Below are 144,179 nucleotides of genomic sequence, written 5' to 3'. Positions count from 1 at the left end.
ATTTGGGTCTGGCCAAGGTAGTTTTGTTCTCATTCATTGGATTCCAGTTCGCAAGTTCTGAGGCTGATTTTCAAATTGTCTTTATATCTAAGTCTGGGACGTCCTGTGGTGTGGGTTCCCCTGCTCAGCTAGCTGTAGAGTACTGCCTTTGGTATGTGGGAATCCTGCGTGTGAGCCGCATGACCAACCCAGTAAAACTGATGAGGGAAGACCATGAGGTTTGTCACAAAGCAAAGATCAAAGTGGTTCCTACATCACTTCTTTCAGGTTGCGAGACTTGGACAACCTACTGGCATCACATAAAACAACTAGAAGCATTTCATCTTCATTGACTGGGATCTATGTGTGACATCAGGAGACAGGACAATATCCCCAACACCAAGCGTCTTGCAAAGTGCTGCATACCTGACATTGAGAGCATTGTCCAATCAGACCATGGCTAAGCTGTGCCTGCCTTGGTTCCATAATCCCTTAAAAACTCCTCCAAGATGCACTGCAGCAACTCGCCAAGGCTTTCTCAACAGTATCTCCCAAAGCTGCAACCTCTACCGCCTAGAAGGTTAAGGATAGCAGGCACATGGGAACACCGCCACCTGCGAGTTCCTCTTCAAATCGCTTACCATCCCGACATTTGAATACATCGCCATTCCTTCATCACTGTCGGGTCAAAATTCTGAAGCTCCCCACATAACAATGGGTGAACTGTCACACACGGACTGCAACAGTTCAAGAACGTGGCTCATCACCACCTTCTCAAGGGCAATTAGGGACGGGCAATAAATGCTGGCTTAGCCAGTGATGCCCACATCCCATGAATGAATAAATTAAATGGAGTACCCTGTCTAAGGAAATGCTATCAACCTCGGTTTTGAAATTTTCAATTGACCCAAGCTCATCAATAGGAGGAAGAGTTCCAGGAATATGAGGCCGGATCCAAGGAAAACCAATCAGAATATCTTCTTAACGGTGAGAGATTCAGAAGTATGGAGGAGCGAGAAGAGATGTAGGTGTCCATGTGCAAATCACTAAAAGCTAGAGAACAGGTACAAAAGATAATTATGTTAAAATCATGAGTGGATGAGACAACGTTCCCTCTAACTTCAGTTTGCTGTGCACAGCTGGCCTGTTGCGCTGCACGGTCCCTCTAGAATTGACTCACACTCGCACATTTTCACAACTTAAAGGGGTTGTTGCTAACACACAGCTTGTGCAGGACATTCTCAATCGTTTCACAGCCAGGTGCCCGCGCAGAGCAGATGGAGAGAAACTATTCCTGTTGGTGGAAGGGTTGAGAACCCAGAGGACAACAATTTAAAATGATTGGCAGAAGAAGCAAAGATGACAGGAGGAAAACTGTTTTTCTTTACACAGCGAGTGGTTAGGTTCTGGAATGCGCTGCCTGAGAGTAGGGCAGGGTGGGGGAGGCAGATTCAAAGGAGACTTTCAAAAAGGAATTGGATAAGTACCGGAAGGGAAACAATTTGCAAATACAGGATAGTGCACTAGGTGAACTGCTCTGTCCGAGAGCCAGTACAGGCACGATGGGCTGAATGGCCTCCTTTTGCCTGTGATTCCATGATTCTATGACTGGGATTTTCCAGTCCCACCTACATCTCATGGTAGAATCACGGTGCAGAAAGAGGCAGTGGTACTGTGGTATTGTCACTGGACTAGTAATCCAGAGACCCAGGGCAATGCTCTGGGGACCCGGGTTCCAATCCCACCAGGGCAGATGGTGGAATTTGAATTCAATAAAATCCTGGAGTTAAAAATCTAATGGTAATAATTTAATCATAAAACCCCCAAATTCTGCCATTCCTCCTTACCCAGTCTAGCCTACATGTGACTCCAGACCCACAGCAATGTGGTTGACCCCTACCAGCCACTCAGTTGTATCAAACTGCTAAAAAGAAACCGGATGGAGCACCCGACATTAGAAACAATGGAAAACCCAATGCTGTCGACCCTGCAAAGTCCTCCTTACTAACATCTGGGGGCTAGTGCCAAAATTGGGAGAGCTGTCTGACAGACTAGTCAAACAACAGACTGACATAGTCATCCTCACAGAATCATACCTTACAGAGCATGTCTCAGACACCACCATCACCATCCCTGGGTATGTCCTGTCCCACTAGCAGGACAGGCCCAGCAGAGGTGGTGGCACAGTGGTATTACAGTAGTGAGGGAGTTGCCCTGGGAGCCCTCAACATAGAGTTCATGAAGTCTCATGTCATCAGGTCAATCATGGGCGAGGAAACCTCCTGCTGATTACCACATACCGCCCTCCCTCAGCTGATGAATCAGTGCTCCTCCGTGTTGAGCACCATTTGGAGGAAGCACTGAGGGTGGTAAGGGTGCAGAATGTACTCTAGGTCCACCACCAAGAGTGGCTCGGTAGCACCACTACTGGCTGAGTCCTAAATGACATAGCTGCTAGACTGGGTCTGCGGCAGGTGGTGAGGAACCAACAAGTGGGAAAAACATACTTGACCTCATCCTCACCAACCTGCCTGCTGCAGATGCATCTGTCCATGACAGATCAGTAGGAGTGACCACCACACAGTCCTTGTGGAGATGAAGTCGCATCTTCACAATGAGGATACCCTCCATCGTGTTGTGTGGCACTACCACCGTGCTAAATGGGATAGATTTCAAACAGATCTGGCAACTCAAGACTGGGCATCCATGAGTTGCTGTGGAATCAGCAGCAACAAAATTGTACTCGAACACAATCTGTAACCTCAAGGCCTGGCATATCCCCCACTCTAGCATTACCATCAAGCCAGGGGATCAACCCTGGTTCAATGAAGAGTGCAGGAGGGCATGCCAGGAGCAGCTCCAGGCATACCTGAAAATGAGGTGTCAACCTGGTGAAGCTATAACACAGGACTACTTGCGTGCCAAACAGCATAATAGCAAGTGATAGACGGAGCTAAGCGATCCCACAACCAATGGGTCAGATCTAAGCTCTGCAGTCCTGCCACATTCAGTTGTGAATGGTGGTGGTCAATTAAACAACTCACTGGAGGAGGAGGCTCCACAAATATCCCCATCCTCAATGTTGGGGGGGCCCAGCACATCAGTGCAAAAGATAAGGCTGAAGCATTTGCAGCAATTTTCAACCAGAAGTGCCAAGTGGATGATCCATCTCAGCCTCCTTTTTTGCAAAAATATACTTTATTCACAAAATATCTTCAAACAACACTCCAAAACATTTCAAAATCACCAACGCAAAAATACAAACAGGTTCAAACTTTTACAACACGTATCACGAAATCCATTGATACATACAATAAATATTACATTCATTTTGAGCTGTACAGCCCGAGGGGATTTAAACAGTTCCCAGTCCCTCGGTGCACTGTGGCAGAAAGGTCTTAGACAGCGACCCTTCCCCATTGCGCCTTTGCGGCAGCTGCCCCAAGCTTTAGTGCGTCCCTCAGCACATAGTCCTGGACTTTGGAATGTGCCAGTCTGCAACACTCGGTCGGGGACAACTCTTTGCGCTGGAAGACCAACAAGTTTCGGGCAGACCAAAGAGCGTCTTTCACCGAGTTGATGATCCTCCAGCTGCAGTTGATGTTTGTCTCGGTGTGTGTCCCTGGGAACAGCCCGTAGAGCACAGAGTCCTGTGTCACAGAACTGCTCGGGATGAACCTCGACAGCAACCACTGCATCTCTCTCCAGACTTTCTTTGCAAAGGCACAATCCACAAGGAGGTGAACAACGGTCTCTTCCCCACCACAGCCACCTCGAGGGCAACGCGCAGAGGGGGTGAGACTCCTGGCGTGTCGGAAGGATCTGACAGGGAGGGCCTTTCTCACCACCAGCCAAGCCACGTCTTGGTGCTTGTTGGAAAGTTCTGGTGATGAGGCATTCTGCCAAATGACTTTGACAGTCTGCTCGGGGAATCATCCCACAGGATCCACCCTCTCCTTTTCCGTCAGGGCCTCTAAGACGTTACGTGCTGACCACTGCCTGATGGACTTGTGGTCAAAGGTGTTTTTCTGCATAAATTTTTCCACCAGGGACAGGTGGTACGGCACGGTCCAACTACTTGGAGCGTTCCGCGGCAGCGTGGCCAGACCCATCCTTCGCAACACCGGGGACAGGTAGAACCTCAGCACGTAGTGACACTTGGTGTTTGCGTACTGAGGGTCTACACACCGCTTGATGCAGCCGCACACAAAGGTGGCCATCAGTATGAGGGCGATGTTGGGCACGTTTTTTCCCCCTTTATCTAGAGGCTTGTACATCGCGTCCCTGCGGACCCGATCCATTTTCGATCTCCAGATAAAGCGGAAGATGGCTCGGGTGATCGCCACCACGCAGGAGTGTGGAATGGGCCAGACCTGCGCCACGTACAGCAACAGCGAGAGTGCCTCACACCTGATGACCAGGTTCTTCCCCGCAATGGAGAGGGAGCGTTGCTCCCACGTGCCCAGTTTCCTTTTCACCATAGACATTCGCTCCTTCCAGTTTCTAACACATGCTCTGGTCCCTCCGAACCATATCCCCAGCACCTTCAGGCCGTCAGCCCTGACGGTGAAGGGGACAAAGGATCGGTCAGCCCAGTTCCCAAAGAACATGGCCTCACTCTTCCCACGATTTACCTTGGCTCCCGAGGCCAGTTCGAACTGGTCGCAGATGTGGATCAGTCTGCGCACCGACAGCGGATCCGAGCAGAAGACGGCGACATCGTCCATGTACAGGGAGGCTTTGTCTACGCTGGGCAACCCAAACTTTGTCGCTCATGCGGCAAGTCTGGTCATGTGACCAAGACTAAAAGTGGAAATCAGTATTTACTGACAATAATGGATGAGTCTACCAGGTAAAATGGCTATAACCAATCAAACCCCATATCATGGGGTACCTAACACTGTCCAAATCACAGTGAAGGGTAGTGAAGAAGGAGGAGCAGCTATGGACCGGGCTCTTTTCACCAGGAGGATCCTGCTGAAGGTGTGCGGCTTCGAGGCTGTGGATATCTACTGCCTGCAGGATTTCCCCAGCGCTGGATACTTTGACGTGACGTTCAAGCGGGTGGCAGACTGCGTCCAGCTCCTGAAAGTTTTCAAGGAGAAGAGAGACCTGCCAGAGATGAAAATCCTGACGGTGGAGCCGCTCTTTTCTCTGCCGTTGCAACGGGAACGTGTGGTGAAGGTGCATCTGTACAACCCCTTCGTCCCTGTCGCCGACGTGGTCACCTTCCTCACCAGGTACTTCGATAAGGTGGGGAGCTGCACCGCGGTTAGAGACGATTTGGGGATCTGGACAGGCAAACGCCAGGTTAAGGTTATGCTCAAGACCGACGGTAAAGGAGCCACCTTCCACCCTCCTTTTTTTTTTTGTAAAAATATACTTTATTCATAAAATATCTTCAATCACATTCAAAACCATTTCAAAAACAACATTACAAGGGTACAATCCAGGTTAAACTTTTACAAAATGTATCACCAGGTGCATCAGTACAAACAATATTACAATCATTTACAGCCTTTCATTTTGATCTGTACAGCCCGAGGGGCTCTAAACAGTTCCCAGTCTCTCGGTGCGCTGTGGTAGAAAGGTCTTAGACAGCGACCCTTCCCCATTGCGCCTTTGCGGCAGCTGCCCCAAGCTTTAGTGCGTCCCTCAGCACGTAGTCCTGGACTTTGGATTGTGCCAGTCCGCAACAATCGGTCGGGGACAACTCTTTGTGCTGGAAGACCAACAAGTTTCGGGCAGACCAAAGCGCCTCTTTCACCGAGTTGATGATCCTCCAGCTGCAGTCGATGTTTGTCTCGGTGTGTGTCCCTGGGAACAGCCCGTAGAGCACAGAGTCCTGTGTCACAGAACTGCTCGGGATGAACCTCGACAGCAACCACTGCATCTCTCTCCAGACTTTCTTTGCAAAGGCACAATCCACAAGGAGGTGAACAACGGTCTCTTCCCCACCACAGCCACCTCGAGGGCAACGTGCAGAGGGGGTGAGACTCCTGGCGTGTAGGAAGGATCTGACGGGGAGGGCCTTTCTCACCACCAGCCAAGCTACGTCTTGGTGCTTGTTGGAAAGTTCTGGCGATGAGGCATTCTGCCAAATGACTTTGACAGTCTGCTCGGGGAACCATCCCACAGGGTCCACCCTCTCCTTTTCCCTCAGGGCCTCTAGGACGTTACGTGCTGACCACTGCCTGATGGACTTGTGGTCAAAGGTGTTTTTCTGCATAAATTTTTCCACCAGGGACAGGTGGTACGGCACGGTCCAACTACTTGGAGCGTTCCGCGGCAGCGTGGCCAGACCCATCCTTCGCAACACCGGGGACAGGTAGAACCTCAGCACGTAGTGACACTTGGTGTTTGCGTACTGAGGGTCTACGCACCGCTTGATGCAGCCACACACAAAGGTGGCCATCAGTATGAGGGCGATGTTGGGCACGTTTTTTCCCCCTTTATCTAGAGGCTTGTACATCGCGTCCCTGCAGACACGATCCATTTTCGACCTCCAGATAAAGCGGAAGATGGCTCGAGTGATCGCCATCGCGCAGGAGTGTGGAATGGGCCAGACCTGCGCCACGTACAGCAACAGCGAGAGTACCTCACACCTGATGACCAGGTTCTTACCCGCAATGGAGAGGGAGCGTCGCTCCCACATGCCCAGTTTCCTTTTCACCATAGCCACTCGCTCCTTCCAGTTTCTAACGCATGCCCCGGTCCCTCCGAACCATATCCCCAGCACCTTCAGGCCGTCAGCCCTGACAGTGAAGGGGACAAAGGATCGGTCAGCCCAGTTCCCAAAGAACATGGCCTCGCTCTTCCCACGATTTACCTTGGCTCCCGAGGCCAGTTCGAACTGGTCGCAGACGTGCATCAGTCTGCGCACCGACAGCGGATCCGAGCAGAAGATGGCGACGTCGTCCATGTACAGGGAGGCTTTTACCTGAGTGCCTCCACTGCCTGGGATCGTCACTCCTCTTATGCCCGGATCCTTCCTGATGGACTCGGCAAAGGGTTCTATGCAGCACACGAAAAGGACAGGCGAGAGAGGACAGCCCTGCCTGACTCCAGATTTAATCGGAAAGCTATCTGTTTCCCACCCATTGATTGAGACTGCGCTACTGATGTTAGTGTAGAGTAGTTGGATCCAATTTCGAATTCCCTCCCCAAAGCCCATTTTGGAGAGCACATCCCCCATGTAGGTGTGCGATATTCTGTCAAAGGCCTTCTCCTGATCCAAGCTGATGAGGCAGGTATCCACACCCCTGTCCTGTACATAGGCAATCGTATCCCTGAGCAGCGCCAGGCTGTCAGAGATCTTCCTGCCCGGCACAGAGCAGGTCTGGTCAGGGTGAATCACCAATTCCAGAGCGGATTTGACCCGGTTGGCGATGACCTTGGACAGAATCTTATAGTCCACATTCAACAGTGAAATGGGTCGCCAATTTCTAATTTCCTCCCTTTCCCCCTTGTGCTTGTAGATGAGGGTGATGATGCCTTTCCTCATGGATTCTGACATACTACCGGCCAGGAGCATACTCTCGTACACTCCTAGCAGGTCTGGGCCGATCACGTCCCACAGAGCCGAATACAACTCCGCCGGCAAGCCGTCGCTTCCGGGGGTTTTACTCTTCTCGAAGGACTCGAGGGCCTTAGTCAGTTCGTCAGGAGTTAGCGGTTTGTCTAGGCTCTCCCGCGTACTGTGGTCTAAGACCTCCGTGATAGAGGACAGGAAGGACTGGGAGGCCGTGCTGTCCGTGGGCTTCACGTCATACAGTCCGGCATAAAAGGATTTGCTGATCCTCAGAATGTCGGACCGGGATGACTTTACTGAGCCGTCTTCTTCCTTCAGGCTGCTGATCACAGAGCGCTCTCTGTGTACCTTTTGGAAGAAGAAACGTGAGCACGTCTCATCCTGCTCCACGGAGCGGACTCTGGAACGGAAGATGATCTTGGAGGCCTCCGAGGCAAAGTGCGAGGCTTGCTGGCCCTTCACCTCTTGGAGCTCCTCCTTGACATCGACCCCCATCGACTGCAGCCGGAGCAGATTCTGCATCTTTTCCTGGAGTCGGGACATTTCCCTCTGTTCCTTTCTAGCTTTCTGGGTGCCTTTGCGGATGAAAAACCTCTTGATGCTTCCCTTGATCACTTCCCACCAGTGTGTCAGGGACTCAAAGAGGGGTTTCACGGTTCTCCAACCTTTGTAATCCCTCTTGAGCTCCTCAATGTTCTCTGGGGTCAGCAGTTGCACATTTAGCTTCCATGCCCCCCTGCCCACCCTCAGGTCCTTCTCCAAGTGGCAGTCCGCCAGTAGGAGGCAGTGGTCAGAGAAGAACACCGGCTTGACCTCGGTGGATCTGACTGTGAATGCACGGGACACAAACAGGAAGTCTATCCTGGAACGAATGGACCCGTCTGGCCGCGACCAGGTGTATCTACGCTGCGCTCCGTCTGCAGGGTTGCTGAAGACGTCGTGCAGCTTGGCATCCTTAACTGTTTCCATCAGGGATCTGGACGTAGCGTCCAATCTGCTTCCGGTCCTGCCGGATCGTCCAGCCGCATCGATGATGCAGTTGAAGTCCCCGCCCAGAATGACCGGCCTGGAGGTCGCCAGCAGCAGTGGGAGCTGCTGAAAAACCTCCAGCCGCTCAGCCCCTTGTGCCGGGCCATACACGTTAATTAACCGGAGTGGAGCGTTCTTGTACATTACGTCTGCTACCAGGAGGCGCCCGCCCACCACCTCCTTGACCTCGGAGACGGTGAAGTTGCCTCCCCGCAGCAGAATACCCAGGCCGGAGGAACGAGAGTCGTTTCCGCCCGACCAGATCGATGGCCCGTGGGACCACCATCGTGACCATTGCCTGTAGGAGCTGAGGTGCGGTATCGCACACTCCTGCAGAAACAACAGGTCAGCTTTGACCTTGGCTAGGTAGTCCAAGGTCGCAACACATCGCGTAGTAGATTTAATGCTACGCACATTTATGGATACAATCTTTAAACCCATTTTAAAGCATTTATTCTCCTACCAAACCCACTGTCTCTGAGAGTCCCAGACCTTTAGTCTGCTCCTTCATACCCGTAGTGAGCTCAAATTCCTTCACTTTGGATGGGCTGAGGTAGATCTCCTTGGCCGTGTTCTGCTCCAGTGGCATCTGGAGGTTCACGTGGAGAGCGGGTTTTGAGATGACCTTTGCTGGAGAAGCTTCTCCAAAACTCACCCCCTCTGGGGTGTTGCTGTTCCCGGCTTCCTGGAGCTGGGGTGCGATGATTGCCTCTCTGCTCCCAGATTTCAGGGGCTGTGGTGCACTGGCCTCCTCAGGTTGCAGGCAAAGTTGGGGTGCGCTGGTCTCCTTGTTGTCTCCAATTTTCTGGAGCTCGGGTGTCTCGTCCTCCAACGCCCTGGAGCTTTGCCGCCTCTTCTGTCGGTGCCGCTCTGGCACTTCATCATCCGAAGAGCTGCTGCCCTTGTCATCCGTGTCGGATGGGAGACGCCTCTTGCCGCTTCTCTGGGAAACGCCTTTGCTTCTTCTTCGCTCCCTCTTACTTTTCTTGTTCTTCACCGTCCGCCACTCCCCCTGCTGCTTTTCCACTGCTGCCTCCTCCTCCATTGATTCGCTGTCCTGAGGACTGGGAGGTACAGGGGGTAGTGCTGTTGATTGGCTCTCTGTTGCCTCAATCTCTTTCTCCACCTTGTCTCTCTCTGTGTCCTCCTTTGTCCCGTTGAGCTCCCTGGGGGCCTTGGTGGTTGGAGTGACACGGAACATTTCTTCTGCTTCCCCCTGGTCGGCTTTGGCTGCCTGTGCGTAAGTACGGCAGCGTTTGGGGCAGGTCCTGTAGAGGTGACTTGCCTCGCCACACAGGTTGCAGCACTTGGCCTGTTTGCAGTCTTTTGTCTGGTGCCCTTCCTGTTTGCAGATCTTGCAGAGGGAGGCGCTGCAGTTGGCCGCCACATGACCAGCCTTGCCGCATGAGCGACAATGCTTGGGTTGCCCAGCGTAGACCAGGTAGCCACGGTTTCCCCCGATAGCGAAACTGGAAGGAGGGTGGAAAATGGCTCCCTTACCATCGGTCTTTAGCGTGACCTTAAACAGGCGTTTGCCTGTCCAGATCCCCAAGTCGTCTCGAATCTCGGTGCCGCTCCCCACCTTATCGAAGTACCTGGTGAGGAAGGTGACCACGTCGGCGACAGGGACGAAGGGGTTGTACACATGCACCATCACCTCACGTTCCCGTTGCAACGGCAGAGAGAAGTGCGGCTCCGCCGTCAGGATCTTCATCTCCAGCAGGTCTCTCTTCTCCTCGAACACCCTCAGGAGCCGGACGCAGTCTGCCACCCGCTTGAACGTCACGTCAAAATAACCGCCTTTGCGGGAGTCGTGCAGGGTGAAGATCTCCGTAGCTTGGAAGCCGCACGCCTTCAACAGGATCCTCCTGGTGAAGAAGCCCCGATCCATAGGTGATCCTCCTTCGCTGTGGTTCACCGTGACTCGGACGGTGATAGGTAACCCACGGTATAGATTTGGATTGCGATTGGTTATCGCCCTTCCATCCCGACCTTGCCATGGCAGGACCATGGTGTTGCCCCTGCAACACTTGATCTTAGCCAAAAGGCCGAGAAGCGACTCGCGGCTGCACCTGATCCCAGCCCACAAGCTGCTCGTTATTTGCCACCTTCCACCCTCCTCTGGAGGCCCCCAGCATCACAGATGCCAATCTTCAGCCAATTCGATTCACTCCATGTGATATCAAGTTTTATAAAACATCCTTTTGGTAAAGCTGAGTTATTTAAAAATCCCAGAGGGAAGCTTTAAATGACTGTCATAACCTATAATTTTAAGTGTTATGTTTGACATTCAACTTTAAATTCAGGATTCAGACCACCAGTTCTCAAGAGGTTTTATATTAAGCTAAATGAAACATTTTATTAATTTGCATAAGTTAAATATATACACATGGCTACAAATTACTATGATCATAACTTTTAACAAATTCCCAAACTATTCCCCAGTAAGGTAACAACAACCCACAGACTTAACCAGACACCAGGCAAAGCATTTTCACCTTACAAATTCAAAATGAGGTTCTTTTCACTTTGGTTCCTGTGGAGACAGTTGGGGGCTAACAGCTGCTTTTGATCTCACATTGCCTCTGCTCTACACACACAAAATGGTTGTCTTGTTGTACCTAGCACAGCTCACTGAATGTAAATTCTCATTGTATCACCAGCCACTTTGAACACCACCTCTCTAACAATAAAATCCCTTTCATAGTAACAATTTTATTAGTATGATAAACATATTGCTTGGTCTCTGCTGGCTAGGTGCCAGAATTCATCCCACTTCTTGAACGCTCTATTCAAAAAATAAAGATGCATTCTACCTCTCTGTTCACATTTCAAAACTAGTACATGTCAAAGCACCCAGACTAGCTGATTTTAATCCAATGAAGACACACCCACAGACTAAACCTCTTTTTTAAAAGAAAAATATTTTCCAATAATATTATATACATTGATAGATTCATGACATTCCCCTCCCTATTGAAAAATCAGTGTCATAATTCTAGAAGAAGGCTCATTTTAATAACCCATCTCACACTATCTCCGATAATCATTCCACAATTATGTTGCCAGATACATGCATTAACATAACACTGTATGTATACAAGTCCTTGGTATCAACAGAAATCACTCCAGTTCATTGTCCAGGTTTTTTTTTTAAATGTCCCATTTTCCTTTAAGCTTCAAACTCTTGATAACACATCTTGAACAGATTTTCTCTTCCAGCAATATGTATACTACGTAGATTGAATGGTTGTAATAATAGACTCCATCAGAAAAGCCTTGCACTTTTGTCATGAAATTTGTCCAAAAACTTCAAAGGATTATGGTCTGTATGAACAATTGTTTCTGATGAATTGTTTGCAATATAAATTTCAAAATGCTGCAATGCTAACACCAAACTCAAAGTCTCTTTTTCGATTGTTGAATATCTTCTCTGTTGTACATTCAGCTTCCATGAAAAATACCCGATCAGTTTTTTAATTCCAGTGGCATCTTCTTGTAACAGTATAGCCCCAATGCCTATATCGCTTGCGTCAATGGCCAACTTGAATTGCTTGGCATAATTGGACACTGCCAACACTGTTGTCATAGTTAATACAGTTTTCAAACTATCGAATGACTTCTGACATTCCGGTGTCCATTGAAACTTATTGTTCTTTTTTAATGGTGGAGTAACCACTTGGCTAAAATTTGGGACAAATTTCTGGTAAAACCCACTCATGCCCAGAAATCTCAAAACTTCTCATTTTGTTGTGGGCACAGAGAAATCCACGATAGCCTTGACTTTCGTATCTCTCGGAGCCACCTTACCATGTCCAATGGTATGGCCTAGATACGTAACTTGCACTTTTGCAAATTCACTTTTAGCCAAGTTCATCACCAAATTAGCTTCTTGTAGTTGAATAAATAATTCTTCCAGATGCTGTAAATGCTCCTCCCACATCTGACTGAAAACTATTAGATCATCAATATAAACAGCACAATTGCTTAGACCTGCAATTACTTTGTTTGTTAGTCTTTGAAATGTCGCAGGTGCATTCTTCATACCGAATGGCATGACTTTAAACTGATATAGTCCGCTTGGCATTAAAAAAGATGATGTCTCCTTTGCTCTCTCCGACAATGGTACCTGCCAATATCCTTTTAGCAAGTCAATCTTTGTGATAAATTACAATTGTCCCACTTTCTCAATGCAACCCTCCACCCGTGGTATGGGATATGTATCCGCTTCTGTCACCACATTCACCTTTCAATAGTCCACACACAGTCTTTGTGTTCCATCCTGTTTTGGTACCAGTATAATAGGCAAACTCCAGTTACTGCAACTAGATTCAATGATATCACTCTGAAGCATGAAATCCATTTCTTTTTGCACTTGTGATAACTTTGCTGGATTTAATCTATAAGGATGTTGCCTTATTGATGATATTGCTATACATGCATCATGTGAAGCTAAATGTGTCTTTCCCGACTTATTTCCACAAATAGGTTTGTGTGACTGCAATAGCTTTTCCAAATCATTTTGACACTTGCATGGAAGGTAACTCAATATTTCATTTAAATTTTCAAGCACCCCCTCATTTTTCAATTTGACTGGAGGAAAATCAATTTCAGAGCCATGCACTTCTACCTCTTTCTCATCATCCACCATCACGAATACCTCTCTTTGTTTCTCTTCCCTGTCAAAGTACTTTTTAAAGTAAAGTTACATGACACACCCTCTGTTTCTTTCTTCTATCTGGAGTATTTATTAAATAATTTACGTCACTCAATTTCTTTTCAATTTTGTATGGCCCACTCAATCTTGAATTTAATGAATCCCTTAATACTGGGAACAAAACTAGTACATTCTCCCCAGAAACAAAACTGTGAATTTTAGCCTTCTTATCTGCTTTCACTTTCATCACTTGCTGTGATATCTTTAAATGTTCCCTAGCCAGCTCACATGCTCTGTTCAATCTTTCCCTGAAATTTGATATGTAATCCAGGAGAGTAGTTACTGAATTTTGACCCACCAATTTCACATGAATCAATTTCAGTGGTCCCCATACCTCATGACCATAAACTAGCTCAAAAGGGCTAAAGCCAGTCGATGCATTAGGAGTGTCTCTAATAGCAAATAACAAAAATGGAATCCCTGTATCCCAATCCTGTGGATAATCCTGACAGTATGCTCTTATCATAGTTTTTAGAGTTTGATGCCATCTTTCCAAAGCTCCTTGTGACTCCGGATGATAAGCTGTTGACTTAAACTGTTTTACCCCCAAACCATTCATTACTTCCTTAAACAGCTGTGACATGAAATCTGACCCCTGATCTGATTGTATTTCTTTAGGTAAACCATATTGTGTGAAAAATTTAATTAACTCCTCCACAATCTTCTTAGTTGAAATATTTCTTAAAGGTATCGCTTCAGGAAACCTGGTAGACTCATCCATTATTGTCAGTAAATACTGATTTCCACTTTTAGTCTTAGGGAGGGGTCATACACAATCAATCATGACCCTGGAAAAAGGTTCTTCAAATGCTGATATTGGGATTAAAAGCGCTAGCTTAATCACTGCTTGTGGTTTTCCTGTTATTTGACATGTATGACAGGTTCTACAGGATTTGGCTACATCCCTATGCAATCCTGGCCAAAAAAAAATACCTCTGTATCTTTTCCTGTGTTTTCCTAATTCCTAAATGTCCCCCCATTGGAATTTCATGAGCAATCCTCAGAATCTCATTTCTATACCCTAATGGGATAACAACCTGATGTACCTCACTCCAGCTTTCATTTGCTGAGATGTAATCCAACCACCATTTTCTCATCAAAATACCTTCCTGAAGATAATAACACACTGGAATACATTTTGCTTTGATTTCTGAATAAGCTTTCTGATATAACTGTTTTAATTGCAAATCATTTTTCTGTAACTCCACTAACTTCTTTGAGTTAAACATTTCAACTGAACTGTCCTGCATTCCTTCCTCCTGAACAATGTTATCAAATACAATGCAAGATAATTGGATTTCGACACCTTCTTCTTGTCCTTAACTGCCTGCTTATCTTGTTTATCTTGTTCCTCCCGATGAGCCTTTGATCTCATTATAACATAATCAGGAAACAATCCAGGATGTTCCTTCTGTAACACTTCTGTTGAAAACACTTCTACAGGCTGCTCAACTACCATAGGCATCACCCACATTTGCGATCATTACCTAGAATAAACTGAACACCTGCAATGGGCATTCTTCTACCACTCCAACTATAACTTCACCTGACTTCCAATTGCTCTTTAAATTTACCTTCCACAATGGAATAGATTTAGCATCTCCATGAACCCCACTTATTGTTACCTTCTCCTGCAACACTCCCTTTGAACAGCAAATATCACTATCCCTCAACATTAAGGATTGACTAACCCCTGTGTCTCTTAAAATTTTAACATCTTTACCTACTCCACCCTCTACACATGGAAAGACTTCCCCATCACACACAAAAACTTTAAACATTTCTGCAACCTCCTCCTCAGAATTCTCTTGAGTAAACCGTGAACATATTTTTACCTTTTACTGATTCTCCCTGTTTCACCTGTACACAAACCACTGGTTTCTCCTGTGCCTGAACCTCAGAACCCACAGCACTTTTATTTCCAGAGCTCTTCTGTACCCCAACAATTCCTACAGATTTTTCCTGCAATCTCCAACACACTGACTTCGTGTGCCCCACTTTATTACAATGAAAACACCTCAATTTTCGAATGTCATTTCTACCTTCAGCATCTTCCTTTTTATTCTGAGAAAAAAACTTCCTGGGAACTTCCAGCTTCTCTTCCCTGACTACCTGCCTTCCTTTCACCTTCCCGCTTTTTATCCTTTTCCAATTTGAAAGGGTGACGGAGAAAAGGTTTGGCTCTATGAACAAACTCATAATCATCAGCTACCTCTGCTGCTTGTCTTACAGAATCAACCCTCTGTTCCTCCACATGAGTTCTCAACACTGAAGGGATTGAACCTTTAAATTCTTCCAAAAGAATGACTTCCCTAACAGCTGCATAGGTTGTCTCTATTTTAATTACTTTGATTTACTCTTTCAAACTGAATATAAGTTTGCCCAGTCTGTTTTCTCATATTTCTAAATTTCTGCCTGTATGTTTCAGGAACCAAATCATATGCACTCAAAATAGCTTCTCTCACCACATCATAATGATAATGAAGCATGTACCTCATGCGCCCTAACTAACAACTTAGACTGTAATAGTAATGTCCAGTTTTCCAGTGGACGTCATCTGTGTAGCTAGCTTCTCAGATGAAATAAAGGGTGCTTCAATGTCTTTTTCCTCAAACTTTGGAAGAGCTTGTACAAATTTAAACATATCCCCGCTGGGTTCTACTCTGGAGATAAATCCTTTCTCACCTATTGGCATCTCTATTTTTAACTGCCAACATTTTCAGTTGGAATTCTCTCTCTCGCTCTTTCTCTTTCCTCCTTCTCTATCTTCACATTTTCTAATTCCCTTGCTTCTAATTCAAGCTTCTTCATTTGTAACTGAAGTCTCACTACCTCCAGCTGTGACTCACTAGTCTCAGGTTTCACTTCCAACTGTGGATGCTGTGCTATATTTTTAATTAGCCCCGCAATTCCAATAATTTATCATTTTTTTTAACAACTATATTTTTTTCTTTTCCCTCCTATTTTTAAATTTATTTTGATCTATTGTTTCATCTCCACCTTTTAGCCCATTTCAATCCCTTCCCCCCACCCCACCCACACTAGGGCCATCTGCCACTAGCTTGCTTCCCTTAATGTCCCCATTAGCATATCCTTTAGATAATATCACCACCGTCAACACCCCTTTGTCCTTTTTTCTGTGACATCTTTGGCAATCTCTTCTTGGCCTCCACCTATCATTGTCCCCCTATCGAGCTCTCCTGTCCCACCCCCTTCTACCAGCTTATATTTCATCTCACTTCTATATGTCTTAGTTCTGATGAAGGGTCATACGGACTCGAAACGTCAACTGTATCCCTCTCCGCAGATGCTGTCAGACCTGCTGAGTTTTTCCAGGTATTTTTGTTTGTGTTCCCAATTTTAACTTATCTGCCAACTCTGTGAACTTACTTTTGGGTATTTTCCCCAACCCGATCAGAGTTATCTCTTCTACTCCCAGACAAGTCTTAGCAATTGCCAAAGCCATTTTGCAGTCTCACCACTTCTAAAATACCTCACCAACTCCTGAATTCAAAGTACCTCTCATACTCATAACTTTAAGATTCACCAATCCTAAACCAATCAAGGAATTAGAAATATAATTTATCCCGGCAAGAGCCCCGAATTGTTATGACCGATGCAGTTGGTAAAGCTGAGTTATTAAAACAAAAATCCGAGAAGGAAACTTTAAACAACTGTCATAACCTATAATTTTAGGTGTTATGTTTGACATGCAACTCTAAATTCAGGAATCAGACCACCAGTTCTCAAGAGGTTTTATATTAAGCTAAATGAAACATTTTATTAATTTACATAAATTAGATATATATATACATGGCTACAAATTACTACGATCATAACTTTTAACAAATTCCCAAATCTCCATTAAGGCAACAACAACCCATAGACTTAACCAAACACCAGGCAAAGCATTTTCACCTTACAAATTCAAAATGAGGTTCTTTTCAACTGTGGAAACAGTTGAAGGCTTACAGCTACTTTTGATCTCACATTGCCTCTATCCTACACACACAAAATGGTTGTCTTGTACCTAGCACTGCCCATTGAATGTAAATTCTCATTGTATCACCAACCACTTTGAATTCCACCTAACAATAAAACCTCTTTCATAGTAACAACTTTATTAGTAATATAAATATATTGCTTGGTCTCTGCTGGCTAGGTGCCAGAATTCACCCCACTTCTTGAAAGCTGTATTCAAAAAATGAAAATGCATTCTACCTCTCTGTTTACATTTCAAAACTAGTACACGTCAAAGCACCCAGACTAGTTGGCTTTAATCCAATGAAGACACACCCACAGACTAAACCTCTATTTTAAAAGAAAAATATTTCCCAATAGTATTATATACATGAATAGCTTCATGACATCAAGAAATGGCTGAATGCACTGGATGCTGCAAAGACTATGGGTCCTGACAACATTATGGCAATAGTACTAAAGACATGTACTCCAGAACTTGCCGCGCCCCTAGCCAAGCTGTTCCAGTACAGCTACAACACTGGCATCTACCCGGCTATGTGGAAAATTTCCCAGGTATGTCCTGTCCACAAAAAGCAGGTCAAATCCAACCCGGCCAATTACCACCCCATCAGTCTACTCTCGATAATCAGTAAAGTGCTAGACTGGATCATCAGCAGAGCTATCAAGCTGCACTTGCTCAGCAATAACCTGCTCACTGACACTCAGTTTGGGTTCTGCCAGGGCCACTCAGCTCCTGAACTCATTACAGCCTTGGTTCAAACATGGACAAAAGAGCTGAACTCCCGAGGTGAGGTGAGAGTGGCTGTCCTTGACATCAAGGCAGCATTTGACCGAGTGTGGCATCAAGGAGCCCTAGCAAAACTGGAGCCAATGGGAATCAGGGGGAAACTCTCCGCTGGTTGGAGTCATACCCGGCACAAAGGAAGATGGTTGTGGTGGTTGGTGGTCAATCATATCAATTCTAGGAGTTCCTCAGGGTGGTGTCCTCGGCCCAACCATCTCCAGCTGCTTCATCAATGACCTTCCTTCCATCATAAGGTCAGAAGTGGGAATGTTCGCTGATGATTGCACAATGTTCAGCACCATTCGCGACTCCTCAGATACTGAAGCAGTCCACGTCCAAGTGCAGCAAGACCTGGACAATATCCAGGCTTGGGCTGACAAGTGGCAAGTAACATTCACACCACACAAGTGTCAGGAAACAACCAACTCCAACAGAAGAGAATCTAACCATCGCCCCTTGGCATTCAATAGAATTACCATCATTAAATTCCCCACTATCAACATCCTGGGAGTTACCATTGACCTGAAACTGAACTGGACCAGCCATATAAATACTGTGGCTATAATTGCAGGTCAGAGGCAAGGAATCCTGCGGTGAGTAACTCACCTCCTGACTCCCCAAAGCCGGTCCACTATCTACAAGACACAAGTCAGGAGTGTGATGGAATACTCCCCACTTGCCTGGATGAATGCAGCTCCCACAACATTCAAGAAGCTCGACACCATCCAGGACAAAGCAGCCCCGCTTGATTGGCACCACATCCACAAACATTCACTCCCTCCACCACCGACACACAGTAGCAGCAGTGTGTACCATCTACAAGATGCACAGCAGGAATTCACCAAGGCTCCTTCGACAGCACCTTCCAAACAAAAACCACTAACATCTAGAAGGACTTGGAAATATATTGCCAGTCACTGGGTCAAAATCCTGGAACTCCTTCCCTAACAGCACTGTGGGTGTACCTACACCACATGGACTGCAGCGGTTCAAGAAGGCAGCTCACCACCACCTTCTCAAGGGCAATTAGGGATGGGCAATAAATGCTGGGCCCAGCCAGCGAAGCTCACATCCCATAAATGAATTTAAAAAAAGTCTGATGACTTCAGGCAGGAATTTCCGGTTTATGATTGTATCATGAAAAGGCAACTGGAGGGTTGACCTATATTTGAATGGAACTCAAAAATGAGCAAGTAATGCTTCAGTTTAATAGAGCTTTGATCTGTCCCATCTGAAGAATTGTCTTCAGTTTTGAAGAATAAACCTCAGGAATATTTTTTTTTCACTGGATGTGGGCTTCGCTGGCTAGGCCAGCATTTATTACCCATCCCTAATTGCCCTTGAGAAGGTGGTGGTGAGCTGCCTTCTTGAACCGCTGCAGTCCCTGTGGTGTAGGTACACCCACAGTGCTGTTAGGGAGGGAGTTCCGGGATTTTGACCCAGCGACAGTGAAGGAACGGTGATGTATTTCCAAGTCAGGATGGTGGGAGCTGCGGGTGGATTAACGAGGGCCGAGTTTGAACTCTGCCCCTCACTGGGGAGGAAGCCTCCCCCTCTGGAGCTGCTGGCCAATTGGATTGGCCGGCAGCTCCATCAGTCCCAGCAACGCCAGGAGGCGGGTCAGTGGCCGTTGACGGGACTGCAGCATATGAAGAAGACCAAGGCCCATGGATCCCCAGAGCAGGTGAGTCTGGGATCTTGGTTCAGGAGGATTAGGGTAGTTCAGGGGGAGGGGCATTGGATGAGGGGGCTGGGTTTAAAGGAGGGAGCTGGTAGGAAGGAAGTGGGTGTTCAGCTTTGGGGGGGGTGGGGTCTTCCCCATGATCAGCAAAAGGCAGCCCCTGGAGAGGGCCCACCCCTGGAGAGGGCCCGCCCCTGGAGAGGGCCCACCCCTGGAGAGGGCCCACCGCTGGAGAGGGCCCACCCCTGGAGAGGGCCCACCCCTGGAGAGGGCCCGCCCCTGGAGAGGGCCCACCCCTGGAGAGGGCCCACCCCTGGAGAGGGCCCACCCCTGGAGAGGGCCCACCGCTGGAGAGGGCCCACCGCTGGAGAGGGCCCACCCCTGGAGAGGGCCCACCCTTGGACACGGCCCACCCCTGGAGACGGCCCACCCCTGGAGACGGCCCACCCCTGGAGAGGGCCCACCCCTGGACACGGCCCACCCCTGGAGACGGCCCACCCCTGGAGAGGGCCCACCCCTGGAGAGGGCCCACCCCTGGAGACGGCCCACCCCTGGAGAGGGCCCACGCCTGCAGAGGGCCCACCCCTGCTTCCTTCCCGCCCTCTAAACAGGTAAGTGAAAACAGTCAGGCTGCTCGCTCCCGCCCGAGTGCCCACGCCAAACATTTTATGGCATTGGGCAGTTTTATCAGAGTCAATTGTTTTGATGCCAAGCCTAATTGACTCTTAATTATTTATTTAAATATGGTGGGCAGGCTGCCAACATCAGCGCTCGCCCAACACCTGGATTATCGGGGTGAGCTCAGGGGTGGGTGGGAAGGTGGTGGAGTGGGCACCCACCCCTCCCCTCCGCAGGAAACACGCCTGCTGGGGGGGACGTAAAATTCGGCTGCAGGAGTGGGGAGCCCTGGCGCTTTGCAGCCAAAGCTAATGGTATAACTGTGAACCTGACTGAGATCAGGAAGATCTGCAAAGGCTGCGATCAATAAACTACTTGGACTAAGAGAAAAGAAAGACTTGCATTTCTATAGCGCCTTTCAGCACCACAGGATGGCCCAAAGTGCTTTACAGCCTTTTGAAATGTAGTCACTGTTGTAACATAGGAAACACAGCAGCTAATTAGCATACAGAGCAAGATTCCACAAACAGCAATGTGATATTGATCAGCTAACCCTTTTTTTTTAAAGTAATGTTGACTAAGGGACAAATTTTGGTCAAGACAGTGGGAAGAGATCCCCTGCTCTTCTTAAAAACAACGCCACGGGATCTCTTACGACCATCGAAGAGGACAGCTCATCCTCGCAGCCAAAAGGCAACACCTCCAACAGTGCAGGGCTCCCTCAGTACTGCACTGGAGTTTCAGCCTAGACTCTTTGTGCTCAAGTCTCTGGAGTGGCTATTGAACCCACAAACATACTGACCTAGCTGCAAGGCTGCTGTCCACTGAGCCCAGACTGGTACTAACACTAATCAATACTAGTCTTTCTTGTTACTTAGGGATATTGCGTATGTGACAAAGCGTCACTTCTTTGAGTTTGAATCTGTGCTGAGTATAAAAATATGTAAAATCAGTTGGCCTCAGCTGTGCTACCTAACAAACCCGAACAGTAAAACTGTTCATAAACACCAGGCGTTGCCAGGGAAATGAAAACTCCCATAAAAGCCGGACAATTTCAGTCCATCGCTGCCTTTATTCACTGTGTCTCTGTGAGTTTCTAGGTCAACCTTTGATATGATGCTTCATCTCTGTCCCTTTCTCTCTCTCTCTCTCTCTCTCTCCTCAGCACCACATGAAACAGCTCACCCAACTGGTTACCCTGACAACCAACAGATGAAAAAATCTATCCAGCCCATTAAAAAAAAAAGCGCTGATTGGCTGAGACAAGTCTTCAGGGAGGGATTTTTCAGGCTGGAGATTTGCCAGATTGGTGGTGTGTAGGGGAAAGGAGAGAGAAAGAGAGAGAGAGAGAAACAGACAGGGAGCCTTGGAAAGGAATAGAGAGAGCGCGGGGGCTTGAGTGGGCTCTATGAGAGCCTGCGTTTGACTGCCAATCCTGTTTGCTTCAGTTGGTGCCAGGCTCCATCTGACCCAGAACTCACTTCCTTTCTCTGGAAAATGGGACCTTGAGGAGGACACAGGAAGTGGCCGTACTGGTGTGACCTCACCCCCTCCTCCCTCACCCAAATCCATCTCGGAGTGGCAGCTGCCCTGGTCTCTACATTGAGTAAGTCTGCACTGGGTCAGCAGCTCTGTGTACTGCATGCTTTCTGTAATTTTTTGACATGTTTCACTGGCTGCGCCTTCAGGAGAAGTAGGACATGCTGACACAATCGCTTCTCTTAATTGAAATTGCTGCTCGGAGGACTTGAATACCCCAGAATTACTGTCCAGGCCTGCCACTGGCAACAAGATGTTACACAGCAACATTAAAGCCTGGTGACTATTGGGAACTTAGTCCAGTGCGTTAGTTACTGATAGTTAGAGAAATGTCAAAAGAAGATTGTAAACCCCCCCCCTTTAATTCTGAGAGTTCATTTATATATAACCTGCAACAACCTCAGGATATCCAAAAACAATCCAGTTAATTACTTTGGAAGTATAGCCACTGTTGTAATGCAGGGAACATGGCAGCCAATTTGCACACAGCAAGCTCCCACCAACAGCAATGTGGTAAATGACCAGGTCATCTACTCCAGAGATGAATATGAAAACTGGGGAGAACTCCCTCTGATTTTGTTCAAAGTAATGCTATCTAATTTGCTGTGTCCACCCAAGTGGACAGACAAGACCTCAATTTAATGTTTCATCACAGCGCAGCACTCCCTCACTGCTCTGGAGCATCAGTGCAGTTTATATGCCTATCTCAGGTATATATGGGATTTGTACCCACAATTTTCCAGCCCAGAGGTGAGTGGGCTCACCTCTAGGCCACAGCGACTACCTGTGTTTAAATCACAGAGCACCTTGCTTTACTGTTTAAAAGGGCAGCCTTACCATTGGTGATACATTTTCCATTCCCACACAGGACAGTGGGGCACAGGGGAAATATTGTCGTTCTGTAACTGTCAGTAATAGAATAGAAAAGCAGAATATGATTTAAATGGAGAGAGACTGCAGAATGCTCCGGTACGAAGGGACCTGGGTGTCCTTGTACATGAATCACAAACAGTCAGTGTGCAGGTACAGTAAGGGATTAGGAATGTTGGCCTTTATTGTGACGGGATGGAGTGTATAGTCGGGAAGTCTTGCTACGGCTGTACAGGGCATTGGTGAGATCACACCTGGAGTACTGTGTACAGTTTTGCTCTCCTTATTTAAGGAAGGATATACTTGCATTGGAAGCAGTTCAGAGAAGATTCACTGGGCTGATTCCTGGGATGAAGGGATTGTCTTATGAGGAAAGGTTGGGCCTATACTCATTGGAGTTTAGAAGAATGAGAGGTGATCTTATTGAATCTTATGATTCTGAGGGAGATGACAGGGTAGATGCTGAGAGGATGTTTCCCCTCATGGGGGAGTCTAGAATGAGGGGGGTACACAGTTTAAAAATAAAGGGTCTCCCATTTTAGATGGAGATGAGGAGGAATTTTTTTCTCTCAGCCAGTCTTTGGGATTCTCATCCCTAGCGAGCAATGGAGGCTGGGGCATTGAGTATATTCAAGGCCGAGTTAAAGAGACTCTTGATCCACAAGGGAGTCAAGGGTTATGGGAGCCAGGCAGGAAAGTGGATGCCAAAATCAGATCAGCCATGATCTTACCAAATGGCAGAGCATGTTCAATGGGCTGATTGGACCACCCCTGCTCATGTTTCGAATGATCTTAAAGGGGGAGTTATCTCTCGGCCAGCACAGCGTCGCCTGGGCAACTGCGTAAATCAAGTGATCATAAGATCATGAGAAATAAGAAGTGGGCCGAAGCATGCCTGTAGAGTCCCCACACAATTCTCCTCCATTTAAATTAATGAACAACAGTTTTTCCTAGGTGAGTACTCGCTGGCTGTTTCTCACTATGCTCCAGAAACTCAGTGACCTCAGTGATAGGCCCAGTGATGGCTCCCCTTATAAAAGCCGGAGATTTGACTATTTGCTGGGACACAGACAGACACATACATACACACAGACACAAACAGAGACACACGATCACTGGGAAGACCAGCACTTATTGCTTATCCCTAGGGGAGGCAGTGGCTTAGCGGTATTGCTACTGGACTAGTATTCCAGGGTAATTCTCTGGGGACCTGAGTTTGAATTCCACCATGGCAGATGATGAAATTTGGAATTAAAAGTCTGATGATGACCATGAAACCATTACTGATTGTTGTAAAAACCTATCTGGTTCACTAATGTCCTTTATTCGAAGGTGCTCCCCTGAGGTTTGGCTGAGATGCATTGATGGGGCCGAATATGGTAAGACTCATTGTACCATACTTGAGGGTGAGGGCTCCTGCCCAACAATCCTCTGAGATCTCTGTGCTCCTCCAATCTTGGCATCTTACACATCCTTAGTTTTGGTCTCTGCACCATTGACAACCATGTCTTCTACTGCCTGAACCCTAACCTCAAGAATTCCATTCCTAAACCTCTCACTTCCCCTCTTCTTTAAGGCATCACTTAAAACCTACCTCTTTGACCAAGCTTAAGGTCACTGCTCCCCATTGCTCCTCATGTGATCAACTTGGTGTCAAATTCTGTTTATTAATGCTCTTGTGAAGCACCTTGGGATGTTTTACTATGTTATAGGTGCTATATAAATGCAAGATGTTGTTGCTAATGCTGAGACTTGGTAACAAAAATTGAGAAGAAAATATTTCCTTTGCAAAACACCTTCACCTGGAAGGAAACAAAAGTCTATCCCCTTCCCCCTCCCCTCAAAGAGGAGGAATGTGATCTGCCCACAGATAACGCACAGGCGAGAATCTCACAGATAGAATCTGGAGTCCGAATAGACTGAGGACACTTGCCACAATAACTGTGTACTGTCGGCCTATTAACTCCTTCACCCATTTGAGTTGTGTCTTGGTTCCAGCGTTTTTGGCTGCCACACTGTACACGTTTACACACAGAGGGAGACATCCTGTCCCCCAGTCCTCGCTCCCCAAAACTGGGGTGTAAAGATAGAGACACTTCTTCCATAATTACTGCACAACGATTGAAGCGGCCCCCACCACCAAACACCCACCCCCACCCCGACCACCAAAACCCCACCACCAAACCCCCACCCCCACCCCCAAACCCCCACCCTCACCACCAAACCCCCACCCCCATCATCAAACCCTCACCCCCATCATCAAACCCCCACCACCAAACCCCCACACCACCAAACCCCCACACCACCAAACCCCCACACCACCAAACCCCCACACCACCAAACCCCCACCACCAAACCCCCACACCACCAAACCCCCACACCACCAAACCCCCACACCACCAAACCCCCACACCACCAAAACCCCACACCACCAAACCCCCACCACCAAACCCCCACACCACCAAACCCCCACACCACCAAACCCCCACACCACCAAACCCCCACACCACCAAACCCCCACACCACCAAACCCCCACACCACCAAACCCCCACACCACCAAACCCCCACACCACCAAACCCCCACCACCAAACCCCCACACCACCAAACCCCCACCACCAAACCCCCACCACCAAACCCCCACACCACCAAACCCCCACCACCAAACCCCCACACCACCAAACCCCCACCACCAAACCCCCACACCACCAAAACCCCACCACCAAACCCCCACCCCCACCCCCAAACCCCCACCCTCACCACCAAACCCCCACCCCCATCATCAAACCCTCACCCCCATCATCAAACCCCCACCACCAAACCCCCACACCACCAAACCCCCACACCACCAAACCCCCACACCACCAAACCCCCACACCACCAAACCCCCACACCACCAAACCCCCACACCACCAAACCCCCACCACCAAACCCCCACACCACCAAACCCCCACCACCAAACCCCCACACCACCAAACCCCCACCACCAAACCCCCACACCACCAAACCCCCCCACCACCAAACCCCCACACCACCAAACCCCCACCACCAAACCCCCACACCACCAAACCCCCCCACCACCAAACCCCCACACCACCAAACCCCCACACCACCAAACCCCCACCACCAAACCCCCACACCACCAAACCCCCACACCACCAAACCCCCACACCACCAAACCCCCACCACCAAACCCCCACACCACCAAACCCCCACCACCAAACCCCCACACCACCAAACCCCCACACCACCAAACCCCCACACCACCAAACCCCCACCACCAAACCCCCACACCACCAAACCCCCACCACCAAACCCCCAACTCCCTTTGAGGCACGGGGGAAGGAGGTCCTCTTCCTGTGGGGATGGCAGGAGGAGGCAACCTTGTCTTGCATGGGGGAACCTCTCTGTTCAGTGTCATCGCCCTCTGCCTCCAATCCTCCTCCTCTCTTACATCCTGCTCCTCAGCTTATGAGCTGTCCCCCAACAGGACCTCACCATCCGTGTCTCCCTGGAGGGCTGTGTAGTGGAGCACAGCAGACCACTACAATGACCAAAGTCCTTGTGGGAGGGTATTACCTGAACAGCCCAGGCACCGGACCCAGTGCCCTCAGTTGTGATTCTGATGTGTTGTTGAGCGTTGGTAAAGAGTGATCTTTCACCTGGGTGAAGCACCAGTGTGCAGCCACCTGTGAAATGCCATAGAGGTCCACAGATGTCTGTCACCATCTGCCTAGAGAGTCACAGTCTCCTCACCAATGGTTCTCAGTCATCTACAGGTCCCTTCACCTCAGCCCCTAGCTCAGGCTGATGTCTCCTTCTCCTCAGTGCCCCTCAACCCTCTCCTCTGGCCTCCTGATCCCCAGTATTCACCCCTCCCTGAAGGAGGCTGGTGCTCCTCATCTTCAATGGCTTCAATTTCACAGGTTTTATTTTTCCCCTTTAGCCCAGCATTTGTTACCCACCCTAATTGCCATTGAGCTGAGTGGTTTGCTCAGCCATTTCAGAGAACAGTTAAGTGTCAACCACATTGTTGTGGGTCTGGAGTCACATGTAGGCCAGACCAGGTAAGGATGGCAGATTTCCCTCCCTCAAGGGCATTAGTGAACCAGATGGGTTTTTACAACAATCGATGATAGTTGTCATGGTCACTGTTACTGAGACTAGCTTTACATTCCAGGTTTATTCATTGAATTTAATTCCCACCAGTTGCTGTGGTGGGATTTGAACCTCTGACCCCAGAGTATAACCTGAGCCTCTGGATTACTAGTCCAAAGACACTATCACTCCACCATTTCCAGCTGCACCCTTTCTGGTGCTCGGGCGGTGTCCAAGTACTATGCCCACTGCTCTGATGCCCAATGTAATGCCAGGAGGGTGATGACCCCCTGAACTGACAAAGTTCTTCAGGTTAACTCCTTCCCTGATCTATGATGGGCAGCTGAAGCTTTAACTCCAAACAGGTAAGCCCTTTAAGCAATAAAAAGCATGAACACATTCACTTTCCTGGCCTTCATTTCTCGCCCTGCCCCCCACCACCGACGTGGTCCTCAACTGCTGGCCGTGGATCTGATTCAGACAGCAGCTGAGTACCAGCTGCCCCCCGCCCCCCCGGAAGATTCCAGAAGTTTGTAGAGATGGACGGGGTTTTAACCAGCCCTTAACTACCTGAATGGGCCTGCTTAGGAGCGGGAGTGAGTTCAGAGGCCCACCTCCCACCGGCCTCGAAGATTAGCGAGGAAACAGAGGCAGGACATCCGGCCGCCTGGCATTGCTGCCAATTTTCCCAGCCTCTCGCCTCCTTTCCGGCCCCAAACTGGGAAAGTGAAAAACGGTTTCAGGTGAAATATTTTCTCTCAGGCGCTAACTGCTGCTGGGAGATTGATTGCAGCCTAGTCCTCCCCAGACAATGTCAAGCGAGTTCCAGTTCACCGGACAGCAGGGAACATTCAGTCTTTTTAAATTAGCTTTCTTACCAGTGTCTGTCAGCAGAATGTCAAATGGCCCTTGACGCTTTGAGCGCTGAATCTCACTGACATCTCCTTCAGATTAAACGCAGTGCTCCGACAAAGATTACAAACTCCAATCGGGATTTGAAGCCGCGTGGAATTTTTCTGGATCTGTGGAGGCAACTCCCACCCAGAGGAGAATCAATTATAAAGAAAGACTTGCATTTGTATAGCACCTTTCACAAACTCAGAATGTCCCAAAACACTGTAGAACCAATGAACCACTTTTGAAGTGTAGTGACTGTTGTATTGTGGGAAACACAGCAGCCAATTTGCACACAGCAAGATCCCACAAACAGCAATGTACTGATGACCAGATAATTTATCTTTTTCAGTGATGTTGGTTGAAGGGATGAATGTTGGCTAGGAAGATTCTCCTCTTCTACGAAATAGTGCCATGGGATCTTTTGCAGACAGGACCTTGGTTTAATGTGCCATTCAAAAGGTGGCACCTCTGACAGCGCCATACTCACACAGTGCCGCATTGTATTGTCGCCGATGATGATGCACTCAACTCTCGGAATTGCATGTTCTGCGCTCCAAGCCGCAGGTGATACCCGATCTGAGCATCAATTCCACTGATACACAACAGGCAGGTTCTACCAGGGACAGACAATTACCACCCAGGCAACCACGGTGTAATTTAGGCACCCGAACACACAACTTCAGAATGAACACTAACTTGTGTGACTGCTCATTTGTTTTCAGTAGACCCTCTGCCGTTGCCTATGGGCTAGTTTGGGACATGCACCTTGGTTGTGATGTTTGCTAACTTGTCCTGCGCTCAAAAATTATAAGCTGTTGAAAGCTTTTCATGGTAAAAGCAGTAACATTGAGTAAGACCATTTTACGGTTATACCGTGTAAAAATTTGCTCTGAAAAGAGCAGTTCTCATTTTGAAATAATTCCTTAGGGAAGTGACAGGCCTCGATGTTTTGGGCAGTGTACTCTACCCATCGTCTGGAGGAATGACCCGAGCAGCGGACAGAGGTGGTTATATATAAGTGGGTGGGAATTTGGCGGGATCTTACTGCTGATTGGCCAGGCTATTGTGTTTGTAATAGGTCAGCACGTGTTAGTATTCTTGCTGCTGGTTGGTCGACCGAACGGAATGGATGGTCATGTGTTTCTTCAGTCAGGGTAGCCGGATGTCACTGATGTGAAGGCCACTGTCTTGGAGGACAGAGTGTGGTGTTGGTAAATCTCCATGACGTGTCTTGATTGCTGGTACAATGGATGGATGAGATAAGTCTAGAGTTAGACCATTGGATGTGGTAGTTATTAAACTGAGCATTTTTGACAATGACTGATTTGTCGCATTCACTGTGTTTGAAGTGGGTTTGATGTTCGTTGAGTCTAGTGTGTAAGCGACAGCCTGTTTCCCCAGTGTGGACTGTTGTACAGATAATATGTGTCGGAGCTATGCAGAGATGACACTTGTTTCTATGTGTGTAACAGGTTTTATTCACGTGATTTAAGGTTTCGACTCCATGCTTAAGCTCTGTCTTCCAGTTCTTTCTACAGTTTGTTTACTTTTCCCTGAGTCCACATCCAGGCTTAACTAATCAAGCACAGTAAACATCAATAGTAAACAGACTCACATAATCAAACACAGAACAGTTGAACCAATGAACGCTACATAGACAAGCCCACAATTGCACAGGAGACTCCACAATATATAACTACCTCTTCCACCTATTCTAGTGATTCCCCCAGAGCACACTGCCCGAAACACTGAGGCCACCAGTTCCTCAAAGGAATTCCTTTAAGATAACAACTTCCCTATTCAGAGCAAATTTTTACACAGGGCAGAATCGTCCCAGATTTGCATTAAGTGTGGTAGTGGGTGGGTAAAACCACGTTTTACCTGCCAGCCATGGTAACTGCTTTTCACGCCGTATCGTCCCAAACCCACCGCGTTAGTTATGCATTCCTGAGATACACGCTGTTTCCATGGTGGGCAGGCTCTCATTCACCCGCCACGCCATCACCTCACCGCTTCATCACGCCGGGCACCATCTTTAAAGTCCAGATGTGCGCACCACATCTCAGTGCTTCCAGCCCACGACTGCTGCAGGGAAGATGTCCACAAAAGGCAAAAAGACTGCAGCCCCCAGGCTTAGTGATGCTTTTTGGACACCATAGAGTCCCGTCGGGATGTCCTCTACCCCCGCTCTGGCCACAGGATGGGCAGCAGTGTGACCAACCAGGCTTGGGAGGTGGTGGCAGTGGTGGTCAGTGCCAATGCTGCACACAAGAGGTTGGCCATCCAATGCAGAAAGAGGATGTATGATCTTATCTGTGCTGCCAGGGTAAGGCAACCATCTCATCACCCTAAACTCACCCACTCACAAGCCCATCACACATTCACTGGCACCTCACTCACTACCAGCTCAAGGGACATCACCACTCACTCTCTCACACACACCCTCACATCTCCATCTGGCCTCATCTCCTCTGGAGGCTGCCTCCTCAGCCCTCACTATCTTGAGGCCATTTGCACAGATCAACATGTGCCCCCACACACCCCCTGGATTACCCTCATTCCCCAGTACAGCCCTCACCCTGCAGCCTCTTCCATTACCTGAGGCCCCTTCTCCCCCTTCCCCAAGCCAGCCCTAGTCCTGCAGCCTTTGAAAAGCCACCCCCACTTTATGGCTGGTCTGGTAGGTAGAGACCTGCCTGTGAGCCCCCCTAAAGGTGATGTGGTGCTGTCTGCGCTGCCTGGTGCTGATGACAGTGATAGGCAAATAAACCTCGAAGTCCCGAGCGAAATGCAGCTCACCAAGTGCACGTCGCTTATGTACGGTTGTGAAAGAAATCGATGTGTTTTCCGGCCCACATGGGCGGACGATCCAGCAGGGCTGGGGGAGACGATCCCAGCAGGGCTGGGGGGGACGATCCCAGCAGGGCTGGGGGGGACGATCCCAGCAGGGCTGGGGGGGACGATCCCAGCAGGGCTGGGGGAGACGATCCCAGCAGGGCTGGGGGAGACGATCCCAGCAGGGCTGGGGGAGACGATCCCAGCAGGGCTGGTGGGAGAAGATCCCAGCAGGGCTGGGGGAGACGATCCCAGCAGGGCTGGGGGAGACGATCCCAGCAGGGCTGGGGGGATGATCCCAGCAGGGCTGGGGGGGGGGGGGCTGGGGGGACGATCCCAGCAGAGTTGGGGGGGGGTGGGGGGGGCGATCCCAGCAGGGCTGGGGGACGATCCCAGCAGGGCTGGTGGGAGGCGGGGGGGACGATCCCAGCAGGGCTGGGGGACGATCCCAGCAGGGCTGGGGGGGGACGATCCCAGCAGGGCTGGCGGGGGACGATCCCAGCAGGGCTGGCGGGGGCGGGGGGGGAAACGATCCCAGCAGGGCTGGCGGGGGCGGGGGGGGGAAACGATCCCAGCAGGTTGGCCTAATAATGATATGCAGATGTATTACAATGAGGTTCCTGACATCCAATGGCTGGAAACGCGGCCTGTCATTGGTGGGCTGAGCAGATGATCGCAAATTGGTTTCACACCATCATGAAAGCAGTCGCACCATATTGTCCGGTCACACCACCAAACACACCTGACACTGGCGGGCACAGAAAATCCCGGCCATGGTGTAAGTGTAAAATCCTTTCACTCTGGTCAAACATTGTTCTATCTTTGGCTCAGTGACTACCTCTTTAATTTCATAACTACCACAGGAAGATTGGAAAAGTTAGCTGCGGTTAAACATCGTACACCCAGTCGGAATTAACACTAAATCTTTGGGCTGTCTCAGAGGTAACAATTGAGCTGTCAGCTGTTTAAAGGGCCACAGGAACTGTTTCCAGGACATTTAGGTAATATTCACGTCTGTGGGACTAAGTCTGGTATTTTCAAACGTAGTGTGAGCCCTCGCACTGGTGAGAAAATATCGGAAGAAAGAATCACTGTGTTTGTTCATTCATAATCATTCAGAAGAATGGTCATTTCTGATCATGGCTGATCATTCAACTCAATAGCCTGCTCCCACCTTCTCCCCATACCCTTTGATCCCTATAGAAACATAGGTCCCTTTGTACATCAGCATTTCCCAATCTATCACCGTTTAAATAGTACTCTGACATTCTGTTTTTCCTACAAAGTGGATAACTTCACACTTATCCACTTTATACTGCATCTGTCATGTATTTGCCCACTCACTCAACTTGTGTAAATTACCTTGAAACCTCTTAACATCCTCCTCACCACTCACATTCCCACCTAGTTTTGTGTCATCAGCAAACTTGGAAATATTACATTTGGTTCCCTCAATTAATTAAATAAAAATGTCAGTCTCAGTAATGGTGATCATGTGACTCCTGGATTGGTATAAAAACTCACCTGGTTCACTAATGCCCTTTAGGGAAGGAAATCTGCCATCCTTACCTGGTCTGGCCTACATGTGGATCCAGACCCACAGCAAAGACGCACTCTTAACTGCCTCTGAAATGACCCGGCAACTCATTCTGTTGTGTTCATGAAGGTTACTGAAGAGTAATTAGGGATGGGCAATAAATGCTGACCTTACCACCTGGTGATGGTCGCATCCTGTGAATGAATTAAAGTGTAATTCCACTAGCTAAAGTGATGAACAGAGTGAGCTTCCTGTTTGTTAACCTGGGCCAATTATCAATGTTTGCCTATATAGTAGGGTTAGTGGAGATATTCTTGAGGCCATATGGAGTAGGAACTTGCCATCAAGAAATGGTCCGAGATTGAACCTGACATAGGAGTTTCCTGCCACCCTCACCACCCCTCACCACCCGGCCCACATTGCCACCTGATTCAAAGTCAGCTTCCAAAGTTTTGCTGGGATGTTGAAGCCCTCTTAAGACCAGAAAATTGGATGGTTTAGGGAACAAATGTACAGGCTTCATCAGGGCTTGGTGAGTGAGGGAGACTGAAATGCACTCACCAGTTTCAGCTTAGCAGCACACTTCATTTTAATATCCTCCTGCTTCTGTAATATAAATGGCATCTACAGTATGACATTTACATTCACTGACAGGCCATTTGTAACCCATTAAAGCAAGAGAGAGGGGAGGGAACAGAGCAAGAGAGGCAATGCTGTAGCGGTAGAGAGAGAGTGAGAGAGAGAGAGACTCCCAGGTCAGAGTCAAGCACAGAATTCAGCTCCTTTAATTCCACCTACTATAATGTCTTAACCCCAATCTAATGCCAACCTGACATTCTGTTCCCCACAGCTGGCTCTGAACAAGATCGCTAATTCGGTGGTAAATTGTTTGTGAGCTGTAGTCTCACTAAGATCTGCAGGGATGGCTGCTAGAATTATTTCATTTCAAGATTTGTTTTTAAACAGAGGAGAGCATTTCGCTGCCTCTTACTGAGAAACCTTTATTATGAAGGGTGCAAGTGCAGGGGACTTGTAAAGATTATCAAAGAGGGCTTGGTATCAAGAGTTAGTAATCGGATGATACCAAAGTCGGTTAGTTTAGGATTCAGGCATATTTCGCAGAGGTGAAAGTGCATTTGTTCATTATGCTACCCACTGCTTTCCAAAAAGGGCTCCAATGTTATCGTGTGGTTAGACAGTTAATGAAAGCTTTTGGTTTTATAACTCCCTTGTGATGCTTTGTAAACTTATTTACCATAGCAGAGAGAATCCCACATATTGTGAGGGAAGTTATAGGTCATGGAATAAAAGGGACAGTAGCAACGTGGATACTAAATGGCTGAGGGATAGGAAACAGGGAGCAATGGTTCATGGCTATTTTTTGGGCTGGAAGAAGGTGGAGTTCCACGGGGTCAGTATTGGGACCCTTGCTTTTCCTGATATATATTGTAAGCTGTGAGGAGGACAGTGTAGAATGTCAAAGGGACATTAACACATTGGTGGAGTGGGCAGATAGGTGGCAGATGAAGTTCAATGTGGAGAAGTGTGAGGTGATGCAATTTGGTACAAAGAACATGGAGAGACAGTATAAAATAAAGGGTATTATTCTAAAGAATGGACAGAGTAAATAGGGAGAAACTGTTCCCGCTTGTAAACAGATCGCGAACCGGGGCCACAGTTTTAAAGTGTTTTGCAAAAGGAACAAATGTGAGATGAGAAAAGACTTTTTCACACAGCGAGTGGTTCGAGTCTGGAATGCACTGCATGGAAGTTTGGTGGGGGCAGGTTCAATCGAGGCATTCAAGAGGGCATTGGATGATTATTTAAATAGAAACAATGTGCAGGGATACAGGGAAAAGTCAGGAGATTGGTGCTAAGTTAAAATGCTCAGAGAGCCGGTGATGGGCCGAATGGCCTCCTTCTACACTGTAACAATTCTGTGATTCTGTGATAGGACAGCAAAGGAAGACTGAGGTTGGGGCAGCAAATAGCATTACAATGAGCCATTCGGCCCATCGAACCCATACTGGATGTCTGGAATAGATTCTCTTGAAAGGTGAAGGCAGAACGCAACAACCAAACTGGTAGCACACTTACCCCTGAGTCAGAAGGTTGTGATCTCAAGTCCCATAGGCCTTGAACACATGTGTTAAGGTGAATCTTCACTCCAATAGTGACAGAGTGCGATTGCTTAAGGTGGCATCTATTGGATTAAATGTTAAACTGCTGCCTTGGTCAATATTTATTCTACAACACCATCAAACAAATTAACTGGTCAACTATTGTTCCATGTGGCCCCTTGCTGTGGAAAAACTGGCTGCCACAATAACTACTTTTCATTGGCTGGGAAATGTCTTGGAGCATCTTGAGAACATGCAAGATGCTGTAGAAATGCAAGTTCAATTTTTTTGGTCAATGCTTATTTTAATTGGGAGGAATTAAAATCATTAAAAAGCAAAGAATGGCAATGGAATCTGTATATTATCAAGAACAGTCCACACAATCTGCTGGCAAGAGCTCTCTGTGACCTTTTATAGAGATTTTAAGTTACGCAGAGGCTATGATTGGTAGAGTTTTGTTTGGTAGGGGTATTAAGGGATATGAAGTAAAGGCAAGTGCATGGAGTTGAGGTTCAGATCAGCCATGTTTTACTAAATGGAGCAGCAGCTGAATGGCCTCCTCTTCCTATGGTTTGTGGAGGTTGGAATTTGTCTCATACTTTCTTCACTCCCTTTACAACTAGTTTTCTCCAGTTTTCCCTAGTTATTGACTTAAACCAAGCAGGCCTGAGGTGACACCTAGGCAAGGTGGCAGCAACCCCCTCAAGTGTTCATGCAGCAACAGGAGCGATATTTACCGGACGGTACAGAGAGTGGAAAAGAGCATTTCAAACTCCTTCAGGGAGAAGTACTCACCAGCCTTACTCATCTGACCTACACTTGACTCTAGCCTCATGCTACATGATTGACTTCCAGATCCCAAAGGGATAGACAATAAATCTGAGTTTGTACTTCGGTCAACAAATCTTTAAAATTCCATGATAAGAACTCTCCCTCACTCACACCCAAACTTAACTGGCTTAAAGCTCCAAGATAAACATACATCACTACAATCCAGACATTGCTACCCATAACGTGGCCTTGGGGGATTTTGCGGCCTACCTTACCCACCCCTATGGCTGTTTCATGTACTTCCGAATATTGAGCAGGGATTTGGCACAATGTCTTCCCTCCCTTCCCTCTCAACACAGGGAATAATATTTGGAGGCACATTCATCCCAATTTCTTTTTTCAAAACAGGTTTTTCTTTCTCTTCCTGTGGGGCAACTTCGGACTCCCCAAAGCTCCCTTCCCCCACAGCCTCTCCACCAACACCCTGAACCCCGTTTGTCCACACCCTAAGGCCTCACCTACTCACCCTGCCCTGAGACCCCCAAAACTTACCTGCAGGATTTAGGCTCTGGGGACTGCCTGCAGTCCCAATCCTGCTCACTACAGGTTCTGGTGCTACATGGATGAGAGGACTGCTGGCCAATCAGATTGAGGTGGGATTTCCTCCTGTTTTTATAGAAAATGCAGAAACGTTCAACTCACCTGCTGTTTTAATGTGATGGCTGAATTAGAATGTTATATTGTTAAATATTATTATGGTAATTTAGCTGATGATGTTATCCAAAGCACATTTATAAGGATGATGATAAATGCTATTTTGAAGGTGCTACTGTCATAGATTTATATTTTTAGCAAACTTGCTGCAGGCCGGATGAAATTAAGCAATGGGCCAGATCCGGCCCACAGATTTCCCACCTCTGATCTAGGGTATTATAATTGTTCCCCAACACTCAAACACTCCTTTCAGGTGAAGCAGCATTTCACCAGCACCTCCTTCAAGTTGGTCTGTTGCATTTGTTGCTCCCAATGCGGTTTCCTCTACATTGGAGAGACCAAACGCAGACTGGGTGACCGCTTTGCGGAACAACTTCGGTCTGTCCGCAAGCATGACCCAGACCTCCCTGTCGCTTGCCATTTCAACACTCCACCCTGCTCTCATGCCCACATGTCCGTCCTTGGCCTGCTGCATTGTTCCAGTGAAGCTCAACGCAAACTGGAGGAACAGCACCTCATCTTCCGACTAGGCACTTTACAGCCTTCCGGACTGAATATTGAGTTCAACAACTTTAGATCATGAACTCTCTCCTCCATCCCCACCCGCTTTCCGATTCCCCCTTTTCCAATAATTTTTTTTTTCTCCATTTATTTTTATTATTATTATTTTTAAAATTTATTTCCACTTTATTCATTGTTTTATCCCCAGCTTTTAGCCTATTTTTGATCTTTTTTCCCACCACCATCCCCTCCCATCACTCCATCCCCACTAGGACCATCTGTCAGTTCATGTTGTTCTTTCCAGAGTGTTACCCTTGTCCTGCCATTCCCACATTCTGCTTTCTGACCTTAATGCCACCATCAGCACCTCCTTTAGCCAGTACCATTACCATTAACACCCCTTTGTCCTTTCGGCCATGACATCTTTGTCAATCTCTCCTTTGCCTCCACCTATCACTGGCCTTCTATCCAGCTTCACCCACTCCAGCCCCCTTAAACAGTATAAATTTCAGTGCATTTCTACTTCTCTTTAGCTCTGAAGAGTCATAGGGACTCAAAACGTTAACTCTGTTTCTCTCTCCACAGATGCTGTCAGACCTGCTGAGTTTTTCCAGCATTTTTTGTTTTTGTATCAGATTTCCAGCATCCGCAGTATTTTGCCTTTATTATAATTGGTTACCTGTTTTAAGACAAGATTTGACATAAGAATAGAATATACACTTTTAAAAATTTATTTACAGGATGTGGGCTTCGCTGTCTAGGGCCACCATTTATTACCCATCCCTAATTAAGGGGAGGTGATGGCGCAGTGATATTGTCACTGGACTAATGATTCAGAGACCTAGGGTGATGCTCTGGGGACCTGGGTTCAAGTCCCGCTGCTGCAGATGGTGAAATTCAAAAAGAAATCTGGAATTAAAAGTCTAATGGTGATCATGAAACCATTGTAAAAACCCATCTGGTTCACTAATGCCCTTTAGGGAAGGAAATCTGCTGTCCTTACCTGGTCTGGTCTACATGTGACTCCAGACCCACACACAATGTGGTTGACTCTTAACTGCCCTCTGAACAAGGGCAATTAGGGATGGGCAATAAATGCTGGCCTATCCAGCGATGCCCACATCCCATGAACAAATAAAAGAAAGATTGCCCCCGAGAAGGTGGTGGTGAGCTGCCTTCCTGAACCGCCGCAGTCCATGTGGTGTAGGTACACCCACAGTGCTGTTAGGGAGGGAGTTCCAGGATTTTGACCCACTGACAGTGAAGAAACGACGATGTATTTCCAAGTCAGGATGGTGAGTGGCTTGGAGGGGAACTTCCAGGTGGTGGTATTCCCATGTGCCTGCTGCCCTTGGCATTCTAGATGCTAGCAGTCATGGGTTTGGAAGGTGGTGTCTAAGGAGACTTGGCGAGTTTTTGCAGTGCATCTTGTAGATGGTGCACACTGCTGCTACTGTGCGTCAGTGGCGAAGGGAGTGAATGTTTGTGGATGGGGTGCCAATCAAGCGGACTGCTTTGTCCTTGAGTGTTGTTGGAGCCACACACATCCAGGCAAGTGGGGTGTAGATGTGTACCTTGTAGATGGTGCACAGGCTTTGGGGAGTCACAAGGTGAGTTACTTGGGCAGGATTCCTGGCCTCTGACCTACTCTTGTAGTCACAGTATGTATATGGCTAGTCCAGTTTAGTTTCTGGACAATGGTAACCACCTGCATGTTGATAGTGGGGGATTCAGTGATGGTAATGCCATTGAAAGTCAATGGGCGATGGTTAGAGTCGCCCTTGTTGGAGATGGTCATTGCCTGGCACTTGCATGGCACGAATGTTACTTGTCACTTGTCAGCCCAAGCCTGGATATTGTCCAGGTCTTGCTGCATTTGGACATGGACTGCTTCAGTATCTGAGGAGTCGCGAATGGTGCTGAACATTGTGCAATCATCAGCGAACATCCCCACTTCTGACCTTATGATGGAAGGAAGGTCATTGATAAAGCAGCTGAAGATGGTTGGGCCAAGGACACTACCCTGAGGAACTCCTGCAGTGATGTCCTGGAACTGAGATAATTGACCTCCAACAACGACAACCATCTTCCTTTGTGCTAGGTATAACTCCAACCAGTGGATAGCTTTCCCCCTGATTCCCATTGACTCCAGCTTTGTTAGGGCTCCTTGATGCCACACTTGGTCAAATGCTGCCTTGATGTCAAGGGCAGTCACTCTCACCTCACCTCGGGAGTTCAGCTCTTTTGTCCATGTTTGAACCATGATGCTGTGATGCTGTCATCACAGAGTTCTCTGTTGCTCCCATGGGACCAATGTATGGGACATTGAGTCCGTTTTTTAATATTGATCTATAAATTCTGATACATCTAAACTTTGTGGGACTAAAGTTACCATGATACACCATGGTTACACCTAGAGAATGATCACTGGTGAACTCCACCATTGACCACATCATCGTGGCCAGCAACAGCAGGAGCTTACCCAATTCGCGTTAGGCCCACAGGCACCCAGGTTGCATGCGTGGCTACAGAGTTGTTCACCTTTGCCTTGAGGCCACAAGGTGGGAGGGTGCCAGACGGGAATAGCACAAGTCGGTGCTCCTCAGAAGCAAAAGAGTCTTCCTCTCTTAGCTTCCTTAGGGCACTCCTCTCAAACAAAACCGTCCCAAATGTTCTCCTATCCAGGCCCCAATCGCAGCCTGAACACCACGACCCAATCAGCAAGGCTCACATTCACCCTTAGCAAAGACACTCCACCTCTTCTAGATTCATACAATCCTCTGAACTGAACACTGGCTCCTTGTGAGGCTGAGGAGACAGGAGACAATGTAGAGAGGTTCACGCCCCCTCCCAATCACGGGCCTGCTTTGTGGTGGGCTCATATTCTGTCCCCAAACAAGGATACAGGACCCTCCAGTGTTAACGTCGGTAATTCGCAGAGTTTGCACTTTGACCACAGAAGCACAAAATATACATCAATTGAAGGAAATATGATTAAATAGTGGGACAGTCTTGTGGACAAAGAGATGCTTTGTGGCATTAATCCTTGTGGACAAACAGTGCACAGACATTACCAGCCTAGAAGACAACAAGATGTAAAAGCAAATCTATTCACTGTTTTAATATGAACTCTACACAAGACGGTTGCAAAAGACCATTTCCTGAGAAGGTAGTAGCTGAGAGTGTAACTAAGTGGCACATAATGAAGCTATAAGCCTCTGGGACATTGCTGCTGCTGGTCTCACTGAAGCATAGGGAGAATGACTGTCCTTTGACATGAATTAGTTTGATAGCTGCACAGTGCTGGCAGCATCGATGTGGTTAATTTAGAAACACAAACACCACAATTCCATTTCCCTTGTGCTGGTTAAGTTGAGGGATGTTACAGGCAAGCGGTGGAACAGTTTCCCAGACATTAGAACTGCAGTTTTAAGCTAACCTGATGAGCAGAAAGGAGCCAGGAAGGTGCCGTTTCCCAGATACGACAGTAAACCGAGGCCCCGTCTATCCTCACAGGTGGACGTTATAGATCCCATGGCACTATTACAAAGAAAAGCAGGGGCAGTGTCCTGGCTAATATTTATCCCCTGGTTTAAAAATAAGGAGTCTCCCATTTAAGATGGAGATGAGGAGGAATTTCTTCTCTCAGAGGGTCGTTAATCTGTGGAATTCTCTCCCTCAGAGAGCAGTGGGAGGCTGGGTCATTGAATAGATTCAAGGCTGAGTTAGACAGATTTTTAATCGGCAAGGGAGTCCAGGGTTATGGGCGGACAGACAGGAAAGTGGAGTTGAGGCCACAATCAGAACATTGTTCTTTGTGGGAGCTTGCTGTGTGCAAATTTGTTGCCGCAGTTTCTACATTACAACAATGACTACACGTCAAAAAGTACACCATTGGCTGTAAAGTATTTTGGAACATCCTGTGAACATATGTACATACGAACAAGGAGCCAGAGTAGGCCATTCAGCCCCTCGAGCCTGCTCCGCCATTTAATAAGATCATGGCTGATTTGATAGTAACCTGAAATCTGCATCCCAACTACCGCCGATAAACTATTACCCCCTTGTTTACCAAGAATCTATCCACCTCTGCCTTAAAAATATTCAAAGACTCTGCTTCCACCATCTTCTCAGGAAGAGTCCCAAAGACTCATGACCCTCTGACTGTAAGAATTTCTCCTCATCTTTGTTTTAAATGGGCGACCCCTTATTTTTAAACAGTGACTCCTAGTTCTAGGTTCTCCCACAAGAGAAAACATCCTCTCCACACCCACCCTGTCAAGACCCCTCAGGATCTTATAGGTTTCAGTCAAGTCATGTGGTCATGAAAGGTGCTATATAAATGCAAGTCTTTTTCTTTTATCTCAGGCCTAACTCCTTTAGTGCATTAAAATGTGCTAATTCTATCACCGGACAACCTGTAGTGTCGCTGGGCGAGGCTTACTCATGTACAATATATGCTGTCTTGGGCCGTGGCCCTGTGCTCTCTGAGGTCTGGAAAGAGACCTCCCAATGTCATTTCACAGAGAACACTTACAACTGACAGTCTTTCATATCATCAGTCTGTGCTGGATTAGCTCAGGTGGGGTGATAGATTAGTGTGTAACTTACAGCACCAACAAAGAATCATATAGTCCTGAAGTAGGCCATTCAGCCCATCGTGCCTGTGCTGGCTTTCTAAAATAGCTATGAGTTTCATCACACCCGCCTTCCTTTTCTCCACAAATTCTCTGATCAATTTTCTCTTTTCCAGTCCCGTTCCCCTACCACCCCCCAATCCCGTTCCCCTACCACCCCCGAATCCCGTTCCCCTACCACCCCCGAGTCCCGTTCCCCTATCACCCCCGAGTCCCGTTCCCCTATCACCCCCCGAGTCCCGTTCCCCTATCACCCCCGAGTCCTGTTCCCCTATCACCCCCGAGTCCCGTTCCCCTATCACCCCCGGTGCTCGCTGACCTACATTGCTTCCCGGTCAAGCATCTTGATTTTAAAATTCTCATCCTTGTTTTCAAACCCCTCCATGGCCTTATGTGCTGTAACCTTCTCCAGACCCAAACCCTCTGAGATATCTGCACACACCTGATTCTGGCCTCTTGAGCATCCCTGGTTTTAATCACTCTATCATTGGCCGCCAAGCCTTCAGTACCTTGGTGCTCAGCTCTGAAACTCCCTCCCTACACCGCTCCACCTCTCCCTCTATTTCCTCCTTTAAGACACTCCTTAAAATCTCTTAATCAAGCTTTTGGTCATCTGACATAATATCTCTTTATGCGGCTTAGTGTCATATTTTGTTTTATAATGCTCTAGGAATCACTTTGGGATATTTTATTGAATTAAGAGTACTATATAAATACAGGCTCTTGTTGTTGTTATTTAAATTCCCTTTTGAACGTTACTATTGAATCTGCTTCCAGCATCCTTTTATTGTAATATGATGTGCATGTACCTTTAAGGGTACATATCTTAAACTGCTGTCAATCATTACCTACCTTGACAGGATGTGATGTATTTGTCCCATGACTGGCAGGCAGCCTATGAGCAGCAATGATAGAAGTCAGATGTACAATACCTAGCTCCCAGTGAGCATTATCTGAATATAGTCTTATCTTCAAATAAAGAACCCACATTATTGTTCCATCCATCATTGTGTATGACTGGTATGCTTATGTCGAAGAGAAGAACATAAGATGATTCAGACAGCGATGCATTAAAAAAAGGTCCTCATCTGCCCCCAGCTTTCAATTTTATTTAAAACTTGTCTGCTTAAAGTTCATCCCAGTGAGATACTCCTAAACCTGAAGCTCGATATTCTCTCTACCCTGGTGGTCAGATTCTTTTGACCACCAGTGACACATAGGAAGTGATCCTCAGAGCCACCTGTGTTCCTCCTCCACACGTGGGAACATCTCTATCAGGTCACCCTTTCAAGCCTTCTCTTTTCTAGAAAAACAGAGCCCCAGCCTGTTTGATCTTCCCTGAAAGTGTTGTGACAGTTATGGGAGCAACATGAGCAAGATCCCAGAAACAGTCATTGCTAGAATGGTCTGTTTTGGGGAAAGTTGGCTGATGGATTGATGCTGGCTGGGATATCGAGCTAACTCACTGCTCTTTGTGAAGTGCCATGAGATCTTTAATGTCCACCTGATCAGAAACATCTCCATGCAGGGGACAGGATTTCTGACAATGCAGCATCGGCCTGGTTCAGCACTGGCCTGTCAGCCTCGAGTATGTGCTCACAACCCTGGAGTAGGTTTCAGCCCACAAGCCTCCAACTCAGTGTGAAAACTAGTTCTCGTCATCAATTTGTATGTGGGACTTATTATTGCTGCAAGTGGTTGAAGCGGATAGGGTATAAAGAGGAGCTTAAAAGGGGAGGCTAGACAAGGATGTGAGGGAGAAGGGAATCGAGGGTTACAATGGTAGATTTCGATGAGAAAAGATGGGGGAGGCTTGAGTGGAGCATAAACACCAGGACTGGTTGGGGTGAATAGCCTGTTTCTGTCCTATATGCCCTTATGTAATGATAAAAACAAAAAGCTAAAAGCTACTGAGGATGCTGGAAATCCAAAACAAAACAAAAACAGAATTACCTGGAAAAACTCAGCAAGTCTGGCAGCATCGGCGGAGAAGAAATCAGTCAACGATTCGAGCCTCCATGGCCCTTCGGCAGAACTGCAGCATATTTATATTTCTCCCTTGTTGAAACTATGCTGCAGTTCTGCCGAAGGGCCATGGAGGCTCGAAACGTTGACTGATTTCTTCTCCGCCGATGCTGCCAGACTTGCTGAGTTTTTCCAGGTAATTCTGTTTTTGTTTTGTTTTGCCCTTATGTAATGTTCTGTAACTCAACCATAGGTTTCCCTATGATTCGACATTATTCCAATTTATTAATCCCATCTCTTTTCCCCGTTGTGGATTTCAGAAGTCAATGGTTTAATCCGCTGTGCCAAGCAGCATTCATTCATTCGTTTGTTCATTGATTCACTTGTTCAAACCCATTCGTCCATTTCTCCAACCAAATTAAAGGAAAACAATTTACATGCAGCAAAAATGTCTCTTCACAAAACTCTTTCTTTCCTCTTCCTTTCCAGAGATGCCTCACTTCCTAGACTGGTTCGTCCCTGTCTACCTGATGATCTCCATTCTAATCCTGGTTGGTTTTGGCGCCTGTATTTATTACTTTGAACCAGGCCTACAAGAAGCTCACAAGTGGCGGACACGCCGTCCCATCACAGAGAGGGAAGTCCGAAAAACATTAATGATCCGGGACAATCTGGGCTTCAGGCCTCCGGAGGTCTGAAACATTGATGAAGAACTTCCACACAGAGCCACAAGGACAATCATTAGCTTATTTTCTCAAATCGTGGCACACTTCATAAGCATTTAACAGAGCACTTAGTAATAACCAAATTCTTTAAATTGACCAGTTCACATTTACATGGCACTTACAATTTATTTTTGTGGTTGTAAGAAAAATTGTCACAAGCTGTTTGTGAGTTTGATGCGAATTTGAGGATAGCAGGCAAGAATCATTTTTAAAAGTCGGAACTAAATTGGCACCAAGATTGAAGTAGCCATTATCCTCCAATATGGAGGCTCACTGTAAGAAATAATCTAATGGGTAATGGAGTCCCCAAAATTTGTTTGCACTCTTAAAGTGCAGCAAAACCCCTGGCAGAGGGACACAGATCCATTTGGTTTCAACGAGCAAAGGAACATGGTGGGTGGGAATCTGCTGTGAGCTGCTCTCACTCCATAACTTTGGCAAATGTGTGGCGGGGAATTCCTGTTTGTGGAGCTTTAAGGTGGTTATAGCGAAGTGATGGTGATAGAGGTGACGCAGCTCCAGCAAAATTCCTGGCCTTTAGAATGCTATACGTCAGGATCAGGAGAGGACCAAACCAAAAACAAACAGAACCATTAGCAAGTGACGCTTCTCGAGCAAGGCTTTTCCCTGAAAACGATCTGGTGCAAAATGGGGAAGGTAGAAAGTAGGAGTGCAGGTTATGTGAGTCCCGAATGATGGCCAACGTGTCATAATTGGAGCATTTACAAGGACGATGGCTGTTAGGTCAGGGATTCTGAAAATGGAAATCCAATAGACTACTACCCAGTTAATGAATCCAACTGGAATTGATAGGATTTTGGTTGTCTCTGATCACTATTTTTAGCAAATTTGTTTCAGCTTATTGGTTGTGCTATTTTAATGCTGTTGTTAATCCACAATGCTCAGAATAGAAACTGAATCCCAAAAAGCCGAATTATTCTCCCAAAGAATAATCAAGCAGAATGCATTTCTTGGAGGAATAGTCCTGACAATATCATTTAAGGAACAGTTGGATACTATGATAAGGTCATAAGAACATTAGAAATAGGAGTGAGGAGGCCGTTTGGCCCATCAAACCTGATGCTCCATTCAGTTAGATCATGGCTGATCGGATTGTGGATTAACAACACTTTCCTGCCTGACCCCAATGACCCTTGACTCCCTTGTACCTCAAAACACTGTCTAACTCAGCCTTGAATATATTCAATGACCCAGTCTCCACTGCTCTCCAGGGTAGAGAATTCCAAATCTAATGACCCCGTGAGAGAAGAAATCTTTCCTCATCTCCATCCTAAATGGGAGACCCCTTATTTTTAAACCGTGCCCTCAGATTCTAGACCCCCCCCCCACCCCACAACAAAGTGAAACATCCTCTCAGCATCCACCCCGTGAAGCTCCCTCAGAATCTTATATGTTTCAATAAGACAACCTCTCATTCTTCTAAACTCTAACGAGTATAGGGCCCAACCTGCTCAATCCTTCCTCGTAAGACAAACCCCTTCATCATAGAAATCAGCCTGGTGAACCTTTTCTGAACTGCTTCCAATGCAAGTATATCCCGCCTTAGGCAAGATGGCCACACTATTCACGGTACCGTAGATGCGGTGGCTATGGAAACTTGGATGAATTGAAATGGGTCAAATGGACTTTATCATCCACATCTGTCTTGTGAAAAATGAGAGAAAAAGGTTGAGCAGCGAGGATATTCTGCCTCTCAATGAGCGATCAGTGAGTATCCTCTCTGAATGACAAAACATAAAGTGATGTCGAGAGTTTTAAAATTCAGGAACTATTTCCACTGGAGCGCAGTTGGAGCTCACAGAAGATTTAATAAGAAAATATTGAAGGCCTTTGGTAGGATGACTAGGGAGAGAATTTTCTCTGGATGAAAAGGCCTCAATTTAAAATTGAGGTAAGATGGTGGCCTAGTGGTAATGCCACTAGACTAGTAATCCAGAGGCCCAGTCTAATGCCATAAGACCATAAGACATAGGAGCAGAAATTAGGCCATTCGGCCCATCGAGTCTGCTCCGCCATTCAATCATGGTTGATAAGTTTCTCAACCTCATTCTCCCGCCTTCTCCCCGTAACCTTTGATCCCCTTACCAATCAAGAACCTATCTATCTCGGTCTTAAATACGCTCAATGACCTGGCCTCCACAGCCTTCTGTGGCAATGAATTCCATAGATTCACCACTCTCTGGCTTAAGAAGTTTCTCCTCATCTCTGTTCTAAAAGGTCTTCCCTTTACTCTGAGGCTGTGCCCTCGGGTCCTAGTCTCTCCTACTAATGGAAACATCTTCCCCTCTCCACTCTATCCAGGCCTTTCAGTATTCTGTAAGTTTCAATCAGATCCCCCCTCATCCTTCTAAACTCCATCGAGTATAGACCCAGAGTCTTCAAACGTTCCTCATATGTTAAGCCTTTCATTCCTGGGATCATTCTTGTGAACCTCCTCTGGACCCTCTCCAGGGCCAGCATATCCTTCCTGAGATACGGGGCCCAAAATTGCTCAAAATATTCTAAATGTGGTCTGACCAGAGCCTTATAAAGCCTCAGCAGCACATCCCTGCTTTTATATTCTAGTCCTCTCGAAATAAATGCCAACATTGCATTTGCCTTCCTAACTATCGCGTCAACCTGCAAGTTAACCTTAAGAGAATCCTGGACTAGGACTCCCAAGTCCCTTTGCACTCCAGATTTCTGAATTCTCTCCCCATTTAGAAAATAGTCTATGCCTCTATTCTTCCTACCAAAGTGCACGACCTCACACTTCCCCACATTGTATTCCATCTGCCACTTCTTTGCCCATTCTCCTAACCTGTCCAAATCCTTCTGCAGCCTCCCCGCCTCCTCAATACTACCTGTCCCTTCACCTATCTTTGTATCATCTGCAAACTTAGCCAGGATGCCCTCAGTTCCTTCATCTAGATCATTAATGTATAAAGTGAAAAGTTGTGGTCCCAACACTGACACCTGCGGAACTCCACTAGTCACCAGCTACCATCCTGAGAAGGACCCCCTTATCCACACTCTTTGCCTCCTGCCAGACAGCCAATCTTCTATCCATGCTAGTACCTTGCCTCTAACACCATGGGCTCTTATCTTTCTGAGCAGCCTCCTGTGCGGCACCTTGTCAAAGGCCTTCTGGAAGTCCAAGTAGATAACATCCGTTGGCTCTCCTTTGTCTACCTACTCGTTACATCCTCAAAGAATTCTAACAGATTTGTCAGGCATGACCTCCCCTTGATGAAACCATGCTGACTTTGCCCTATTTTACCATGCACTTCCAAGTATTCTGAAATCTCATCCTTAATAATGGACTCTAAAATCTTACCAACGACCGAGGTCAGGTTAATAGGCCTGTAATTTCCTGTCTTTTGCCTCACTCCCTTCTTAAACAGGGGGGTTACATTAGCGATTTACCCTGGGAACATAGGTTCAAAATGCACCAGGGCAGCAGGTGGAATTTAAATTTGCGATCATAATATGATTGAGTTTTACATTCAGTTTGAGGGAGAGAAGAGTGGGTCCAAGACTAGTAATTTAAACTTAAATAAGGGCAACTATGAGGGCATGAAAGCAGAGCTAGCTAAAGTGAACTAGGGATAGGTCAATAGTGATGCAGTGGCAGACATTTAAAGGAATATTTCAGAATACACAGAATGGATACATTTCAATGAGAAAAAAAAGTTCAAAGGGGAGGACCCCCATCCGTGGTTAACTAAAAAAGTTAAAGACAGTATCAAACTTAAAGAAAATACACATAATTGTGTAAAGATGGGTGGCAGTTCAGAAAACTGGACAGAATATAAAGAATAGTAAAGAATGACAAAAAGATTAATAAGGAGGGAAAAGTTAAAGCACAAGAGATTGCTAGCTGGAAATATAAAAATGGATAGTAAGAGTTTCTATAGATATTTACCTAAGAAAAGAATTAACAAAGTGAGCTTGGGTCCTATAGAAGGGAGTCTGGGGAATTAATAATGGAAAATAAGGAGATTGCAGATGAATTGAACAGGTATTTTACATTGGTCTTCACTATAGAAGAAACAAGTAACATCCCAGAAATAGCTGTAAATCAGGAATTGGAAGGAAGGGAGAGAGGAACTCAGGAAAATTACAACCACCAGGGAAGTGCAAATTGTCAGAATTGAGGACTGACAAATCCCCGGGTCCCGATGGACTTCATCCTAGGATCTTAAAAGAAGTGGCTAGTGAGATAATTGATGCATTGGTTTTAATTTTCCTAAATTCCCTAGTTTCGGAGAAGGTTCCATTAGATTGGAAGATGGCAAAGGCAACTCCTTTATTCAAAAATGGACGGAGACAGAAAGCAGGAAACTACAGGCCAGTTAGCTTAACATCTGTCACAGGGAAAATGTTAGAAGCCTTTTTTTAATTCATTCATGGGATGTGGCATCACTGGCTAGGCCAGCATTTATTGCCCATCCTGAATTGCCCTTGTTCAGAGGGCATTTGAGAGCCAACCACATTGCTGTGGGTCTGGAGTCACATGTAGGCCAGACCAGGTAAGGATGGCAGATTTCCTTCCCTAAAGGACATTAGTGAACCAGTTGGGTTTTTATGACAATGGTTTCATGGTCATCATTAGACTTTGAACTCCATCTTTTTATTGAATTCAAATTCCACCATCTGCTGTGGGTTGGATTTGATCCTGGGTCCCTGGATTACTAATCCAGGGATAATACTGCTACACCATTGCCTCCCCCTCCCTGTTATTATTAAAGGTTTTATAGCAGGGCACTGAGAAAAATTCAAGACAATCAGTCAACATGGTTTTGTGAAAGGGAAATCATGTTTAACCAATTTACTGGAGTTCTTTGAAGGAGTCACATGCTGTGGATAAAGGTGAATGTGCTGTATTAGATTTCCAGAAGGCATTTGAGAAAGTGCCACACCAAAGTTTATTGCGGAACATAAAAGTTCATGGCATAGGGTGTAACGTATTGGCAGAGAGAGAAGATTGGCTAGCTAACAGGAAACAGAGAGTAGGCATAAATGGGTCATGTTCTGGTTGGCAGGATGCAATGAGCCGTGTGCCACAGGGATTAGTGCTGGGGCCTCAACGTTTTACAATTTTTGTAAATGACGGATGAAGGGACTGAAGGTATGGTTGCTAAGTTTGCTGGTGACACAAAGATAGGTAGGAAAGTAAGTTCTAAAGAGGATATGAAGAGGCTACAAAGGGCTATAGATAAGCTAGGTGAGCAGGCAAATATCTGGCAATTAGAGTATAATATGGGCAAATCTGAAATTGTCCATTTTGGCAGGAAGAATAAAGGAGAAGCATATTACCTAAATTGTGAGAGATTGCAGAGCTCTGAGATTCAGAGGGATCTGGGCGTCCTAGTGCATGAATCACAAAAGGTTAGTATGCAGGTACAGCCGGTAATTAGGAAAGCTAATAGAATGTTATTGTTTATTGCGAGGGAAATTGAATATAAAAGTAGGGAGACTGTCCACCAATATCCATTACAAGCCTACCGACTCCCACAGCTACCTCGACTACAGCTCCTCACACCCCGCTTCCTGTAAGGACTCCATCCCATTCTCTCAGTTCCTTCGCCTCCGTCGCATCTGTTCTGATGATGCCACTTTCAAAAACAGTTCCTCTGACATTTCCTCTTTCTTCCTTAACCGAGGTTTTCCACCCACGGTGGTTGACAGGGCCCTCAACCGTGTCCGGCCCATCTCCCGCGCATCCGCCCTCACGCCTTCTCCTCCCTCCCAGAAACATGATAGGGTCCCCCTTGTCCTCACTTATCACCCCACCAGCCTCCGCATTCAAAGGATCATCCTCCGCCATTTCCGCCTACTCCAGCATGATGCCACCACCAAACACATATCTTCCCTTCACCCCCCCGGCGGCATTCCATAGGGATCGTTCCCTCTGTGACACCCTGGTCCACTCCTCCATCACCCCCTACTCCTCAACCCCCTCCCGCGGCACCTTCCCATGCAACCGCAGAAGATGCAACACCTGCCCCTTCACTTCCCCTCTCCTCACCGTCCAAGGGCCCAAACACTCCTTTCAGGTGAAGCAGCATTTCACTTGCACTTCCCTCAATTTAGTCTACTGCATTCGCTGCTCCCAATGCGGTTTCCTCTACATTGGAGAGACCAAACGCAGACTGGGTGACCGCTTTAGAGAACACCTTCGGTCTTTCCGCAAGCATTACCCAGACCTCCCTGTCACTTGTCATTTCAACATTCCACCCTGCTCTCATGCCCACATGTCTGTCCTTGGCCTGCTGCATTGTTCCAGTGAAGCTCAACGCAAACTGGAGGAACAGCACCTCATCTTCCGACTAGGCACTTTACAGCCTTCCGGACTGAATATTGAGTTCAACAATTTTAGATCATGAACTCTCTCCTCCATCCCCACCCCCTTTCCGTTTTTTCCCCCTCCTTTTTGTTTTTTCCAATAATTTATATAGATTTTTCTTTTCCCACCTATTTCCATTATTTTTAAATGTATTTCCACCCATTGTTTTATCTCCACCTTTTAGCCTTTTTCGATCTCTTCACCCCACCCCACCCCCACTAGGGCTACCTGTACCTTGCTTGTCCTGCTTTCTACCCTTAATTAGCACATTCCTTTAGATAATATCACCAGCTTCAACACCTCTTTGTTCTTTTGTCTATGACATCTTTTGGTTATCTCCACCTATCACTGGCTTCTTGTCCCAACAACCCCCCCACCCCTCCTTAAACCAGCTTATATTTCAACCCTTTCCTATTTTTACTTAGTTCTGTTGAAGGGTCAAGAGGACTCGAAACGTCAACTGTGCTCCTCTCCGCCGATGCTGCCAGACCTGCTGAGTTTTTCCAGGTATTTCTGTTTTTGTTTTTGTTTTGGATTTCCAGCATCCGCAGTTCTTTGCTTTTATAAAAGTAGGGAGATTATGCTTCAGTTGTACAGGACAGTGGTGAGACCACATCTGGAGTATTGTGTACAGTACTGGTGTTTTTCTTTAAGGATGGATGTAAATGCATTAGAAGCAGTTCAGAGAAGGTTTACCGGACTAATACCAGGAATGGGCTGGTTGTCTTATGAGGAAATGTTGGACAGGCTAGGCTTGTATCACTGAAGTTTAAAAGAGTAAGATGCGACTTGATTGAAACATATAAGATCCTGAAGGGTCTTGACAGGGTGGATGTGGAGGGGATGTTTCCTCTTGTGGGAGAATCTAGTACTAGGGGGTCACTGTTTAAAAATAAGGGGTCGCCCATTTAATGCAGAGATGAGGAGGGTAATGGAGAGGTTTCTCTCTGAGGGTAATGAGTCTTTGGGACTCTCTTCCTCAAAAAACGGTGGAAGCAAAATCTTTGAATATTTTTAAGGCAGAGCTAGATAGATTGTTGATTAGCAAGAGGGTGAAAGGGTTATCAGGGGTAGGTGGGAGGTTACAATCAGATCAACTGTGATCTTATTGAATGGCGGAGCAGGCTTGGGGGACCAAGTGGACTACTCCTGTTCCTAACTGGTATGTTCATAAAATCATCAGTAAGAAAGAATGAAGAGAGGTTGGGGGAAATTTTCTTAATGAAAAGGGATGTTGGAATATAGAATGTTTTGTCACAGGGACGAGTTGAGGGAGAGAAAATGGCATCTGTTTCCCCTAGCTGGAGAGTCTAGAATTGGGGGTAGTGGGCTGGAGGGGTCCTCAGGATAAGGGATGAGGAATTTCAGTTCTGTAGATAAATCAGAGAAGTTGGGGCTGTTTTCTTCGGAGAAGATGGGGTTGAGAGGAGATTTAATAAAGGTATTCAAAATCATGAGGGGTCTGGTCAGAGTAGATGGGGAGAAACCAGGGAGATGGTAGCCTAATGATAATGTCACTGGACTAGTAATCCAGAGGCCCAGGCTAATGCTTTGGGGACATGGGTTCAAATCCCACCATAACAGCTGGTGGAATTTAAATTCAGTTAATAAATCTGGAATATAAAGCTAGTCTCAGTAATGGTGACCATGAAACTATAATTGATTGTCATAAAAAACCCATCTGGTTCGCTAATGTCCTTTAGGGAGGAAAATCTGCCATCCTTACCCGGTCTGGCCTACATGTGACTCCAGACCCACAGCAATGTGGTTGACTCTTAACTGCCCTAAGAAATGACCAAGCAAACTGCTCTGTTCAAGGGCAATTAGGGATGGGCAACAAACGCTGGGCTAAATCCCATGAAATAATAAAGGAAAAAAAACTATTCTCATTTGTGAAAGGATTGAAAATGAGAGGGCATGGATTTAAAGTCATTAGTAGAAGAAGAAAATAATTTTCATGCAGCAAATGGTTAAGGTCTGGACTGCGTTGCCTGAGAGAATGATGGAGGCAGGTTCAGCTGAAGCATTCAAAAGAGAATTAGACTGTTATCTGAAAAGGGAGAAGGTGGGAGAATGGCCCTGGGGGAAATGCTCGTTCGGAGACCCAATGCAGACACGATGGGCCAAATGGCCTCCTTTTGGGTCATAACAATTCTGTAATTCTGTGAAGGGCTCTGCTATTTAGGATTGAGATGAGGAGGATCTTCTTCACTCAGAGGGCTGTGAACCTTGGGAATTCTCTACCCCAGAGGGTTGTGAAAGCTCAGTCATTGAGTCTGTACAGGACTGAGATCACTAGGTTTTAGGACTCAAATGATATGTGATTGGATGGAAAGTGTAGTTGAGGTGGAAGGTCAGATTTGATCTTATTGATTAGCAGAGCAGGTTCAACGGGCAGTACAGGTACAACCTACTCTTATTTCATATGCTTTTATCCTTTAAGATAAAACAGTGAATGCATTTTGAAGAGGAATATTTGGACTGCAGAGAACATGTAGAACGCATGAACAGGGAGACTTTAAACAATGAAAACACTTAACTTGTAACCCAACATTGTCTGAAAACCTTACCATCAAATGGAACGTTAAAGAGTTCATTTCAAGAGTCTCCCATGATAGTCCAACTATTTAGCTTTGAAGTTCCTCAACTCGGTACTCACCCCAATGGGGGGAGATGGGGGCATTGTGTTAATGTCACTGGACTATTAAATCCAGAGGGCCAGGCTAATGCTCTTAGGACATGGGTTAAAATCCCACCACAGCGGCTGGTGGGATTTATATTCAATTGATAAATCTGGAATTGAAAGCTAGTCTCAGTAATGGTGACCATTAAGCTATGATTGCTGGTTCACTAATGTCCTTTAGGGAAGGAAATCTGCTGTCCTTACCTGCTCTGGCCTACACGTGACTCCAGACCCGCAGCAATATGGTTGACTCTTAACTGCCCCTCTGAAATGGCCGAGCAAGGCATTCAGTTAAAGGGCAATTAGGGATGGGCAACAAATGCTGGCAAACGCATGAAAGAATAAAAGAGAAAAAGCCCAATCTACCCCACAGACCTCAGAACAAACCAAATGAGAGAGCTCAAACACACATTTTAACTCAATGGTGGTTATCTGTTCTGCCGCCTTATAGACATTGCTTTGGTTTGTGAACAGCAAGGGCAGCGACACTTTCATCCCATCAACGAATGAACAACCACAGGCAGAGGCACGTCATGTCCAAAGGGATGTTACACAGTGTGAGGCAACCCACAAGGACAATGGAAATGAGTCGTACAATGTCTAAAAGAAGAAAAGCCACCAGATATTCTTCAGGGAAATTATTTTCGGAAAAGAAAGGGAGAAAGGAAAAGTTTGAGTTAAATGTTGTGCGATACAATAACAGCTTTTCATCCTTCAGTCTACATTGACTGCCCCGGTAAGATTACAGGTGATATCATTAGAGGTTCCATTAACAGATAATCACTTTGTCCTTTGTTTAGAAAAAATAAATACTAAGAAAACAAAAGAATACTATGCAAAAATTCTGACTTTTTATAAGTCATCAGTCCCAACAAGTTGTTAACCCTTAGACTGCTCTGCAGATGATTCGAATTCAGATGAAACGCCAAGCAACAACTGGATTGAACGTGAACTCTTTTGGATAATGCTGGGGATAATTCCATCTTTCTCCAATTGGATTTTATCAACATTTCATTTGGAAGTGAAGTTATTTCAATATTTATGCAATATTTATACGAAGGAAAATAATTCTCTCTTGCCATCTCCTTCTTGATCATAGGCAGACACTAGTGCTGATGGAGGTAGTGTGTGCCCTGGATATCTAATGAAAGGCCGAGTTGTGGGCTATTTTCTCTTAGGCAGCCCCTCGGAGTCGAGTGTGATTTGCCTCCGCTCCAGTTCGATGGGTTCTGAGATGGCTGATAAGTCCAATGCGTGAACTGCAAACCCTGTTGCATACGGGGCAGGTGGTGCTCGAAGGGTTGGGTAGATGGGTTTTTTGGAGGTTTTGTGCGCTCCCTCCGATTCCTCGACTTCCCCTCTGCACAATCCCAACAAAGTCTCCCGATGTGTTTGGTGCCCTCCTGAATGAGCCTTCTCCATTTTGGCTGGTCACAAACCAGGGTCTTCTATGAGTCGGCTGGGATGTTTGACCCCTTCATGGATACTTTGAGAACATCCCTAAAGCATTCCCCCTGTCCTCCCGGGAGTCTCCTCCTGTGACCAAGTCTGGATAGAGCAGTTACTTGAGGAGTCTGTCATCAGGACAACACCTTTACTGTCGATATGTCAAACTACAAATTTGAGCTCTGACACCATTGACTGAGGAGCCTCTTCCCATGTTGCCACCAATCTGAGATCAGATAACTCGCAGACAATTGGAGTTCATTTTTTAACGTAGATTTTGACTCTGGAACCTGGGACTGCTGACATTGGAAATCAATGGCAGTGCTTTCAAATCAAAGTCTCATTCTATCAAAATTCATATGACAAGTGGCTCATTAAAACCAGGAGAAGTAAGTCACTCAAATTGTGGGTTTCTATGTGGTCTGATTGCAGGATCTGGATTTATATAGATTTCCCTTGGTTTAAATATTGATACCAAAATATACCCCCACACCCCCACTGACCTCACGCTTTGGCCATGAATCTCCCCAGATGCTCAAAAGCAGAATGGAGGCCACTGTTTGTAGATCGATATAATTTCAGCAATACTTCAACAAAAGCTTGGCTAGATACTAAAATAACTTTGCTTGTGTAATATAAATTGAAATAGCTGTGATACAATTGTACAAAACAAGCTTAGACTGATTGTGTGTTATTAACGGTAAGCAGAAAACCACTGCATTGAAGCACCTTTTCATGTTTAAAAGCCACATTAGCTATTTATAATGGTTTGCAAATCAGAGGATCTTAACTGGCTCCTAATTCAAACCCAATCACTTCACAGATCCAAATTTAATGCAGCAATATCAATCCCAGTTCTGCGTACTCTACTAAACTCACTGTCACAGATTCAGTCAGCCAGGCAACTTAGACCCAAACCACTCAGATAATCACAAATCGAACATACCCCATGACATCTGACTCTAGTTTGGTTTGTTCCTTTAATGGTTCAGTGTTTTTTCTCATTTCTTCTTTAATTCAGATGGCTGCACGCCTGCCATTCATATCTCATCTAGGCATGTATTTTACTTCTTTGCTTTACCCAGTACCACTCGCTTTGGTTTTTGTACCATGAAACTTTCTGTCATTTAATCTCTCCTGCCCTCCACCCTATCTCAGACCTTCCCTTCTGCCCCCTACCCCTTCATTTGTCCAAATCCTACAACACTACTATCTTTTCCCAGTTTTGATGTGAGGCCATCAACCTGAAACATTAACTCTTTCTATCTCTCCGCAGATGCTGCCAGATCTGCTGAGTGGTTCCAGCATGTTCTGCTTTTATTGGACCTATCTTACAGATAGTCCTAACCCAAACCCAAACCCAAACCCATTCAGCTGGTCCCAATACAAACCCACCTGTGTGGATGCTTCCAAGGTGAAGGCATTCATTCTGATAATTGCAATACAATAACCCCAATCCATGTCATCCCAGTCAGACAGTCTCAATATAAACCCAGTCTGATGTAGATCACCCAATTCATCAATGGCAATTACAATTCACCTTCTGGGTAATGTTAATTCAAAACAACGCCCACCCATTCAGAAAGATCATCAGATTAAGCCAGTCACAATATCTAATTCATCATGCTTCCAATGGCACCATTTAACGAACGCCAATCTAAGCACACTTATCTAACCAGCTCCAACCTCAGTGCAACTCATTGAGGTAAATGGTTTTACAAAACCATGGTTTAAATGCTTGGACATGTGCAATATTTAACACACATCACAAGGTCACTGTACCAGACTGCAGCAAATGTCTAACTGCGCAAAATGTATGCCTCATGTAAGTGTTTATTCACAAAATATAGAAATATATTTTCATATTTGCAGAAATTAGTTACTCTGCCCACTAACTATTAATTGTGTCTTGAATTAAAATATTTTGCCTCACCGATCTGTTGCTTTCCTCCTTAATTTTTTTCCTGGAGACTTTTGCAATTGAACACATGAACAAGAGTAAAACATCAACACATAGAGCTTCCTATTCCCATTATTTATAATAGTTTTCAACTCACAGAATCACACGGTGCAGAAGAGGCCCTTTGGCCCATCGAGTCTGCACCGACCTCACTGTGGTGAATGGCCTGATTGAGTCACCTTCAATGATAGAGGAAAGAGGAAGAACAGGGGCCAGCGGGAATCATTAGATACAGAGACACACAAATTCCAGAGCTCCCCCAGCCGGGTAGAATGGAAGAACAGAATCCTAAATTCTCAAATTGTACCCTTGTCCAAAGGGATCTCTCCTAGAAGCTTGCTGGTGCCAATATTCCCTGTCCTTTGCTCATTGGGATTGACTATCAATAATCCAGATGTTTAACTGTCAGTTTTTGAAGGATTGACTTTTTAAAATTTTTCTCTGGTCTCAGTGAAAATGTTGGAGATGTTATTAAGGCCCCAGGCTGCATATCCCATCAGGTGAATGGTTCTTAAAGGACCATTTCTGTTCCTTATAAGGAAATCACAGAGTCCAGTGAACTGTTAAACTCTTAACAGCTACCTCACTTTAACTGCACTCTGCTGAAAATTGTACATTGCAGGCTACGTGTTCCCATAGTAACCAAGTTGTCACCAATCAACCGTGAGGCCCGAAACCAAAAATGAAAATGTTCCTGATGATCACAGTCAGGGCAAAGCCACTGCTTTTCACTGATTGAACCAGATGATATACCTTCTACAATATACCAATATCAAATTAACATCTTCACCCAAACCGTACAGAGGGTAGGATACAGAGCAAAGAGGTGGAACCACAGCCTCGGTGTTCTGATGTCCTCACCCTAGTTTCAGTGTGAGTTAGATGTTGTGCTTTCCGGATGCGCCTGACTTAACCTTGGGGCTGAAGCTGACTATTTTCAGTGTTTCAAATGGGAAGTGAAAGTGGCCATAGTCCCAGAGGACCATAGGCTGCTCTCCCATTGGGGAGGTACGACTGATGGTGAGTTCAACCCGAGGGTCACTGCACCTCAGGCGAGGGGCGAGGTTGGGAAGGCCATGGAAGGTGGTGGATGACCTCAGCCCGTACCGGATGTACAAGTGTCTTAAAGAAGCAAAGAATGTTGAGAAAGCATTTATACCACACCTCTCGTGTCCATGTAACACCCCAGGGCACTTCACAGCCAGTGTAGTCACTGTTGTAATTTAGGCAATTTGTGCAGAGCAAGATCCCACAAATAACAGGGGAATAAATAACCAGTGGTCTGTTTTATTTTGGTGTTGCTGGCTGAAGGATGAGTGTCGACCAGGGCACTGAGGGAACTCCCCATCTCTCTTTGAAATAATGCTTTGGGGGTCTTTAAACCCCACCCAGGTGGGCAGACGGGGCCTCAGATTAACATCTGATGCATCTCCTTGTGCAGCCTTATCCTCGTCAATACTGCACTGGGAGTGTCAGCCTGGATTATGGGCTCTGGAGTGGGCCTTGCATCCATAGCGACTCAGAGGTGATGTTGCATCAGAGAACGTCAAAAGACATCAGGTAGATGATTGGTTGGTGAGCATTAACATTTTGTCTCTAAACCTGGGCAGTGCTTTGGGACCAGTGAACTTTGAAGTACTGTATTCAATCTATAGCTTAACTGGGTAAACTAAATAATAAAACTTCAAATAATCATTGTATAAAGACTTTAGCTCATTAGATAAATAAATGCAGGTTAGTCAACGTTTTGCCAGAGTAGGTTGCGTGTCTGGGCTGTAGAATGGGGGAGTTTGTGGATGGTGAGACCCTCCTGAACACGTCCCCCATCTCGAATCTCTCCAGCTCAGAGTCAATGAGCTGGAGTGTGAGTAGGAGATGCTCCGACATATAAGGGAAAGGGAGGAATTTCTGGAGATTTTTTTCAAGAATACATTCACATCCCAGAGGAAAACCCAGGTTTGGGAAAGGGAAGTGTGACTGTTCAGGATCCGGATAGTCAGGATGTGGGAGAGGTTGAGAAGGAGATCGTGCAGGCACTCAGAGAGTCAAATTTCCAGTTACTATCTGTAAGAATTATGTACTCACTGCCTGTAAGGACAAGGAGAAAGACTGCAGGGAGTACAGGCACAATGCAGGGAGTACAGGTACAATGCAGGGAGTACAGGTACAATGCAGGGAGTACAGGTACAATGCAGGGAGTACAGGCACAATGCAGGGAGTACAGGCACAATGCAGGGAGTACAGGTACAATGCAGGGAGTACAGGTACAATGCAAGGAGTACAGGTACAATGCAGGGAGTACAGGCACAATGCAGGGAGTACAGGTACAATGCAGGGAGTACAGGTACAATGCAGGGAGTACAGGCACAATGCAGGGAGTACAGGTACAATGCAGGGAGTACAGGTACAATGCAGGGAGTACAGGTACAATGCAGGGAGTACAGGTACAATGCAGGCCAAGGCATCAGGGATGTAGAGAAGATTTACAAGGATGATCCCAGAAATGTCAGGGTATGTGTGTCAGGGTATGTATGTCAGGGTATGTATGTCAGGGTACGTGTGTCAGGGTATGTGTGTCAGGGTACGTGTGTCAGGGTACATATATCAGCGAATGTCTGTCAGGGTACGTGTGTCAGGGCATGTGTGTCAGGTTATGTGGGTCAGGGTATGTGTGTCAGGGTATGTATATCAGGGTATGTGTGTCAGGGTATGTGTGTCAGGGTATGTATATCAGGGTATGTGTGTCAGGGTATGTATGTCAGGGTATGTGGGTCAGGGTATGTGGGTCAGGGTATGTGTGTCAGGATATATGTGTCAGGGTATGTGGGTCAGGGTACGTGTGTTAGGGTATGTATATCAGGGTATGTGTGTCAGGGTACATGTGTCAGGGTACGTATATCAGGGTACGTGTGTCAGGGTATGTATATCAGGGTATGTATATCAGGGTACGTATATCAGGGTATGTATATCAGGGTACATGTGTCAGGGTATGTATATCAGGGTATGTATATCAGGGTACGTATATCAGGGAATGTGTGTCAGGGTATGTATGTCAGGGTATGTGTGTCAGGGTATGTATGTCAGGGTATGTATGTCAGGGTATGTGTGTCAGGGTATGTGTGTCAGGGTATATGTGTCAGGGTATGTGGGTCAGGGTACGTGTGTTAGGGTATGTATGTCAGGGTACATGTGTCAGGGTACGTATATCAGGGTATGTATATCAGGTTACGTGTGTCAGGGTATGTATATCAGGGTATGTATATCAGGGTACATGTGTCAGGGTATGTATATCAGGGTATGTATATCAGGGTACGTATATCAGGGAATGTGTGTCAGGGTATGTGTGTCAGGGTACGTATATCAGGGTATGTGTGTCAGGGTATGTGTGTCAGGGTATGTGGGTCAGGGTATGTGTGTGAAGAAAGTATGGACAGGCTGGGTGTCCTTTCTCCTAGAAAATGGAGGCTGTGGACTGAACTCATACAGTCTTTAAAATGATGTGGAGTTTCAATAGAGTGGATAGAGAGAGAATGTTTCCACTAGTGGGGAATAATATAACCAGAAGCCATCAATATAAGATAGTCAGTAAGAAACCCAATCGGGAATTGAGAAAAAACGTCTTTACTCAAGAGAGTGGTGAGAATGTGGGATTTGCTACTACAGGGAGTGGTGGAAGTGAATCGTGTAGATACATTAAAAGGGGGACTAGGCAATTAAATGAGGGAGAAAGGAATAGATGGTAAATTTATATGAGGAAAGATGGGAGGAGTCTCGAATGAAGCAGAAACACTGAATGAATGACCTGTTTCTGTGCCGTGTAGCCAATGTAATCAAATCTATCATCTATCATCTATCTACCTGTCTATCTATTCATTATCGATCAATCTATCTATATGACCCCTTTCATGGTAGCGAATTGCTAATGAATTGCTCTGTCTGTCCATCAGAGAGTGAAGGGGGAGTGATACGATTGACTGGAGTTAAATATTCCATGGAATTCCCATTCCAGACAGAGACCAATCTGACTGCATCTGGTAACAGGCCTTTCCTCAAAGATAAAAATTCATGAACTAAAACAATTGTGTTTACTCATTCAGTATGTCATGTGACAGCCTAACAGTGTTTCATTCATGAATGCTGCTGATGTTTGGAGTTTGGAATGACTGCAATGCCTGATTTGAACCCCTCGCTTGTTGAGCCTACAATTCAGACAATGTGCAATGGGTCAGCCACCCCCAGCCTGGCTCGGTGCCACTCCATTCAGTGACCTACACAAGCCAACTGTAAACTGCTGCCACCATGTGTTTGGATGGTGGTTTGCCTCTGCTGTGAGAATAATATTTGGCACCCCTTGCAACCCTCATTGAATCCCCGACTATCAACATCCTGGGGGTTACCATTGACCAGGAACTGAACTGGACCAGCCATATAAATACTGTGGCTACAAGAGCAGGTCAGAGGCTGGGAATCCTGCGGAGAGTAACTCACCTCCTGACTCCCCAATGCCTGTCCACCATCTACAAAGCACAAGTCAGGAGTGTGATGGAATACTCTCCATTTGCCTGGATGAGTGCAGCTCCAACAACACTCAAGAAGCTCGACACCATCCAGGACAAAGCAGCCCGCTTGATTGGCACCCCATCCACCAACTTCAAAATGCACTCCCTCCACCACCGACACACAGTAGCAGCAGTGTGCACCATCTACAAGATACACTGAAGGGACTCACCAAGGCTCCTTAGACAGCACCTTCCAAACCCACAACCACTACCACCTAGATGGACAAGAGCAGAAGACACATGGGAACACCATCACCTGGAAGTTCCCCTCCAAGCCACTCACCAACCTGACTTGGAAATATATCACTGTCGCTGGGTCAAAATCCTGGAACTGCCTCCCTAACAGCACTGTGGGTGTACTTATACCAGATCACATACACACAGAATCACAGAATTGTTACAGTGAAAAAAGACGCCATTTGGCCCATCGTATCTGGACTGGCTCTACGAATGAGCAACTCACCTAATTCCACTCCCCCACCTTCTCCCCGTAACCCTGCACTTTTTCAAATAACATCCAATTCCCTCTAATGAGGGAATGAGTAAATGCGATTGAACCTGCCTCCACCAATGACGGACTGCACTTGTTCAAGAAGGTGGCTCACCACCATCTCCTCAAGGGCAGTTAGGGATGGGCTAAGACTGCTGGCCCAGCCAGCGACACCCACATCCCATGAAAGAATAAAAAACACAGCGATCCCCTTGTTCCTGTTTCTCCAGCAGACGGAGAAGTCCTGGCTATAAATCGTATCGCTTCACATCTCTGAAAAGCTGTGCAATGCAGGCTCTTCAATGGCCACAGTTTGAAACATGGTCTGTGTTAGCTTAACCGAATGAGCCTGAGCTATGGTGCTCACGGGGAAGGGCAGGCTGAGTTCGATTTAACCCTTGTTAGGGATTAGGGAGGTGGGGCGAAGGCCCAGTCAGGGCTCCCACTCCTGATCATTATCCTGCTGGAAAGTGCATTAGCACGGAGCTCATGGAATGAGATAGCACAGAAGGAGGTCATTCGGCCCATCGTGCCCGTGCTGGCTGACAACCGGACCTAGATCAGCTGCAAAGCTCCCTTTGCTTGAATAGGTCAAAGCTGGGCCCTGTTGGAACTGGACCCTGAGGCTCTGACAGTTCCCAAATGGGAAAAAAACAGCAAAGCTTTTACAAACCGGTCATGTACACCTTAAAATACAACTCCAACTGGTGCCGGTATTACTGATTTTTACTGGGATTTGACCATTTTGAACTGGGTTTTCCTTCTGTGTAGTGTAAGAGACTCACAGTGAATGCTTCACTCCTACTGGAGGAAACAGAAGAAGCAAACAGATTGGGGGGGGTGGGGGGTGGAATCAGAGAGCAGCAAGAATGTGGTACTCTAAATGGATTGTTTGTGTGGCAATTTATGATAATGACTTGTGAGATGCTGATGGTGGGTGGGCTCGGGGAGTGCAAGACCAACGTTGTTGTTTTCTCAGGGCAGTGAGAGTATGTTGAGGAACAGGATCCTCAGAGTCTTCTCCACAGGGGAAAGTTCCAGCCACTCAGTTCTTGGGGCAAATTGGAAGAGGCTGATTAACCTGTGCCAATTAACACTGGCTGCTGCTGCCAGACTCCCTATACCAGCATTACTGAGCTGCAAGACCTCCTGAGCAGTTGAAAGCCAGATGTGTTGGTAGGAGGGATCTGGCTGACGAAGGGATCTGTCTACTGGAGGGATCTGTCCATTGGAGGGATCAGTCTCTGAGAGGGATCGCTCTGATAGCAGGGAGATCATGCTGAAAATCAGATGAGTGATATGTAAGTTTTATGACTTCATTTTCAAGCAATTTTCTTTATATCGACTGCAGGAACATGTACGCTGATGGGGTTGTGAGTTTTAGTTGGATGGTGTTGGACTCCCCTCTTGAGTTCAACAATTCATTAGAGGAGCATTGATGTTAGATCACATCAGAGTGACACCAAACTGAGCTGTGTGTGCACTCTGCCTTCGGTCCCTGGTATTTCTGTTGCTTGTTGATAACAGCCTCGTCTGTGACTCACTGGGTTACTGAGTCGCAGGTCAGAGACTAGAGCAATAACTCCAGGCTGACACCCCAGTGTAGTCCTGAGGGAGTGCCACACTGTCTGAGGTGCTGCCTCTCAAACGAGATGTAAAATATCCCATGCCACTATTTCAAACAAGAAGAGGCGTGTTCTCCCAACCCGGTGTCCTGGTAGATATTTAACCCTCAGACAACACCTAAAGCAGATGTCGTTATCTCATTGCTGTTTGCGGGAGCTTACTGTGCACAAATTGGCTGTCCTGTTTCTTACATTCCAAGAGCGACTGCACACCTAAGTATTTCACTGGCTGTAAAGTGCTTTGGGGTTGTGAAAGGTGCTATAGAAATGCAAGTTCACACACACACACACACACACACACACTCCTCTAAAGGCCCATTACAGCCCACTGTGCATGTGATGATTGTAAATCAGTCTCTAATAACAGGCCTAGACAATGCGAGGCTGGGGCTGGGTGGGGGGCTATGGGCGAAGAGGGAATGATTCTCCTCAGTAGGCTTGAAATTTGATGCTGAGATTCACACATTCTGATGTTACTCTTCATTGTTTGGGTTTTGAGATGTAATCAGTCTGATGTCACATCTGGCATTCTGTAGTCATGTGACTATGCCATGAGGCAGTGTTTCTGTAAGCAGTCATCTTAAATTCAATTCAATAAAGACTCTCACTGAGAAGGCACTTTGGTCACACAGCTGTCCTTAGACTTGAAACATGATGTCAGGAAATGGAGAAAAAGTTAAGTTTTAAAATCCTGCCAATGATACAGAGAGGAAACTGAGAGCCCAGGCACACAGGAATGTTCAAATCTACTAAAAACTGCTGAAAAAGGCCAAGGGAAAGCAAACAAGTTGAAGGCTACAAGTAAGATACTGAGTGAGTGAATAAGCTGCTGTAAACTTCCCCTCCCAGCACCAGTAGAAATGAAAGGCAACACATGGAAGAACTGGCAGTTTTTCCACTTGCAATGTCAAACTACAGAGTTAGTTAACAAGCTGGAACCGATAAGAGGAGCCACACTTCTAACACTGCTGGGGAGAGACTGCTACACAATGTATAAGGATATGCTCAAGGTCACCTTAAAGCATGGAGGCATTAACACCACTAACTGGGAGGAGAATGCTGCTGATCACTCAGCACCACCTGGTCCATCAAGGCGCAAGCCACGTTGAGGCTCAGAAACGCGGCAGCGATGGGGAACAGCGACAGCAGAGGAAGGAGAAGGAAGCCAACACAATTTCCATTCCCTGTGCAACAACATGCCCCCAATGTGGAACAACATGTGGATCCAGAATTAGGCTTCTCAGTCATCTGAAGTCTCACCAAGCCTGACAGACGCCATCCTCGATTCCGAGGGACTGCCAACGACCACCCTAAATATAACCGATGAACAAAGATAAAAGATGGCAGAGATTTTGGAAGTCTTGAATGAATGCTTTGAACCCCGAGTGAATGTTACACATGAACGCTACGTATTCAACACTAGAGCTCACGGTGAGAAGGAAACCATAGCTCAGTGTGTGACTGCAGTAACATAGCTTGCAGAATAGTGTGAATTTGGGCAGCTAAAAGGTGATCTGATTAAAGATGGATTAGTTTTAGGCATGCAAGACCCCTCAGTGAGAGCAAGTCTACTGTTAGATGAGAAACTGATGCTAAAGAAAGCAATAGATGTGTATCGAAATACGGAAGTTGTAAAACGTCAGAGCGCGAAGATACGTATGGCAGAGCAGACCAGGAGTTACATTATTCTGCGAGACATTCCAGGCTGAAAGGACAGAGCAATCGCAGGCAAAGAGGAGGATGCAAATGCTGCAGATGACAGCGTGCACAGGGAAAGAATCGTGGTCGGGGGCCGATTGTGGGCAGTGGGCCGTTTCCCGGCTGCTCCCGGGCTGCCCACCAAACCCACCCAATGACTCGAAAATCCTTCCCACAGTTACCGCATCCAATCCCCAAACCCATATATTCAACCCTGCTCCTGTACCTAACCATGAATTGCGGGTGTGGTTTCTCCATTCTGCTGACTGTTAGATGTAGAAGTATAAAAATATTCATACTTTCCCCTTCCTAACAGTATCTATCTCAGCCTCTGCTCCCTCCTCCCCCCTTAACAATGTGGTCCCTCTCTCTCTCTCCCCTTCCGCACCAAACAGAGTCCCTCAGCCACCAGCAGAGCTCAGTCTATCTCTAACACCCACTGCTCGAACAAGGTCTCATTCCTGTTTCAACCCTCTGTGTCCTCACTAGGATCACATGTCGGAAATGTAGGCCAGGGCTTTCTGGCCCCATAGTGGTGGGAGCCCCTCAGGAGATTTGGCAGCCCAGCCAAAAGTCCATTGACTTTCAGCAAGACCGAACGGTCCTAGGGGTGGGCAGGGCTGGAAAATCCCACCCGTAGTGTTCAATTTTTCTGTGTTTGATTGCATGAGTCTGGTAACTGATCTATGCTCACTGTGCTTGATTGGTTTAGCCTTCTCAACAGGAGAGTCACCAGTCCTAAGGAGGGTCACACTGCTTGCTCCTCTGTCCAAGGGTCACACTGCCTGCTCCTCTGTCCAAGGGTCACACTGCTTGCTCCTCTGTCCAAGGGTCACACTGCTTGCTCCTCTGTCCAAGGGTCACACTGCCTGCTCCTCTGTCCACGCAATGGCTTTCCCTAGTTTTCTCTTGACTCTGTCAAGGGGGCATCAAATCCTGTCAAGCGAGAGTGTTGTTGAGTGAAACGTTTCAATGAGGTTGAGGTGAATTCAATAGATGAGGCAAGGGCCGTCCTTTTCCAACTTCTTATCTGTGATTGGCATCAAACATGGATGTGTCTGAATCCTCAACATTAACCACAGCTTTTCCTATTTCATTTCCTTTACAGAGTGAATGGATTGTGACGGATATCATGGAGAAACAATATGGTTTTGCAAGGAAACAGTCACTGAGTCCCAGTCTGGCACCTCCGGCACAGGCCGAGGGACACTCATTACCAAAGCTGTTCCAAAATGCGCCATGGCATGACTTGAGGATAGGGCAGTGCCCCCTCAGTCCCACCCTGAAGCGTAAAATTACTGCCAGCTGCTTCTCACAGCATACCGACAATCTGCTGACAGATGTCAGCCAAGACTCTGCTCCTGGACCATCTCAAATACCTGTTTTTAAGAACAAGGTCGTGTCAAGTCGGCCTCTGAACCCTGCTCAGTTGACTGGGTCATCTCCTAGTTGGGCAACTGAAAGCACCAAATCCCAAAGCCCGACTAGATCTTTGTGGCAACCCGAATCGGAGGTGACCAACTCTCCATTTGATGCCCAGCACAACGCATCGAAAAGACCCACGCCTCGAGCTGCCAACAGGAGAGGGAAGAGCCCTTCCAGCAGCCCTACTCTCAGATACAAGTATCTTACCATCGGAGAAGCACAAAGGCAAAAAGCAGACTTAGATGAGCTGATAAAGAAAGCTTCAGCCCTATTGTGCCACAGCCCAGCCGGGCCTATAGATTCAAACTTGGCCTCAAAGCTTTGCTCTGTGCAGTCAGTCACTAATTCAGAACTGCGTACAAATGGCTCCCAGCAGGTGACTAACTGTGATGGTCTGTCAAATGCCTCAGAGTTTAAGCCATCATTATCTACAGGTTTAGAATGCTTAAATTCTGATTTCTGGTTGGATTCCATCCTCCCCAACACCAAAATCCCATTTACGGTGCAGAGTCCAAATGAACGCCTCACTTCTCCAGCACTGAACTCTGCCCAAGGCACACATGGACTCAGACCAGCCTGTTATAGTTTGTACCCCAATCATGAGACCAAATTTCAAAATAGTTCACAGAAATCAAGTCCAAAAGGTTCACTTGATTCAAAAGATGAGAAACCCTCTCGAGATGAAGAAAAGCCAAAAAACGTGGGAAGTGTGGGTTTGGAATGTTATAGTCTCATTCCCACTCGAGATACCAGGGCTCAAAGTATCACTCCAAGGTTAGAGCCAAAAGGTTCATTAAGAGATAAAAGGGCACCTTCAAGTGGACATAGATCATTAGTTACCTCTAAAGATTCAAGAAGTGTAGGGTTCGAGTATAACAGCCTCATTCCCACTCGAGACATCAGGTTCCCAAGCAGTAAGCAATGGTCACCTCCAGAAGATACTTTAGGGTTAAGAGATCATCTCTCATCGCCTCCCATTGAATGGCAATCACCAAATTCATCTCGAAACACTAACTGCATTGAACAAGATTATGAACTTCCGACACCGACACTCTATACCAATATCACCAAGAAATTGCAAGGAGGAAGGTCCAGAGTTGCTTTAACCTTAAGAGATGAAGGACCAGCACCAGGTTCAGGACCTTTGATTATGGAGATGAGTGGTGTGGACAGTCAGAGGAAGCAACAGCACAACTTGAAAACTGTTGAATTTAAACGAACACCAAGAGAAGCAAAGGGAAGAACATCTCATGAAGGTTAGGCCAAGATAAACATGAAACTCCCTCTTTCTCTCTCTCTCTCTCTCTCTCTCTTTCTCTCTCGTTCTCTCTCTATCTCTCTTCCACCACCCCCCGCCCACCCCTCCCCACCCCTCCACTGGAACTACCCCTAAAGCTCTATTGTTATTACGTGTTGACTGTTCCTCTGAGCTATTCTGTCTTTTGTCTTTACAATCTGTATATGCTGCCCAACATGCTCTTCACCCTGTCAGTTCCCCATCCTCCCTGCTCTTCAAGCTCTTCACATTCCTCACTGTGTTGAAATTAAGATCGTTTCATGCTCTTCATTCTCACTTGTTCATTCAGAGTTTTTCCAAACTATGGAGTGGTTTATCTTTACCACTCTTCCCTTCATATACAAATGAGGGCAAAACATCATCACGGGCTGGAGGAGACAGGAAGGTCGAGCCAGTGGCAGAGCCGTCTCCTTTGAAAAGGATTTTCATTCAGGGGAGGTGAGGTGAGATGGGGTCCGGCCTGCTGCCTCCAGAGGAAGGCCCGAAGCAACAATGGAGTTGGAAGGTTGGCCAGGCTGGAGCGCGTCCCTCTGTTTACTGTGACATTGGTCCAGTTTCAATATTGAATGTCAGGCCCTCAAACCCTCACCTCTGATCCCCTTACCCCCCCCATCCATCCCACATGCCCCTCTATGCCCTCTCATGTTCCCCCATGCCTCCCATCCACCTCGTTTTCCCCAAGACACCGCTATGCCTGCCAAACCCACAAGCCTCCTCCATGCCCCCTCTATGACCCATACCCTCATGTCCACCCATACTCCCCATGCCCAAATACTCCCATGACCTCCCCATACCCCCATGTATCATTAATAGCCACCCACCCAGTATCCATTATGGGCAGACCTCAGGAGCCATGTCTTTGCAATGGAAATGAAAAAAAAGCTAATAACAATCTAATGGAGCTGTCATTCAATCATACTTCATACTTCATAAGCTCTGATTCATAAAACCCAATCAAAAATGTAAATCCCCTCAAGCGGTCAATTTGGTGTAAAAACAAATATCTATTTCACTAACCACATCAAAGAAAGATAATCCTTTAATAGCCTCTTAAAACTGTCAATCAAAATGTGAACACAGCACCCCTGCTGAGATAAGTGGTTCTGGAACTCTTTAAATTCAACCAAGCATTCATATTGGACTCCGCTATAATAACAAACCCTGGGAAATGTGAATAATGGAGTCTATTGAAACTGATAAACAGGATGGTGCTTTTTCCTAAGCTACACCAAATGCCCTGTCAATCAAGGCAGTTCAGGTGCAGGTGGATCTTTCTTTTCTGTAAGTGAAAGCTTCTGTAGTGTTTCTTTTAATTTTAAGAGTACTCTAGGCATTTAAATCACTTCAGGTTATTACACTAGAGATTCTAAGCAGTGTTTTCTCCAGTTTTGAATGTATAAGGGAATTTCACAATGTGCAAAGTACTCTAATATATCACAACACTTCAACAATGCTGATTAATGTAATGGTCAAATTACCTTTACAGCACAGAGCCCTATACTCAATCACCGCTGTAAACACATATCTAATTTGCAATATAACATCTAACTATGGAAAGTGAAAGGACAATTTTTTTTGTGTGTATTTCAAAGCCTGTCAATGAAACAATTCCAGGAGAAGGCGACTGTTATCTTTTGGTCTGCCATTTTGGACTAGACCTCTGAGAGGCCGTGAGCCACATCTATTTACTGAAGGGGCCGACTCTACTAAATTTGCAGGGGGAGGTATTGATGTTTAAACTACCCACCCCCCAATGGAGCTGGTAAGGGCGGTTGTGGTGAATGTGGGCTGACTGCCCGCACCATCATTAGACGCCCGTGAAAATTGCCGGAAATGGGAATGGGAATCAATCCCCGAGTCGTCTTGACTTGGCGGAAGACTGGGCCCATCAAACCACTCCAGCTTGATTCACCTTGTCTTGACTACTCAGGATTTAAATGAGGAAATCGCTGGTACTTTAGCGGAGGTGTGTAATCCTTAATAATTTAATAGGAACTTAATATTGCTACTAGTTTAATAAGAGCCTGTAATCTCTGGTAATGTAATAGGGCCCATAATCCATGGTATTTTAATATAGCTCTGTAATCCTTGGTAGTTCAGTGGGGCCTGTAATCCCTGGCAGTTTACTGTGGCCTGTAATCACTTATATTTCTAGGGCCGTGTTATATGTGGTAGTCTAATGGCATCTGTGCTCCCTGATAGTTTAATAGGTATTGGTAATTGCCAGTAGTAATATGGGCCTGTAATCTTTGTTACCTTAATGGGGCCTGTAGTCCCTGGTAGTTTACTGGGTCCTGTAATCTCTGATAATTTAATTGTGGTATGTAATCTCTGGTAATTTAATAGAGACCAGCAATGGGGCCTGTAATGTTTGGTAGTTTAGTTAACCTGTAATCCCCGGCAGGTTGATGGGGCCTGTAATCCCTAGTATTTTAATGGAGCCATTAACTCCTGGTAGTTTAATGGGGTCTGTAATCTCTGGTAGTTTAATGGAGTCTGTAATCTCTGGTAGTTTAATGGGGTCTGTAATCTCTGGTAGTTTAATGGAGTCTGTAATCTCTGGTAGTTTAATGGGGTCTGTAATCTCTGGTAGTTTAATGGGGTCTGTAATCTCTGGTAGTTTAATTGGGTCTGTAATCTTGGTAGTTTAATGGGGCTTGTAATCTCTGGTAGTTTAATGGGGTCTGTAATCTCTGGTAGTTTAATGGGGTCTGTAATCCCTGGTAGTTTAATGGGGTCTGTAATCTTTGGTAGTTTAATGGGGTCTGTAATCTCGGGTAGTTTAATGGGGCCTGTAATCTCTGGTAGTTTAATGGGTCTTGTAATCTCTGGTAGTTTAATGGGGTCTGTAATCTCTGGTAGTTTAATGGGGTTTGTAATCTCTGGTAGTTTAATGGGGTCTGTAATCTCTGGTAGTTTAATGGGGTCTGTAATCACTTGTAGTTTAATGGGGTCTGTAACTCCTGGGCCTGTCAATATCGTTGATATTTTGATGGAGCGAGTTATATCACATAGTTTAATGGTATCAGTAATTGCCAGTAGTTTAATATAGGCCTGCAATCTTTGTTACCTTAATGGGGTCTGTAATTCAAAACAAAAACAGAATTACCTGGAAAAACTCAGCAGGTCTGGCAGCATAACACCAGGAGAGAAATGGAAAGCAATGAAGGTGAACAAGGCAGAAGAGACAGGCGGAAATCCTGTCGGTAATTCAAGGTAGTTTAAAGGGGTCTGTAACCCCTGGTAGTAGAATGGGTCTTTAATTCCTGGTAGTTTACTGGAGCCTGTAATCTGTGGTACTATGGGGCCTGTAATTCTGATAGTTTAGTTGGAGTGTAGTTTAGGGCCTGCGATCTTTATCAATTTAATCTGGACACCTGGTAACCACTAGATTAAAGGCAATCACCATCCAGGGCCCGTACTGTATGGCCAGCTGTGTACCCCGAGAACTGCAGTTAAACATGACAATGCTTTCAGTTTAAAGATACTCGCTCAGGAAGACTTTAAAAACTTTTAGCTAGGTATTATTTTCCAAGCTTGCAAGCCCAAATGCTGTTTGATTGTTAACTGCACTGTCAGTGCCTGACTAGGGAAGGACCCAGGTTAACCCCAATCACCAGGGGTGCTGCACGAGTTGGCCTCATTGTTTCTGGGTTAGTGAGGTTGAACTGATATTCCCACCGTACAGATTATCTACTGACAAGGCCTACACATGAGGAAAGGCCCTTCATAGGGTCCTGAGGGAGCCTCCTGGGACCCAAAGAACATACTTCCAGAAGCCAGGATACCTGCACCACTCCCTCTGGATCAACCACTCAGTCTCCTGTTTCACAATCACATTTCATTTCCTCCTGTCAATATGGTAAGCAGGCTGTCACTGCCAAAGTGGAGCCCCGCACCTTCCCCCTGCTCTGTCGGCCGGCTGCAACATCCCTCCTCTGTTACAGTTAAAGATGGCATCTGTCTCCTGAAGCTTGGCATATAGATATCCTAGTACAAGAACATAATAGGAACAGGAGTCAGCCATTCAGCCCCTCGAGCCTGCTCTGTCATTCAATAAGATCACTGCTGATCTGATTGTGGCTTTAACTTCACTTTCCTGCCTATGACCCATAACCCTTGACTCCCTTGCCTATCAAAAGTCTGTCTAACTCAGCCTTGAATCTATTCAATGACCCAGCCTCCACCGCTCTGTGAGGAAGAGAATTCCACAAACTAACAACCCTCTGACAGGAGAAATTCCTCTTCGTTTCTGTCTTAAATGGGAGACCCTTTATTTTTAAACTGTGCCCCCTCGTTCTAGATTCCCCCATGAGGGGAACAGCAGAGCCAACACAAGGAGTTTGGGGGGGGTTGGGGTGGAGGTGCGGGGGCAGGGGGTAGAATGAAACAGTGGGTGGATGGACCATGATTGCTGTGCCTGCCAATGGGGAAGCCCAGAGTGGTTGTCTGCTGCTTCCTGGTAACCATGGGAAACGATGACAAGCGCTGAAGGCAGGATCGGGCGAGGAGCCAGGCCTCACCCGCTGCCAACATTAACAAGGACTCACCACCCCTGCTGCCAGCGGGAGGGGGTGGGGAAAAACCTCATTCCCAAAAAAACTGGTCAACAGCCTAATCAGGAATCAGGACCTACCTGCCATCTCTGCAGTGCCTGATGAGTTAACCGCCTCAAACCTGTCGCCTTTTCCCAGCTCTGATAGGAGGTGAAACCCTTGCCGAAGTGGTCGGTTGTACAGCAGAGCAAGTGTCTGGGGGCAGCCCAAACCCGCCCAGGCGCTAAACATGGCCACCGTGCAGCAGAGGTTTGTGGGATGGGCAGCCGCTGGGTCTTCTGGGAAATGGGCCTGTCGTAGGCCGACATCAGGCTGGTGACATGCAGCGCAGGGGGGTTCGAGTGCACAGCTGTTAGCAATTCCTTATCAGCCCTCCCCACGTGCCATGTTTCTGGGAGATAGAGGCCTCGAGCCAATGGAGGGGAGGAATGTCAGGCAACTCAGCACGTCACTGATTCATATCAGCTAGTGTAGCTTTCAAAACAAACCACAGCGAAAGGCCCAGCTAGAGAGGCTGTGAGTATGCAATTCTTTTTTTTAAAAACTGCGCTGTTTTGCAATGCCTTGCATTTCTGTAATGCTACAGCCTGCACTGTAGGAACAGAGAGAAAACAAACAGTGAGTGGACAGAAAAGGAGAATTGGGGATGAGTCACAATCCAAGGGCAGGGTTTTTAAATAGCTTGGGACAGTGGGAGAGTGACACCAAGGTGGGGGAGGGAGCTGCAGCGAGTGGGAGCAACCGAGAGAGAAAAGTGGGAGAGCGGAGTAAGCGGAGAACAAGGAGAATTGTGGCCTCAGGGGAAATGGAGGGGAGGGTCACTGAGCCCGGCTGAGGCAGTGCTACAGGGGGATTTGACATCAAGTCAATTCACCCAACCAGGTTGAGTCAGCTAGAACGTGGCACGCGTACAGTTAATGGACTGGGAACTGAGGGCATGGGTAATGGAATTGTGGGAGGGGGGGAAGTGGCATTGTGGGAGAGGAGGGGGTGATGGGATTGTGGACAGGGTCAATGTTTATCTGTCGGAGTCTCACAGAGTGACGAGTGTGTTCTGGAGACGGGAACCCAGCGAGCAGAGTGTTCGAGACATTGGGGCTGGAGGCCTAGACTGGGTGGGGGTGTTACAAGCGGTGATGGACCAGTGGGTAATGTTCTGGAATGAGGATGAAACAGCCTTGTTAAGGGGTCAGATGTGCAGATGGAGACACAGCGTGGAGTGAAGCAGTAAATACATTCTGCATCTGTGCCAGTGCAGCAGACACTGCTGGGTCAGGCTGCTAACTAAACCTAAAAGAACATTCCGGGCTGCAGATTCTCAAAATACCTCGACTTACAGGCAGCAAAGAGCACCGAGTCTCACAGCTACCAACATCACATCTATTAAAAGAAGCAGGCTGTTCAAGTGGTGCTGTGTGAATGCGACATCTTATCTAGCAGTGTGCAACCATTGGTGTGAGAGATTCAATTCCAAACTCTATATCGGAGGTGCTTTCTCTCTCTCACTCCTTACTCCACATTTCTCTCCACAACCCATCCGACTGTTTCATCCTGTTCATGTTCTCTCACTCTACCTGCCCACTCAACAGCACAGGGCTGGGGGTCCTCCAATTCTACTGTGAGAGGCCCCTAATCTGAACCCAATGATAATGTGGCCTCTTGCAGTATCTTCATCCTTTTCTGTTGGAGAGCAGTGACACCCAGGCTGATGAATGCATCATGACATGGACACTCCATCGATGGCTGCAACCATCTTTATGCCAGTCAAGAAGGAGGCTGTTCTCGTCCAAGGGTTTTCTGGGCTCCCAGAACCCATACGATGAGCAGGTACCAAACCACAGCTCCAGCCTCCATTCACTGGCACTGATGGAGTGGGATTTGGAACCTGCACCTCGTGCTACAGACTAAGCTTAAGATCCACTCCACAATGTGAACAAACCCTGTTTTCTCTAAGTATAAGGGAGCTGTCACAGTTTGTGTAGTAAATGAGTGGAGAAAATGCTTTTAGGTTTCATACTACAGCACAAGTTTTATTTAAGAAATAAATTCAGGTCCTGAGACCTCAATGAAATGAAAGTTAAGTCCACACATCAAAATAAAGCAAATTGTTCTCATTGTTTTATCTTCCTCACTCTTTTTAGCCAGTAACCTGGGACCCTGCAGCACAGGTACAGGGGGCATCAAGTCACCTCTAACTCAAATTTAATTAAGTTCAGGTACCTACGGGGGACAGATGCAGAATTGGATTTGGTACTCCTTAACGTAGTTATTTCAGCTATCTGCTCTCAGGTTAGTGTTGCCAACCCTTCGGGATTGGCCTGGAATCTCTAGGGATCTCTAGGCAGTGAGCAACACACAGGACAAAAATCAGAAAGGCCTTAAAAAAGTTGTGTTTTGTTTTTAATTGTCTTTGAACGTTACTCTTTGCTGGTTGTAAAACATTGGAGAGAGGATAAAAGACTGTTTGACCGATACTCAAATATCATCCGATCAAGTAATGAAGAGACTATCTGCTTGCTGATAGGCTGTGGGTAGTCAGGGTGCCATGATGATGGGTGCGTTGGACAGCCAATGACAGGAAGGTGTGGGCAGTTCATAAGATCTTAAGGGAAAGGAGCAGGAGTAGGTCATTCGGCCCATTGAGCCTGCTTCACCATTCAATAAGATCATGGCCAATCTGATTGTGGCCTTAACTCCACTTTCCTCTGTGTTCCCCATAACCCTTGACCCCTTTGTCAATCAAATATCTGCCTAATTCAGCCTTGAATATATTCAATGACCCAGCCTCCACTGCACTCTGGGGAAGAGAATTCCAAAATCTGACGACCCTTTGAGAGAAACAAATTCCTCCTCATCTCCGTCTTAAATGGGAGATCACTTATCTTGAAAATGTGACCATGTGATAAACCCTTCTGAATGATAGAGTTGGCAACCCTATCTTGGACGTAGAAATGAGAGGATGTAATGAGAGATAAGGACTTGGACAAGACAGAGATTAGCACCAAGGCTGTGGTGTTCGTTGTTAAGATCAGTTAGTACCAAAGTAGCATAGACTTCAGAGTGTAAAAACATGCTCTTAACTGCTCAGGCAGCTTAGCAAACTATGGACAACTATCAATAACCCAAATACTTCCATGTCAAAGGGAACAGTCAAGCAATTTTCTTTACTTGTGTACAGTATTGTTCCAAAGGCCTTTATAAGTCACTATCTACTGATACCAATAGCAGAGTTAGAGGGAAAGGATTAAGGATGGACTAGATTTGCTGAGGAACTGGACAACCTCGATGAGGCTGATCAAGCGCCTCCATTTCAGGAACTGTTGTTAAGCTACCAAACCCTCAGCTCAGGGCAAAGGTTTCACTAAACACAACCTCTTGGACCAAAATAAATAGGCATAGCACAAGGTCACCAATCGGTTGAATAATGTAGAGAAAAACATGAAGGTTTTTCAAGAAAACTGGGAGTTGAAGGGAAGTGGTGTAGCTCTTCAGCGCTGAAAAAATGAAAAGGATCGGACAAATTCAAGTGTGGCTTTTCCCTAGCTGAAGTACGCTGACTCACAAATACCACCCACTGCCCCCTGCTTCCCACTCCCATTGATAAAACACATTTTTCCAAACTTTAGCAGGCTCCCCTTTCCATCCAAGTTACCTTTCATGTTCAATGGTTTAATTGATCTGTGTTTGATTATGTGAGTCTGGTAACTGATTTTTGCTCACAATGCTTGATTGGTTAAGCCTGAGTGATGACTCAGAGGACATGTAAATAGGCAGCACAGAAAGATCTAGAAGCTGAGCTGTCAGCATGTTGCATAAGACAGATACCTCATTACGGGAAGTGGATAGTCATCTAGTTGCAGCGGTAGAACTGTAGAGTTTTCTAGATTGGTGAGTTAGCATGGGCTGATCACCATTCCTCATCTGTATTTAGTTCCTCATCTTGTAAATGAACAAATAGGTCTGTGTCTCAGGTAGCTGGAAACACCGAACTATAATTGCTGAAAAAGACACTTTTCCAATTGAAGTAATGTCAACAGGGGCAGATAAATTGGAGCAGCTCAGACTCCATTTTCTTCATTCTTTCCTGGGATGTGGGTGTCACTGGTAATGCCAGCATTCATTGCCCATCTCTAATTGCCCTTGAACTGAGTGGCTTGCTTGGCCATTTCAGAGGACAGTTAAGAGTCAACCACATTGCTGTGGGTCTGGAGTTACATGTAGGCCAGACCAGCTAAGGACGGCAGATTTCCTTCCCTAAAAGGGCATTAGTGAACCAGATGGGACTTACAACAATTGATGAAAGTTGTCATGGTCACCATTACTGAGATTGGCTTCATATTCCAGATTTCACAGAATCACAGAATCGCACAGTGCAGAAGAGGCCCTTTGGCCCATCGAGTCTGCACCGACACCGATTTACTAATTGGATTCAAATTCCACCAGCTGCCGTGGTGGGATTTGAACCCCCCCCCACCACCCGAGCATTAGTCTGGGCCTCTGGATATCCAGTGACATTACCACTATGTCACCATCTCCCCAGTAATTTGGTTATTATGGGATGTATCATATATTTGGACTACAGAAATATCAACATCGTCCACACCAAGGAGATTTGAAGGAGGATTTTTAGTGTCGGTTGTTTCCAAAGGACAGATCTCACAGGGTTGAGTTTTTTTCTAAGGACTGTATTTAATGACAATAAATCCTGTCCAGGGCGCCTCCTGCAGACTGAGGTTTGTCCAGTTTGTGCCAGTGGCAAAAATGGAGATCCAGCTGCCAACTGTATCCTCAACCATTCTCCATCTTCAGCTCATTCTCTCCAGTCTCAGGAGTATTTATAAGGACCAAGACCTTCAAGATCCTCATTTCTGATTTGTTCAAGACCTGTCCCTAGGGCTACATGGACACCATAGTTGTGAGGGTTAGCATCTCACAGGGTCGAATGGCCTTTCTAATACTGAACAGCCACAGATGGCATGTTTGTAACTGATCCCCACTTGCTCCTAGCCTCTGAGAGATTTATGGAATCATTGCTCTCACAAGATGGAGTCTGCTTTTGTTATCTGCATAGGAGGTGCCGTGCTGAGCGCTGTGTTTGACTCAGATCTGGGTTTGTCTCAAGTAGCGGGGTGAGACATGTACAGCTGACGTGAGTACAAGCAGCGTTGTGTGTCAGCTGTGGGTTAATGGGTAGCACTTTTGCCCCTTAGAAGAGTTGAAGTCCCACTCCAGACCAGACAATCCTGACTGATACTTCAATGCAGCACTGTGGGTGTTCTACACTGCTGGAGGTGCTGTCTTTCAGGTGAAACATTACACTGAGACCCTGTCTGCTATCTCAGGTGAATGTAAAGGATCGCATGGCACTATTTGAAGGAGGGTTGGCCTGATTTGAACAAGGGGAGGAAAGTGACCTTGGCCAACAACCGATTCCCCAACCAACATTGCTAAACAAATCAGATTACATGGTCATGACCTCATTGCAGTTTGTGGGATCTTGCTGTGCTGAGAGCGGCTGCTAATCTTCTCTCCATCACTGAGACCAGCTTTATCTTCCAGACTTATTCATTGGATTCAAATTCCATCAGCTGCCATGGTGCAATCTGAAGCCATGTTAATGATACACTCATACCCCAGAAGGACCTCACTGGTTGGGAGACATCATGAGAGACGTGATATGAATTTGAGTCTTCTCTTTAACACTAACTGGTTGTTGCTTCAGGGAGCTGGGTGAGGTTGAATTCTCTAGTATTGAAAAACACCAAGAGGTCTTACACTAAGATAAATACTGCAGGTTCTGGAAATCTGAAACGAAAATAAAAAAATGCTGGGAAAACTCAGCAGGTCTGACAGCATCTGTGGAGAGAGAGAGACGGAGTTAACGTTTCGAGTTCCGATACGGGCTTGAAACACTGACTGTGTCCTTTTCTCCACAGATGCTGTCAGACCTGCTGAGCTTTTCCAGTGCTTCTTGTTTTTGTGCCAAGAGGGTTTACGATGGGCTGCTGCATTGGCAGAAATAAATGGCTTTAGATGCTCTCACCTTACACAGTCTGTGCCCATTTACTCTTCTCCTATCTCCTCACTTCATCCATGTGCTTCCTCACCTCTGCTGTAAGGCAGGTGAGTGAGACAGACCCACTTGAGTACAGTAAACGGTGTTATCCCATCGGTGCGTGAGGCTGAGTGGGGTCTGGAGAGATGGAATAGAAATGTATGGAATGATCTATTGCTGCTTTCAAACAGAAAACACTTGTACCTCAGTTCCAGAGGGGAAAACATTAAATCTTCCCCTGTGAGTGAGGGGCATTATACTAGGCTGTACAATGTCTGCACATACCCCCGACCTGGTTCAGAGTTACACTGGCGAATATGTGGACGCAGGTCATCACACCCAGCCTGGGAGCTGCAGCGAGAGGGGGAAAGAACAACAGATGTTAACCTTTGGACAGAAACACATCCATTAAGTTCACCCTGATTAGTAAATTGAATAAAGTAAATGTTTCAATAGCATCTGCCCATTGGCATTTGTTGCTTTATAACATTACCCAAGGAACCACCCACCCCTTCCCCCATTGGCAGATGTTTGAGGGCAGCGTCATCTGTGATGCCACTACAGTCAAATATCTCACTGATAATCTACAGCCTTTGCTCATTCTGTGAGGGTGGCCTCAGCCCAGGAAGAGAGGGGGAGCTTGGCACCAGTGCAAACTCAGGTCAGTGCAAATTCTCACTGGGCAGAAAATACAGGACCTTTTGCAAAAGATAAAATAAATAAAATGTTTTGATGGCGTTGGACACCAAGAGTTAACACTGCCTGGAAACTGCAGCTCACTCCCGGGCAACCGAATGATTAGCATCACTGAAGCTGCTCTACATCCTCGCCCGTGCTGAGGCTGCTCACGGCAGCTTTGGGTCTGGGGGGGGTCTCAGCTGTTAGCAGGAGGAGATAGTGTCTCCAAAGGGAGACAGGGGTGGATCAGGAGCTGTAATGATGGAGCCAGAATCAATTAATATTCTGGTCACGTGACATCAGTGTCAGACAATATCTCTGTGGGCCAGGATCTCGGGAAACACAACAATATAACATCAGGTTAAATCGATATAATATTTGAGAGGTTCTTACTGCAGGAAGGAGATTGTTTTGTTTAAATTAGGCATCGCTGTAGGTCTGAGCAGCCCTCCCAGATGTGGAAAGGTAACTGATTTTCCTCCATTTCTTTGTTGTGTTCTGTGTGCCTCAGTGCTGATGCTGGCTGGATTCAGCCTGCTTCATCACTCTCTCAGTTTACTAGACCTGTTTTCCATAGCTCAGCTTTTTTTAATGTTCCATGTTGTACTATAATATTCCTCCACAGTTGCTATTGGGGTGTTTCCCTGCTCGAGAAACTGCGAGAGAGGGGGGGGAAAAAAAATCCAGTTTTGCTTTGGAAATAAATGAATCTGACAAGATTCGCAATTTTTAATTAATTTAGAGATGCAATCAATGTATTATTCGTTATTATATACACCACCGACTCTAGTCAGTGCTTACAGTCTGTTCCTAATTTGAAAGCTTTGTCTATAATGTGAGTCTCGCTTCAGTGCAATAATTATGGGTTATCTCAGTGTCAATGTCTGCTGCTTCTTTCAAGTGACTGCCAATCAATGGGGAAATCTCCCCACTGTGAGCCGAGAGGGCAGAGGGAATCCGTCTACGTGTGGCTGGGCACAAACAGTGCTACCCGTTAATGGGCAGATTGGGTGTGCGGAGTGTTGCCGTTTAGCCGGTGAACTGGGGCCGTTAAGCAGTGCTGTTATTACCGATAGCCCTGTTTATTCTCGATATGACATCCAGCAGCGACTCGGGGGCTGTCGCTTCTCACTCCTTTGACACGAAGGACACCTGAGCAGCAGTAAAACCAGACATTGCTGACCAAAACAGGCCGCCCTCGGGTTTTGTCTATGGAAGTAGTTGAGCGTGAATGTAGAATTTTAAATTGCTGGGAATTTATATGGTGCCAAGTTGAAGGATGCTTGGGTGGCTACATGGTTTACCCCTGAGTCAAAGTGTGATAATAGTCTCTTTAACAATGTTTCAGTCTCACATCTAACATTGATGTGAGACACAGGCATCTCATTGGAGAGATTCCCTCTTTAAAACATGTCCCTATTGGTAAAACTCCCTCTGTTAAAGGTGTCTCAATGTTGATATTCAAAAAGGCTGTTGATGATGAAACTGTCTGTAAGGAAGCTATCCCGATAATGAAGTGAGATTTAGCCTGCCTAACCACCCTATATGTTGACATATAGATGCGCACAGTGTGGAAGGAGTGTTTCCTGTCACAAACTGTCAGATTGTAAATCAACCTGAGAATGCTTCCAGAGTGCCACTGTTCCCCAATATTAAAATACACAAACAGCCACCTCCCAATAATAACCTCCCACCTTTGAAAGGAACAGACTGATCTGATGGCTGGGACACTGGGGTAAAATTTCTGTAGGGGTTTCTACCAATCTTCCAGTGTAACTTCAGAAGAAGGCTCCAGGAATCCCGGGGAGAGGTAGTTTATATGGGGAACAACAGGTGGGTTCTGAGGGGGGATCTCCAAAAGTGAGAAGATCCCTGCTCAAAAGGGAACCATTTTGAGACAGCGCCTCAGAAAGGGATCCTCGTGGTTTGGATCAATCAGGAAAAGAGGTTCGAACACCAAAACCCTTTCTTTTAAAGGGATCTCAATTGTGAGACTCCCTCTTTTAAGAGAATCCTGATGGTTTGTTTTCTTTACTTAACATTAAAAATAGGAGCAGGAGTAGGCCATTCAGCCCCTCGAGCCTGCTCCGTCATTCAATGAGATCATGGCTGATTTGATTGTGGCCACTGAGCTCCACTTTCCTGTCTGATCCCATAACCCTTGACCCCTTGTCAATTGAAAACAATTGCCTGCTCAGCCTTGAATATAATCAATGACCCAGCATCTACCCTGTAAAGCCCTCTATTTCAATATTCATCTCACATGCGTCTAAACTCCAGTGTGTACAGGCCCAACCTGCTCAACCTTTCCTCACAAGAAAACCCCTTCATCCCCGGAATCAGCCCCGTGAACCTTGTCTGAAATGCTTTCAATGCAAGTATATCACACCTTAAATAAGGAGGCCAAAACTGTACATGATACTCTAGCTGTGGCCTCACCAATGCGCTGTACAGTTGCAGTAAGACTTGTAAATGGTGGGACTCTCTCTTTGAAAGGAGCTGTGATGGTGAGATTCCTGCTTAAAAGAGGTTCCACAATAAAGAGGAAGCTGATGCTGTAACTCTCCCTCTTTAAGAAGATCCCAGATGATGCAAATCACTCTTTCAAAGAGTTCTCGAACAAGATTCTCGAAGAAGGTTACTTCAAAGGTTAGCGGGGGTAGGTGGAATGTAGAGTTGAGGCCACAATCAGATCAGCCATGATCTTATTAAATGGCGGGGCAGGCTCGAGGGGCCGAGTGACCTACTCCTGCTCCTAATTTGTATGTTTGTAAACTGTTTAAGGATGACTTTGCTGGTCAGGACCCCTATTTAACAGGGATCATGTCTGTGGTTTTTGCTGTTTGTGGGGTTAGCTGTGATGTTCTCGGTGATTAGCTGAGCTCTTGGGAGCTGGAATATAAATGCAAGTTATTTTTATTAGAAGGTGGGTACATGTCCCTTTTGAAATATGATGTTACTTGTCCTGAGGATTCTTTTATTTTTTGATGTTATTTTGTTCCTATTTTGCTGTCTGTCCTATTGGGAGCTGAGTTATTATCAGTAGAAATGCAGAGTTTTTAACCCAGTGAGATTCAGCAAACGTGACACCTCAACAGTCAGGAAGACAGTTCATCTCATAGTCAGATGCAACAAGCTCTTCGGTCAAACACTCCCAACCATATTAAGCAGAACAGTTCAAAAAATCAGACAAGGAAACTGATGTTAAATAATCTCTATTGCAAATTCTGGTACAGACTGAGGCCGTCCCCTTGAAGAGCCTATATAAGAGAATGTAATCTCCTCTGCAAAATGGACCCTGAACAGAGCAATAAAGAGAGGCCTAATATGATTGGAGCAACTCCATGTGCGTTAATTTAGGTCCCTTGCATCTCCTAATCATTGCCGATCACCTGCAAAGGATTGATCATTGGTCCTTTTCCTCCTCATGTGCTCCTTTCCCTCAGTGGTGAGGTGTCAGCTGTGGCTCAGTTCATAGCACCCTCGCCTTTGAATCAGAGGGTTGTGGGTTCATGTCCCACTCCCGGAAACCAAGAACTGTGATTGTACTCGAAAGAGTTGCAATCTGTGACTGTTGATAACTCGAAAGAGTTTCCCTCAGTGGTGAGGTGTCAGCTGTGGCTCAGTTCATAGCACCCTCGCCTTTGAATCAGAGGGTTGTGGGTTCATGTCCCACTCCCGGAAACCAAGAACTGTGATTGTACTCGAAAGAGTTGCAATCTGTGACTGTTGATAACTCGAAAGAGTTTCCCTCAGTGGTATCATCTGTACACATGAGTTTCCATGTCTGCCAATAAACCTCAGCTGATCTCCCCTCCATTTCCCCAGGTCCCACGACCAGTTCTGCGCTGTCAGATTGTCTGCCTAACAGTCAGTTCTTAGCTCTGACAGGTAACCCTCCAATTGAACATTGACCTGAAGAAAGAAACTTTGCCTTGTTGTGTGCTCAGGTGGATCCATATTGCGTCAGACTGAATCCTGCTTCAGCCAGAGCAGGGAATCAAACTTCATATCAAATCCATCATCAAAAACCATATCCCTTCATCACCCTTACCCTAACCCAAACACGCGAACCATAACACCCTAATCCTGACTATAATCCTAACACCTTAATCTAACCCTAATCAAAACACCATAACCCTAACATCCTAACTGTAAGACTAACATCCTAACCTAGCCCTAACCCTACCTCTTCAACACTAACCCAAACACCCTAACTCAGCCCAAACACCCTAACTCAGCCCAAACACCCTAACTCAGCCCAAACACCCTAACCCAACCCAAACACCCCAACCCAACCGAAACACCCCAACCCAACCCAAACACCCCAACCCAACCCAAACACCCTAACCCAACCCAAATACCCTAACTCACCCCAAACACCCTAACCCAGCCAAAACACCCTAACCCAGCCCAAACACACTAACCCAAACCAAACACCCTAACCCAACCAAAACACCCTAACCCACCCCAAACATCCTAACTCAGCCCAAACGCCCTAACCCAACCCAAACGCCCTAACCCAACCCAAACACCCTAACTCACCCCAAACACCCTAACCCAACCCAAACACACCAACCCAGCCCAAACACCCTAACTCAGCCCAAACACCCTAACCCAAACCAAACACCCTAACCCAACCCAAACACCCTAACCCAGCCCAAACACCCTAACCCAACCCAAACGCCCTAACCCAAACCAAACACCCTAACCCAACACAAACACCCTAACCCAACCCAAACACCCCAACTCACCCCAAACACCCTAACCCAACCCAAACACCCTAACTCACCCCAAACATCCTAACCCAACCCAAACACCCTAACCCAACCCAAACACCCTAACCCAACACAAACATCCTAACCCAGCCAAAATATCCTAACCCAGCCTAAACACCCTAACCCAGCCCAAACACCCTAACCCAACCCAAACACCCTAACCCAACCCAAACACCCTAACCCAAACCAAACACCCTAACCCAACCCAAACACCCTAACTCAGCCCAAACACCCTAACCCAACCCAAACACCCTAACTCAGCCCAAACACCCTAACCCAGCCAAAACACCCTAACCCAGCCCAAACACCCTAACTCAGCCCAAACGCCCTAACCCAACCCAAACGCCCTAACCCAAACCAAACGCCCTAACCCAACCCAAACACCCTAACTCACCCCAAACACCCTAACCCAACCCAAACACCCCAACTCACCCCAAACACCCTAACCCAACCCAAACACCCTAACTCACCCCAAACATCCTAACCCAACCCAAACACCCTAACCCAACCCAAACACCCTAACCCAACACAAACATCCTAACCCAGCCCAAACACCCTAACTCAGCCCAAACATCCTAACCCAACCCAAATATCCTAACCCAACCCAAACACCCTAACCCAACACAAACATCCTAACCCAGCCAAAACATCCTAACCCAGCCAAAACACCCTAACCCAGCCCAAACACCCTAACTCAGCCCAAACACCTAACTCAGCCCAAACACCTAACCCAGCCCAAACACCCTAACCCAGCCCAAACACCCTAACTCAGCCCAAACACCTAACTCAGCCCAAACACCCTAACCCAGCCCAAACACCCTAACCCAGCCCAAACACCCTAACTCAGCCCAAACACCCTAACCCAACCCAAACACCCTAAGCGAAACCAAACACCCTAACTCAGCCCAAACACCCTAACCCAACCCAAACACCCTAACCCAGCCCAAACACCCTAACCCAGCCCAAACACCCTAACCCAACCCAAACACACCAACCCAGCCCAAACACCCAAACTCAGCCCAAACACCCTAACCCAACTCAAACACCCTAACCGAAACCAAACACCCTAACTCACCCCAAACACCCTAACCCAGCCCAAACACCCTAACCGAAACCAAACACCCTAACTCACCCCAAACACCCTAACCCAACCCAAACACCCTAACCCAACGCCAGCACCCCAACCCAGCCCAAACACCCTAACCCAGCCCAAACACCCTAACTCAGCCCAAACACCCTAACTCAGCCCAAACACCCTAACCCAGCCCAAACACCCTAACTCAGCCCAAACACCCTAATTGAACCCAAACATCCTAACTCAGCCCAAACATCCTAAACCTAACAGCCTAACCTCACCCTAACTTTAACACCTTACCTCTCCCTAAAATGAACATACGAACATATGAGTTCGGAGCAGGAATAGGCCACTCGGCCCCTCAAGCCTGCTCTGCTTTCAATAAGTTTATAGCTGATCTGATTTTAACCTCATATTCCTGCCTACCCCCGATAACCCTTCACCCCCTTGCTTGTCAAGAACCTATCTACCTCTGCCTTAAACATTTCCAAGGACCCTGCCTCAGCGATCTTCTGAATAAGAGAATTCCAAAGCTTCACAAGCCTCTGAGAGAAAAACATTTTCCTCATCTGTCTTAAATGGCGACCCCTTATTTTGAAACAATGAATCTGAGTTCAAGATTCTCCCACAAGAAGAAATATCCTTTTCCACAATCATCCTGTCAAGTCCCCTCAGGATCTTAAGTGTTTCGATCAAGTCGCCTCTTACTCTTCTAAATTTCAGTGGATACAAGCCTAACCTGTCTAACCTTTCCTCATAAGACAACCCACCCATTCCTGGTATTAGTCTAGCAAACCTTCTCTGAACTGCTTCTAACGCATTTACATATTTCCTTAAATAAGGAGACCAGTACTGCACACTATACTCCAGATACTAATGCCCTAACCCTAACACTCACAGCCTAACCATTAGCCCTGATGCCTTAACCCTAGCACCCTAACCTTTACCCCAACCATAACACCCTAACCCTAGCACCCTAACCTTTTCCCCTAACCCTAACCCTACCTCACCCTAACCCTCTAAATGTGGCCAATACTTACACTCTTAACGAACCCTAACCCTCACACCCTTACCTCACCCTAATGCCAACACACTGGACCCTAAACCTAACACCCTTACCTCACACCCTTAACCTAACACCATAACCTCATCCTAACCCGAGCACTAACAGCCTTTTTAAAAAATCATTCGCAGGATGTGGGCTTTGCTTCCTGGGCCAGCATTTATTGTGCATTCCTAATTCCCCTTGAGAAGGTGGTGGTGAGCTGCCTTCTTGAGCCGCTGCAGTCCCTGTGGTATAGGTACACCCACAGTGCTGATATGGAGGAAGTTCCAGGATTTTGACCAACCCTTAACCTTAATACCCTCAGCTCAGCCTAACTCTAGCACCCTTACCTCATTAAAACCAATAGTCATGACAAACATTAACTCAAACACCAAAACAACACACACTGCTTCGCTGGAACCTCTATCAGGATATTGCTGACTCTAAATTTGATCCTACTCACTGGGCTTCAGGATTCTGAGCTGCACAAACTCCACTATGTCAAACTTTCTGTCAAACATGTCCCATGGTGCTGCTCCGATCCACCACCCTAATCCTGTGTGAACTACACTGGCTTTGGTGCACCCATATTGTTCCACCTAAAATTATCATCAACATTTTCAAATCATTTTTTTGTGTCAATGAGGTTCTGCCTCAGTGTCAATGAGATTGTGTCTCAGTAACAATGAAATTGTGTCAGTAACGATGAGGTTGTGTCTCAATAATGATGAGGTTGTCTCAGCAAAAATGGTGGTGTGTCTCTGTAACAATGATTTTGTGTCTCAGTAATAATGAGGTTGTGTCTCAGTGTCTATGAGGTTGTGTCTCAGTAACAATGAGGTTGTGTCTCAGTAACAATGAGGTTGTGTCTCAGTGTCCATGAGGTTGCATCTCAGTAACGATGAGATTGTGTGTCAGTGTCCATGAGGTTGTGTCTCAGTAATGATGAGGTTTTGTCTCAGTAACGATGAGGTTGTATCTCTGTAATGATGAAGTTGTGTCTCAGTGTCAATGAAGTTGTGTCTCAGTGTCCATGAAGTTGTGTCTTAGCAATGATGTGGTTGTGTCTCAGTAACGATGAAGTTATGTCTCAGTAACAATGAGGTTATGTCTCAATGTCAATAATGTTGTGAGTCAATGTCAATAAGGTTGTTCCTCAGTAATGATGACATTGTCTTTCAGTAAAGATGAGGCTGTGTCTCATTGTAGATGAGGTTGTGTCTCAGTAACAATGAGGTTGTGTCTCAGTGTCAATAAGGTTGTGTCTTGGTAATGATGAAGTTGTATCTCAGTAACGATGAGGTTGTGTCTCAGTAATGAGGAGGTTGTGTCTTAGCAATGATGATGAGGTTATGCCTCAGTGTCAATACGGTTGTGTCTCAGTGTCAGTGACGTTGTGTCTCAGTAATGATGTGGTTGTGTCTCAGTAACGATGAGGTTGTGTCTCAGTGTCAATGAGGTTGTGTCTCAGTGTCAATAAGGTTGTGTCTCAGCAATGATGTTGTCTTTCAGTAAAGATGAGGTTGTGTCTCAATAATGATGTGGTTGTGTCTCAGTAATGATGAGGTTGTGTCTCAGTGTCAATGAGGTTGTGTCTCAGTGTCAATAAGGTTGTGTCTCAGCAATGATGTTGTCTTTCAGTAAAGATGTGGTTGTGTCTCAATAATGATGTGGTTGTGTCTCAGTAATGATGAGGTTGTGTCTCAGTGTCAATGAGGCTGTGTCTCAGTAACAATGAGGTAGTGTCTCAGTAACAATGATGTTGTGTCTTAGTAACGATGAGGTTGTGTCTCAGTATCGATGAGGTTGTGTCTTAGTAATGATGATGTTGTGTCTCAGTAACAATGAGGTTGTGTCTCAGTAATGATGAAGTTATGAACTCAGTAACAATGAGGTCATGCCTCAGTGTCAATAAGGTTGTGTCTCAGCAATGATGATGTTGTCTTTCAGTAAAGATGAGGTTGTGTCTCAGTAACGATGTGGTTGTGTCTCAGCAATGATGATGAGGTTGTGTCTCAGTGTCAATGAGATTGTGTCTCAATAATGATGTGTTTGTGTCTCAGTAACGATGAGGCTGCATCTCAGTAATGATGAGGCTGTGTCTCAGTAATGATGAGGTTGTATCTCTGTGTTAATGAAGTAGTGTCTCAGTAATGATGAAGTTATGTCTCAGTAACAATGAGGTCATGTCTCAGTGTCAATAAGGTTGTGCCTCAGCAATGATGATGTTGTCTTTCAGTAAAGATGAGATTGTGTCTCAGTAATGAGGAGGTTGTGTCTCAGTGTCGATGAGGTTGCATCTCAGTGTCAATGAGTTTTTGTCCCAGGAATGGGAACGTTGCGTCTCAGTGTCAATGAGGTTGTGTCTCATGAACGATGAGCTTGTGTCTCAGTGTCGATAAGGTTTTGAATCTCAGTTGGAACATAGGAAGTGGAGGAGGCCACTTAGCCAACTCTGTTCCATCATTCAGTGTTATCATGACTGATTCTCGGCCTCATTCCATATACTTGCCTTTTCCCTGTATTCCTTAATAAGTTTGATTAGCGTAAGTGTATCAATCTATGTTTTAAATTTAACAATTGATCTAGCATCAGATAATGTTTGCTGATGAGAGCTCCAATCTTCTACCATTCTTTGAATGTAGAAATATTCCCTAATTTCACTCCTGAAAGGTTTTTGACTCTAATTTATAAATTATGCCGCCTGGTCCTAGACTCTCTGGCTATTGGAAATAGTTTCTCTCTATCTGTTCCCCTTAATATCTAGAAAACTTCAATCAAGTCACCCTTTAACCTTTTAAATTCCAGGGAATGCTGCTCTAGTTTGTGTAATCTTCCCTTGGAGTGCAGGTATCATTCGGGGTGACTCTACACTGCACACCCTCCACAGCCAATATATCCTTCCTAATGTGTGGAGTCCAGAGCTGCTCACAGTAACTCCCGGTGTGGTCTAACCAGTGCTTTGTACAGCTGAAACATTCTGCCCTCTTGTATTCTAGTCCCCAAGTGATCTAAAGGCCAGCATTCCAATAGCCTCTCTGATTATTTTCTGTAACTGTTCATGACATTTTAACAATGTGTCATTGAGGTGGGTATCTCAGTGTTGTTGAGGTGGATTTAAGGCTTGAACAACATGGATGAGTTCAATTGTCATTCTCCAGAATGTGGGCTTACAGCTCACCTGGGAAACAGGCACAGCTTTAATAGGGTAGGAGCAAGGCACAGGAACCCAGCCTGCTGTAGGACAGCTCCATAGCTGAGAGGGACTGGAACATGCTAAGCCATGTGCTGGGGTTACATAAAGTGCACAGTTAACGCTGGACATGTCCACTTGGCATTTAGCCCAGGGCGAATTACTGTTCAGATCTGTTGAGTTGGAAAACAACATGCACAGCAGGCTTGCAAATAAATTCAGCGGGTTTATTCCCTTGTCTCGCTTTCCAACCTCATCGCTGGATCTGACCTACACAATCCAAGGGACCAATCCAAGGACGAAGTTTCTCCCATTCAGTTACAGTATTCCATTCCTCTGTTTGACAATTAAGAAGCTTTATCTTTCCCGGAATGGAGGGGGAGGGGTGTCAGAGGGAAAGTGGAGGAAAATCTCTCATCTGTTTAAATTATTTCTACAGCTCTGCACCAGACTGCGCTAGGATGATCAGTCCTGTCACTGATTCATTTAGTCACAGTCTGCTGACCACATGTTGATTATTTTATTTTCCCAGTGCCAAGTGGTACTCTGTCAGTGAGCAGAGTGGCCAGGATTTACTGGAGCAGAGCATCTCGTGACCTGTCCCGTTTCAGATTTTTCCCGCACCAGTCTGCACAAAAAAACGTTTTGCAGCGTAAATTTCTGGGAGTCCAAACCGATAAGGGGGTCGGCAGGTCATTTATAGAACCCCGGTGAACGACAGGACTCACAAGCTGCCTCCTTAACCAAGCTCTAGGCACAAAGAAAGAAACAGGAGAACAAATGAAAAGAAAACAGGGTGAATTAGAGTCAGGTTCGATACAGCAAGAGAAAAAAGATTAGGTTAAACAAGAGAGAATGAAGAAACAGAAAGGGAACAGTAACAATAGGAAATCATAAATTTTGAAGACCTCTAAGAACAATTTACTACCTGCAAGAGTGAGACCCCACAGGTTTCAATTGTTCCCTTTCTGGGCTCGACATGTTGGGTGGCTTTGTAGGAACATAAATCTTTTCATTAAATGGGTCCTTACATCATTAAGTACCAGCCTTAAATTTCCATAGTGAATTGATTTGACAGCTCAAATGCAGCAATTTCTAGAAATTCACGGTAAGATGAGGTAAGATCCTACTTCCGTGAGGGGATCAGCAGAGTGGCGCAAATTGTCTAGCAATTCATGACAATTCTCATCTCCTGGGTTATCTCTATCTCTCCTGTCTGATTTACACATGAATAACAGCATTAACTTTGCCGATATTTCCAAGGCAGATTCTGGACCAGTCTGTCAGACACTAAGATGAGTGTTTTAAACCTAAATAAAAATAATTGTAAGGATATGAAGGCAGAGCTGGCTAAAGTGAACTGGGAAATGAGATTAAAAGGTAAGATAGTAGAGATGCAGTGGCAGACTTTGAAGGAGACATTTAATAACTCTCAGCAAAGATTTATCCCAGTGAGAAAGAAAGACTCTGAGAAGGATGCATCATCTGTGGATAAATAAGGTTAAGGATAGTATCAAATTGAAAGGAAAAGCATACAACTCTGCGAAGATTGGTGGGAGGTCAGAAGGTTGGACAGATTTTAAAAAAAGAATGATTAGAATAAATTAAAGAGGGTGAAATTAGAGTATGAGAGAAAGCTAGCTAGAAATGTAAAAACAGATAATGAGAGTTTCTACCAATGTTTAAAAAGGCTAAGAGGAACTAAAGCAAGTGTTGGTCCTCTGGAGAATGAGTCTGAGGAATTAATAATGGGAAACAAGGAAATGGGGCAAGCATTGAGAGGTATTTTGTGTCTGTCTTCACTGTAGAAGCCTTAGAAAACTTCACAGAATCTTTTACAGTGTGGAAGAAGGCCATTCGGCCCATCAAGTCTGCACTGGGTCTCTGAAAGAGCCTTCCACCTAGTCCCACTCCCCTGCCTCAACCCCGTAACCTTGCACATTCTTCCTTTTCAGGTAACGAACCAATTCCCTTCTGAATACCTCGATCGAATCTGCCTCCACCACCCTCTCAGGATTTTTGTTCCAGACTCCAACCACCCTCTGGGTGAATTAATCTTTCCTCACATCACATTTACTCCTTTTTCCAATTATTTTGAATCTGTGCCCTCTAGTCCTTGATGTTCACTTGAGTGGAAACAATTTCTCACGATTTACCTTGTCCATATCCCTCAGGATCTTGAATACCTCCACCAAGTCTCCTCTCAGCCTTCTTTTCTCCAAGGAAAACAGTCCCAACCTCTCCAATCTATCCTCATAGCTACAGTTCTTCATCCCGGGAATCATTCTTGTGAATCTCCTCTGTACCCTCTCCAATGTCTTCACATCCTTCCTCAAGTATGGCGCCCAGAACTGGACGCAGTATTCCAGATGAGGCCTAACTAGTGTCTTATACAAGTTCAACATGACCTCCTTACTCTTGTACTCAATGCCCCTATTAATAAAGCCTAAGATTCTAAACGCTTTATTGACTGCTCTCTCAACATGTCCTGCCATCTTCAATGACCTATTTACGTATACACCGAGGTCCCTCTGTTCCTGCACCTCCTTTCGAGTCCTCCCTTTATTTTATACAAGCTCTTCATATTCCTCCTGCCAAAATAAATCATCTTCACATTCTCTACACTGAACTTCATCCGCCACTTGTCTGCCCAATCCACCAACATTTCTATATCTTCATGTCTATATCTTCCCAAAGATACTTGAAAATTAAGAGGCAATAGGGAGGGAGGAACTTAAAGCAATCACCATCACCAGGGAAAAGACACTGGGAAAACTATTAGACCTAAAGGCTGACAAGTCCCTGGGACCAGATGGCCTGCATCCTAGGGTCTCAAAATAAGGGGCTGCAGAGATAGTAGGTGCATTGGTTATAATCTTCCAAAATCCCTTAGATTCTGGAAAAATCCCAGTGGATTGGAAAATAACTAATGCAACACCTTTATCCAAGAAAGAAGGGGGACAGAAAGCAGGAAACTATGGGCCTGTTAGCCTAATATCTGTCATAGGGAAATTGCTAGAATCCACTATCAAGGAAGTTATAGCGGGACACTTAGAAAATCATAATGGAATCAGGCAGAGTCACATGATTTTGTGAAGAGGAAAATGTGTTTAACTAATTTATTAGAATTCTTTGAGGAAGTAACACACAAGGTGGATAAAGGGGAACCTGTGGATGTGCTTAGATTTCCAAAAGGCATTTGATAGGGTGCCACATCAAAGGTTACTCCACAAGATAAGATTACATGGTGTAGGGGTTAACATATTAGCAGGGATAGAGGATTGGTTAGCTAACAGGGAGCAGAGAGTAGGGATAAATGGTCCATTTTCAGGGTGGCAAGCTGTAACTAGTGGAGTGCCACAGGGATCAGTGCTGGGGCCACAACTATTTACAATCTACATCAATCATTTGGATGAAGGGACCAAATATATGGTAGCTAAATTTGCTTATGACACAAACATAGGTAGGGAAGTAAGTTGTCAAGAGGAGGTAAATATTCTACAAAGGGTTACAGATAGGTTAGTGACTGGGAAAAAATATGGTAGTTGGAGTATAACATGGAAAATGTGAACTTGTCTACTTTGGCAGGAAGAATAGAAAAATAGTATAATATTTAAATAGGGAGAGATTGCAGAACTCTGAGGTACAGAGGGATCTGGGTGTCCTGGTACATGATTCACATAAATGTAGTAAGCAGGTACAGCAAGTGGTTAGGAAGGCAAATAGAATGTTATCGTTTATTGCAAGGGGGATGGAATATAAAAGTAGGGAGGGCTTTACTGCAACTGTATAGAGTCTTGGTGAGACCACATCTGGAATGCTCTGTAGAGTTTTGGTCTCCTTATTTGGATATAATTATGTTTGAAGCAGTTCAGAGAAGGTTCACCCAACTCATTCCTGGGATGAAGGGGTTTTCTTATGAAGAAAGGTTGAACAGGTTGGGCCTGTACCCATTGGAGTTTAGAAGAATGAGAGGTGATCATTTTGAAAAATATAAGACCCTGAGGGGACTTGATAGGGTGGATGCCTGAAGGATGTTTCCTCTCATGGGGAAGACTAGAACTAGGGGACACAGTTTAAGGATAAGAGGTCTCCCTTTTAACATGGAGATGAGAAGAATTTATTTCACTCAGAGGACTGTTAGTCTGTGGAATTCTCTTCTCCAGAAAACAGTGGCGGCTGGGTCATTGGGTCACGGCTGAGTTAGATAGATTTTTAATCGACAAGGAGTTACAGGGTCATGAGGGGCAGACAGGAAAGTGGAGTTGAGACCACAATCAGATCAGCCAAGATCTTATCCAATGGCAGAGCAGGCGCAATGGGCCGAATGGCCTACTCCTGCTCCTAAATCCTATATTCCTATGTCCCTATTAAAACATGGATATTAACAGACGTTAAACTGACATGGACAAACGTTATAACAGGAACACTGCCAAACATTACACAACTGACAATGACAGAGATTACAGCACAGTCATTATAACATCGACATTGAAAAACAGTATGCCATGGAGATAGATAGGTATTACAACTCAGACATTGGCAGACATTATGGGCTGGATCTTCATTTTCAAGGCAGGTAGCGGGAGTTGGGAAATTTCCCAGTTTAGCGTGCCTGCTTTGGGAATAAGCGTCAGCAAAAATGGGATTTTGCTGGGGTGGTTGGAGCAGGTGCTAAGAGTCGTTGGGCAGCCACCCACCAGAAACAATTCAGAAGCTGCCACAGGGATGGGCTGTTTAAAAGGTCCGTGTCAGTGCTCTGGAATTCATCTGGAAGCTATGGCTCACTGATCTATTCTGTCAAAGTACAATATTTAATAACAGAAGATAAAGAGGTTTCAAGTGTTTGCAGTTTCTGCTGTTGATACTTTAAAGGGTCTAGATGACTGACACTTTTATTGGACATGGTCTGCTACAGATGATCATTGAAGGGGGGGCGGAGTGGAAGTTTTATGTTTGACTGGAAGAGGAAGGTGTACCGGGGAGGCCTGGGGGAGGGGGAGGTTGGCAGGGCGGGAAATAATGGTGTCGTTGAGGGTGAGTTTGGGAAGGGGAGAACGATGGTGTTGGGGGATGAGGTTGGGAGGGGATGAGGGAGGTAGGTGTAAATGGGGAGGAAAGTATAAGGGAAGGTGTTCGGAGGGGAGAAGGACATCGGGGGTAAGAGGGAGTCTGGGGGAGGAAGGGGTAAGGGGGAGATGTCCAGGTGAACATGCAAGGGAGGGGTCTGTGGAGTCGATGACTGCCTCCTGCAGAGTGAAATGAGAGGGTTTGTGGTAGGAGGGAATGGTGAGTATGAGAGAGGGCAGAGTGAGGCGGTAGGGTGGGAGGGTGAGGGGGCCATGGTAGCGGTAGAAGGGATGGGGAGGGTGGTTGGTGGGGTCTCAGAGGCAGACAGCGACCCTGGGGGTGGGAAGGAGGAGGTCGGGGAGGTCAATGTGGATGGGAGTGGGATTCTTGGGAAGGTAGGGAATGTGCACATTCACCTGGACATCCCAGAGATAAAAGGGTTCTGGATGGTGGGTGATGGTGGGGAGATAGAAGGTGATGCCGACAGGGGGTCAACAGTGATGGGGGAGAGAACATGGGTGACTGGGGGAGGGGAAAGAATGGGGGAGCTTAAGACAAAGTTTACCCATGTTTCTAAAATCAAAAGTGAGCGGAGTCTCATGTTGGAGAGGAACAGGCGCTGCAGGGAGTGTGGTCAGTGGGTGGGTGGAGATACAGGTCAGGCTCAGATGGACAACTGAAAGAGACCCCAACAGGCAGCTGAAAATGCTCAGACAGTGAGATGAGTGTGATGGATTAACGCTCCGCGTACCTGGGAGAGTGAAGACTCCGTGTGCCTGGGAGAGTGAAGGCTCCGTGTGTGTGGGAGAGTGAAGGCTCCGTGTGTGTGGGAGAGTGAAGGCTCCGTGTGTGTGTGGGAGAGTGAAGGCTCCGTGTGTGTGGGAGAGTGAAGGCTCCGTGTGTGTGGGAGAGTGAAGGCTCCGTGTGTGTGGGAGAGTGAAGGCTCCGTGTGTGTGGGAGAGTGAAGGCTCCGTGTGTGTGGGAGAGTGAAGGCTCCGTGTGTGTGGGAGAGTGAAGGCTCCGTGTGTGTGGGAGAGTGAAGGCTCCGTGTGCCTGGGAGAGTGAAGGCTCCGTGTGTGTGGGAGAGTGAAGGCTCCGTGTGCCTGGGGGAGTGAAGGCTCCGTGTGTGTGGGAGAGTGAAGGCTTCGTGTGTGTGGGAGAGTGAAGGCTCCGTGTGTGTGGGAGAGTGAAGGCTCCGTGTGTGTGGGAGAGTGAAGGCTCCGTGTGTGTGGGAGAGTGAAGGCTCCGTGTGCGTGGGAGAGTGAAGGCTCCATGTGTGTGGGGGAGAGTGAAGGCTCCGTGTGTGTGGGAGAGTGAAGGCTCCGTGTGTGTGGGAGAGTGAAGGCTCCGTGTGTGTGGGAGAGTGAAGGCTCCGTGTGTGTGGGAGAGTGAAGGCTCCATGTGTGTGGGAGAGTGAAGGCTCCGTGTGTGTGGGAGAGTGAAGGCTCCGTGTGTGTGGGAGAGTGAAGGCTCCGTGTGCGTGGGAGAGTGAAGGCTCCGTGTGCGTGGGAGAGTGAAGGCTCCGTGTGCCTGGGGGAGTGAAGGCTCCGTGTGTGTGGGAGAGTGAAGGCTCCGTGTGTGTGGGAGAGTGAAGGCTCCGTGTGTGTGGGAGAGTGAAGGCTCCGTGTGTGTGGGAGAGTGAAGGCTCCGTGTGCCTGGGAGAGGTTTGCACGAGGCTCCGAAAGGCCCTGCCACACACACGCTTCTCCCTCTAGAATCACTTTTTGTGCAGCTGAACTGCTTATGGGGGAAATGCAGGGGGAGGACTCGCGAAGCCTGTAAATGAAGCTGAAAGACACCATTACACATATTCAGTGAAAGTGAATATATTTACAGATTGTAAAGTGACAAAACGCGTTCACCTGTGCAACCACTTGTGATCAGAAATTCTTAACTTTTCTAGGCCGATCACTGCTTTTCAGTGCTACCCTGACATCCGCAGCAGGGGTGGAGACGGCCTGGGAAATGGTCGGCCCTGTTGCCTCTGTTGACTTCGGCCTGTGTCCTCTGGAGAGCCCGGGCCTTGAGGGCCCCAGTTTGCTTTGGCTGTCCTCCTGTGGGCCAGATGCTCCCTCTGCGATGACAGGGGATGAGGTTGAGGGGGTAACAGGCAAAGGGGACACAGAGGGAAAGGACAACATCTGTGATTCCTGAGTGGATGACCCAGGGGTGTCCAGCTGCTGCTCCTCCTCCTTCCTTCAGGTACCCAAAGGCCCCGGCCTGACTCCTTGAGGGGAAGGAGCAACTAGAGGGACATCGAGGTGCCCTGTTTCCCTCTCGCGTTGCCACTGCAGGAACTCAGCCATGGCTCCCACGATGGAGTGCAGGTCTCCACATTCTGCTGGACCAGGGTCTCCGTGGTGTCCGCCATCCTCCCCATGTGGGCACCACTTCATCAGTGAGCAGGTGGTGCACTCCTCCGACACACGTGCCACTCTGAGAGTTTCCAGCAGCTCTGTGTGATGTTCCCCTGCCTTCTGCTGACTCCCCAGGATGAGTTGGGAGGCCGAATCCAGAGGCTTGTCATCTGACTTGGACCTCACAGGCGCCTCTTCCCCAGCATCCTCCGAGCATCGGGAAGCTCAGCTGAACCTGCCTCCTCCTGCAGCGGACATGTGTCTGTGTGGTGACCTCCAGATTGTGAACCCTAGCCTGCACTAGATCTAGATCCCACCGAGGTGTGTGTCTCTGCGCTGGTGGAGGGTGTGGGTAAGCGCTGTGACGGGTCTTCCAGGCTGCTTATTTCCTGCTCTTCAATGGAGGAGGTGTCCTCTTGGCTGGAGGTGAGGATATGGATGGAGCTGAGGGACTGGCTGGCTGAGGGTGTTGGTCGCTTGGCAGAGCTCCCTGTGAACCAAAGTAGAGGTAATTAGTGCCTGGCAGCAGAGTCAAAAGCAGCAGAGAGAGAGAGAGAGCACTCACACTCACAGTTGTGTTGAGAGAGAGATGATGTGGTGCAGGATCCTCACGTGGGTGTTCACCACCGACCTCACTGTCACCACAGGCAGGGTCCACATCCTCACCAGTCAGCACGAGGGCACACTCCTCAAAGTGAGTGAGGGGTCTAATGTGGGCCACTCCACCCCCCGGTCTGGGGCCTCTCCCTGCTGTTGTGAGCCAGCTTCTCCTGCATGGAAACAGATGGAGAGAGTGTGAGCCGGACACATGGCACTGCGGGGAATGTTTGTGTGGTGAGCGGAGTCATGGACGGGATGAGGACGTGAGCTCCAGAGGATATGAGCCTGATGGAGATGTGAGGGTGTGTGTGAGAGTTAGTGGTGTTTTCCCTTGAGGTGTGAGATCCCTGTGGATGTGTGATGGGTTTGTGAGTGCGTGAGTTGACAGCGATGAGAAGAGTGACTTACCCTGGTGGAACAGATGAGATCATTCATCCTCTTTCAGCACCTGATGGCTGTCCTGTTTTGCAGGCCATTGGCACTGACCACCGCTGCCGCTGCCTCCCATATTGGTTTGGTGACCTTGCTTTGCTGGTCTTGGCCCAGAGCGGGGGTAGAGGACTTTGTGGCAGGCCTTCGCTGCATCCAGTAGGCGCTCGAGGGAGGCGTCGCTAAATTTGGGGGCAGAATATTTCCTCCTTTTGGCAGCCATCAGTTCCCAGCAGAGTGTTAGCTCTGTGCAGGAGCAGCCTCTAGGAATGGTGCCTGGTTTAGTGAAGACCTGAGGTGACGGCTGGGTGGGTGACTCAAAGGCAGCCCTATCAGCCACTCAGCATGTTTCCCGGGAATGCATGATTAATGGGGTGGGATTGGGATGATACAATGTAAAAAGCTGCCATTACGGCCAGCGGGTAAACCATTGATTTTCCCGCCTGCTGCCTCAGTTAGTACAAACCTGGGGCGATCCTGCTCTATGATTCGAGACATCCCTGAGATGCCATGAACCACGAGCCCTTTAGAAGCTGGTCTGACTCTATGAAAATTGCAGGGGGTGAGGACATGCCTCTCCTCACAATGGAGTCGGCCACACCAGGATTGCAGGGTCCGTGCGCACCTGCACTGGTGAAAATCAGAAATCCCAGGAATAGGGTTGGGAATCCCGGAATCAGGCCCCGGCCACCATCCTCATACCTCCAAGGAGGCTCCCTGACTCCATGAAAATGCAGTTCTAGAACACTGGCATTGACAGACATTACATCACTGACATAGATAGATATTATAACTCAGTCATTGGCAATCATTACAACACTGGCATTGACAGACATTACATCACTGACATAGATAGATATTACAACTCAGTCATTGGCAATCATTACAACACTGGTATTGACAGACATTACATCACTGGCATAGATAGATATTACAACTCAGTCATTGGCAATCATTACAACACTGGTATTGACAGACATTACATCACTGGCATAGATAGATATTACAACTCAGTCATTGGCAATCATTACAACACTGGTATTGACAGACATTACATCACTGGCATAGATAGATATTACAACTCAGTCATTGGCAGACATTACAACACTGATATTGACAGATATTGCAACGCTGGTATTGACAGACATTACAAAACTGATATTGACAGATATTGCAACGTGATTATTAACAGACATTATGACACAGGCATAGATAGATATTGCAACTCAGACATTGGCAGGCATTACAGCACTAACACTGACATTGACATGTTACAGCACTGACACTGGCAGACATTACAAAACTGATATTGATGGACATTGCAGCACAGTTATTAACAGACATTACAACGCAATCATTTCAGCACCGGGTTAAAAGCAAAATACTGCAGATGCTAGAAACCTGAAATAAAAGTAGAAAATGCTGGGAAAACTCAGCAGGTCTGGCAGCATCTGTGGAGAGAGAAACAGAGTTAACGTTTCGAATCCCTATGACTCTTATTCAGAGCTCAAAATGTTAACTCTGTTTCACTCTCCACAGATGCTGCCAGACCTGTTGAGTTTTTCCAGCATTTTCTGCTTTCATTATAACACATTGACAGATATTACAACACTGACATGGGTTTATATTACAACTCAGACATTGGCAGACATTACAACACTGGTATTGACAGAAATTACAATACGGACATTGACATGCATTACAACTTGGAGATTGGCTGACATTACAACACTAATGCTGACGCTGACATATATTACAACCCTGATACTGACAGCCATTACAAAACTGAAACAAAAATAAAAATAGCTGGAAAAACTCAGCAGGTCTGACAGCATCTGCAGAGAGGAAGACAGTTAACATTTCGAGTCCTTATGACCCTTCAACAGAACTAAGGAAAAATAGAAATGAGATGAAATATAAGCTGGTTGAGGGGGGGTGGGACAGGTACAGCTCGATAGAGGACCAGTGATAGGTGGAGGCAAAGAAGAGATTGCCAAAGATGTCATAGACAAAAGGACAAAGAGGTGTTCACGGTGGTGATATTAGCTATAGAATGTGCTAATGGTGACATTAAGGGTAGAAAGCAGGACGAGCAAGGTACAGATAGCCCTAGTGGGGGTGGGGTGGGGGGAAGGGATCAAAATAGGCTAAAAGGTGGAGATAAACACCCTTTTGTCCTTTTGTCTATGACATCTTTGGCAATCTCTTCTTTGCCTCCACCTATCACTGGCCCTCTATCCAGCTCTACCTGGCCCACCCCCCTCAACCAGCTTATATTTCACCTCATTTCTATTTTTCCTTAGTTCTGATGAAGAGTCTTACGGACTCGAAACGTTAACTGTGTTCCTCTCCGCAGATGCTGTCAGACCCGCTGAGTTTTTCCAGCTATTTTTGTTTTTGTTTCAGATTTCCAGGATCTGCAGTATTTTGCTTTTATATTACAAAACTGATAGTGACAGACATTACAACACAATTGTTAACAGATATTACAGCACAATCATTACAATACTGACATTAACAGGCATTACAACACAGTTATTGACAGACATTAGAACACAGACATAGATAGATGTTATAACTCAGACATTGGCAGGCATTCCAACACTGACATGCCTGGGTCGGGAGCGCAGAGTCGGACGAATTCCCCGCTCCGTGAACCCAACTCCTGAAAACCAGACCTGTAATTTCTGATTATTATGGGGTGGGGTGTTATAGGAGTCACGCTCACAAACCATGGAAACAATTCAGAAGCAACACAAGGGCTGCCGGATGCAGAGGCATCTGGATGAAAGGCCGGCCTCGGTGATGTGACGCTTTGTCCCAGCTGCAAAGAAAAACAGTGAAACAAAAGACAGCTCATCCCCCTCTCAACACCACCCTCATGCACTCCCCATGCCCCATCTATGCCAACCTTTGCCACCTCATGCCCTCCAACCACGCCCATGGCCCCTTATATCCTTCATGCCAACCTATTCCCTTCTACCCACACCCATGGCCCTTTATAGGCCCTATGCCAACCTCATGGCAACTCATGAGAACCCATTACGCCCCATCTCCCACCCTTTGCCCTCACACCCTCTATGCCAACTCATCCAGTATCCACCACAGGCAAACCTCAGGACACATGCTGAGTTGAAATGAAATAATGTTCCAAATGTCTATTGATAAATTCACTACTTAAAATAACACTCTGATAAAATCCATTCATCACATTTAATTTCCTTCAACTACTTAACCCCTTACAACAACAAGCATTTGTATTCACATCCCCACATCCAAGACTTTATAACCACTTGGAGCTGTCAAACTGTGAACTGTGATAATGATAGGCTGTGAAATCAGTCATGCAGCACCAATCCTCTAAGATAACCTTTAGACTTACATCAACAAGCAGAGTGAAATATCAAGCTCTTAGTCATTTGATAGTACATGACTTGAGTATTGCTGAAAAAAAACATTTTGTCAAAGCTTTTCATCTTGCACTCATCGGGACAATCGCCAGAATACCAATGTTGGGGGAAGCAACAACTTTATACCGTATGAGAAGAGAGTGTTGATTGGTTGGCAAGTGCACTCTGATTTGCAGAGGTGTTGCCATGGAGAATGCACCAATTAATGGTGACTGACAGTTAACTGCCAAACATTGTTAGAAATTTAAGCCAGGCAGCTTATTGGTCAAGGCATTGCCCCGAGGAATGAACCAGTGAATGGCTGTTACTTATTTTGTTTAGCTGAAGCAGGCATAATGTGTGTACATGTTCCTTCTGTCTGCAAATAACTGGGCCTTAAGTGTTAATATATGTAACTTCCAGTACACGCAAATGCACCACACTTCCAACCCCACTGACAATCTTAAATTGGTTGTCAACATATGTATGTGATGCTGTGATTGGACAATATTTGCTACATCAGTGTGCTAAAAATTATGCTGATAACCAATTTAAGATTGTCAGTTGGGTTCACAGTGTGGTGCATTTGCGTGCATCAGCAGTTACATATATTAATACCCAGGGCCCTGTTCTTTGCAGACAGAAAAAATATGTACACACATTGTGCCTGTTTCAGCTAAACAAAATAAGTGACAGCCATTCGCTGGTTCATTCTTCAGGGCAATGCCTTGGCCAATCAGAGTCAAGCTGCTTGGTTTAAATTTCAAACAATGCTTGGCAGTTAACTGTCAGTCACATTAATTAGTCCACTTACCAAACATTCAGCACTCTCTTTTCATACAGTATAAAGTTGTTGCTTCCCCTGACATTGGTATTCTTGCGATTGGCCTGATGTGTACAAGACAAAAAGCTTCAACAAAATGCTTTTTTACGGCAATATCAAGCACTTATTTTTTTCTACACTGCAGACTGCTTTTTTTTTACAGATTTAAAGAGCAGGAAGGTCTAAATGTCTTGACAGTTCTGATTAACTTTGACAGTTCCCTTGACAGTTTGATAATTCCAACAAGCTTTGACAGTTCCAATGAGTTTATTCATTTTTATGCACATTCATGTCTAATTTTAACACCACAAAGGGAACTTGAACTCTCTCAAAGGGGACCTTACCTCTCCTAAAAGTGCCCCTGGACCTATCCAAACCGGTATCTTACCTCTCCAAAAGGGTACCCCACCTTGCCAAAATATTCCACTAAGTTTAGACTTTCTCCTGATAGGTCTAAAATGCACAAGTCATGTTTTGGACATAGCACCAGCCAAACTTGGATCTGACTGAAGGCAGCTGCACTCTACTATGAGCAGCTGCCTCCATGAACCATGGACATACAAAGTACTACTTGCCCCTATTAACCCCAACACCCCCACCACTCCCCCGCAACCTTCCCGGCAAAAATGGAGGGTGCCGGGTTCCGGGGGCGGGACTTCCAGGTTCGGATCTCCGGCGCTATTTTGGATAAGCCAGAGAGCTTCTTTGTCCCGGTGAAAATTCAGTCCTATAACACTGACGTTGACAGACATTACACCACTGACTTGGGCAGCATTTTCCCATTGCCGGCTCGCCGACGTGTCAAACGATGTGCGGTAATGTCAGGTGGGCGTCCCGACGTCACAGTGTGTCACTTAGATTGTCACGACTGCGCGGCCGCCGAACTGTCAAAGGCCTATTAAGGCCATTAACAAAGTAACTAAAGTTGTTAAGAATGCTGCCCATCCAACCTTAAGGTTGTCGGGCAGGCGAAGAGCCCACGCGGCCTTCGCATTTTTCATGAAACCTCATCCACGGGCGGGATGAGGTTCCATAAAGGTTTTTTAATTAAATAAAAATTTATGAAAATTTTAATGGGCATGTCCCAGCTCATGTGACAGTTTTGCATGAGGGGACATGTCCTTACAATTTTTTTCCATCTTTATTAAACTTTCCACAACTTAAACTAATCTCCCTGAGGCAGCTCTGTGCCTCAGGGGGATTTCTGCACTGTTTCACACACATGCACGAAAGAGCGCAGGCCCCGAATCAGGGAATCTCCCTCCCCCACCCACACAGGGAGCGTACAGCACTTCCGGGTGTGCGTCACGCTGGGTGGGCCTTAATCGGCCCGCCCACGTAAAATGGCGGCGCGAACCCGATCGGGGGCATAGATCAGATTTGCGCTCGCTCCCGCCTGCTCCTGCACAACCACCCTCCGTCCAACAGGGGGAGAATTCTTCCCATAGGTAGATATAACAACTTGGACATTGACAGAAATTACAACACTGACATTGACAGACATTACAACACTGACATTGAGAGAAATTACAACACGGACATTGACAGACATTACAACACTGACATTGACAGACATTACAACACTGACATTGACAGACATTACAACACTGACATTGAGAGAAATTACAACACGGACATTGACAGACATTACAACACTGACATTGACAGACATTACAACACTGACATTGAGAGAAATTACAACACTGACATTGACAGACATTACAACACTGACATTGACAGAAATTACAACACTGACATTGACAGACATTACAACACTGACATTGACAGACATTACAACACTGACATTGACAGAAATTACAACTCTGACATTGACAGACATTACAACACTGACAGTGACAGACATTACAACACTGACATTGACAGACATTACAACACTGACACTGACAGTCATTACAACACGGACATTGACAGACATTACAACACTGACATTGACAGACATTACAACATGGACATTGACAGACATTACAACACTGACACTGACAGACATTACAACACGGACATTGACAGACATTACAACACTGACACTGACAGAAATTACAACACTGACATTGACAGACATTACAACACTGACATTGACAGAAATTACAACACTGACATTGACAGAAATTACAACTCTGACATTGACAGACATTACAACACTGACAGTGACAGACATTACAACACTGACATTGACAGACATTACAACACTGACAGTGACAGACATTACAACACTGACATTGGCAGACATTACAACACTGACATTGACAGAAATTACAACACTGACATTGACAGAAATTACAACTCTGACATTGACAGACATTACAACTCTGACGTTGACAGACATTACAACACTGACATTGACAGAAATTACAACTCTGACATTGACAGACATTACAACACTGACATTGACAGAAATGACAACACTGACATTGACAGAAATTACAACACTGACATTGACAGAAATTACAACACTGACACTGACAGACATTACAACACTGACATTGACAGAAATTACAACTCTGACATTGACAGACATTACAACACTGACATTGACAGAAATTACAACTCTGACATTGACAGACATTACAACACTGACATTGACAGAAATGACAACACTGACATTGACAGAAATTACAACACGGACATTGACAGAAATTACAACTCTGACATTGACAGACATTACAACACGGACATTGACAGACATTACAACACTGACATTGACAGACATTACAACACGGACATTGACAGACATTACAACACGGACATTGACAGACATTACAATACTGACATTGACAGAAATTACAACACTGACATTGACAGAAATTACAACACTGACAGTGACAGACATTACAACATTGACAGACATTACAACACTGACATTGACAGAAATTACAACACTGACATTGACAGAAATTAAAACACTGACATTGACAGACATTACAACACTGACATTGACAGAAATTACAACATTGACATTGACAGACATTACAACACTGACGTTGACAGACATTACAACACTGACATTGACAGACATTACAACACTCACATTGACAGACATTACAACATTGACAGTGACAGACATTATAGTCCTGAGATTGCACACGTTAACACACTTTACAGCACTAAGATTGAAAGGCATTAAAACGCAGAGATTTACAGATATTACAATACTGACACTGACAGACATTAAAATACAGAGATTGACAGACATTACAACACTGACATTGACATAAATTACAACACTGACTTAACAGACGTTACAACACTGACATTGACAGACATTACAACACTGACATTGACAGACATTATAACACTGATATTAACAGACATTACAACACTGACGTTGACAGACATTACAACACTGACGTTGACAGACATTACAACACTGACATTGACAGACATTACAACACTGACATTGACAGACATTACATTACTGGCATAAATAGATCATTCACTCAATCCCACTATTATTGCATCTAAAAACATCTATGCAGTAGCTAGCAGTTTTAGCAATGTGATGAATATATGTGTGTGTCAATGCTCCCTATATTTATTATCTTATTGGGGCTATTTGGAGTCCACTTCTCCTCGATGACTAGATGCTCTGGCTCCGGACCTGCTTTTACCATCTTTTTGTTATTTATTCATTGTGGGAGCTTGCTGTGTGTAAATTGGCCTTTCCTACATTACGACAGTGACTCCACTGCAAAGGTATTTCATTGGCTGCAAAGCACTTTGAGACATCCAGTGTTCATGAAAGGTGCTATATAAATGCAAAAGGAATAAAAATTGCTAGAAAAACTCAGCAGGGCTGACAGCATCTGTGGAGACAAAGACAGAGTTAACGTTTCGAGTCCGTATGACTCTTCATCAGAACTAAAGAGAAGTAAAAACGTGTTGAAATTTATACTGTTTAAGGGGGGTGACAGGTGAAGTTGGGTAGAAGGCCAGTGGTATGTGGAGGCAAAGGAGAGATGGCAAAGTATATATAAACAAAAGGTGGAAGGGGTGTTGATGGTGGTGATAGTGGCTAAAGGAGGTGCTAATGGTGACATTAAGGGTAGAAAGCAGGATGAGCAAGAGACAGATAACCCTCGTTGGGGTGGGGTGGGGTGGGGGAGGGGACAGTGTGGGAGAAAAGATCGAAATAGGCTAAAAGGTGAGGATAAAACAATTAATGGAAATAAATTTAAAAATAATAATAATAATAAAAATAGGTAGGAAAAATATATATATATAAATTAAAAAATAAATATTTGAAAAATATGTGATAAATGCAAGTCTTTCTTTTTCAATTATGGGATGTGAGCATCACTGTCTAGACCATCATTTATTGCCCATCCCTAGTTGCCCTTGAGAAGGTGGTGGTGAGCTGCCTTCTTGAGCCGCTGCAGTCCATGTGGTGTAGGTACACCCACAGTGCTGTTAGGGAGGGAGTTCCAGGATTTTGACCCAGCGCCAGTGAAGAAACGGTGATATATTTCCATGTCAGGATGGTGAGTGGCTTGGAGGGGAACTTCCAGGTGGTGGTGTCCCCATCTACCTGCTGTCATTGTCCTTCTAGATGGTAGTGGTCATGGGTTTGGAAGGTGCTGTCGAAGGAGCCTTGGTGAATTGCTGCAGTGCATCTTGTAGATGGTACACGCTGCTGCTACTGTGCGTCAGTGGTGGGGGGAGTGAATGTTTAAGGTGGAGGATAGGGTGCCAATTGGGCCTCCGTGGGATGTTCCCAGAGTCGGGTTTACAATTGTTCCCTTTCTTCAGAATCTGCAGGGATTTCAATGTTCCAGTTGTCCTTGATACTGTAGATGGTTTAGTAAGTTGGACATTGGAGATGTTGGGCTGGACATGGCACTGGGGGAATTGGATTTTCGGCTGGATAGGTCCGATGTTTGGGCTATCGGAGCTGCAGCACTGGGACAGAAGAGTTTGATCAGTCCAGGTGGCCTTTTGCCATCTTTGATCATCGATGACGTTGTTAATAGCTTCACATCATGGAGAGAGAGATTTAATTCTACAGTGAGAACCTGCTTCTTAACTGACTAAGGTTCTCCATGTAAAGAGGGTGGTCTTCTTACAATAACAAGCTGCATTTATATAGCAGTTTTGATGGTGTAAATGTCCCAAGGCGGATCACAGGTGTGTTATCAGACAAAAGCTGACACCGAGAGACATGAAGCGATTGTGAGGACAGGTGAGTGAGAGCTTGATGAAAGAGGCAGTGAGGATAAAGGAGGGAATTCCAGAGCTTAGACAGCTGAAGGCATTGCCGCCAATAGTGGGGTAAAGGAAGTCGGGGATGCACAAGACACCAGACTTGGAGGATTGCAGAGATCGTAACATCATAAGACATGAGAGCAGGAGTAGGCCATTCGGCCCCTCGAGCCTGCTCTGCCATTCTATAAAATTACGGCTGATCTGACTGTGGCCTTAACTCCACATTCCTGTCTGCTCTGCATAACCCTTGACTCCCTTGTAGGCCAAACTCTGTCTAATTCAGCTTTGAATATATTCAATGACCCAGCCCCCACTGCTCTCTGGGGAAGAGAATTCCAAAGACTAACGACACTGTGAGGGAAGAAATTCCTCCTCATCTTCATCTAAAATGGGGGACCTCTTATTTTGAAACTGTGCACCCCCTCGTTCTAGATTCTCCCACAAGGGAAACACCCTCTCAGAATTCCACCCTCTCAAGCCCCCTCAAAATCTGATATGTTTCTATAAGATGCCGGAGGGTTATGGAGCTGGAGGGGAGTACAATGATAGGGAGGGATGAAGACAAGGAGGGGTTTGGGAACAAAAATTGAGAATTTTAAAATTGAGGCCTTGCTGGATTTGGAACCAATGCGGTTCAGCTTCCTTCCATTCTCAGTGTAGGGCATTAAGACAGGGGAGGGAGGATTGTCAATAAAGCCCTGCCGAAATGTGGAATTCACGCTGCCATTAACAATCTCCCCCCCAGGTTTGGAAGAGGATAAAAAAGTGGGAACCGGGATGTCGGATGTGGTTCAGGATCCTAAACCCAAGCCAGCTGTTCCCATGAAGCCATCGGCTGTGGGCTCCCAGTTGCTGGGCTATGTGGGAATCGACACTATTATCGAGCAAATGCGACGGAAGACGATGAAGACTGGATTCGATTTTAACATCATGGTCGTAGGTGAGAATTTAGATGTTGCACTTAACCCCGCCTTTACACTTTCCAAATCTTGGATTGAAGGAAAATAGCTAAAGAACCCAAGGAGAATTCCTCTTACGCAGTGAGTTGTTCTGATTTGGAATGTGCTGTCTGAAAGGGTGGTGGAAGCAGATTCAAAAATAACTTTCAGAACGGAAGTGGATATATATTCGATAAAGAAACGTTCGCAAAGCTACAAAGGAAGTGCAGGGGACAAATTGGATAGTTATTTCAAAGAATCAGTACAGGCAGGATGGGCCGAATGGCCTCCTTCTGTGCTGTATCACTCTATGGTTCCATGCCACAGCGCTACAAGTGAAGAGTATCGGTGTTCCTAGTGAGTTTCAGATTAGGGAATAAAAATAGAGAATGCTGGAAAAACTCAGCAGGTCTGGCAGCATCTGTGGAGAGAGAAACAGAGTTAACGTTTCGAGTCCATATGACTCTTCTTCAGAACTGAAGAGAAGTGGAAATGTGATGGAGTTTATAATGTTTAAGAGGGGGCGGAGCAGGTGGAGCAAGTTAGAAGGTCAGGGATAGGTGGGGGCTAAGGAGAGATTGACAAAGATGTCATGGACACAAGACAAAGGGAGTGGTAAAGATTAAAGAAGGTGCTGATAGTGGTATAAAGGTAAGACAGCGGAATGTGTTAATAGCAGAACGAGGCTCAGCGCTCTGTGAAAGCACAACATGGAAACAAGAGACAGATGGCCCTGCGGGGTGGGGGGAGGGGGAGGGGGTTGGGGAAAAAGGATTTTTAAAAAGTAAATAAATAAATACAAATAAATAAAAAATATAAATAAATAAGAATAAAAATAAAAGTTAAAATTAAATATAATTTTTTTTTTTAATTAAAAATTGGATTAAAAAGGAGTAGGGATGGAGGAGAGAGTTCATGGTCTGAAGTTGTTGAAGCTGTTGAAGTCCGGAAGGTGCTGTTCCTCCAGTTTGCGTTGAGCTTCACTGGAACAATGCAGCAGGCCAAGGACGGACATGTGGGCATGAGAGCAGGGTGGGGTGTTGAAATGGCAAGCGACAGGGAGGTCTGGGTAATGCTTGCAGACAGACCGAAGGTGTTCCGCAAAGCGGTCACCCAGTCTGCGTTTGGTCTCTCCCATTGGGAGCAGCGAATGCAGTAGACTAAATTGAGGGAAGTGCAAGTGAAATGCTGCTTCACTTGAAAGGAGTGTTTGGGCCCTTGGATGGTGAGGAGGGAGGAGGTAAAGGGGCAGGTGTTGCACCTTCTGCAATTGCATGGCAAGGTGCCATGGGAAGGGGATTAGGTGCTGGTGGTGATGAAGGAGTGGACCAGGGTGTCTCGGAGGGAAAGGTCCCTACGGAATTCTGACATTTGGTCTACAGCATTCGGTGCTCCCAATGCGGTTTCCTCTACATTGGAGAGACCAAACGCAGACTGGGTGACCGCTTTGCAGAACACCTTCGGTCTGTCCGCAAGCATGACCCAGACCTCCCTGTCGCTTGCCATTTTAACACTCCACCCTGCTCTCATGCCCACATGTCCGTCCTTGGCTTGCTGCATTGTTCCAGTGAAGCTCAACGCAAACTGGAGGAACAGCACCTCCTCTTCCGACTAGGCACTTTACAGCCTTCCGGACTGAATATTGAATTCAACAACTTTAGATCATGAACTCTCTCCTCCATCTTTACCCCTGTTTTAATCCAATTTTAAATGTTTTGATATGTTTAATTTTGACATTTACTTTTATTCTTATTTATTTTATTTATTCATTTTTTAAAAATCCTTTTTCTCCAACCACCACCCCCTCGTTCTGTGATTAACACATTCTGCCACTATCAGCAACTTCTTTAGTCTTCACCACCACCATTAACACTCCCTTTGTCCTGTTTCTCTTTCCACAGATGCTGCTGGACCTGCTGAGTCTTTCCAGCATTTTCTGGGGTTTTTTTTCAGATTTCCAGCATCTGCAGTATTTTACTTTCATTTCAGACCAGGCAACTTGATTCCAGAAATGTATTTGTATTCAGAGAGTTACATGAAAATCCTCTCTGAGAGGTATTTTGTTATATGGTAGGGATTTAGATGGGGTTTTGGGATTGTCTAGTCTCCCAGAAGTGTGCAGCTTGAGTCAATAGTCTTTTTAACCAGAACCGTTTATTTACAACAAGTATTTTCACATTTGGACCTCTACACGAGGTAAGAGCTTCTAAACCCTTCCAGATCTCTCTTACTTCTCAGTCATGTGATCTGATATCATTATTACATCAGCATCATTTATGTTTCTGATGTTAACCCTTTACTCTACATCTCTCCCCAAGTCTTTATCCCTATGATATTTACATCATCCTACATCCCCCCCTCAATGTCTCAGGCTTCACAGAGTTAGTCTCTGAGGTGCCTTGACCAATCTCCCTGATTTTGTTCTGATCTCTTTCTGAGGTCCAAGGTATTCCGCACTCTCCCTTCTGTCAGTGTGAGTGATCTTCTCCTGAGTGACTCATAGTCTTTCATCTTCTTCAGAATCTGAGTAGTCAGTCCAATTGTCTTTCTTTTCAAGGGTATTAAGGTTCTGCTGCTTCTCCTTATGATACCCTGGTCTGTCTCGACCCTGAACAATCTTGGTTGTGGAGTTTGTTCAATGATTGTACCTTCCCTCTGCTGGTCTCAGACCCACACTCTCTCCATCGGCTTCAGTACTGATAACTCACGTGCTCTATGCCTGTGATTAAAGTTCCCAGCCTACTTGCTTCTCTCTTCTTTCTCATCTCTGTTTTACCCTCTTGTGGTCTCTCGTGGTGACATTGGGTTTGAAATTCTGTGTCAGAGATGGAAGCTGTGTTCTCAATCTCCTACCTGTTAGTAGCTCTGATGGTGAGAAACCATTCTCTAATGGTGAGGATCGATAACTCAGAACAGATAGATTAAGGTCTTTGTTTTCCTTTAATAACTTCTTCAAGGTTCACCCTCCTCTCTCAGCCTCTCCATCTGCTTGAGGATGGTGAGGTGAACTGGTTACATGAACGTTCATTTGTGAAATTTTGGAATCGCTCAGTTGCGAGTTGCAGCCTATTGTCAGACACTACACAGTCCAGAAGGTCATATGTTGAATACGTTCACTTGAGGGACTGAATGACTGCTCCTGCTGTGTTGCTAGGCAATCAGGTTTCTTCAATCCACTGAATAATAATCAGGAATGATAAGGACAGTTTTCTCCTGAACTTCAAGTAAGTCCATTCCCAGGTGCTCCCACAGCCTTGATGGTAATGAAGAAGGTCATCATTCTTCTTTTCAATCTTGGCTGTTTATGGCACAAGTAATACATTTAGAAATCATTTCTTCTATAGAGCAAGTAACACCTTGCCACCAGACTGATTGTTGTACCCTCACACAACACCTAGCAATTTGTAAATGTCCTTGGTGAAGTCTTTGAAGAATATCAGTCCAAAAGGCTCTCATTATGAATAATCTCTCATTGAAGATGAGTAAATCATCAATGGCAGTGAGGTGCTTACGCTGTTCAAAGTACTGGACTAGTATCGGATTACTGGGGATATGGTCCAACAAGGTGGATGTGGAAAGGATGTTTCCTCTTGTGAGTGAGTCCAGAATTAGGGCGCTCTGTTTTAAACTTAGGGGTCGCTCTTTTAGGACAGAGATGAGGAGAAACTTTTTCTCTCAGAGGGCTGTTCGACTTTGGAACTCTCTGTAGGCAGCGGAGGTGGATCATTGAATATTTTTAAGGCAGAGGTAGATAGATTCTTGTTAGGCAAGGGAATCAAAGGTTATCGGGGTTAGATGGGAATGTGGAAATCGAAACACAAGCAGGCTCGAGGGGCCGAATTACCTACTTCTGCTCCTATTTTGTATGTTCGTACGCCATCCTTCCAGACAATATTCTCAGGTTTGAAGACAATCTTCATCCCATTCCTGGGTTCGCTTAATTTCTTACAACTTCCTTGCAGTAGCTGTTATGTGCTGCATGAATAAGGACAAATTCAAAGCCTAAATCCTCTTGTTCAGTTTCTTCTGATGATTTTTGTGACAGTGTGTCCACCGTTGTTTGACATTTTCCTTTCACATACTCTGTGATGGAGTCATATCTCATCGAATTTAATCTGAGCCACTGGATTCTGGGCATGTTCTTTCATGTTCAGAAAGGTGATTAGTGCTTTATGGTCTGTTTCAATTTTGAAACGTAAGCGTAGTTGCCAAAACTTCTTTTCCTATCGTGGCGAATTGTTGTTCCATTTCTGTCAGTGACTTCGAGGCGTGATCTACACATTCTACACTTGCCGTCTTTTTTGCCCTCGAATTAGTACTGTGCATAGATCATTGAAGGTGGTAGGACAGGTGGAGAGAGCAGTTAATAAAGCATATAGTATCCTGGGTTTTATTAATAGGGGCATAGAGTACAAGAGCGGGGAGGTTATGATGAAATTATATAAGTTGCTGATTAGACCTCAGCTGGAGTATTGTGTACAGTTCTGGGCACCACACTATAGGAAGGATGTGAACACATTGCAGAGAGTGCAGAAGAGGTTTACAAGGAGGAGTTTCAGTTATGAAGACAGGTTGGAGAGGTTGGGACTGTTGTCCTTGGAGAGGAGAAGGCTGAGAAGAGATTTGATAGAGATGTTCAAAATCATGAGGTGGCTGGACAGAGTAGATAGGGAGAAACTGCTCTGGCTCGTAAAAAGATCGAGAACAAGAGGGCACAGATTTAAAGTGATTTGCAAAAGAAGCAAATGTGGCGTGAGAGAAAACTTTTTCACCCAGCGAGTGGTTCGGGTCTGGAATGCACAGCCTGGAAGTGTGGTGGAGGCAGGTTCAATCGAGGCATTCAAGAGGGCATTGGATGATTATTTGAATAGAAACAATTTGCAGGGTTATGGGGGAAAAGGCAGGAGAATGGCACTGAGTCATAATACTCATTCGGAGAGCTAGTGCAGACATGATGGGCCAAATGGCCTCCTTCTGCAGTGTAACAGTTGTGTGATTCTGTGATATCCTACACAACACCCACTGAATGCAGACACCCTTACATAAGAGGGACCCAGGAGGCCTCCAAACGCAGTCCATGAGCCCACACAGCCTCAGTGAACTCCGACAGATGGCCACACAGCTGCTCCTGCTTCTCCAAGCACCAAGCCCCAAACTATGACTCCCGATGTCCTTCCCCACTATCCCGTGTGCATCACGGTGACTGTCCACAGGCACCTCCTCACATATGTAGGTGCTGTGCCCCTCACCCAGTTGAAACACGCGTGCATGGACGCAGGTGGATGGTACTCTAGTCTGCTGAGACGATGCATCCTCAGACAGCTCTTCCCGGTTACCTTCACCCCTGCCAGGTTAGTTTAAACCTTCCTCAATAGCGCTACCGAATCACCCACCTCTGTTCGGGAGCAACCCACCTGGCCTGTACCGATCCCATCTCCCCTAGAACTGGCCCCAGCGTCCCAGGAATCTAAAGTTCTCCCTCCTGTGCAATCTCTCCAGTCACGTATTAATCTGTTCCATCCACCTATCTCTACATTCATTTGCACCTGATGCAGGGAATAATATGGAGATTACTACCTTTGAGGTCCTGCTTGCTAATCTCCTTCCGTGCTCCCTAAATTCTGACCGCAGGATTTTTTCTGATGATGTAATCAGTGCCGATATGGACCATGCCTGCTGGCTGTTCACCCTCTCACCCAGGGTGCTCTGCAATCGCTCCCTGTCACCCTCGAGCCTGGCACCAAAGAGGCAACACACCATCCTGGAGCCTAGGAGATACCTACTCCCACCATGGAGTTGGCCAGGTCAGGAGAGCAGGGCATGGGCTCACTACCCGCACCCTGAGCCCATACTACCGAAAACTGTGCTGGGAATGGGGACAAGAATCTCGGAATCTGCTCCCACCCGCCATTTTTGAATGGCTGTGGAGTCCGTATGACAAACTTCTCTGCTTTTGAATCCTAATCCTCTGAATGAACGTCAACTGCTTTGTTTTCACCTCCTATGGCCTTGTCAACCAGCATCGCTATTTTTAATGGTTTGGTGATACCCTCCCCTTGGTGCCTTTACCCCTTTATACTTTTACATTCCAAGGAGTAGCTGCCTCCCTAACCTTCCCACCAAAATGCACTCCCCCCCTTTATGTATTGAAATTGAAATTTATTTCTAATTCACTGTTTCGTTTTACTTTTTGAAAAGTACTCACCTCCTCACCTCTGCTCTCTAGGTCAGAGTGGTTTGGGCAAGTCAACACTGGTCAACACACTGTTTAAATCCCAAGTCAGTCGGAAATCCTGCGGCAGAAACCGAGAAGAGAAAGTTCCTAAAACTGTGGAGATCCGGACAGTCAGTCATGGTGAAGTTATTTACAGACTCTTCTGGGGTTTTATTTCTCACTGTTTTGGGTGCAAGAGGCAAAAATCAACCAAGGTTGAAATAGATTTCAATGATTAACATTGGTTAACATTTAACAAGATTAATGTTCATAGTTTTCAATGATTCACATGAACACACGACAGTTTGACAATCGAAGGTACAACACCACACAAGCAAGGTGATGAAATCCTCTTTCCAAGAGACTGAGGGCTAAATCCTTCCTTGAATTTATGAAACACATCTTCTTCTGAAATCCCTACAAAATCATAGTTTTTAAACCCCCTTTGGAGCTGATGTTTTTATCCCTCTCTTGTTCTCACAGCTTGAGAAGACCAGCTGCCTTTGTAATGAAATTACATTGAACCTTCAACAGCCTGTCCCCCACCCCTAAACAGTCCGCAGCAATAATCATTTGCATGTCCTTGGTTGAGTTTCCCAGCATGGCTAAATATTGAATTCAACAACTTTAGATCTTAAACTCCCCCTCCCCCCATCCCCACCCCGTCTCTCCCCACGGCCCCCCCCATCTTTTTTTCAATAATTTATATATATTCTTCTTTCCCCACCTATTTCCATTATTTTTAAATCTTAAACTAAAACCTTGTTAGTCTGTCCACCCCACCCCCACTAGAGTTGTACTTTGAATATCCTGTCTTCCATTCTTAATTAGCACTTTTCTTAGACAAATATCACCACCTTCAACACCTCTTTGACCCTTTTGTCTGTGACATCTTTTGATTATCTGCTCCTATCAGTGCTCATCTCCACAATCACCCCACCCTCAACTTCTTTCCCACCACTCCCCCCCCCCCATCCCCCCACCGACCTTAAACCAGTTTATATTTCTCCCTTCTCCTAACTATGCTTCAGTTCTGCCGAAGGGCCATGAAGGCTCGAAACGTTGACTGATTTCTTCTCCGCCGATGCTGCCAGACCTGCTGAGTTTTTCCAGGTAATTCTGTTTTTGTTTTGGCTTCTGGTCTTGGCCAATGTTAACAGTTCTGGGCTCTGTCCTTTGTTATTCAATAAATTCTTCTCTTTTACAAAGTAATCCAGGATTTCATCTTTTCACCTTCTTTAACAGGCAGGAATGAAATGTCCTTCGTAACACAGCCTGACACAGCACAGTGCAGTGCAATCAGATCAAACCACAGTCACCACATTACACATTCGATTTCCTTCAGAAACCCCATGAGTTTTCCCTTTATAGTGTGGAATCTAAACAACTCACCCCAGCCTGTATTATCCGGTATATACCACACTCCAGCCTGTGTTACACTGTATATACCACACTCCAGCCTGTGTTACACTGTATATACCACACTCCAGCCTGTGTTACACTGTATATACCACACTCCAGCCTGTGTTACACTGTATATACCACACTCCAGCCTGTGTTACACTGTATATACCACACTCCAGCCTGTGTTACACTGTATATACCACACTCCAGCCTGTGTTACACTGTATATACCACACTCCAGCCTGTGTTACACTGTATATACCACACCCCAGCCTGTGTTACACTGTATATACCACACTCCAGCCTGTGTTACACTGTATATACCACACTCCAGCCTGTGTTACACTGTATATACCACACCCCAGCCTGTGTTACACTGTATATACCACACCCCAGCCTGTGTTACACTGTATATACCACACCCCAGCCTGTGTTACACTGTATATACCACACCCCAGCCTGTGTTACACTGTATATACCACACCCCAGCCTGTGTTACACTGTATATACCACACTCCAGCCTGTGTTACACTGTATATACCACACTCCAGCCTGTGTTACACTGTATATACCACACTCCAGCCTGTGTTACACTGTATATACCACACCCCAGCCTGTGTTACACTGTATATACCACACCCCAGCCTGTGTTACACTGTATATACCACACTCCAGCCTGTGTTACACTGTATATACCACACTCCAGCCTGTGTTACACTGTATATACCACACTCCAGCCTGTGTTACACTGTATATACCACACTCCAGCCTGTGTTACACTGTATATACCACACTCCAGCCTGTGTTACACTGTATATACCACACCCCAGCCTGTGTTACACTGTATATACCACACTCCAGCCTGTGTTACACTGTATATACCACACTCCAGCCTGTATTACACTGTATATAGCACACTCCAGCCTCTATTACACTGTATATACCACACCCCAGCCTGTGTTACACTGTATATACCACACCCCAGCCTGTGTTACACTGTATATACCACACTCCAGCCTGTAATATCCTGTATATACCACACTCCAGCCTGTGTTACACTGTAGAGACCACACTCCAGCCTGTAATATCCTGTATATACCACACTCCAGCCTGTGCTACACTGTATATACCACATTCCAGCCTGTGTTACACTGTATATACCACACTCCAGCCTGTGTTACACTGTATATACCACACTCCAGCCTGTGTTACACTGTATATACCACACTCCAGCCTGTGTTACACTGTATATACCACACCCCAGCCTGTGTTACACTGTATATACCACACCCCAGCCTGTGTTACACTGTATATACCACACTCCAGCCTGTAATATCCTGTATATACCACACTCCAGCCTGTGTTACACTGTAGAGACCACACTCCAGCCTGTAATATCCTGTATATACCACACTCCAGCCTGTGCTACACTGTATATACCACATTCCAGCCTGTGTTACACTGTATATACCACACTCCAGCCTGTGTTACACTGTATATACCACACTCCAGCCTGTGTTACACTGTATATACCACACTCCAGCCTGTGTTACACTGTATATACCACACTCCAGCCTGTAATATCCTGTATATACCACACTCCAGCCTGTGTTACACTGTATATACCACATTCCAGCCTGTGTTACACTGTATATACCACACCCCAGCCTGTGTTACACTGTATATACCACACTCCAGCCTGTGTTACACTGTATATACCACACTCCAGCCTGTGTTACACTGTATATACCACACTCCAGCCTGTATTACACTGTATATACCACACTCCAGCCTGTAATATCCTGTATATACCACACCCCAGCCTGTATTATCCTGTATATACCACACTCCAGCCTGTAATATCCTGTATATACCACACCCCAGCCTGTATTATCCTGTATATACCACACCCCAGCCTGTATTACACTGTATATACCACACTCCAGCCTGTGTTACACTGTATATGCCACACCCCAGCCTGTGTTACACTCTATATGCCACACCCCAGCCTGTGTTACACTGTATATACCACACTCCAGCCTGTATTACACTGTATATACCACACTCCAGCCTGTATTATCCTGTATATACCACACTCCAGCCTGTATTATCCTGTATATACCACACTCCAGCCTATATTATCCTGTATATACCACACTCCAGCCTGTATTACACTGTATATACCACACTCCAGCCTGTATTATCCTGTATATACCACACTCCAGCCTATATTATCCTGTATATACCACACCCCAGCCTGTATTACACTGTATATACCACACTCCAGCCTATATTATCCTGTATATACCACACTCCAGCCTGTATTACCCTGTATATACCACACTCCAGCCTGTATTACACTGTATATACCACACTCCAGCCTATATTATCCTGTATATACCACACTCCAGCCTGTATTATCCTGTATATACCACACCCCAGCCTGTATTACACTGTATATACCACACTCCAGCCTGTGTTACACTGTATATACCACACTCCAACCTGTATTACACTGTATATACCACACTCCAGCCTGTATTATCCTGTATATACCACACTCCAGCCTGTATTATCCTGTATATACCACACGCCAGCCTGTGTTACACTGTATATACCACATTCCAGCCTGTATTATCCTGTATATACCACACTCCAGCCTGTATTATCCTGTATATACCACACCCCAGCCTGTGTTACACTGTATATACCACACTACAGCCTATATTACACTGTATATACCACACCCCAGCCTGTGTTACACTGTATATACCACACTCCAGCCTGTGTTATCCTGTATATACCACACTCCAGCCTGTGTTACACTGTATATACCACACCCCAGCCTGTGTTACACTGTATATACCACACCCCAGCCTGTATTACACTGTATATACCACACTCCAGCCTGTATTATCCTGTATATACCACACTCCAGCCTGTATTACACTGTATATACCACACTCCAGCCTGTGTTACACTGTATATACCACACTCCAGCCTGTATTACACTGTATATACCACACTCCAGCCTGTATTACACTGTATATACCACACTCCAGCCTGTATTACACTGTATATACCACACTCCAGCCTGTGTTACACTGTATATACCACACTCCAGCCTGTATTACACTGTATATACCACACTCCAGCCTGTATTACACTGTATATACCACACTCCAGCCTGTGTTACACTGTATATACCACACTCCAGCCTGTGTTACACTGTATATACCACACTCCAGCCTGTGTTACACTATATATACCACACTCCAGCCTGTGTTACACTGTATATACCACACCCCAGCCTGTGTTACACTGTATATACCACACTCCAGCCTGTGTTACACTGTATATACCACACTCCAGCCTGTGTTACACTGTATATACCACACTCCAGCCTGTGTTACACTGTATATACCACACTCCAGCCTGTGTTACACTGTATATACCACACTCCAGCCTGTGTTACACTGTATATACCACACCCCAGCCTGTGTTACACTGTATATACCACACTCCAGCCTGTGTTACACTGTATAAACCACACTCCAGCCTGTATTACACTGTATATAGCACACTCCAGCCTCTATTACACTGTATATACCACACCCCAGCCTATATTATCCTGTATATACCACACTCCAGCCTGTGTTACACTGTATATGCCACACCCCAGCCTGTGTTACACTGTATATGCCACACCCCAGCCTGTGTTACACTGTAGAGACCACACTCCAGCCTGTAATATCCTGTATATACCACACCCCAGCCTGTATTACACTGTATATGCCACACTCCAGCCTGTGTTACACTGTATATGCCACACTCCAGCCTGTGTTACACTGTATATACCACACCCCAGCCTGTGTTACACTGTATATGCCACACTCCAGCCTGTGTTACACTGTATATACCACACCCCAGCCTATATTATCCTGTATATACCACACTCCAGCCTGTATTATCCTGTATATACCACACTCCAGCCTGTATTACACTGTATATACCACACTCCAGCCTATATTATCCTGTATATACCACACCCCAGCCTGTATTACACTGTATATGCCACACGCCAGCCTGTGTTACACTGTATATACCACATTCCAGCCTGTATTATCCTGTATATACCACACTCCAGCCTGTATTATCCTGTATATACCACACCCCAGCCTGTGTTACACTGTATATACCACACTACAGCCTATATTACACTGTATATACCACACCCCAGCCTGTGTTACACTGTATATACCACACTCCAGCCTGTGTTATCCTGTATATACCACACTCCAGCCTGTGTTACACTGTATATACCACACTCCAGCCTGTGTTACACTGTATATACCACACCCCAGCCTGTATTACACTGTATATACCACACTCCAGCCTGTATTATCCTGTATATACCACACCCCAGCCTGTGTTACACTGTATATACCACACTCCAGCCTGTATTATCCTGTATATACCACACCCCAGCCTGTATTACACTGTATATACCACACTCCAGCCTGTGTTACACTGTATATACCACACTCCAGCCTGTATTACACTGTATATACCACACTCCAGCCTGTATTACACTGTATATACCACACTCCAGCCTGTATTACACTGTATATACCACACTCCAGCCCGTGTTACACTGTATATACCACACTCCAGCCTGTATTACACTGTATATACCACACTCCAGCCTGTATTATCCTGTATATACCACACTCCAGCCTGTATTATCCTGTATATACCACACTCCAGCCTGTATTATCCTGTATATACCACACTCCAGCCTGTATTACACTGTATATACCACACTCCAGCCTGTATTACACTGTATATACCACACCCCAGCCTGTATTACACTGTATATACCACACCCCAGCCTGTATTATCCTGTATATACCACACTCCAGCCTGTATTACACTGTATATACCACACTCCAGGCTGTATTATCCTGTATATACCACACTCCAGCCTGTATTACACTGTATATACCACACTCCAGCCTGTATTACACTGTATATACCACACTCCAACCTGTATTATCCTGTATATACCACACTCCAGCCTGTATTACACTGTATATACCACACCCCAGCCTGTGTTACACTGTATATACCACACCACAGGCTGTATTATCCTGTATATACCACACTCCAGCCTGTATTACATTGTATATACCACACTCCAACCTGTATTACACTGTATATACCACACTCCAGCCTGTATTACACTGTATATACCACACTCCAGCCTGTATTACATTGTATATACCACACTCCAACCTGTATTACACTGTATATACCACACTCCAGCCTGTATTACACTGTATATACCACACTCCAGCCTGTATTACACTGTATATACCACACTCCAGCCTGTGTTACACTGTATATACCACACTCCAGCCTGTATTATCCTGTATATACCACACTCCAGCCTGTATTATCCTGTATATACCACACTCCAGCCTGTATTATCCTGTATATACCACACTCCAGCCTGTATTATCCTGTATATACCACACTCCAGCCTATACTATCCTGTATATACCACACTCCAGCCTGTGTTACACTGTATATACCACACTCCAGCCTGTATTACACTGTATATACCACACTCCAGCCTGTATTACACTGTATATACCACACTCCAGCCTGTATTATCCTGTATATACCACACTCCAGCCTGTGTTACACTGTATATACCACACTCCAGCCTGTATTACACTGTATATACCACACTCCAGCCTGTATTACACTGTATATACCACACTCCAGCCTGTATTACACTGTATATACCACACTCCAGCCTGTATTATCCTGTATATACCACACTCCAGCCTGTGTTACACTGTATATACCACACTCCAGCCTGTGTTACACTGTATATACCACACTCCAGCCTGTATTACACTGTATATACCACACTCCAGCCTGTATTACACTGTATATACCACACTCCAGCCTGTGTTACACTGTATATACCACACCCCAGCCTGTGTTACACTGTATATACCACACTCCAGCCTGTGTTACACTGTATATACCACACTCCAGCCTGTATTATCCTGTATATACCACACACCAGCCTGTATTACACTGTATATACCACACTCCAGCCTGTGTTACACTGTATATACCACACTCCAGCCTGTGTTACACTGTATATACCACACTCCAGCCTGTATTACACTGTATATACCACACTCCAGCCTGTATTATCCTGTATATACCACACACCAGCCTGTATTACACTGTATATACCACACTCCAGCCTGTGTTACACTGTATATACCACACTCCAGCCTGTATTACACTGTATATACCACACTCCAGCCTGTATTATCCTGTATATACCACACCCCAGCCTGTATTACACTGTATATACCACACTCCAGCCTGTGTTACACTGTATATACCACACTCCAGCCTGTATTACACTGTATATACCACACTCCAGCCTGTAATATCCTGTATATACCACACCCCAGCCTGTATTACACTGTATATACCACACTCCAGCCTGTGTTACACTGTATAAAGCACACTCCAGCCTGTGTTACACTGTATATACCACACTCCAGCCTGTGTTACACTGTATATACCACACTCCAGCCTGTATTATCCTGTATATACCACACACCAGCCTGTATTACACTGTATATACCACACTCCAGCCTGTGTTACACTGTATATACCACACTCCAGCCTGTATTACACTGTATATACCACACTCCAGCCTGTATTACACTGTATATACCACACTCCAGCCTGTATTACACTGTATATACCACACTCCAGCCTGTATTATCCTGTATATACCACACTCCAGCCTGTGTTATCCTGTATATACCACACTCCAGCCTGTGTTACACTGTATATACCACACTCCAGCCTGTGTTATCTGTATATACCACACTCCAGCCTGTATTGCCCTGTATATACCACACCCCAGCCTATATTATCCTGTAAATACCACACTCCAGCCTGTATTGCCCTGTATATACCACACCCCAGCCTGTATTATCCTGTATATACCACACATAAGTCTATATTATTCTTTATATACCACACTCCAATCTCTAGATCAAATCTTCTCTTAGCTTCCTCTGCTTTAGTGGAAATAGTCCCAGGATCTCAATCCTATTGAATCTACACTGTAGCCACTCGAATGTGCACACATCACTCGAACTGTGTACACCCCGATCATTAGCTCTTTATTAATCCATCCCATGTCCCATTGTTATAATAGGAGGAGCTGCTCCTTTCCTCACCCATACGCTGATAGTATGTTTCTGTTCCAGTTATTGAGGAGAAAGGGGTGAAGATGAAACTGACAGTTATCGACACACCAGGATTCGGAGATCAAATCAACAATGACAACTGGTATGTTGCTAGGATACTCTAGCCACACACACACGCACACACACACACACACACAAATACACACACAAACACACGCAAACACACACACACACATACACATGCAAACACATGCAAACACACACACAAACACACACAACACACACAAACACACACAACACACACACACAAACACAACACACACACAACACACACAAACACACACAACACACACAAACACAACACACACACACAAACACAACACACACACAACACACACAAACACACACAAACACACAAACACACACACAAACACACACAAATACAAACACACACAAACACACATACAAACACACACACACACACAAACACACACACAAACACAAATACAAACACACACAAACACACATACAAACACACACAAACACACACAAACACACACACACAAACACACACAAATACAAACACACACAAACACACATACAAACACACACACACACACACACACACATACAAACACACACAAATACAAACACACATACAAACACACACACACACACAAACACACACACATATACAAACACAAACACAAACACACACAACACAACACACACAAACACAAACACACATACAAACACACACACACACAAACACACACACACACAGTCAGTGGGGGGCTTTTTAAGAATGCCGTTGACTCTGAAAGGCTGAGAATAGACATTAGGGAGTTGAGGTTAAGGGTATTATTATCATCCCAGTTGAAATGTCTGGGAACCCTGGGAATAGGAACTGGAATATCAGTTTGAGAAATATAGGTCACAGGGGGAAAAGACTGAAGTGTTTAACAGGAGCAAATTTGGACAGAACTCTTACGCTCAGTGCCTGACTCACATAAGGTACAGCGTCTGTTATTCTGGGCGGAATCGTGTGGAGGCGATGGGAGCCCTGCCTGAGAGCTGGTGAGGGGTCCACGCTGCCTCCTTTAGGGAAGACCTGCTGAACTACGAGACAACCGGGCAGTTAAGAAGCCAGAGGAGGGCCTTTCCCCAGCATCAGGACCCTGGGGCTGGGGAGGGGGTGTGGCGAGGGTCGGAGGTCCCGCCTACGGAGAGCTGCTGGCAAATCGGATCAACAGTGGGGGCAGAGCGGAGCGAGCCTAGGGGTGAACGGCACCAGTGGAGCTTCTCAATAAAATCCTGAGGGTCAAGGCCCAGATCGAGCCAGTCGGAGCAGCAGCTAACACCACCAGAATTCAAGAAGGCTGAGGAAAGTGACATCAGAACAAAGCAAAGAGCTGATTGGTAGGTAGTGGGCAAGTTGTTTTTCTCCACTTTAAAGCTACACTAAGGAAAGGCAAGAGTTCTAGCTTTTTATAAGAGAAGAACAAAACCGAAATAATGTTCTACTCTACTTGGCTTAACTGTAAGGTCAGAATATTTACTGAGCAGGAGAGCTCAGTCCCGTGTGTTGTACGGCCTGCAGTATGTGGGAAGTCTTAGACACTCCTGGCAGTCTGGATGACCACATCTGCAGGAAGTGCCACCGGTTTGACCAGCTTGAGTGCCGGGTTTTGGAGCTTGAGCGGCGGCTGGAAGCACAGCAGTGCATCCATGAGGCTGAGTGTTACGTGGATAGCATGTTTTTAGACGTGGTCACCCTGCAGTTTACCAAGTGCAGGCAGAGGAGGAATGGGTGACCACCAGTCAGAAGGGAGGCAGGTAGGTAGTCAGGAAAGGCCCAGAGTGCATCACACTAAAGAACAGTTTCTCTGTGTTGGAAAACGGAGAGAGTGATGGCTCCTCTGGGGAGGACAAGCCAGAACCCAGTCTCACAAGGTGGGAGGAGAAAGAGAGGAAGAGTAATAGTGACTATAGACTCAATCCTGAGGGGTACGGACAGGCATTTCTCTGGCCACAGACGTGACTCCAGGATGGTGTGTGTCTCCCAGGGGCCCGGGTCAAGGGTGTCACTGAACGGCTGCAGGGCATTCTGAAGGGGGAGGGCACACTGTCAGAGATCATGGTTTCCATTGGTCCCAATGACATAGGTAGAAAGAGGGATGAGGTCCTACCACAAGAATTTAGGGAGCTGGGTAGCAGATTGAAAAGCAGGTCCTCAAAGGTTGCACACTCTGGATTACTCCCTGTACCATGTGCTAGTTGAGTATAGGAATAGGCTGATGGAGCAGATGAATGAGTGGCTGAAGAGTTGGTGCAGGAGGGAGGGATTTAGATTCCTGGATCACTGGATCCACTTCCAGAGAAGGTGGGACCTTTACAAGTCCGACGGGTTGCACCTGAACCTGAACAGAACCAACATCCTTGCGATGTTTGCTAGTGCTGTTGATGGAGGTTTAAACGAATTTGGCCGGGGTGTGAGATACAGAGTGGAGGTATAGTAGGGGGTGATGTACAGACAAGTATAGAAGAAAAACGAAGTCAGTCTGGAAGGCAGAGGGTATATAGTCAAGTTAAGGCACAAGGGAGCATGGCAAGGCTGGATGGCATTTATTTTAATGCAAGGAGTCTTGCGAGTAAGGCAGATGAGTTGAGAGTGTTGATTAATACATGGAGATATTATATCACTTCTATCGTGGAGACATGGTTAAGGGATGGGCAGGACTGGCAGCTCAATATTCTGGGGTATAGAATCTTTAGGGGAGACGGGGAGTGGGGTGTAAAAGAGGAGGTAGTGTCGCAATATTGATCAAGCAGTCAATACTCCAATAAGGAGGGACGATATCTTAGAAGGTTCCTCAAATGAGGCCATATGGGTAGCACTTAAAAACAAAAAAGGGGGCAGTTACATTGCTGGGAGTGTACTATAGACCCTCAAACAGTTGGGGAGAGATAGAAGGGCAGATATGTAGACAAATCTCAGAGAAGTGTAAAAATAATAGGTTAATAATAGTCAGGGATTTCAACTTCCCCAATATTAACTGGGATGGACAAAATGTGAAAGGCTTAGAGGGGGTGGAATTCTTAAAATGTATCCAGGGGAGCTTTTTAAGCCAATATGTAGAAAGTCCTACAAGTGCCGGATCTAGTTTTCGGGAACAAAGTCGGGCAAGTGGTAGAAGTGTCATTTTCTCAATGGTGGCTTCAAATTTAGAGATTAATTCAAAGGCGTGTTTGTGGTAGGTCAGGCCTCACCCCACTGGAAAGGGCCTCATCCCGCCGGGCCGGGCCTCATCCCGCTGGGCCGTGCCTCATCCCACCGGGCCGTGCCTCAGCCTGCTGGGCTGGGCCTCACCCCGCTGGGCCGGGCCTCACCCCACTGGGTCGGGCCTCATCCCGCTGGGCCGGGCCTCATCCCGCTGGGCTGGGCCTCACCCCGCTGGACCGGGCCTCATCCCGCTGGACCGGGCCTCATCCCGCTGGGCCGGGCCTCATCCCGCTGGACCGGGCCTCATCCCGCTGGACCGGGCCTCATCCCGCTGGGCCGGGCCTCATCCCGCTGGACCGGGCCTCAGCCTGCTGGACCGGGCCTCATCCCGCTGGGCCGGGCCTCAGCCTGCTGGACTGGGCCTCACCCCGCTGGACTGGGCCTCATCCCGCTGGGCCGGGCTTCATCCCACTGGGCCATGCCTCAGCCTGCTGGACTGGGCCTCGCGCTGTCCCGCAGTGGGTTCCTACCAGTAACCTTCATGATAAAGTCAGCGGAGCATGAGAATCTCATGCGCCCGGTTCACTCCTGTTTGAAGATGCTCTGAGCCAATGAGCTTTGTACAGTCATGTCCGAGCTCAGCGGTTTTCCTTGTTGTTCCTCTGCAGCATAAGGGAGGGGAGCAGGAGAATGGCAGCTTGCACAGGGACTCAAGATTGACAAGGGTGAGTCAGTGGTGAGGAAGGGTGTGGGTGTGGGGTCGGGGGCATGGAGGAGTGAAGTGGGAAGGGCCTGATGCCCTGGGTGTTGTGGGGGGAGTCAATCAAGGTAAGAAAATGAGGAGCCTAAAGGACGATGTCAGTAGTGTCCATATGTGGGTCCATATCTCAGGGTGTTGGCTGGGAGAGTCCTTACAGAGTTCTGAGTTCAGCTATAACATTTCAGCTATTGCCGCTGAGAGTGATCTCGGACAATGTTCTTTTCAATGCATAGAAGAGAGGGTGAACTGAGCCTGCAGGTTTGGCCATGTCTCACAGAGCGCCGAATACAACACTGGACACCAACATGATCATTCAATAAACAGTAAACAAAAAAACACAACATTGTTTCTTCCACAGTAAAGAACCTGTCCCTCAGTCTCCTGTAACCACCAATGCGTGCCAACCATGACATGTGCCAGTACATTTGACTCTGTGACTAAGCCAGTCTCAACAAATAACACTGATACACACATGAATAAAGTGAAACCAATGTGAATTATTTACAAGTGAAATTTATAATTGAATAACACCTTTGTGCTCTCAAGTCTAATGGAGTTGGGGAGGAATGGTGTGGCTGTGATGCAGAGTCTCTCTGTTTGTCCACCCAGGCTCTTTTATAACCCGCCCTTACCTGCAGCACTGTCAGCTGTTGATGGGTTTCACCACTTACCCACCGTGTGATCACATGTGTCTCTGTGCCCACTGCTGGCACTACATTAAAATTCCGCGCCCTGTGTGTGACTCTCCCTGGTGACTATTGATCGGTTTCTGACCTTGCACAGTGGGACTGGAAGATACAAATCTCGATCAGAGCCACCTGAAACTCCTCTCTCCACTATTTTAGCCAAAGTGTTGACCTGGATGAACCCTTCTGTTAAAATAGCGAAGGATTAGATATCAAACATATGTACATCGTATCCCACAGTGTAAAGCCAGGGTCAATGTTGCCCCCCGACCCTAGTGGGTGGGTCTGATTCTCCATTTGGCCAATGGGCTCTAACGTATCCTTGGTTTGTTATAGCTGGGAGCCAATTGAGAAGTATATCAGTGAACAGTATGAGAAGTTCCTGAAGGAGGAGGCGAATATCTCGAGGAAGAAGCGGATTCCTGACACCCGGGTGCATTGTTGCCTGTACTTCATCTCACCCACCGGCCACTCGTATGTATTAAACACTCCAATATGATCCACACAACAGCCTGTGTTTAACCTATCAGCTCTCGCTCTCCTCCTGCTATAAGACCAATGGAAAGAGCTAATGACCTCCCAGATGTTATCACAGAAGGGTGTAGAAAGGCCAAGAGGTTATATAAAGACTCCAGTTAGAATATTGTCTGTACCATTGGGCTCCGCACTATAGGGATTGAGGCCTGTGAGAGGATGCGGCGCTGATCCACTAGCTTCTGCTGCAACAGAACGTAGGGATGAAGGAAGTGAAACTAAAATCCAAGGATGATCCAACCTGAATCGCAAACCCCTGACCAGAGACCATCTCCCTGTCCTGGTGCTCAGGGGTCAGGAGTTGCATAGACTGCAGGGTGAGATCTCCCTATCTCTGATGGCGTGGCAATGGTCTGGTGGGTCCAGTCCCACAGTTTATAGTGGGCAGGTTGGCATTCCCACATTTAGCCCATTCTAAGCATTGGACAGTACATTGACCTTTACTAAGGTCAATGCTAAGACTGTCCTCGCTGAAGGAAGTCAGAGGGCTTTCACAACTTCGGGATGTCCCAAAATGTTTTACAGCCAATGATTACTTTTTAAAGGGCAGTCACTGTTGTAACCCAGTGGCCATTTTGCGCATAGCAAGCTCCCACAGTCAGCAGTGAGATAATGACCAGATAATCTGTTTTAGTGATGTGAGGTAAATATTGGCTAGGACACTGGGGAGAACTCTCCTGCTCTTCTCCAAAACACTGCCATGGGATCTTTAACTGCAGCTGACAGGGCAGGCGAGGTCTCAGTTTAACATCTCATTCAGAAGACTGCACCTCCAACAGTGCAGCACTCCCTCAGTGTGGATCTGGAGTGTCAGCCTAGATTTTGTGATCTGACGCAGGACTCGAACCCGCGACCTGCTGACCGGAGAGTGCTCCTCCCTGAGCCCTGGCTGAAATTTCCCTTCAGTTGAGGTGCAAAGTGAACACTCACTGCCCCGTGTTTCAGCACCTCCCTCCAGAATGGACTACTTTGTTCATCACCAACATCTAACAGAGCTCAAATCACTTCCCTGTCGAGACTGGGGAACAAAACCAGAAACAAACACAGAATAATCCAGGGAGGGATTTAAATAAAAATACAGAATGATAATTGGTGGGGAAAGCTTATTGAATCACCAGTCCAATTATTGTCTTACAATCAACGTCTTTGTGGTTGACTTCAGTGGCAATGGCAAATGGTTAGCGCAAAAGATATAATTGCAGTTAGAAGCAGTTCAGAGAAGGTTCACTCGACTCATTCTTGGGATGAGGAGCCTATCTTATGAAGAAAGGTTGATCAGGTTGAGCCTGTACCCATTGGAGTTTAGAAGAATGAGATGTGATCTTACTGAAATGTGTAAAATCCTGAGGGGACTTGACAGGGTGGATACTGAGGGAATGTTTCCCCTCGTGGGGAAGACTAGAACGAGGGGATGCAGTTTAAAAATAAGAAGTCTTCCTCTTAAGACAGAGATGAGGTGAGACATTTTTCTCTCAGAGGGTCGTTAGTCTGTGGAATTCTCTTCCCCAGAGAGCAGTGGGAGGCTGGGTCATTGAATATATTCAAGGCTGAGTTAGACAGATTTTTGATAGACAAGGGACTCAAGAGTTATGGGGGGACAGACAGGAAAGTGGAGTTGAGACCACAACCAGGTCAGCCATGATCGTATTGAATGATGGAGCAGGTTCGAAGGGTTGAATGGCCTACTCCTGCTCCTAAGCCGTGTTCCTATACTTTCCTGTTGAAAGATGCAGTGACAAGAGACACACACACACAGTGGGATTGGAATATGGATAGGTGACTGAGGTGGAGAAGGGTGATCAACCAGCATTGCTGCAACCCCAAGTAAAATGGGAGAAGCCAAATGGAGAAGAGACGAGAGGTGGGGACTGTAATGGTGCCCCCCATAATTAGACCAGGGTTACAGATCTCAGTGACACAAGGGGGCCAATATAAATTTCTCCCAGCACCTCTGAGCTCCGAGGAGGGGAAGCTGCAGTCTCTGAGGGTTAGGTCCAGGCTCCCATCTGTTTGAGCGAGGCCCAATGAGGGTTTCCTAATCCTGTCTCTTCATTGATCATCTCCAGCCTGGCCTAGCCCTACAGGTACCTGACGGATGTGTTTCTCCTCCCAGGCTGCGGCCCCTGGATGTCGAGTTTATGAAGCGGCTGGGAAAAATAATGAACATTATTCCTGTCATTGCAAAGGCTGACACAATGACACTGGAGGAGAGGCATGAATTTAAACTGAGGGTGAGTTGGTCCCTACCCCACTTGCCTCTGTCTGTCTATAAACCCAGTTATGTGGCGGAGTCCCTCAGCTCTTTCAAAGAGATTTAGACATTTACCTCAGCTGGGAGTGGGGAAATGCATAAAACTCAACGCAAGCTCAAGGAACAGAATCTCACCTTCCAAATCGGCACTTTACACTGATCTGGACTCAATGTTGTGTTGAAAAATTTCAGATCACAGCCTCCACCCTCAGTTTTTCCAGATGTTGGTCATGATTCTGCTGTTGCTATTTACACCTCCTCCCGAACCATCTGCAGTTTCTTTACTTGTCCCATTACCACCCACACTTTGGTTCTTGCACCATTATCCCTTTCGCTATTTAACCTCTCCCTGCCATCAAACCTATTACAGACTTTCCCTTTTGTTCTTTCCTCCCCTCTCCTCCCCACCCCCTCCACCTCTGTCCTTGCTTAGAATCTGTCACGTCTCTAACGTCTTCCAGTGCTAATGGAAAGTATTTGACCTGAAACGTTAACTCTCGCCACAGGTGCTGCCTGACCTGCTGAGTATTTCCAGCATTTTCTGTCTTTATATCATTATACATTCTGCCAGCATCCCTCCCAGACCCAGAGGTGAATAAGCTCAGAATGTTTGTCTCTTATTTTTAGTGCGCTGGTTAACACCTTCTGTGGTAAGCGCTATTTTAATCAATTTCCAAATAAATCTGCTAAGGATTGTGTTAAAATGCTGCAGACAGGAATTTTACCAAATCTGTTAACAAAGGTGGTAAAAATAACACCTGGAGAGAAATAAACTCATTTACAAAATGTTCGCGAATATTCAGCATATCCAGTGTGGGAATTAATCTAATAATATGAGAAAATGTCCCGTACTTCATTTCCTGCCCTCTCAGGGGGGTAGAGTTTATTGCTGTTTAATTGGACCTTGTGCAAAGGGACTCCGCAGTCTCATTCCTTACTGAGTGTCTGTCTCTGATTCAGTCAGGTTCAGGGACACTGGCTGTGGTTGGTTTTTTTAACCCTCTCGGTGTTTTGACCTGTCAGGTGCGGAAGGAGCTGGAGGCAAATGGGATTGAGTTCTACCCACAGAGAGAATTTGATGAAGATATGGAAGACAAAATGGAAAATGACAAGATCAGGGTGAGTAGGAATCCGTCTCAACGTGAGACATGTAGAGGTATGTGTTGGGAAAGTGTTGGTTACAGAAAGTGTCCCTTGAAGAAGTCTTCGTAATCTTCAGTGGGTTAACAGCAAGTCCTTACTAACTGCTTGTAACCATATACATATATACAGTAAAGGATACAGGCAAGAGGAGGAGATGGCTTAGTGGTATTGTTGCTGGACTAGCGACCCAGAAACTGATGGTAATGCTCTGGGGACCTGGGTTCAAATCTGATCACAGCAGATGGTGGAATTTGAATTCAATAAAAAAAATTTTTAAATCTGGAATTAAATTTCTAACGATGACCATGAAACCATTGTTGATTGTTGTAAAAACCCATCTGGTTCAATAATGCCCCTTTAGGGAAGGAAATCTGTTGTCCTTACCCGGTCTGGCCTACATGTGACTCCAGACCCACTGCAATGGTCTCTGAACATGGGAAATAAATGAATCCATGAATAACAAAAAGGAGCTATCTCCATTTCTCGGGCCAGAATGTGTAAGATGACATTGGGTGAATGATATTTCAGTGGGTGGGTGTGTGATGATCTCCAATGTGTGCCAGCCATTAATTAATGGGCCCCTTCAGGCAGTAAGTGATGCTGATTTTTCGGGGCCCATGCGACCTTCAGGTCATCGCACTTTTATAAACCTCATCCATGGGCGGGATAAGAGGTGAGTGGTCACGAGTGTTATTTGTCAGACATTTAATGCTTAAAGTTACTGTTACTTGCCTGTGTGAGCAGGAATACTTCAAATCTCTTCACAGCTGCTTGGACTGGAGAAACGGGCTTCAGGTCCGGACTCTGGAGTAAACATCATTTCTGGGGCCTTTCTGGTTTCAGGAAGCCCTCCCTTAGCCTGGGAATGGGAGTTGTGCTCTCGGCTGGAGGCACCTACTCTGAGGAGGAAGAGGGCCAGGAGGGGGAGGAGGCCAGGATTCCACATTTAGCCTCCAGGGGAGCCACCTGTGGGAGGACAGGTGCAGACACAACAGGACGTCCAAGGCAGAAGGGACCTCAGAAGATGCCACTAACCTGCTGCCAGGGTTTAAAGACGGCGATGCAGCTACTCAATATGCCTGAGGTGCAATGCCAAAGGAGGCTCCATGTCTCAAGGGAGACAGTGACCTCCACCTGTCAGATGATCGGCCCTGAGATCAGCTCTGACTGTGTGGGTGGAGACCCCATGCCAGTGGCACTGAAGGTCACTGTGGCCCTCAACCTCTATGCTTCGGGCTCTTTCCAGGGGTCGGTGGGTGATCTTTGTGGAGTCCCCCAGTCAGCTGTCCACAGTTGTGTCAAGCAGGTGATAGACGCTCTGTTCAGGCATGCATTGACCTTCATCCACTTCTGTTGGGATGGCCAGCAGATGGGTTAGTGCCCCTCCACCTGGAAGCCCCCCTCCCAGCCTGTCAACACCCTGACTATGACATGTTTTGCAGTTCCAGCACTGCGCCCAGGTGCAGCTCCTTGAGGTAGCCCCCAACACAGTACTCTGGGTGTCAGCCTACCACATGCAGTGGGTGCAGAACCCATCTCAGCACAACCCTCTCAGGGTGAGCTAGGCATGGGCAATATCTGCTGGCCCACCCAGTGAGGGACAGATGCTGTGAATGATTCAATGCAGTCACTGCACTCAGGGTTGTGGGGGGTAGGGGGAGCGGGGGTGGGGGAGCTGGGGAAAGCCTACCTGTTGTGTTAAGTGACCTCTGCCAACATGGTGCTCACCCTTCCTGAGCACAAGAGGCCATTGAAACACTTGCGGCACTGGATCCATGTGCCTCGCACCACATGGTGGGAGCTGACTATGTCTGCTACCTCCTCCCAGGCACGTTTGGTCAGGTGGACCTCCCACCGACCTGCCACCTCCTCCAGGAGGGCAGCTAGGCACTGGTCAGAAAGGCGAGCGGCACAGTGCGCCACGCCATCACCATTGGACCCGGCGGTTATTGCAATCCCGCCGCTGCCTGCCCACTCCCGCTATCCCCAGGATCTGCTTTTCACACTGGGTAGGTCACACTGGGCAGGTCACACTGGACAGGTCACACTGGACAGGTCACGCTGGGCAGGTCACACTGGGCAGGTCACACTGGACAGGTCACACTGGACAGGTCACGCTGGGCAGGCCACACTGGGCAGGCCACACTGGGCAGGTCACACTGGACAGGTCACACTGGACAGGTCACACTGAGCAGGCCACACTGGGCAGGTCACACTGGGCAGGTCACACTGGGCAGGTCACACTGGACAGGTCACACTGGACAGGTCACACTGGACAGGTCACGCTGGGCAGGCCACACTGGACAGGTCACGCTGGGCAGGCCACACTGGACAGGTCACACTGGACAGGTCACACTGGACAGGTCACACTGGACAGGTCACGCTGGGCAGGCCACACTGGACAGGTCACACTGGACAGGTCACACTGGACAGGTCACACTGGACAGGTCACGCTGGGCAGGCCACACTGGACAGGTCACACTGGACAGGTCACACTGGGCAGCTCACACTGGGCAGGTCACACTGGACAGGCCACACTGGGCAGGTCACACTGGGCAGGTCACACTGGGCAGGTCACACTGGACAGGCCACACTGGACAGGTCACACTGGACAGCTCACACTGGGCAGGTCACACTGGGCAGGTCACACTGGACAGGTCACACTAGACAGGCCACACTGGGCAGGCCACACTAGACAGGCCACACTGGGCAGGCCACACTGGGCAGGTCACACTGGGCAGGTCACACTGGACAGGTCACACTGAGCAGCTCACACTGAGCAGGCCACACTGGGCAGGTCACACTAGACAGGCCACACTGGGCAGGCCACACTGGGCAGGTCACACTAGACAGGCCACACTGAGCAGGCCACACTGGGCAGGTCACACTAGACAGGCCACACTGAGCAGGCCACACTGGGCAGGTCACACTGGGCAGGCCACTGGGCAGGTCACACTGAGCAGGCCACACTGAGCAGGCCACACTGGGCAGGTCACACTGGACAGGTCACACTGGACAGGTCACGCTGGGCAGGCCACACTGGGCAGGCCACACTGGGCAGGTCACACTGGGCAGGTCACACTGGGCAGGTCACACTGGACAGGTCACGCTGGGCAGGCCACACTGGACAGGTCACACTGGACAGGTCACACTGGACAGCTCACACTGGGCAGGTCACACTGGGCAGGTCACACTGGACAGGTCACACTGAGCAGGCCACACTAGACAGGCCACACTGAGCAGGCCACACTGAGCAGGCCACACTGGGCAGGTCACACTGGGCAGGCCACTGGGCAGGTCACACTGAGCAGGCCACACTGGGCAGGTCACACTGGGCAGGCCACTGGGCAGGTCACACTGGGCAGGCCACACTGGGCAGGTCACACTAGACAGGCCACACTGGACAGGTCACACTGGGCAGGTCACACTGGGCAGGCCACTGGGCAGGTCACACTGGGCAGGCCACACTGGACAGGCCACACTGGACAGGCCCCCATGTAACATGGCGACATGGAGCTGATCGCGGGCAGCAATCGGCTCCGCGCCTGCCCACACCCACTCCCGAACGGCCCACCCCACAGGGAGAAAATTCTCCCCTAGGCCTTCACACGTCTCTGCTCCACACTGACCCTGGGTCTGGATCATGTGCCTTCTTACATAACCGTGCGTGTTACTGTACCCAGTCCCACATTAACCCTGTATGTGTCAGACCATTGTACGGTGTGTACAGCTGTGTCTACAGGTATATACACGGCTGCAGGGGTACAGGCAGTGTCTGTACAGGAGTGTTATTGAAACAATTACAGCAAACGTATTAAGGTCACCTTCATGACTCTGGAGATCTCGTACACTGCAGCCTGCAGAATGACTTGATAAACACTATAATTATATAATCATTATGCTGTCAGCTGGCCTGATAAACCTTAAATCATTCAACTCACTGCAGCAAGGGTTAGTGTGATGAATCATGTGCTATTAAGTCAATAAACACACAGCAGGTTAGGGTAGCAACCCTCGAACAGAATCCCAGTACATTAACCCATCATCAGACTGTACCCACTGGCCATGCCTCACAGGAGACACGCTAATGGAATTGATGTTCAGGACCAGGCTCTGCTCAGTAACCCAGAGCTATGACTCTCCCTTTTATAATGGTCAGGATTCATCTTCACAATTACACTCTCCTAAACAGCCTCCTTGTTTAGAAATAGAGGGCGGGATTTTACTGTCCCGGCTGGCTGCTTTCACGGTGGTGGGGGCCGTGGGGAGGGGTTGCTGGTAAAAAGCAGCAGGTGTCCTGCCCCCAACCTGTCTCCTGTTTAATGGGGTTTGGGGGGTTGGGGAGGTGCCTTTGGCCTATTGAGGTCCTTAATTGGGCAATTAATGTCCACTCAGGTGCCTGATCCTACCCGGCTACTATTTTACCCGTGGCAGAGAGAGGCCTACGCCAAGCGAGTAGCCTGGCAGCTTTAGCTGCATGAGCTGATGTCGGGAAAGGGGGTGGGGTACATCTTTTGGGAGACCCCTGTGCCCATTCGAGCCCCCCTCCCCCTCCACCCAAGGTCATATTCTCCTTTAACCCAGCCCCCCGCCCCGAAACCCCCAATCCCAGCCTCTCAAACATGGCCCCCCCCCACACCCCAGGCATCCCTTCAGTCCGGCCTCCATTAGCCCCTCTGCTCCGGGCACTGGCTGCAGTCCCAGCAGTGGCCACCGCTAGAACCTGGCACTGCTGGGACTGCAGAGCTGCTGGCCGTCTGATTGGTCAGCAGCTCTCTAAGGCGGGACTTCCTCTCTAGATAGGGGCGGAGTTCTGCCACGCCGAATGTAAGATGGCTGCTGGGCACCCTGTATCAGTGGGGCAGGAAACCCCGCCATCCAAAAAATCCTGCCCATAGCAACAGAAGGAGACCTTTTAACCCCTCGAGTCTGCCCCGCCATGGCAGACATGGCTGACCTGTGGCCTAACTCCATGTCCGTGCCTTACCCCCATATCCCTTAATATCTTGGATAACAAAAATGTACCAATCTCAGTTCTACATTAATTAACATTAAGATTAACAATTGATCTAGCGTCAATTGCCCTTCCACTCTGTGCAATAAACCCAGTTCTACAGAAGAGTCTATATCCAGAACATCCCCTGATACATATTTCCAATATTTTTGCACTTTATTCTGGATTTTGCCAGGGAGTCACGTTTATTATTGACCTGTGTTGCCTTTTCCCCAATCCCACAGGAAAGCATGCCCTTTGCCATCGTTGGCAGCGACACTGAATATCAGATAAATGGGAAAAGAGTGTTGGGAAGGAAAACGCCTTGGGGGATCATTGAGGGTGAGTTCTGTGCCTTGTTCCAGTTGTATTTTATGATGCTGATTCAGTTCTGGGTCGGACAGAGAGATTTGTTTGATCAGCCTCTCTCTTCTCAGCGCTATCTGCTAACCTTGCTCTCCGTTAATAGCTGCCTTGTCCCCCTCTCTTGGCTTAATTCTACAATGGCCATCGCTTCTCTAAACTTTCCTCTCTCCTTCCTTCCTAAACTCCAAATCCTCCACATTTCCCCCCCTCTGTCCTCACTATTGGAGTCATCCATTCAGCTCCTACCTTAACTTAACCATCACAGCACCTCCTGACTGTGAATACCCTCAGCTCCCACAATCCTCCCTTTCTCTGGCAGTCTGCAAGGGGCTAAAACCCAAGTTTAACACACCCTCCCTCCCACTCTACACCTTTACGGGTGCTCTGGACTTACACCATCATCATCAGATTACCCAACAGTGAATAAATGACCTGTTAGTGTTACACACAAGGCATGTGTCACTGGATGTTGAATGATCTCATTTTATAAAATAATTCTGTACAATTTTTTGTACAATTCACTCTTCCTGGGGAAGTTGAAGCCCAATCACTTTCCAGCCCACATCCAACCTGTACTCAGGATAGAACCAGATCCTTGGGTTTAGGTTCACTAATAAAGTGAACCCTCTGGTACTTTGCAGAATGGCCTCTCCTCCTGTCTGAAGCCTAAACAGTGAGCGCACAACCGAGAGCTGTCTGCCTGTCTGTCCTGGCCTTGCCCAACATCTGCACTTCTCAGCAGGAGCCACTAGATGGTGATCAGGAGCTGCTGCCCTGATTGGTTGCTCTGGTTGAGGCCAGCACAGATCAGGATGGCACCTAGTCTTATAAATGGAAGACTTGCATTTACATAGCGTCCCTCATGGTTTCATCCCCGTTACACTGTCAGATTCACAGCAGCCAATCTCGGCAAGATTCCACAAAGGGCAGTGTGATAGCGACCAGTTAACCTGTTTCAATTGGTTTCCCTTTTACATCAACCTGAGAGAGCAGCCAGAGAGCGTGACTAGGGCCACATTTCCCTGGAAATATGCTGCCGAGGGGACTGACACCTGATTGAGGACACGTCTGAGATATTCAATGGGTTCTGTCCATTGGTACAGGAGTGTCAGCCAGTGCTCTGTAACAGGGTCACTGGAGACTGCTCAGAAGAAGAGGGGGCCCAATGATAGCCTTTTAAACCATAAGGTACCTCCTCGGGCCCACATTACACATCTTGCCCATTGCAGAGGCTGCAAATCCCCTCTGACTGGGCTAATATTACTCAGGGTGTGTCTACTTCTGGGAACAGCTTTCAACTCATCCACTATCCACTCATACAGTCCACATTCCAGTGATCAATGGACATAGCTGTGAATGTTCAAGACAGAAATCGATAGTTTTCTGGATACTAATGACATCATAGGAAATGGGGAGAGTGCGGAAAAGTGGCTTTGAGGTAAATGATCAGCCATGATCTAAGCGAATGGCAGGGCAGGCTCGATGGGCCGAATGGCCTACTCCTGCCCCTATGTTCCTACAAACTCAAGATAGTGCCAAGGGCATAACAGAAAGTAAGTTGGAAGAAATAGGTTACCGATGGACAGAGGGTTTCAGCTCAAAGTCTCTATTGAAACCAAACTGTTCGCAGCATTTAAAAGGTGATTCGGTGAAGACTAAGCATCTTACAGCACGTGCTGGAGGAGAAGGGAAGTGGAATTAGAATTGATAGCTTCAAGAAATAGAATCATAGAATCCTTATAGCACAGAAGGAGGCCATTTGGCCCATTGTCTCTCTCTGCAAGAGCAACTCACCTAACCCCACTCCTCTGCCTTTTCCCTGTAGCCCTGTTACATTTTCTTTTAGATAATGGCCCAATTCTTTTTTGAAAGCCTTGATTGAACCTGCCTCCCCCACACTCGCACAGTGCATCCCACTGTGTGAAAAGGCTTTTTCCCATATCGTCACTGGCCCTGCTGCCAATCACCTTAAATTGGTGCCCTCAGGTTCTTGAAACTTTTACCAATGGGAACAGTTTCTTCCTATCTCCTCTATCCAGATCCCTCATGATTTTGAACACTTTTATCAAATGTCCCCTCAACCTTCTCTTCCCCAAGGTGAACAGTCCCAATTTCTCCAATCTACCCAGGGTACCCTAACCCTAACCCTAATGCGATGTTCCTCATCCCTGGAACCATTCCCGTAAATCTATTCTGCACCCACTCCAATACCTTCACATCCTTCCTAAATTCTTCAGTGGTAGAACTAACTCTGGCACAGGCACAGTGGCCTGACAGCCTCTATTTGTAATGAAGTGTTTCCCTGATTAACAATTGTGACTCTATCCCTGCAAGTTAGTCGCCAAGTCATTTGCCGTATAGTCTGTTCAATTCAATGGCGCTTACTTCAGACTTTCATTGATTGAGATAGTTGGCTTGATTGACTGTTCTACAGATCAGTCACTGAATCATCCTGGAAATAAACTTAGGGCGGAATTTTCCCTCCCCAACACTGACGGGCGTGACCGGAAAATTTGGGGAACCCTTACAATTTTCCCATCCCGCCCACAATGATGCCCGTCGGGATCAGAAAATCCCAGCCTTAGGAGACTTCCCACATCTAGAGACACTTGAGGCATATGGAACATATGAACTAGGAGCAGGAGTAGGCCACTCGGCCCCTCGAGCCTGCTTCAATAAGATCGTGATTGTAACTTCAACTCCACATTCCTGCCTCCCCCCAATCACCTTTCACCCCCTTGTTTAACAAGAATCTATCCAGCTCTGCCTTAAAAATATTCAAAGGCTCTGCTTCCACTACCTTTTGAGGAAGAGAATTCTCACGACTCTCTGAGAGGCAAAGCACACATGTGTCAATTTTCAGCAGTTTGTTTGCCCTGGGACAGGCTGTTAGCCTAAAGGTTATAGCTTGAGGGTCACATGCTCATCATCAAGTATGGCTGACCAGGAACCTCTCCCACTCTTACCACCTGCCATGTGTTGGGAGGGGGTTTACAGGTCAATAACCTGTTTGGCTGCATTATGAACACACCTTCCTCAGCCATCAAGCCCTGGGATGGGGCTTGAACCCAGAGCTTCCAGCTTAAGAGGCAGGGACACTACCCACTGCACCACAAGAGCTCCCAACGGGAAAGAACACAGAGCTTGAACTGATAGCAGTATTTTCTAAAATTAAATGAACATCTAGAAACAGCCACTTGACCCGACACACCCTTCTGTCTGTTAAAAATAGAAGTAGGCAGTGGAGGAATTGCTCAGTAGGTCAGGCAGCATTGGTAGAAAGACAGAATTACCCAGTGCTTCAGCCCTTAAAACCTCCGTGTGTTGTGGAAAATTTCAAACATCACTCCTTGGGCAGATGTAGAGAATATCGAAGTTTATTTAATCATATGCAGGGGAGAAATACTTAGCAAACTCAGTCCTTCCCAAAGAATCAATGGTTACAGTCACCATGCCTCTGCTTCCCCCTCGTCTGGCTAACCCAATTAACCACTGCAACATTCAATCAGTTATGATTAGCCTATTAATAACTGTAAGACCATCAAGCAATTGGCCCCACGCCAAGTGAGATGAAAAAACTTGGAATATTTAGCGGCTTCCACAGCCTCGTGATGTCTCAAAGAATGTTACAGGAAATGAAGTACCTCTAGAAGTGTAGTCAGTGTGATGATTTAGGAAACACAGCATCTTAGGCAGTGCAGCACTCCTTCAGTATTGCACTGGAATGTTGGCGGATTTTGTGCTCAACTCTCTGGACTGAAGAAGTCTTACTGTAATTGCATCGAGCCTTGGTGAGACAACGGCTAGAGGATTGTGTACTGTTTGGTCTACTTGCCAATGATAGGATGTTCCTCTTGGAGGGAATGCAACAAAGGTTCACTAGTCTGACTCCTGGGGTTAGGGGATTGGTCTCTGAGGAGAGTTTGCGCGGACTGGGTTTATAGTCCCTGGAACATTCTTCCAAAGGTCCAAAATCCTGAGTGAAGAAATTTCTCCTCATCTCAGTCTTGAATGGTCAACCCCTTATCCTGAGACTGTGACACCATGTTGTAGAGTTCCAGCTAGGGGAAACATCCTATCAGCATCTACCCAATCAAGCCCCTGACGTCCCCCTCCAAGTCACTCACCATCCTGACTTGGAAATATATCGGCCGTTCCTTCACTGTCGCTGGGTCAAAACCCTGGAACTCCCTCCCTAACAGCACTGTGGGTGTACCTACACCACAGGGACTGCAGCGGCTCAAGAAGGCAGCTCACCCCCACCTTCCCAAGGGCAATTAGGGATGGGCAATAAATGCTGGGCCCAGCCACATCACATGAAATAATTTTAAAAGAAGGAACTTTGCTTCTGAATGTGCCAGGACATTCTAACCTGATGTTTCTTTCTGTTTCTTTTTAGTTGAGAATGTCACTCACTGTGAGTTTCCTCTTCTCCGGGACCTCATTGTTAGGTAACGAACGTTCATATACGTGTAAGATTTACTCGCTGTTTTTTATTATAGTTCATGTATCTCTCTTTTTATCTCCCTCCATGTCTTTCTATTTCTGCTCTTTGTCTTATCTGCTTGTCCTTTTCTCCATCTCTATGTTTATTTGTTCATCCCATCGCCTCTCTTTCTGCCTTTTCCTCATTCACATTTTTGAACTTATTTATATCGTGCTCTCTCTGTGTCTTTCTCCTCAATTTGAAACTCTCCTTTTCCCCCCTCACCCTGTACAATTCTCCGATTATTCCTTGCTTTCCTTCCCCCTCTGTCCGCTTCCTAATTGCCATCCTTTCCTTTTATCGTCACCTTTTCACTTTCCCTCCCCCGCTTTATCTTACCTCCCACTTTCTCGTTTTTTTTGTCCTCCTCTTTGCTTCTCTCTTTCTGTCTGTCGCTCACTTTATCTTCCCACTCTGCTCCATTTCCCGGTCATTTTATTCTCCGTCTGTCGCTTTGCCTCTCTTCCCATCTCTCATTCAATTGCCTATCTCTCTCTTCCTGTCTGCTTCTCCCTGTTTAACTTCCCTTCTCTAAATGTCCTTGTTTTTTCTCCTAATCTTCCGCTTCCCTCTCGGCATACTGAGCGTCTCTGTTTCCTTTTCTCCCTGTTGTCCTGTTCCTTTCTCCTGCCGTCGCTGTGCGCTGTTCTCACTGGGCAGGACCCACCTCCAAGACCTGAAGGAGGTGACGCACAACATTTTTTACGAGACATATCGGGCTAAAAGGCTGAACGAAAACGGGAACCTGGCCAACGACACAGGGGAGGTGCACGAGAGTAACCTCTGAACCCGCCGAGAGCAACGAAAATCTTCAGTCGCTGGAACCTGGTGTAAAATCTCATTTTTGTAAGAGTGAAGCCAAACAAACACAAACCTGTCACTTAAAAAGAGTGAAGCCCTTTAAATTTTGACCGCTTGCTCGGGTCAGGCGTGTGATCCTGTCAATTATTTAACGCTTACCTTTCAGCATCTGAAGGTGTTTCTGTGAACCTCCCGATTCACGTACATTTGTTGCCCCTTTTTCTACTTTTCCCCAACTTGCTGGTGCCCTCTGAGTGTGTCTCTGGTGCTGGAGTGATCATGTCAGTGGACCAGTAATCCCGAGGCCCAGGCTAATGCCCTGGGGGACATGGGTTGAAATCCCACCACAGTAGCTGGTGGAGTTTAAATTCAGCTAATAAATCTGGAATATGAAGCTAGTCTCAGTGGCCATGAAACTACTATTGATTATCAGGAAACCCCATCGGGTTCACTAATGTCCTTTAGGGAAGGAAATCTGCCGTCCTTACCTGGTCTGGCCAACATGTAACTCCAGACCCACAGCAATGTGGTTGACTCTTAACTGCCCCCTGAAATGGCTGAGCAAACCACTCAGTTCAAGGGCAATTAGGGATGGGCAACGAATGCTGGGCCTTCCCAGCGACACCCACATCCCCAGAGGTAGGTAACTTGGAATTGTTTTCGTTCCCTCAGTTTTCTCCCCTCCTATTGTTCAATCAAGAGGCTTATCAGGACTCTCTTTAATTGCGAGTAGGATTGGGACCTCCCCAGTCCAGGTGGGGAGGCCATCTCTTGGTGCCCAAGTTGAGACCAGTTAAGTCAGGATGTTGAGCTAGGAATCTTCCTGGCATATGTGGGTGTGTATGTGTGTGTGTGAGATTGCTTGTGTCTGTGTGTCAGTGTTTGTTTGTGTCTGTCAGTGTTTGTGCGTGTCTGTGTGTCAGTGTTTGTGTGTGTCTGTGTGTCAGTGTTTGTGCGTGTCTGTGTGAATGTGTGTGTTTGTGAGTGTGTGTCTGTGTGTGTGAGAGATTGTCTGTGCGTCAGTGTTTGTGTGTGCCTGGGTGTCAGTGTTTGTGAGTGTCTGTGTGACAGTATTTGTGTGTCAGCGTTTGTGTATGTCTGTGTGTCAGTGTTTGTGTGTCCCTGTGTGTATGTGTGTCTGTGAGTGCCTGTGTGAATGTGCGTCTGTGAGTGTGTGTGTCTGTGTATGTGAGTGTGTCTGTGTGTGTGATTGTGTGAGTGTGTGTATATGTGTGTGAGTGTGTTTGTACGTGTCAGTGTGAGTATGAGTGTGTGTGAGTGCGTGCAAGTGTGTGTGTAAGTGTGAATGTGTGTTTGTGTGACTGACTGTGTGTGACTATGAACATGGGAGTGTCAGTGAGAGTGTGAATGTGAGAATGAGTAAGTGTGAGTGTGTGCGTTTGTGACTGAATGTGCATGTGACTGAGTGTCAGTGTGAGTCTGGGTGTGCGTATGAGTGTGAGTGTGTGAGCGTGGATGTGAGCGCAGTGTGTGAGCGAGTGAGTGTGTGACTGTGTGCGTGACTGAGAGTGTGAGTGTGTGTGTGAGTAATTGTCTGAGTATGTGTGTATGTGTGTGAGTGTGTGTGACTAAGTGTGTGAGTATGTATGTGTGTGTGTGTGTGTGTGTGAGTGTGTCTGAGTGTGCGTGACTGAGACTGAGTGACTGTGTCTGTGTGAGTGTGTGTGCATGAGTGTGTGAGTGACTGAGTGCGTGTGTGTGAGAGTGAGAGTGTGTGACTGAGTATGTGTGTGTGTGTGTGTGTGTGTGTGACTCAGAACCACACCACACAGCACACTCACTCATACCATCAGGGGAATGAAAGAAAAAATAACTCCTCAATATTTGGAGGTGCAACAGATCACAAGCTGTCCCTGGTATTAAGGAGTAGATCTCACAGATTCCAGCTCCCAACGCAAGGCTTCACACAGCAGGAAAGTGAAACGGGAATTCAAGCGCAGGATTTCCATTCACTGGGCGGAGAATGAGGCTGAATGAAGCCAAACGCGACTTCCCAATTCATTCTCCTGCTGTACAAGCCTGTGAAACCAGGAGCACCTGTTTGTGAACTCCATCCCTGACAGGTCTCTATTCACTCCTGTCAGTTTGTGACCTCCTGACTGGAGCCTCTGTCGGACTAAGTAGAACCCAGGACACTAGGGAAATGGGTGGTGGGGGACATGTTTTGAGTGTGCAGGTATTCCCACTGCAGCCAGGGCAGCAGGTTGGAAAGTTGGGCAAAGGCCCCTGTAATTATTGTGAACAATTCCTGAGTAGAAGTTGGCCCTCAGAGAGCACCCGCTATCTGATTTGTGATGTGGGGCAGAGGTGGGTCTCTCTGCTCGGACCACTGACTCAAAACATGGCCTGTGGTAAGTCAGTCAGCAACTCGAAGGTAAAGAAATACAGCTCAGTGTTTCTGGTGGTACCTTTAACCAGGACACACAGTCGGCACTGAGCAAGAGAAAGAAGGGACGGTAGAAACCATTGGTCAAGGAGGCAACCATTTCAACACAGGAAGTGCAATGTATGGTTGCCAACCCTACAGGAACATCACGGAGTCCCAGGAATTAGAGACTAATCTCCAGGACAACACCCAAGGGAAAAATCGTAATTCTTCATTTCCTTTGAACGCTTTCGTAGTTCCAAAAATATTGGAGGTTGTGGGGTGGGGAGGTGGGTGAAGGTTGGTTGACCGGGGGGTGGGGGTCAGTTGGAGGTGGGAGGCCGCTGTGATGAAATTTCCAGGAATATGTCCAGCCAGAGTTGGCACCCGTATGTGTAACTTCCTGTGAA

At 46.5% G+C, this 144,179-nt stretch overlaps 2 protein-coding genes across 3 annotated transcripts; both read left to right on the top strand.

Annotated features, from left to right (window-relative positions):
* The first annotated feature begins 21,822 nt into the window (after window positions 1-21,822).
* On the top strand, window positions 21,823-43,687 carry smim45 (small integral membrane protein 45). The gene is made up of 2 exons (XM_078532001.1): window positions 21,823-21,929; window positions 43,296-43,687. The coding sequence occupies exon 2, from the start codon at window positions 43,298-43,300 to the stop codon at window positions 43,502-43,504; it is 207 nt and encodes a 68-aa protein (XP_078388127.1). The 5' UTR covers window positions 21,823-21,929; window positions 43,296-43,297; the 3' UTR covers window positions 43,505-43,687.
* A 28,348-nt stretch (window positions 43,688-72,035) lies between these two features.
* Window positions 72,036-141,503, top strand: LOC144669536 (neuronal-specific septin-3-like). Of its 2 annotated transcripts, none has more exons than XM_078532009.1 (10): window positions 72,036-72,135; window positions 107,074-107,268; window positions 113,493-113,621; window positions 122,201-122,282; window positions 127,146-127,283; window positions 129,457-129,574; window positions 130,618-130,713; window positions 135,976-136,072; window positions 140,496-140,547; window positions 141,243-141,503. In XM_078532009.1, exons 2-10 carry the CDS (start codon window positions 107,106-107,108, stop codon window positions 141,367-141,369), a joined length of 1,002 nt encoding a protein of 333 aa, XP_078388135.1. In that variant the 5' UTR covers window positions 72,036-72,135; window positions 107,074-107,105; the 3' UTR covers window positions 141,370-141,503. The 2 variants fall into 2 exon arrangements, with proteins under 2 accessions (XP_078388135.1, XP_078388134.1); XM_078532008.1 differs by lacking the exon at window positions 72,036-72,135 and adding an exon at window positions 78,460-78,817.
* Window positions 141,504-144,179: the final 2,676 nt, after the last annotated feature.

This window comes from Cetorhinus maximus, chromosome 29 (assembly GCF_964194155.1).
Source record: "Cetorhinus maximus chromosome 29, sCetMax3.hap1.1, whole genome shotgun sequence".
Lineage (NCBI taxonomy): Eukaryota > Metazoa > Chordata > Chondrichthyes > Lamniformes > Cetorhinidae > Cetorhinus > Cetorhinus maximus.
This window is presented reverse-complemented; position numbering and strand designations above follow the sequence as displayed.

Excerpts from the sequence above, each read along its gene's own strand:
- smim45 (XM_078532001.1), top strand. The coding sequence starts at position 43,298 with ATGCCTCACTTCCTAGACTGGTTCGTCCCTGTCTACCTGATGATCTCC.
- LOC144669536 (XM_078532008.1), top strand. Across the intron at positions 107,269-113,492 it reads TTTTAACATCATGGTCGTAG|GTCAGAGTGGTTTGGGCAAG; the intron begins GTGAGAATTTAG and ends TCTGCTCTCTAG. Across the intron at positions 136,073-140,495 it reads GCCTTGGGGGATCATTGAGG|TTGAGAATGTCACTCACTGT; the intron begins GTGAGTTCTGTG and ends GTTTCTTTTTAG.